This window comes from Prunus avium, chromosome 1, assembly GCF_965620075.1.
Source record: "Prunus avium chromosome 1, drPruAviu1.hap1.1, whole genome shotgun sequence".
Classification (NCBI taxonomy): Eukaryota; Viridiplantae; Streptophyta; class Magnoliopsida; order Rosales; family Rosaceae; genus Prunus; species Prunus avium.
In genome coordinates, this window is record NC_142284.1 from 9,524,175 (window position 1) to 9,662,029 (window position 137,855).

Genomic DNA, 137,855 nt, shown 5'->3' on the forward strand with positions numbered 1-137,855 from the left:
TTAAATAGAAACTGGTTTTTTTTTTTTTAGTGGGCTTGACTTAATTAGAAACTTGTCCCAAGAATCATTTGGGACTATGGAGAAGGGAAGAAAAGTGTGGTGAAAAAGAAGAGCGAACGAATCAAATTTGTAGACTTCAACCATTTTTTTTCAGCTTCCTACCTACTAAGAAATTAACAAACACCGCTTCAGAGGGACAAATTGTCACACATGTTTATGGCAAAAAAAGGATTGAAACAAGAGATGAGTTGAGCCAACAAGTTAAAGGTGAATTTTATATGATGAACAGTGCAAGAAAAGTATGTGGCTGGATGGGTCACAATCATGTTTTATACTATTTCGAAGCTGCTGGAAATGGGGAAGTGCATTTAATTGCAAATTCAAAACTGGTGTGAAATGAGTGAAAGAGAAACTAAACTGGAATTTTGCGCCCAAAATTCTGAAATAGACCTGCAATTGCTGCTGGTGGGTTCTGTGATGGGAGCAGTTTTTAAGTCCCAGAAGAAAAAAATTTGGTGATGGTGGTGGGGGGACGCGTGTCAAAGATCTAGAGCATGGAGTCCATAGTTTTCTTTTCTTGTTCTACTTTTCTCCCTCTGGTTTCCTTTAGGGGAGTAGGAGCTGTGATTCTTAGAGTCCATAAATAGGCCCCAGCTTTTGAAGAAAAATCCCTTTTCACACTATACTGCTACAGTCTGCAGGCCTTTTTATATATGATTAAATTTTGATGATGATACTCAAAACTATTTTTAAACCAAAGGAATAATTCAAGAACAAAATTATTAACCTCCTCACTTTAATAATCTTTGTGTTTGTTGGGGGAAAGGGTCCAAATAGTACTTGTTCTGCACAGTAAAAGATTGTTTTTTTACCCTGGCTCTCTCTCAAGTGGAGTGACCCAGATAGTGATTGTGATTTCCACATTGAGTATTTAGTTGTCTAGGAAAAAGTGTTGAAGACGTTATCTTATAGTTTTCTATGATGCGCCTTTCGCTTGGTTAAGGAAAGTTGACACCATGTTTTGGGGATGGCAATTTGGATTATTGGGAAGTTCATTTCTACACTCTTTATCTTTTACAAAGATGTCTTGAACACGTACATATTAATGATTTATAGCAATTAACATATTACGTGTTTTATTTGCATCAACAATTATAGTCGTAACTCGCTTGTATATAAATAACTGTTGAAAACACTCCTCTATCTTTTAATCTAACTTTATAATAAATACGTGTGTACTATACAATAAACAAAATGAACACTAGGGTTGTACAAATTTTTATATAGGGATCAGGTTGTTGAATCAGAATAACGAATTAAATTGTTTTCTTTTCTTCTCTTTTTATTTATATTGGAGAGGGCAATTTGGATTTGTGGGAAGTTCATTTCTACACTCTTTATCTTTTACAAAGATGTCTTTAATAATCAATCACGCACATATTAATGATTTATAGCAATTAACATACTACGTGTCTCATTTGCATCAACAATTATAGTCACTGGCTCGTATATAGATAACTATTGAAAGCACTCCCCTATTTTTTAACCAAACTTTATAATAAATGCGTTTGTACTATAAAATAAACAAAATGAACACTAGGGTTGTACAAATTTTTATATAGGGATCAAGTTGTTGAATCAAAATAATGAATAAAATGGTTTTCTTTTCTTCCCTTTTTATTTATATTGGAGAGGGCAATTTGGGAAGTTTCATTTCTACACTCTTTATCTTTTACAAAGGTGTCTTCAACAAATGATTTATAGCAATTAACGTATTACATGTCTCATTTGCATCAATAGTTATAGTCACTCGCTCGTACACAAATAACTGTTCCAAACACTTCTCTATCTTTTAACTACCTTGATAGTAAATATAAGATAAACAAAATGAACACTAGGGTTATACAAATTTTTATATAAGGCTCGGGGTTGTTGAATCAGAACAATGAATAAAATGGTTTTCTTTTCTTCTCTTTTTTCATATATTGGAGAGGGCATAAGGGATGCCATGATTGATTTTGTAGAAAAGAGATATGTTCCTTTCTCACTACAAAAAGCTACTTCATCGATCGATGTGTGTTTCAATTTTGAGAGTGGATATATATATATATATATATAAAAACGTATGTCCCTAGCATTGTAGGCCTCATCATATTAATTAAACCATTAGCTATTAGGCACTTACACCTTATTCATTGCTATACGTGCTCTGTAGGCCTCCACCATCTCCATTTTTTTTCTCTTTAAGTTTACTATATGTAGCAGATTCCTGCATAAAACTCCATTAATTTAATAAAAACGTTATCGATATATCACTACTAGAAAACCTCATTATTAGCCCTTTTCCTGCTAGTGTATATTTTGGCCTTAGTTCACACCCCTCCTAATTGAATCATCACCAGAAGGGGCTAGTCCCACCAAATATATATATATAAACACATGGATGGAAATGGGGTATGTGATGTTTCATGTGACCCCAATTCTCCTCTTCCTTTTCTTTATTTATTTATTTTTATGTTTTGTTGTATAGCTTTTTCATATTTCGGCTGGTTCCTTTTCTCTGCTTTGCATCCCATGGCCATGGCAATTTGATACTCATTGGTTTAAATTACCCAAGAAAAGAAAAAGAAAAAGAAAGAAAGATACACTCAATGGTATATAAAAGATAAATTCATGTATCACCAAACAAGCGATAGTATTTTATTATAACAATTAACGATGGGATATATACATGTATATGTGACAATGTGACAACCGTCCTAATAAAAAACTTGAAAAACACAGACATGGTTTTCCGACCAAAATGACGATAAAGTTTGAAGAACAGAAAAGATGTCCCCTGCTATATATAAAAGAGACAAAGCCGGAATTGGGATACAGAGTGAGGAGGAATAATAAAAACCTTAAATTTAGCAAGGTGCATGCATTGCATATATGCATTGGCCCTAGCTAGCACGTGTTGATCATGCCATGAAATATTTGCTCCTATTTTTTATATATATCAGCATTTCATATAAGACAGAGATTGTGTTCATGGATTACTTTTATAAATATGTCGATCAAAGTGCGTGTTGTGTGTATCTATGTTTCTGATGATATTATTTATATATATGATCCAATTTTCCTTTTTAAATTTTCTTTTTTTTAATCTTCAAAAATCCCCCTCCAACTATGCTCCAATTCACAAGTTTGATGGCGTCATAAGACTTTATGTAACTCAAAAAGTTAACATATGGTAAACAGATGGCCAATATTTTACAATGAAACTAAGGAATTGATAACTTAAGTATTGATTAAGATAAGTATTGATTAAGAGTATCTATTCGTATACATTCAGAGTTCTTTGTTCGATTTTCTTCTCGAGTCCTTGTATAAGAAAAAATTGATGGTGAAAATCCACCACCATAACTATTATCCTATAACACCATGCCATGGTAGATAATCAACCTCTAATGGAAGTTAAGGATATATCATATATTTGTGGTGGTGTTTGCTAATATTGAAAAAAAGAGAAAATGGCAAAAAACATGATCGGTGCATATTTACATATCATTTTGTACCCTTCTAGCTTATGATTTGGTTATGTTTTTGAGTTAAACTTGTGCTTTTAATCCTTTTTGTGTTTATCTTTCAGTTCATTGAGCTTTAGGTAATAATGAGGGCTTTGGATAGTAAATGATGCAATCCATGCATGTTAGGGCCTAATTTGGATGAATGGATGAAGAGCTTAAAGACAAACTCAATTTTGGCTACAGTCCCCTGCCAGCCCAGTTTCGTAGGTCATATTGCAAGCTTTGTTTCAGCAACCTACATAGCTCGGATGAGGCCACATTCTTCATGAACGTTGTTCCAATGGGTGTGTAATATAATATATCCAAAATTCAGCCCCATTGGATAAATATGGAGTCTGTTACCTAGCAAACACAGAGCCATGCTCAGGATGGATTTTATCAGCGCGCAAAATGAGTTAGCAATTTGTTTTGGCCTTAACTTCCTCCTCCGACCTTGGATTGGCCCAAATGATATATGGCTGGAAAGAAGACATTCTGAACTTCAAGTTTGAGTGCTTAAAGTCTTAATTTGCTTAAGGGAAGCCCAATTCGTAAGCCCTTGAAGTTGCTGGTCATGCTGACCTCAGGATGAGCTATTATTTCTGGTTGGAAGCTTGGTCATGGTGACATGAAGATGAGCTAGGGCTGCTGGTGGGATTTATTAGTGAAGTGCATCAACCATTTCAGATTTTATAATGGAAGTGTTGTATGCATTAGTGAAGTGCATCAACCATTTCAGATTTTATAAAACAAAGTGTTGTATGCATTAGCCATACTTAATTCAGATTTTCAGCTTCCTTAGGCCTATATATAGTGAGGTTTCCCAAGCTTGTAAACACACCCCAAGGGGGGGAGCTCTCAAACACTTCTCTAGAGCTCCCTTCCCTTCTCTCCCTCAAATTCTCTTAGTTTCCCTTTGTAGTTCTCAATTGTTGTAATAAGATCATTCTATTAAATTTTCTTTGTACTAAATATCAAACACTTTTCCTTTCTCTTCTTCTAATTCTCTAAAGCTTTCAAACACATGTTCTTCCAAAATCCTCAAAGTTCTCAAACATCTCTCTACTTCCCTTCTCTTCCAAAAGTCTCCATGTCTCAAACACTTCACAAACACATTTCTCTTCCTTCCCTAAGTTCTCAAATTCTCCAAGTTCACAAACATCCTCCAAGTTCTCAACCACTCTCTTCCAAATTCTCAAAGTTCCTAAACACTCTCTTCCAAAATCCACAAAGCTCTCAAAACACCTCTCTACTTTCTTCTCCAAATCCTCCAAGTTCTCAAACACTCTCTTCCAAATTCCCCATGTCTTAAACACATTCCCTTCCAAAATCCTCAAAGCTCTCAAACACATGTTCTTCCAAAATTCTCTAAAGTTCCCAAACACTTTCTTCTCCCTCCTCAAAGTTCTCAAACACTTCCTTTCTTCCTCAAAGTTCTCTTAGTTTCCTTAATGTTTTCTTAGTTGTAATTTATTTTTCTTTGTTATGTAAATTCTTTTCTTAAGTTTTCAAGTTGAATTAGTTTCCAAGTTTCAATTATGGTTTTTGTTCTTATTCATTATGCTTATAAGTTAATATGCTAGTTTGAATGATTGATCACCATTTAGGCTTGCATGTTAGCTATCTTGGTTTGAATTAAGAGTATACACCATGCTTTAATTCGAATTGAACTATGAATAGGAAGAGTATGTATGGACATTCGACAACAGGGATTAGATACATACTTGGTTGTTTAAAATGTTCTTCTATGCTTAATGGGTTCCTAATGCTTAATTTTAGGTTAGACAACAAATGATCAAATTAGGGAATTAGGAACACAAGGTTATGACCACACACCATGGCTTAATCATACTTTAGCTAGAATCAATCCATTAATCTAAATTGAACTTGGGAACTTATTTGCTTGAGTTACTTATTTCTTTCTTCCTTGTTTTATGTTCTTTGTTTTTGTTTCTATTTTGTGTAGGGAAACTAAATTGGATCATTCAATCACCAATCCCTGTGGAATCGACCTCGCACTTACATATGCTATACTACCAACGGTTCGTGCACTTGCGAGTATCACAAGTTGAGGATGCAGCTTAATCCATTTTGGTGGAGCTAAATCTACGCAACAAAACACAATAAGAAGATCAGAACTTTGGGAATACAATAGTATTTCTTTTTAATATGAAGGACGAAAATTTGAACTTACAACATCGTCTAATATTGGGAATATATAAAAGGAAAATGCTAGGGAGACCAACTTGGGAGACCAACTCTCTAATAGAGCGTGGGACCCATTGTATTGGTGGGCTCCACCTCTATTAGAGAGTTGGTACCCAAGTTGGTCTCCCAAGTTGGTCTCCCTAGCATGACCCTATATAAAATATACAACTAGATCTAGAGACCCGCTAGATTTGTTTTGATAATAGTTAGTTTTGTTTGTTGCTAGGCACTGCCCCCCCTACTCACCAAAAAAAAAGTAAGGAGATTCACTATTATATCCAATATAGGGGTTCAAATTATAAAAAAACCTATATGAAATGGACTTTAGAAACACACCCAAAGCTCATTTACAACATAACAAAGAGGCTTTTAACTTCTTATAAATTATAAAACTGCAATCGATTTCTTAAAACAAACCCAACTCTGAAACCTCATAAAAAAAATCCAAAACACTCAATAGGGCATTAAAGTAATTTCATAATCAAAATTAAATTAAATAGGGCCAACTGTCATTTTTTGGGTTTTTTTTAGGTTTGTTTATAAAAATTAAATGATATAGGGTTTTTTTTTTTGGTAAATACCACGAGGTGTCCCCACAACCAAATGGTGGGATTAATCCTCGCTCGGGATTCGGCTTGTCCCTAGCCACAAAGTGCTTCAAACTGGTTTTGATCCCCTGCGATTGAGACACTAGGTAGCTCGCTAGCTGGAGGTGAACCGCACTACACCTTATGGTTAGTGCTAAGAAAGAGTATACGAGTAAAAATCTCAAAATTGTATTCATTAACAATAATGGTGGTACCGGAATCAAGGAGTACATCTATTGCGTTTCTTTAATTATCTCAAGCACATTGTCAACTTTCGAGCAACTTTAATCACCAATTCGCAATGATATTTGATGGCCATCTACTGTGCTTTAATTTAAGTGGGATAAGAATTAAATACAAGGAATTAATTAAAGTTTTAGCCTTTTTGCTAGGTAATCGAAGCATTTATTTGGATGAAACTATTAATTATCAGCCTTTTAATTAATCTCTCTTCTATACAATGTAAATCATGTGATTAAAAGCAAATTAGTGCGTGATAACACAAGATTTTGTGGTCGATCAAAGCCGACCTATTAGACGTGTGGGGACAGATCTCAGACAATTAAATTGTGCGAAAAGAGTTTATTTTGAAGTTAATAAGTGCAAAGAAAAGAATATTATTTAGAAGAAGATTATATATATAGATAGAAGTCTACCAAGCTACCGTAAAAGATAAAATAAGAGGGCAGTGAGCAGTCAAATGCTGTACCTTCTTCTCATCACTCATCAGATCGTAGGTTGGGGTTTGTGACTATTTATTAGTAGCCTATACGATTGCTTGCTTCGACTAGCTACCAGTGAGAAAAAAATAAAAAAGAAGAAGAACGTATTCGTTTCTTTAATTGTCAATCCATGCAAAAAAAAGAAACAGAAAATAAATTGTAATTCCAACAAATAATTGAAGTAAAGGTAATCAATAGGATGTGTATTATTCTTATATTGGTTATTTATTTATGTTTTATACAACTGATATTAGGGATGTAGAAATCGAGCTTAGGACCTCGAATATAAGAGTAAATGTTACGTTTCTGAATTAGAAAAGTCTGTTATTTTATTTCTGTTTGGCAATGGGGTTAGATATATAGATCTCAGAGTCCACTATATCTGATGGCAATATCCATAGTTAATAGGACCACACAAAAGAAGCACTTCCCACGTGCCTCTCCATATAATCACTTTTAGTGATTTTAAGTGATTTTTAGAAGAAGTACCTCTTATGTACTTCCTCATAAAATCACTTAAAACCACTTAAAGTGATTATATGAAGAAGTGATTATTGGCCTATATAAAATCATTGCCAAACGAGCCCTTAGTTGTGTAAACTCTTCACTTGGCAAGTTGGCAGCTTAAAATATTTAGATTGAACATGTCAATGGATACATGTGCGAGAAGGGACCCTCCTTCTCTCCCAAAAAAAAAAAGAAAGAAAAAAAAGAATCCTCCAACCGTAAAGAAAAAGTGCTGCCAATATATAGAGGGATAAAGTTTATTTGTAATTCTTTTGATCATGTGGTCCAAAATTATGCTTTTTTTTCCTTGTGATTCTATAGAGAGAAATTCTGATTTGTGAAGTTTATTACGGCATCTAATTAGCAAGCACAAGATCAATTTAACTACTTAATTAGAGTATCCTGTTGCTCCAAAAGAATAAGAATAAGAATAGAAGAAAAAAAAACAGAGTATTTAATTAGTACAAAACATTCCATCATCATCACAAATTAGAAATTGGTAAGAAGAAAAAAAAAAGTTACAGATTGGTGCCCTCCTAAAAAAGAAAAAGGGCAAGCATGCTTCGAGAAGGAGAAAACCATTTTCTAAACCCATATATGCACGCACGAATTAACAGAGACGCACACAAACAGAGAGAGAGAGAGAGAGAGAGAGAGAGAGAGAGAGTCAAAAGGTCAAACTTCAAAGCCTCTTTCTAACTATAATAATTACTTTAACAAGCTTAACTTAAGTGTGTGTGTTAATTACTTTAATTAAACTATAGTTAATTAGAGACTACAAAACAAGTCCCCATTGCGGCTTCGCTCTCTCTCTCTCTCTCTCTCTCTCCTCTCTATATCTCTATCCTCCTATCTCATCACCTCTCTCTCTCTCTCATCTCACATGCTTAACTTTAATATTTTTTCTCAATTTTCAAACCCATCTATACATCTATAAAAGCAAACCCTCTCTCTATCTTTCCCGTACATCCATCCAACTCCCTCTGTCTCTTCCTTCTCTTCCCCTCTCTCTATAACTCTCTCATTTTCTCTCTCTAATAATCTCCGAGAGCAACCAAAACAAGCAAAGAAAGCAAGCAAACCCTTTTTGCTTCAATCAACAAGTGTGTCCATTTAGAGGAACTATATATACATATAATATATATATATATATATATATAGAGAGAGAGAGAGAGAGATAGAGATATGGACGCTGTTAAAGGAGGAGGAAGAGGCTGCAACAACTCCTTATCAGCCTCGGCCACCATTGAAAATGATATTCATGAGGAAGCTGAGGACCAGATGGACCTGAGAAGAGGGCCCTGGACTGTTGAAGAAGACCTTGCTCTCATGAATTACATTGCTAACCACGGCGAAGGTCGCTGGAACTCCCTCGCTCGCTGTGCAGGTAAATTTATTTTCCATGGCTTTTTTCACAACGTGATGATCAATTTGTTCTTATTTTGGGGCGCCTTCTTTCTGCCTTTTCTTTGCTTCATTGAGATGGGTTTTTTTTTTTTGCCTTACAATGAAAATTCCGTGTGAAAGAATGAAACATCCACCAGATAATTTGTGAGCTGTGGTTGGAAATCTCTATGCTTCTTCTTTTTTCTTTTTCTTCCTTATTGGGTCCTATGAAAAGGATTCGATAGAGTGGGAAAAGCTTCACTTTCTCGAAAAAGAAAATTAGTGCGTAAAAATAAAATAAATTTGTGAGCTGAGCATATGCTGGATTGATGATGATGTGAACTGTATCTTCCATGATCATGATGATTGTTCTTTAGCCTTATCCCAGATACTAGAAAGAAACCTATAATTTAGAGAACCCAATTGTCATAAAGTATATATGGGAATGACTGTATGAGCAAATAATAAAGAAAGTACTAGTGTTTGTTCTTAAAGAACTTTATTATTATTATTATTATTATTATTAGTTACTTCAAATTATTTTGCTACACAAATATCTAACAAAATTATTGAACTTTTGCAACCAACCCAGGTCTGAAAAGAACTGGAAAGAGCTGCAGATTACGGTGGCTCAACTATCTCCGGCCCGACGTCCGACGGGGCAACATCACCCTTGAAGAGCAGCTTCTGATTCTTGAGCTTCATTCTCGCTGGGGCAACAGGTAATTATAATTATCCAAACTAAACATCATGAATCAGAATCATAATTTTAATCTATATCTAAATATGGCTTTTCTGCCGTTTATTTATTTGTTGTTTTCTTGAATTAACCCTAAAAAGTAAAGACTAAAAAGCAGCATGTTTGTTTTTGTGGCAAACACAGATGGTCAAAAATTGCACAACACTTGCCAGGAAGGACTGACAATGAGATCAAAAACTATTGGAGGACCCGTGTCCAAAAGCACGCCAAGCAACTCAAATGTGATGTCAACAGCAAGCAGTTCAAGGACACCATGAGGTATCTCTGGATGCCTAGGCTGGTCGAAAGAATTCAAGCCGCCGCAGCCGCCTCCACCACCACCACTAATTCCTCCATCACCACCGCCACCGCCGCAGGGGCCACCTCTCACCACTTCAACAACAACAACAACAACAACAACACCTTCCAATCTTCTTCTGGACAAATGTTGTTACAACCAAGTCATCATCACCAATTTGGGGCATCGTCGCATTCACATGTCACACCAAGTTACACCCCGGACAACTCTAGTACGGCGGCCTCATCAGACTCTTTTGGGGCTCAAGTGTCCCCGGTTTCCGACCTGACGGATTATTACACTCCTACTACTACTGCTACTACTACTATCTCGGTTAACAATAACCCTACCCCGGATAATTATTTGGTCCAAGCAAATCACCAAGTTGGTAGCTATGACCAGTGTTTCAATCCAGGGTTGGGATCGGAACATTTCCAAGGCATGGAGCAACAAGACAATTATCAGTGGGGCGTGGACGGTGGGGACATATCGGACAATTTGTGGAATGTTGAAGACATGTGGTTCTTACAAGAGCAGCTCAGCAACATTTGATGATCGGACGTGTCGAGTTAATTACAAAAGGGGTTGAAAGTGATATACATTCATTGTAGAGATCAAAACCAACAAAGGAAGTAAAGAAGTCCTATTTTCGGAATTAGAAACAAAACCCATGATCAAAAATAGAATTAATATAATATTCTAGATTATTCCATGCTTATAGGATTTGTGAACAAGGACTTAGATCTAATTGTGGATTAATTAATTTTCGGTTTGTGTTTTCTTTCCTTTATTTTTGAGTGAGGAAATTTGTAATTTCAGATTTAATTTAATTTATTTAAATTTTCTTCTCTCTCTCTCTCTCTTAGTTTTTTTCTTCTTCTCCCAATCTCATAATTCTTTGAAATTGATGGTATTGAAACTATTCTTTGTCTTTTTCTTCCCTTCAACCAGAGATTGCATTATAGAAGCATGGATATTTTTGAAAATATAATATAAAAAAAGATGTGCATAATTGGTTCCACCATCTTTACTTACACGTCCTTATTAAACTGTTAATTATATATATGTAATTAATTAAGTTAGTGCAATACTTTTGAAACCCTTGTCCATGGGGCCTGAACCAGGTTCAAGTCCCCTCGAGTTTCTAGATTGCAAAAAAGGTAATTCGCAATGATTTTCTATACGTGTCCTTGTGGGATTTGTGGACTTGTAACTTAAGCTAGCCATTGAGGACAACTTTCCACAACTTTCAAAAAAAAATAATCGAGAGCTTTATCTTGTTCTAAAGCCATCAAGCCCACCCAATCCAAACGTACGTTTCCAAAGCTTCATTTCTTTTTTGTTTACCGTCGTACGGACATGACAAGATGCTTAATTAGAACCCATTTAGCAAGACAAATCACAGATGGTGGGTGACGTGTGCTCATATAATCCAAATCTTTACATGGGTAATCTTGTGTTTTAGCTTTTGTTCACTTTTTTAGGGTTCTAGAATTAGGATCTGTTTGATATGTTGGTTTTAAACTCGTTTTAAAATACAAAAGACTCACTAATGTAGTGGTTTGGAGCAAATGCTCTCACTAGAAAAGGTCGTGAGTTCGGATCCTAACAATATCTGTGTAGTGTGTGTAAGTTTAGTATGTTATCACCCCTCTCAACAGGAAAAATCTTTATGAACAAAAAACTCGTTTTGTGATAATTTATAAAACGCGTAAATAACACTAATTTTTAATTCCTTTCATTATCGATGAATAATAATTTGTATTGTTTAAAACGAAAAATAAATCGTGATTTGAGGGACAAAAATATGTAGGTCGGCACGTGCAAAGGTGAGAAAAAAGTGGAAATAAAACGTGATGGAATGGTAGACTACATAGAGAGAGAGAGAGAGAGAGAGAGAGAGAGTGAGAGGGGTATGGCGGCGGGGAATCTTTGTAGGCCGCGTGCCCTTAAGAGAAGCCACCACAGTGGTCCCAGTGAGGGAAAGATGTTGAGGAGCTTCCACGTGTAACATATGTAAAGGGCAGGTAGGGTGCTCTTATTGCTTTAGAAAGGCTTCCTGGACAGAAGCACTGACAGCCGTAAGCCTTGAACCTGCCCCTATAAAAATAAGTCCACCGTATGACATATACGTACACATTTCATGTATGTATATCGTCTACCGTATCTATTTGCTAAGGCCGCGATTGACGGATAGGATTGGATTGAACTATTTTATTTAAAATAAATGATTTTAATTATAATTTGATGTGTTGAGACTGAACTTATTATAAATCTCTAAACGGATGAAACTAATAACAAAATACTTAAACTCAACTCAAACTAATCCAAACCGAGCCATCAATAAATATACTAAATGCTGGGATTAAGATGGATTGAATGTACAACTGGACTCCACAATCAGAAATGGTGTTGAAGACTTATCTTTCCGCCACGCTGATTTCCGATTTTTCAACTTTTTAATTCAATGCACAGCTTCTATGAGTGGGTCCCGCCGTCTCCCTCCCCTTTCGAGAGTAGACCATCTCCTACATAACGACTTCTTGAGTCAAGAAGTGGGACCAATTGTGGCTTGCGTGGCATCTTGACTAACCTTATCGCGGGGGTGGGTATCAGTTGGCTATCGAATGTATATAATCCACATAACGAAATATGTAAATGTGATTTCATTATACAAAACCTTAGAAACAGATATTCATTTTGATAAGAACAAAAAGATATCCCATGTCGGCTCAATTTTTTACGGCAATCACATCTATGATCAACGAATTGTTGCCGTCCCACTAGTGTAGTGGTAAGGAGCTTTATCTTCACTCAATTAGTGCTGAGTTCGAAGTATGGATTATAAAGTGTGTGTGAGTTTGCATTCCCCTCCCCCTCCCCAACTATTAGAGCACCTCCACCCCAAAAGGTAAGGGCAAGGCAAAAGCAAGGCAGTGTTTGTCACTATTCATATGAATAGTGGCAGCCCTTGCCTTTTTTGTTCCCACCCCAAAGGTCTTGCTATTGCGTGCTAGAGTCAATTGCTGAGTCTAGGCCCCCTCCTGCCCGGGCAAAAGAGGAGCGCTGGAAGTGCCCTTACCAATGGTAGTTTGACATGGGTGTAGAAGTTTTCTTTTTGTGTTTTTATATGAACTATTTTTGCATATGTAACAATCCGTGATTTGTAGGAATTATGAGTTTTTTTTTCCAGAGGAGGAGGCAAGCAGTATCCATCATTAAGCATATAATCCCTAGGCCTAGCTTGTAGAATCTAGCTGTTAAGCTATCTGATGAAAAGTGGAGCTACGGTATGCCAATACTGTGGATGATGAGTTCTGAGTTACGATGGATGCATGACTGTTTGGTACAAGGAAACTTTTATAGGGCGGACTGATCAAAGCAACAAATGCTTTGATTTCAGCAAGTCTTTTAGATTTTGTAGCTTCAGCAACTCAGCAGTCTTCTTCATATGACTGATCAATAAAATAATCAAAGCAATCCCAAAAGCTGAGTTAGAAGTTAAATAACTTGAGCCTATAATCTGTACAGTGCCATGCATGCATTCACTAGTTTTATCAGTCAGTTAATTAGTTAGCATATAATCTTTTGCTAATAGCCCTCAATGTATGCATTAACCTCGAAATATAATTGTTTTTAAACACTAATGTTCACGATCATGATAGGAAACTATACCCAAACTATTTCTTACTAGTACAAAATCGTGCATATACGTAAGAACGATTAAAACTATCTAATTTTGTAAGGTCTAACCTAAAAGACGGGTCGTTTAAAACAAAATCACTCGTTAATAAAGACCGTCCAATAAAGCAGCCATTTTACTTCCTCAATTAGAGAACATTTAGGGCCACACATGTTTGCTTATTATGAGTTATATACTTTATAATGATAATAATAATAATCACAGATTCACAGACATAATTTCATAATTTCCGGAGTCGTGTGCTTAGAGACGAGCCCACATGTATTTCTTTTCATAGAACTAAAACACTTGGACCACCTCAGGCCCCAATTATATTGCACACATCAATCAATCGACCCCAAAAAAATTGTACATGCCACAAAACACATGCGACCTTGGAGCACTTTTTCTCTCATTTCTTTGCTAACATTAATCTTGAGCTGATTGAGATGTGTCGTCCATCCCCATTCCCATTTCCCTTTCCTTTTTAAAATGTCCTCATCGTTGATGATCGATTGCGTGAAGCTTTGTGTTGAAAGCGAGGTCCCTATATAATCTATGTCTGCCTGCTCCAACTTTAGGTTCGTCAAAGGCCCTCACAGCCACAAATTTTCTCAAGAGATGATGGGATAGATAGCTATATTGATTGTGTCATGTCTTTCCAGTTGATTTCATGTCTTGAAATGTATAGAAGATCTTTCCTACCCGTAATGTATAAACTGAGTGCTCCTGTTAGGGTTCCACTTTTAAGTTATTAACAACATTCTATTAGGGTTTAGTATACGTATTTGGAATATTATGTCATTGATTCATTGAGCTTATCCAGTTTGGTTAGGGGGCGTGATTACATTGATGATATAATTAAGGAAGCAAATTTGATTAGGAACTACAAAACTGTTGTGTGACGTTTGTCGTCCAGATTAATTGAGCTGATAAACTTCTTAATCCATTTTGTCCTTATCCTTTCAGTTTTCTAGCCTTCTAATGTGCAACTTTTTCAAAAATTAGAAATTTATCGGTAAATTTTAGAAAGTTCACCCCATTTAGTAGAAATTATTATATAGCCAACCCGCACGACAATTCTTGGTTCCGCCTTTCCTTTTTGATTGATTTCTTAGCTACAAGCATTGGGTTGGGATCCTCAATATGGCATTTCCTCAATTGATCTTAATTAACGTGCTATACATTTCAAGCATAAATTGATGATTCTGCTTACGTTAATTATTTCTTCATGGTCTCAAAGGGACAGAGTTGAATGAAAAGCATGGATATCAACAGCCACCCATACCCATATCCATGTATGGACATGCATATAAGAATGAGATAAAAAGTGTGAAAGTGAAACCATAAAACGTAAAGGTTTTTGAATACCAATCAACAGTTTACAATCGCACGTGAGCACTAAATGACAAAAAATTCATATACTTGCCGACAGTGGCGGAGCCACTTCTAGGCCTAGAGTGGGCCTGTCCCCCTTATATTTTTATCTCCTCTATTATATAACCTATTATATACAACATATATAATTTGTAATAAACAACTTATAATTGAAGTTATAGTTCCCTCTAAAACAAATTAGACATGACTAAATTATAAATATTTAGCTTTAAATATGTAATTATTGAATACTTGAGTGTTTTATATACTTGTATTTTCTAATTCGGCCCCCCTAATTTTACAATTCTAGCTCCGCCCTTGCTTGTTGACGTGCCTTATTTGCCTTCTAATATCTCTCTTTTAGTTTTATTTTTTAATTTTAAGTATCCTTGTTTTGTTCCAATATAGTGCATTGACTGGTGAAAGCATAACATAAAAAATAAAATAAAAAATAAATGAAGAGAAGAATTCGAGCTTGTGACTTCTTTCAATATCTTTTCGGTAGAAGCATGAGTACTCTTAATCTTAATTAAGATATATATATATATGCATGACGTGAACCCTAATAAGGTTAGATTAAACGATAAATATAAGGATTGGGTCAAAACCCGCGGTACGCTGTGTGGACTAAAACCAGCCACAGATGGCGCCATATATTTGCCCGTCAAGGGAATCGTTGAGGAGATGGGAATACAATTTGATTTAAATTTAAAACAGCCTACCTTAGTGCCTTGACTGGAATTTCAAGTTTAAAAAATAATTTTTATTAGTCATTCATTCATATATAATTTTACACGTAAAACGCGGGGTCAAGCAGCTGAGTTTGATTAATGATCATCCATCACCACCAATATATATAAATCATATATTTTATGTACGCAATTAGTGGAACCACTTCATATATACGCCATCAATGACGGTGTTCAACATCAAGAACATTCTTCTTTTACTAAAAAAAGTAATTAACAAACAATTCTACTTAGGGAGTGGATTTACTATTTAAATACAAGTTTATCTTAATCACCAACTCCCAGTTTGCTTAGCTTAACCCTTACGAGGGTTAAAGTTTAATATCCCTCTCTCTCTCTCTCTCTCTCTCTCTCTCTCTCTCTCTCTCTCTCTCTCTCATGTGCCTCTATAGTGGTAGCAAAGCAAGCAGGCTCCATTCTTAAATTGGACGATGCTCCATTCTTAAAATGGGCCCACAATTTGCTGTTTCATATGCTTTGTAGGAGCCCAGGTCCACCAAGCAAAATTAAAATTATGTAATTACTGTAAGCCTTTCAAAGTTTTTAATGTTAGCCAGAAACACTTTAAGAATCCAACAATAGAAGTTTGAGAAACTTATATGTGAAGAGCTGAATTAAGATTTCCAAAGAAGAACAAGAATGTTTTTAGTGCTAAGTGCATTCTAGCCACTGGGGGTTAGCCAACTAATGAGTAAGAAAAAGGTAACGGGTGAAGATACGATTAGGTTTTTTCAGGCAGGCCCAATTAGATCAATTCAATGACAACCCAACCCATCTTCGAAGGCGTTAAGCAACATAATGCCTCTTTCATCCCTTTTCCCCCTTCGTTTGGATGAGGAAAAATTACTCCGAATTTAGCTAAAAGTCGGGAATTTAAGAGGAGAAATTGACAATTCCCTTGTTTGGCAATTTAAGCGTGAAATTTATTAAATGACGAGTGGGAAAAATCGTGGAAATTTAGGTATCAAATTCCCGAGTTTAATTTCTACCAAAATAGGCATCATTTCACAATTTTCATAATGTCATTTACAAAATTCGACATACTTATCCAATCATTGAAATCTTCAATTGTCAGAAATTGAAACGATGAAAATCTAAATTCCGTCATTATAGAATTCTATGTAATTTTCAATTCCGTCATTTTAGAATTTTAGATTTCTTATGTTTACTCTAAGAGGAGACTGTTGTGAAGGACAAGATCTGGTCTTTGATATCTCAAAATGAGCCTCAACTTGTACCAATATCCATGGTAGTACTATTCAAAGGCTTGCTGGTTTTTAGAAAATATATTTTCTTGGAGTTTCTAAAGTCTTTGGTTTCTGAAATAATCTGTATTAATCCAGGTTGATGGGACTTGTGGAAAAGCTTTACTTGAGGGTGGCAGTGATCACTGCGTGAGCTTGTTCGGAAACTTGGTGAAAGAGTGCTTCCTTTGGTCAACCCAATTTTATCCCAAGGGCTGGCCTTAACTCTCATCTTGGTACTGTTACTCCAGCTTTACTTTCTCCATTTAATTAAGTCACCCAAACAATTTCACAAATGACTTAATAAATAGAAATTAATTATTTTATGGACTTCAAAAAAAAATTCAATTGAAATATAATTACTAATTAAAGTAATTCAAAAAGGCTAAGATATTACTTAATTACATATATTAAATTAAAGAAGTTGGTCAAAAAATAAAAGTGAAGAAACTAATTATATATATTTTAAATTCAAACCCAAAAAAAAAAAAAAAAACCTCTACCGACGAAAGTTCGTCATTTGAGGTTTATGTCGGCGAAATTTGCAGGATTTATTTATTTATTTTAAATCGTATAGCCGCGCGGCTATACTATTATATATTTTTAAAAAGACCTGCCAGCGCCTAGGCGCCACGTGTCAAACCGGTAAAGCCAGTCGGCTATACTATTTATAATATATATTTTTTAACATGTATATCCGACAAGCTATACTATTTCTTTAAAAAATTAAAAAAATTCTAGTATAGCCGGCGGCTATACTATTTATAAAAAAGAAAGAGTACACGTGTGAAAATAAGTATAGCCGCTCGGCTATACTATTTTTAAAGAAACATTAATGAAACTGAGTACCGCCGCCCGGCTATACTGTTTTTAACCAAATTAAGGTAAACGAGTATAGCCGCGCAGCTATACTATTTAAAAAGAAGGCAAAACTGAGGTGGGTGTGGATGTTGGGAGGAGAATGGGATATATTTGTTTTATTTTATATTAAATTGTCCTTGGATTGCCTCAAATTGAAACCACGGACACAAAAATGATAAAATTGAAACCACAAGGACATTAGTAATAAAAATGATAAACCATATGGACCAAAAATGACTTTTTGCCAAAATAGAATTTTGAGGAACTTATATTTGAAGAACTCAATTAAGATTTCCAAGAAGAAAAAAGAAAAAGTTTTAGTGCTAAGTGCATTCTAGCCATTGGGGGTTAGCCAACTGACGAGTGAGAATAAGGTAACGAACGAAGATGTTGATATGTCAAATGTTTGATTCCCTCCAATACAACCAACAACAAAAAAATATTTAGTACGAGATATGAATAGGGTTTGGGTCATATTAGAGAGACCATCTTTAGAGACCAACTTGTGTATCATCTCTCTAATAGAAGTGGAGACCACTAATATACTAAGTCCCACCTTTATTAGAGCATGTCCACCCATGAAGGCTAAGGCAAGGCAAGGGCTGCCACTATTCATGTGAATAGTGTCAGCCTTGCCTTAGTTGGTTCCACCCTTGGAAGGCTAGGGAAATGGCAAGAAAAAAAAGAAGATTATGCAACAAAATATAAACAATTTAGAAAGTGAATAAAATTGTTATGTATTTATAGGGAAAATATCTATAATTTTTTGGTATTTTTTTAAAAAAAATTTGAAATTTTTTTGGATTTTTTTGAATTTTTTTTACTCGCTGACGTCAGCGTAACATCAGCGCTGACGTCAGCGCCTTCGGGCTGCAGCCTGCAGCCCAGGCAAGATCTGCCTGTGGGCTTGCCCAGTTTGATGGGACCCACCATTTGCCGGGGCCATTTCTCTGCCGCTGGAGCTCTCTTGGGCTGCCTTGGGGGGCCTTTTGCCCAGTCTTGGCTCAAGACTGGACATGCTCTTAGAGCAAGTCCACCCATAAAGGCTAAGGCAAGGCAAGGGCTGCCACTATTCACGTGAATAGTGGCAGCCTTGCCTTAGTTGGTTCCACCCTTGGAAGGCTAAGACAATGACAAATACTATTCACATGAGATATGAATAGATAAATTTGTATAGAGTTTTTAGTGTGGGAAGTAAAGAATATGCCTAGGTATTTATTAAAAAAAATTCTGGAATTTTTGGTATTTTTTTTCCTTTTTTTTTGGTTGCTGACGTCAGCATTGCATCACCCTGCCCAGGCAAGATCTGCCCGTGGGCTTGCCCAGTTTGATGGGACCCATCATTTGCCCGGGCCATTTTTCTTCCGCTGGAGCATCTTTGGGCTGCCTTGGGGGGTCTTTTGCCCAGTCTTGTGCCAAGGCTGGAGATGCTCTTAGAGAGATGGTACAAGGCAGGCCCAATTGGATTTATTCAATGACAACCCAACCCATCTTTAATGTTAAGCCCAATTTACCTTGGCCCAAATTAAGTTAGATTTTAAACGCCAACGTGCAGGAGTTGTTGAGGAAGATATCTGGTCAATTTCTGACCAAAAAAAAGATATCTGGTCAATACCTCAAACCTCGCACGCGTTTCCGTATAGATTTTTCTCCGTCACTGTTCTAGCCTTCCGGCCAATCGTAGATCCCCACGTCGTACAAAAAAAACACAAACCCCCAAACGCGCGCTTTATTAATTTCCGCACATTTTTTTAAATTCTAAAGGCCGAAACACTGTGGGTCCACAACCTACCCCCTCTGATCCATTTCAGAAATGAACATCGGAAAGACACTTTTACCCTTACTTATACATCCCCCTTTGGGCCCTTTTTCGCAATAGACCTATCACGTGCAGGGCTATTAATGTAGTTAACAGCCACGCAACCTCCATTTTTATATTTCCAACGAACTTTCACCTTTTCCGTGCTTATAAAACAACCGCCTTCAACACGCTTTCCTCATCTGCAAATTGCTTTAGACGCTCTCTCTTTCTCTCACGCATTCATTCAAACTTTTGGCTCAGATCAACTGTAAGTAACGTTCTCTTCTGTTTCCCTTTACGTTCAAATTTGAAATCTCTATATAATTTTGTTATAATAATTCTTCTGTATAGATATATAAAGTCAATCATTACTCTGTTTTTCTAATTTTTCCGAGATTGACAGAGCCTGAATATTAGAACAAAGTGCAATTTATTTTTAAGAAAAAGGAAAAAAAAAATTAGGTGATTAATTGATCAGTGTAATATACATAGAATGAGTAGTAGCAATTGTATTGGAATCTGTACCATGAGGCCATGCTGTAGAATTCTCATGGGCTATGGCTCCAGAAGTTCTTCAGTTTTCGGTTCAGCGCAGCCGAAATTGAACGATTTAGTCACTCATAGTTTGTCGAAATTACAATCGAGACGTCAAAAACGTAGCTGTAATTCTCAGATTGTAGGGTACATACGTGTAATTGATCCGAATCGGAGGGTTTTTAGTGTTTCCGATTCGAATTGGGGTCAGACTAGGGTTTGCACGGCGACTGGTCGTGTTGGTAATAGTAGTAGTAGTAGAAGGGGTATTTTAGTCATCCCAAATGTAGCGTCAGATATTAGGAACCATTCGACCTCGGTGGAAACTCAGGTTAATGGGAAGACCTCCTTCGAAAGTATTTATATTCAGCGTGGGTTGAATGTGAAACCTTTGGTGATAGAGAGGATTGAGACAGATCATGGTGATGTTGTCAGAGAAGAAGAGTCTAGGGTAGAGGTTAATGGCTCAAATGTAAATGTAAATATAGGTAATTCCAAGGGTTTGAATGACACCAAGAATGAGAGAGAGCTGTCTGATATTGAAAAGGAGGCCTGGAGCTTGCTTCGGGATTCAGTTGTTAGTTATTGTGGGAATCCAGTGGGAACTCTTGCTGCTACTGATCCGGCTGACAAGACACCGCTCAATTACGATCAGGTCTTCATTCGAGACTTTGTCCCATCGGCACTCGCTTTCTTGCTCAATGGAGAAGCTGATATTGTCAAGAATTTTCTGCTTCACACTTTGCAGTTACAGGTAATGTCATGATTTTTAACAGTTTCACATAATGTTGTGTTGTCATTAGCTTCACTAGTTTCTGAATGTAATTGGTGGAATTTGCTTTTCTCATGTGGATCATATGGTTTACAGTTTAAAAATTATATTTCTAAGTAATATAATACTTTTTATCCACAATTGGAGCGTTAAAAGAACTTACTACTATTAACACAGTTGATGATATAGGATCTCTAATAAAACTACAAGAAATGGCGCTTTTTAAAATGTCTGAATTTAATGTTCAACAAAGCATTTAGAAGTACCAAGGTATTTTACAAAATGGGATCACCAAATGATTCTGGAGTCATTGAAGCCACTTATCTGATTATATGGGTATTTCTGTTTTCCTTGAAAATCGCCGATGACAATACTAAGTTATTTGTTGTTGGCGAACTATACGTTCACACTAGGTCATCGAAACAACTTTCTGTCATGTTAATATGATAATGCTATAAATTGTTCTTCTCCCAGAAAAAATTCTTGAAACAATGTTAATTCAACTTTGTTGCTAGAGTTATTGATTCTGAGATTTTTTTCATTGCCCCTTGCTTTCCTTGTATAGGAAGTTTTACCAGTTTGTTACTTTAATCGATACCCCTATGGTGATGTAAGAACAGAAATTGGCATGCTGTTGAAATATGTTTTGGTAAATTTGATTCCTCATTGAGCATTGGCACATTTTTTTGACATCTCTTCTAATTAACTTTGTTTTGGTCTTTTGTTAGAGCTGGGAGAAGACGGTTGACTGCCACAGCCCTGGGCAAGGGTTGATGCCGGCAAGCTTTAAAGTTAAGACTGTACCTCTTGATGGGATGAATGGAGCATTTGAGGAAGTTTTAGATCCTGATTTTGGTGAATCAGCCATTGGCCGTGTTGCACCTGTTGATTCAGGTAATCTAATTGTATTTTGCTGGTGGCTGTGTCATACGTAAAGTACTAGTTCAGTTTTATTAGAGTTTCCCTATAGCTGCTCAACTGCTGCATATCTTTTTCTTTTTTCTTTTTTCTTTTCATTTTGGGTTGGGCTAAGTGCTGCATACTTGATGTTCAATAAACAATCTTTCATGGTATAGTTTTAGGAGAGCATATGGGCATTACAATCTTAGAATTGGCATAAATAGTCTCTGATTTTTGTTTTAACTACTTTGACAGGGTTGTGGTGGATCATCTTGTTGAGAGCTTATGGAAAGATCACTGGTGATTATGCATTACAAGAAAGGGTCGATTTCCAGACAGGCATAAGGCTGGTCCTTAATCTGTGTTTAAAAAATGGATTTGACATGTTTCCTACCCTGTTAGTCACTGATGGTTCCTGTATGATTGATAGACGGATGGGTATTCATGGACACCCTCTTGAAATCCAAGTAAGTTGGAAAATTTAAAAATGTGTAGTGCCTTTGTACATGTCATATCCTAGGCTCCTAGCTGGATGCTGCCCTGTGCTTGCCTCCTTATTTGCCCCATTATCTTGCTTACTTCTTATTGCCTTTGGTTTTATTTACTTAACAAATCTGATTTTACAGGCGTTGTTCTATTCGGCTCTAAGATGCTCCCGTGAAATGCTCATTGTCAATGATGGCACCAAAGATTTGGTGGCTGCAATCAATAACCGACTTAGTGCACTCTCATTTCACATGAGAGAATATTATTGGGTGGATATGAAGAAGATCAACGAGATTTATCGTTACAAGACAGAGGAATATTCTACAGATGCTGTCAACAAGTTCAATATCTATCCAGATCAAATTCCATCTTGGTTAGTTGATTGGATTCCTGAGGAAGGTGGTTACCTAATTGGCAATCTTCAACCTGCTCATATGGATTTTAGGTTCTTCACTCTTGGAAATCTTTGGTCTATTGTATCATCTCTGGGTACCCACAAACAGAATGAGGGTATTTTAAATTTGATTGAAGCCAAATGGGATGATTTCGTGGCTCAAATGCCCCTTAAAATTTGTTACCCTGCTCTGGAGTATGAAGAATGGCGAATAATTACTGGTGGTGACCCAAAGAATACGTGAGGCTCTCTAAATTTTATTTTCTTTATTACTACCACATTGTTCTGCAAATTTCCTGACTAGACGCATAACTTTTTCTGCCGGTTGAAATTTTTACTTATGCACTGATTGTCATCACTTGTAGGCCATGGTCATATCATAATGGTGGGTCTTGGCCAACACTCCTATGGCAGGTATTGATTCATTCAATGAGTTTCTTTGGATTGTCCCCCCCTTTCTATTGGGTTCTTTTTGTGGAAGGGATCCAGACAATTGGGAGAGTTATTATTACCATATTCCGCAACCAGATTATCTGATTTCTGTAACTGTCCTCTGTTATTATTTCAGTTCACCTTGGCTTGCATCAAGATGGGGAGGACCGAGTTAGCACAAAAGGCAGTTGATTTGGCAGAGAAAAGGCTTTCTGCGGATCAGTGGCCTGAATATTACGACACTAAAAGTGGGAGATTTATAGGCAAGCAATCCAGGCTTTTCCAGACGTGGACGATTGCTGGTTACCTAACCTCAAAGATGCTGTTGGAGAACCCAGAGAAGGCATCATTGTTGTTGTGGGAGGAGGATTATGAACTTCTGGAGACTTGTGTTTGTGCTCTTACCAAAACCGGTCGAAAGAAGTGTTCGCGCTTAGCTGCAAAATTTCAGATTGCGGTTTAGCGAGAAGGATCTCTTTATGCTCATAGGGATTCTTGGCACAGTGGTGAGGGTAACTAATAAAACCATACCAGATGATTTGGTGGTGACTTGGTCTAAAACAAGAAAAGGCATTAGAATTTCTCTAACAGCCAGCTTGTGTAAAATACATGTTCTGTAGAACATCAGATTGATTTGTGGTTGAAAGGCTGAGTTTTAGGAGAGCCTTTTAGCCCATATAGCCTATCTTTTTATGGCTCAACAATTCCTTTGTATCATGTACGCTGTTTACACAATTTAACAAATTGCTTTTCTTATATCATTTTGTGGATCGAAATTAGGTTTGTCCGAGTAGATTATTTAATCATTCAGCTTCTGTGTCTGCAACTTAGTTCAAGATTATTCAACTTTAAAGTTGAATTGTATGATCATCGTATCGAAGCAAAATACAGAACAATAAAAGTAAAAAAAGATTTCCGGAAAATGAGTCGTTTTGCAGGTTTCTGTGTTTTTTCTTCTTTTATTGTTAAAGATTGCTCAGGTTCCTTAAGCTAAGTTGCAGGACGCAGTTGGGGGCCCACATTCTGTGTTTTCGGTTCAATTCTTACCCCCTACATTATTATAATGTCATGAGCTGAAAAACTTACCTATCTCTGGGTCCATTTTCTTAGAACACACATCACATGACCACTTGTATGCACCCGAAATAGGTATGTCTTTCTCGTTTAGCACGCATGAATGAATGAATGAAGATAGGAGGAGAAGGACGAGCAAAAACAAAGGGTCCATAATCTCATAAATTATTCTATCTATGCCATGAGCTGGAGGGGGTCCATTGTATCGTACGGTGAGTCCCCCGTGCATACACCAAAATTTTTTCCTCTTGAGAACTGCACCAAGAAAGATGCCTGACTTTTTTTAAAACACAACAAAATTTTAAATAAATAAATATATACACAAGACACACCCCAGAAACCTAAGATGTCCACAAAATCATTGTTTTAGTGGAGTTCTAGGTTTAAATATTACTAGGGCACTCTTCCTTTCTTCTAAATAACAATTATAGATTTATGGCATATTTACTAATCCGTAATTGGATTAGGGGGAATTGGATTGAGGAGAGTTAGATTCCGGATTCCTATTGAAGTTGTTTACCAAACCATATGGATTGAGGGGAGTTAGATTCCATATTCCTATTGAAGTTGTTTACTAAACCATAATGAATTGGGGTATGAGTGATACTAATTACTCAAATGTCCTCGTTGTTAGGTTAAAGTAGATGACAAATTTGAAATTTTGAATATTGTGTAAGGATATAATGGGTAAAAAAGATGAATTTCTAATGGGTTCATTATCCAGGAATTAGAATACCACCTCCCACCCAAGAATTGAATTCCTCCAAAATCAGGAATTCAATTCCTAATTTTGTCTGGGCCCCACTTACTTTTCAATTCCTTGATGTGAAGTAAACATATGAATCCTCCATATGCGGAATTCAATTTTAAATGAGAATTCCAATTTATGATTAGTAAAAATACCATTAGAGAAAAACTTTTCTTCTTTTCATTGATGATTTAGGTACGACATTTTCCCATTTCTAAGTACAAGGTCTATGACTTGAACTATTGAGCATGAAAGACTTTAGGAAAAACTGCAACCCGAAAAACCTAAAAAAGAAGGAAAAAAAAAAAACCAACTTGACTAGATGCTTCTTTCATATTTTTACTGCCTTTATTTTATTTTCTTTTACTTTCCATTGCTGCCCCCGTAATTTACGAAGCAAGTTCATCGTTTGTCGAAGCTTTGAAGAGGTTAAGCCGGGTGTCACCGAGGCGGAGAGAGTAAAGAGTGTTCTTGTACTCACCCCAAGTGAAGGGTTTGTAGAGACGAGGCTTCTCTGGTGTGACCATTTCTGGAAGAGCATTGATGCATGCATTTAGGGGTGGAGTTGCAAAATATGCCATGGACATTCTTGACTTGGAGTTGGAGGAGTTGTTTAAAGCTCTGTGCCTCACGCTCACAAATCTTCCATTTGTCATGGCCTTCACATTAAGGGGCATTAATTATTAGATAAAACACAACTAATTAATCAAACTAGAAGCACATTGTAGATCATATACAATTTAGAAAATTAATAAAAAGTTTGAATTATGTACGAGTAGTTGTTTTCGTTTCTTTTTTCTCCGACCAAAAGGAAGTGTCTTTTATCCCAAGACATGACTACCTTAAATGAGCACCTATCTTAGGTTGCATCTGGGTGTCCTTTGAAGAAGTTATGGCAACCATATCTTTTATGTTGTTTTAAAGTTCTTTTAGCTACTTTGGAAGAAGTTATGACTACTTTTTCTTTTCTTTCTATTTGTCTACTAGAGGAATGCCTATTCATCAATTCTTATTGTTACGAACGATCAAGGATTTTACGCTATTTTGTGTTGAGGAAAAAATTTATTGTAACGGGTTTTGTATTTATATTATATCTACATCGCATCTTTCATCATATAATCACGTGACAAGAAATGTATAAAATCCAAATTGCATAGACAAATTCCAAGCACATATATTCAAAGGAAGAAGTATCCTTAACAAGGACCCAACCAAAGGGAACATATCCTAATAAATGGCACTTGCTCGACTGACTGAATAGGTGGTTATGATATTCCTCAGAGAAGTTTAGGAAGAAAGCATTGGAGAGAGAGAATCTAGGCTGCCCAACCCAACAGCCCCTAAATGGCATATTGACCAACTAACAAAACCACTTTTCAGTTCTATCTGGCTGGCTAGTCATTCAATTACCCAATGTCTAGTCATCAATCGCCCCCGTCCCCCACCACTAACTCTGATTGGTTATGGACTGATATGGTGGGCCCCCACTTCACCATCAACACAAAAAGCTTACATGCAGTCAAAATGGCAGTGATTAACCCAAATCAATTCTCAGTCAGTTTTCAATCAATTCAATATCCAGTTTCCCAGTCATACTTTTTAGGATTGTTATGATTACCATGACATGAATAGAGAGAGATAGAGAGAGAGAGACCAACCTGCAACAGGTCACCCACATTAACCCAAAATGCAGTGGGGTCAGAAGGAGCAGGGACCCACAGCCCATCTTGTGGAGAGATTTGGAGGCCACCTACGTCGTTGGATCTGAGGAGGGTCAAGATCTGAGGGTCATTATGCTCCCCAAACCCTACCTTGCTGCTGCAGCTACTGTTGATGTTGTTGGTGCAGTCCTTGTTTAGATGATGTGGGTAGTGATTGAGCCTGAAAAAGGAGTCATTTTCAACGTCCCTGATCATCCTACTGAACACTGATGTGTCTGGGACCCACAATCCCTCACCAATCAAATCTAAAATCTCACATGCCAAATCCTTCATTGCTTCAATATACCCACTCACTGCAGAGCTGTAAAATGTACCACAAAAATACCCACTCAATTCATCAGCAGCAAGCATACTTACAACTCTGACTCTGACCCCTTTTTTTTTTCCTTCTTTTTTTCCCTCTGTTTTAAAATAATAATAATACTAAAGTCATTGCAACTGGGGCATCTTCCATCTAATTCTGGAAGCTGTTTCCTTTTTTGGCCCATTTAAAAATTCACACTTCTCTTTCAAAACCCAACAAAAATATTATAATAATGATAATAATTTAGTTTTTTTTCTTCTTATTATTTGATATGATTAGACGTTTCTTGATGTGCCAGTGCCAGTGCCACTGCCGCTGCTGCTGCCTCTGACTTGTCATTCTGATTTCCCAATTTTCAATATTATAATAGTGCAACAGTATTGTACTGGATTTCACCCTCTTCTCATTTCCTAATTCAATAATGGAGAAACACAAGCAGCTCTCCTCTCCCCCACTTGCCGTTTAGATTGCGTGTCGAAAATATGTGCTTGTGTTAAAATATCCTAAATTTGTTTGTTCTCTTCTTCAAATTCTACAATTTAATTGACAGCTTATCCCACCATCCGGGAGAGAATCATCTCCCTAAATTAGTTCCCATGTGAGTTTTGAGAGTTGCTACGATTTTAACAATTTGCGTGAAAAATGGTTATTATATTTCTTCATGTTTATTCTCGGAACCCACCAATACAATAGATCTCACTCTAATACACAAGGTAGTATGACTAGTATTTTTGTTATTTTTCATTTTAATTCTACTAACATGCACTAGAAGAAGTCATTCAAAAATAAAAACAACCGAGAACAAGCAAAGAAATTGAAATGAATTCAAAAGAAGTAGAAAAAAACCAAGGTGGAAAAAAGAGTGAATGCCTAGTAAATAATGAACAGTTTGTCTAACCCTACACCAAAATTTGTTACCCTTCCCCCGACCGTCTTTCCTTTAATATATTCTAGCTATAAAGTACCTTCATCATAAATAATGAAAAACCCAAGGAGGTAAAAAAGCATAAAACTAAAACATGCAAAAAGAACAACAACAAAAAAATGTAAAGCAATAAATAATTGTTGTACCTGAATTTGGTAGGCTCATTTGAGATTGTTTTGGATCTTTGAGCAATGGAGATTGGGTTTGTGTTGAACAAAAGGTATTCAACCTCTCCCATATCACCAGTGAAGCCTATGGTCTTGCAGCCATAACCGAAGGGAATGGCTGGCCCGGCTCTTTGCTTCTCGGCCATTGTTTTGGCAAAGAAGCTGAGGCTTTGCTCCTCCAGTTTGGCTACAATGTCTTGAGGGACGCCGTGGTTGATGACCTTGAAGAAACCGTAGTCCTCACAAGCTTTGACAATGAGATTCCTCACTTGGGACCTCTCGGCCGAAAGGTCGATGATGGGGAGCTCAATGGCCTCAATCTTTTCATTGTGAATTGGGTTTGGAGAGGCTGCCACCATGGTTGTAAATTTGCTTAATTTGGAGCTGCAAATATCTAATAATCTAAGAGATATGGGTTGTAGAAACTGAGAAGAGAAGATGAGGCTTCTAATCTAGCATAGCTGTCTTACACTTTGTGTAGCGTTTGGTTTGTGTGTGCAAAAAGAGAGAGAGAAAAAACTGAGAGGAGGGTTTTGTTGTAGGGGGAGAGTTTGGAGAGGCAGTGATATTTGATGGGGTATTTATGGGCAGAGAGAGAGAGAGAGAGAGAGAGAGAGAGAGAGAGAGAGAGAATCTATGTAAGCGGTTGGGATTAAAGAAAAGGGTTACTTGGGGATTCAGGAATCGTCGACTTGTTTTTGGGTGAAGTACAACTAGCAAATTTCTGTCACACGAGAAGGTTGACTTAATTGTGCACTCTTTCCTTGACTTGGTTTTCTGCTATTTTCCTATTGAATCATCTCACTAGCTTTATTGGGTGATGCTAGCATATGTTAGAAAAACGTGTGTATGAGTATTTGATCCCAAAAGGAAGCTACAAAGAAAAATCCCTACAAACTCCTCCCATCCATGTAATAAGCAACCCAAATTTGTTGATGCTCAAATTCATGATGTATGAGTAGAATGTGATGAGATTGAAAGAAAGTGAAATTGGATTAGAAACTTTGGTATCTTGGAAATTCTAGAAACATTCCTCAATGTATATCCTTTATCTTTCATCCCTTTCGAACAAATCCAACTGTCATTGAAGTAAAGTAATTGGCGGTGGTGGTTTCAGATTGCTTTCTATAGTCTAGTGTGGATGTGCTCAAATCTCTTATTATTTTGACATATGGAGGATAAAAAACAAAGTTAAAACATAAAAAGGAGAAGAAAAAAAAATATGATGAAATGTAAAAGGTACGCTCTCTCTCTCTCTCTCTCTCTAATGTCTTATGCTTCATTTGAAAGTAAGCCTGCCCTTTGACCCATCTCTTCCACGTGTTTGAACACTTTTCATTTTGTTAAATTTCCTTTTTATTCTTCTTTTTTATTGTAATTTGTTGACAACATTTACCACACCTTGGCATGCCTTTATAATTGCTGACCATTCGACATATTTCTAAGGAAACAAGCATGACATTCCACGTATGTGTGATCATCTAAACTTATAACCTCTTTTTTTTCCTCAAAAAGTAAAAAGAAAAAAGAACAAAACTTGTAACCTTTTGTTGGGCAACAACTCTTATCCCAAGATACCGACTTCAGCTCCCCATATTTTTCCATCCATCCATCCATCCATCCTATGTCTAATCGTGATAAAGACAATACTAGGCATTAGTATTGGTCCATTTTGGTTTGTTGTTAACACCATCTTTAATTGACCACGGCATGTAATTCTTTCTGGCTTTTCGACCTAGGTTCAAGGCATCAAGTCTTGGCCATGTCCAAATCGATGGAATATTAATGTTCATACTTAGAATTTAGGGGAAGTGAGGACGACCAATTACGTGGTCGATTAGGAATTTTAAACGGTTCAGAATTTGACATTTTTTTATTTATTATATTTCAACTAATCGGATTATTTAATCAGTTTTACGTACTATTTTACATTGGAATCAAAATTAGAATGATGTTCTTTATCATTAGTTTTTATAATAAGATTGCAACACTTGATAGTGCAAAACGCTCGGGTTAATTACAGTGGCTGCCTTCTTACATACTTGATAGACAAGTTTTAATTTGATTAAGGGAATGAATAATCTTTTGATTTTGTTAAAAGTTGATTCTAGCTTTTCTAGGGTGAGTAAGATTAACATGATGGGAAGTCGTTTTCTCCCATGTAGCTAGACCTAGACAGGTTAATTGACATGAAGCATCACAAAATCTTTATATAACTCGATATGTGGCCACCACAATATGCACATTACAAGGTTAAAAGGTTTCTTATTTAGAAAAATAAAAGTAAAATCACTATACACAATCAAAAAAGTATTCTACGTGCAAAACGTTTCTGATGAGTAATATATTTTTATTGTAATTGATTGATGAATTGCATTATAAGATTTAGATTCGATCAATTGTTATAAGTGTGGTCATGTGGTCATGATCAATCAACAGTTATCAGTGGTCTACGGATAGTTAGATGATTTGACCGGAGCTTTAATTTCTTAACAAATATGGATATGCTTTTGAAATACCAATGGTAGTTGTTGTTGACCTCTATGCAATAGAAGCAGTGTTAATTTGCATTCCCATGCAATCGTCAGACCCACACATGCACTTACTTCAATATAGTTTGAAGGCAAAGACCGAGTCGATGTCTCAATCCGACTCTTCTTCAAGTTATTATTTCTTTTCGTGTTTGATAGAGACGGTCGTTGAATATGATATATGGATATTGTTGATTTCACGCCTTGTTATTATATTTATATATTTTAAATGTTTTTTTTAATTTTTAAATTAATATAAAATAATGTAATCTGTGTACGCATGAAGTTGTGCCTCAAAAACCATCTTCATCTTTGATTTGCAGTCGTTCTCGACAAGATATTGATGTTTTGCAACTGGCAATTAATAAGACTTATCAGACAAAGATGCGACTATATTATTATTCGGTATGGAAGAGATACATTAATTGAATCATACAAGCTATCATATTCATCATTATTGGCTCTAATTGCAACATATAATTATTCCACAGAAGAAATTTTATCTACAAAATTCACAGTTTTATGGTTCTTGGTTCAGCCAACGGTCATAATTTTTACATATACTATTATATTATCATTAAAAGAAGGAGAATCATCTTGGTAAGTGGATGTAAATGGAATATCTAATATACCTCATCATTTTAAGTCATGGTAATATATATATATATATGTATATTTTTAAAAAAAACTGAGGTTGGAGTACTTTTACTGACGAGAATCATGCGTGTCGATCATAAATTAAGATGAATAAACTGTTATAGGTAAACGAATGACTCAAAGATGACACTGATTATGTGTATTGATGTGTAAACCCTAACTACTGCCTATTACATTGGTAGTTAACAATCATTTTCCACGGTCCAACAAGTGCTATAATGTCATTTCGATATCAAACCAACAGGCTTTATTTGCATACCATGTGTCTAAATAGTGCATTGATTTGCTTTCGAGTTGAAAATTAGCCAAAATGTGACCAGGTGATAGCAATATGAGCATTTTTGACATGAACAAAAGCATGCAGGAATGCTACTGGCTGCCCATTTGTGACCAAATCAAACTTGTGACATCAATTATGTGTGCCCAATAACCAAAGATTCAATGTAGACAGCTAGTAAAAAAAATGTATAATTGTAGAAAAAAAGCTAAAAAAAGGAAGGTTCCATATTTGGGTAGTGAAGAGCCAATATGCTTTCCGTGACTGAGTTTCAGTTTTGACAGTGACGGAAAGGCGTGGCAGATTAGCCTCTGCTTTTTTCTCCATCTATGGAGCTTAAAGAGGACTTTTTTCCTGTACGGCAAGCAAGCAAAAGAAGGAAATATGTATATATATATGTTTTCAGTCGAATATTATTATTATTATTATTTTGAGAAATTTATGAACTGGTCCTGCACACACCAATGAGATCAGCCTAGCTTGCTAGCTATTATGTAGATGAAGATTGTTGATTATAGCTAGCTAGCTAGGATGTGTATTAATTCAACTCTTATCAAAATGAGATTCCTTGAAAAGGATAGAAACTGATTGAATATATCCATCTCTCCATTATCAGCACGTATAAGAAACTGACTTGCTACCCTCCTCCTACTTGTTTTGGTAAATTTCTTAATTTTTAATCGGAGTTGTCTCTGTACAAGTTAAAGGATTTTCTAGTATCTTTGAGTTTGACTTGAGTTTAACCCTAAAAGAAGTAGAAGAACATGTTCACTTTCGGAGACAAAGTACGAGATGAAATTTTCTCGCATTTACTAATGCATAATGAATTTTTTTTCTTAAAAAAATATGTGTGGATTTCACCTTAAAATATATAATTAAATACCTTCAAAATCAAGAATTTAATCGACTAGGTGGAGTAGAATTCCTTCCGTCATTCTAACGGAGTAAACATGCCATAAAAGCAATGCCAAAAACAAGTAGATAATCCATTATCCTAGCTACGCTTGTGACCTTAAAACTAGTTGAAACTTGGCATGGTTTTCCCAAATTATCCCATCGTAATTATACATTGGTAATTAACACATTTGATGAACTGAATCGATGACCAGCCAAAAATATTAAAAGCCATGAACTGAACAAAAATAACAAGTTCTTTGAGTTTGTCAAACGGTCACTCATGAATAGAAAAATACTGAGAAAATTATTCACACATGATTAAGATGCATCGATCCATGTGGGTGTCTTTATCATATATATGGATTTCTTTTTTCTTTTTTCGTAAATATGAAGGATGTGGGGATTAATCCCCACTCGGAATTCGGCTTGCCCAAGCCAGAAAGTAGTTCCAATGGGTTTCGAACCTCCGTCATTGAGACACTAGGTAGCTCGCCTGCTGGAGGTGACAGTTTGCCAATCGCACCACACATTGGATATATTTTTTATCAACTTCAAACACAAAGCTTAAGATAAACATGAATTTTCCATACTATATCCAATTGATGATGATATATGCCAAATTTGTTGAAAACCATTTAGCTGGTCCTTTTCTGAAAGTAAATCACGTCCCACAACAATCATCATCTACGACAAGTTAGGTTTTGAAATGTTTCTTTAATTTTCTTTTTCTTTTTCTTTTCAGAGAAGATCCCTTTTCTATTAACTATGCTTTATTAATAAGCACAACATAAACAAAAAACAAAAGAGAGAGCCTATATAATCATAATCATAATCACAAATTGAATCAAGATGGTTTGGCGCCTGTTAAAAGCGGTTCCAGCGAGGAGCCCTTGCCAGGGCAGGATGGGGTCCAAGCGCCAAATGCGTCTTCCAACAGGCCTAAGCTGCCCGGGCAGCAGCTGAGTCCCACGAAACCAGGTTAGCCTGTAGGCAAAACGAGCTCGTGCTCTAGCCTAGGGTTGCTGACATCAGTGATGATGTCAGCAACAAAAAAAATATTTAAAAAAAAACTAAAAATTTCCAATTTTTTATAAAAATAAATACTTAGTCATACTCTTCACTTCCCACATCAAAACTCTATACAAATTCCTCTCCTCATATCTCATGTAAATAGTGGTTGCCATGACAATTGGTGGAAACACCATAAACCTTTTGTAAGGGCTGCCACTATTCACATGAATAGTGACAGTCATTGCCTTGCCCTTGCCCTTTACCATGACAAATGGGTGGAAGTGCTCTAATGCCCTGAAAATTAGTTGTTGATAGTCATTGACATCAAAAGTCAAAAATACCGTGCTTGATTGAACCCATTAGATGTAGACCAAGGGCGGAGCCACTAGAAGACCAATGTGGTCCACCGGGCCCCCTCTCATTTTTATATTAAAAAAATTATTTTATATTAATATCTTTTATGATACTTCTAATATTTCTTGGGTTTTCTCTTTAAGTTTACATTTTTTTTTTCATGTTTTAGGTGAATTTTCTAAAAATTTAGTATACATATTTTTTACACAAGTCCTTCAAATCAAAGAGTCATTTTCACCCATTTCTTTAGATTTGTGGCTATTTATTATCTTATTCTCCATATAATATATTATCAAGTTTCAATTTAATTTTTTTGGCAAATTATCAAGTTTGAATTGGGTTGACTTACTTAATTAATATTGTTAATCTTTCTCTTATTTTTTTTTATTGTTTTCTCTTTGCCTGTGGTTTGTTAGGGTTTGTAAAAGTTTGAATTATTCTCTATTGAGTTCAATGAATCTTTCAATTAATTTGTAGATTACCAAAAGAAAAAAAAAAGTGTAAAGATGTCATTATATATGTATCGTGAGTTCGAATTATTTTTATAAATATTTTGTAAGAGGTCCCCTTACACATGAAATCCTGACTCCACCGTTGATGGAGACAATGTAGTATGCTAGAAATGAAATATTCGTTTATTAGAATTTAGAGGGTTTGGCATGTTATTAAATTATCGAATTATTAATATGCACTATATATTTAAGTATATGGTTGCAGTTAATCAATGATCTAGTCCACATTAGCATTTTAAAGACTTGTGTTGCAATATATAATGTTTTGTGTCTCTTCATTTATTATTAATTGATTTTAAATAAAATACTCGATGTATGTTGAGTTTTGATAATGACGAGAGATCAAATACCGAGCCACACGTGCTCTGCATTATCTAATATAAATTGTCCAAGTATTTTTCTCAAGTCAATTGAATTTGCATGATATGTGACATTGCTCCATCAATTTCTTTCTACAAAACACACATTCAAAATGAGGAATTACATTGCTCAAAACTAAAACGAAATGTGTGGGGTATGAACGTCACCATATATGCAAAAGAAATTCATTTTTATTCCAAAATTTCCACGAATTCATTGGTATATATTTGTTTGACCAAGATTGCGCCCTTTCATTTTCCCTAATTATTGTTATTTTTCTTCAAACGCATGAAAACGATTTGTTGGGTCCCTTGTACGCCCTATTCCTTGACGTTGTGGCCTTGAATTCATAATCAATGGCGTCATTTAGGAAAGGTCCCCCCAACACAATTGACGTGGGGTTCAGGAAACTGACCATGTCAACTGCAAATTGGATCCAATCTAGATTGATAAGAATGGGTCATGAATATGAAATAATGAGGATACCCCTCCAAGTTAGGAGTATCGGTGCAACATAGCCAAAAAGTATTTCTTTAAACATACGTGATTAATTTCCCTAGTTGGGTCACTCCAGAAATCTGTAGTTCTTATTTACAACTAATGTCTAATGAAATTTATGTCCATTACAGGAACCAATCCATGATAAGTTGATGAGATAACAGTGTTGGCCCAAAATTAAGGGAGAATCACAAAAGATACTCCTCCATTGCAGCAGGGTTCTTAGTTTTCGACTTGCTCGAAAACGAGTTGTGTTTTTTAGGTTTCCTTATGAGGGAGAAAGGCCGGAGAATGAATCTTGAGAAGCGACTTAAGGGGTCCTGAAGACCTTCCATCTCATAGTGACCAAATCGCCAATCTCTTTCAACAAAGGGTCGCTGTATCGGTTCATCGAGGCCTCCTGTTATAATAATATGAAAAGTAAAACATATCCATTAATCAATAGAATATCAGAAAACAAAAATTAACAAATAAAGATGAGCACCATCACAAATGGGGAAATAAGTGAACTTCTTCATGCACAAGACAAGTTTCAAGGTTCTTGAGAGTGGTAGTATTATATTGTGCGGAAGGAGGGGTCCGTATCCAAGTGGCCCTCTCCTTTCTTGGGTAGCTTCATTCACCTACCAATCTGAGGACTGATGTAATTGCGTAGTGAACTTGCTCTAATTTCAAGCTTTAGAAGAACCTAGGGAATAACTTTTCGTGAAACCGGCTTCCAATGGTGTACCTAGAGGCTTAGATATTGCCCCCAATATTCTTTTCAGTGTGGATATTTGGATAGAAAAAAGTTTATTAATGGATTACTTGTGCAAATTCATCCATCGTCTCGATTGAAGACACAAAGAAAAGGAAAATAGTGGACAACAAAATATGAAATTGAGGAAAGAGATAGTAACTTGAAACTAAAACAATATTAAGCTTCATGGTTTACCTGCGTACATCAGACCCTGTTTATTAACTTGCCGATAAAATGGTCGTGTTTTTTGTGCTTTAGCAGCTATACGGAGCTCATTCCACGCACCTTCACGGTCATCCCGTGTAATTTTACCCGTTGTCGCCACCTGAAATGAAAACATACACTCAAACTTTTAACCAAGAGCACAATCAGGGCTGTGTTTCGGGGGAACAAGCACAATAGGGAAAGAAACTTAAGCAAGAAAGGAGAAAAACGTTAACCTTAGTAAATAGATGGTACGAAGGACGAGGAATCCGGGCAAGACTATTGGCACGATCAACTGCTACAAGTCCAAACTTGGGACCATACCCATCTGCCCACTCCCAGTTATCAGAAATAGTCCAAAACAGGTACCCAATCACAGGTACACCCTATAAGTCAAACGTAGGAACTTATAACACCCATCATCGCCAAATAAAGGTATATTTAATTCAAAAACAACTGAGAAGTGCAATGGAGAATCAAACCATGATCTTGGCTGCATAAATAGCGAGCAAATGCTCTAGCAGATATGGCCGACGGATCAAATCAGTCTCATCAGATACCCCATTTTCAGTAATCATGAAGGGTACATTTAGATGTTTATATCTTTCATGGAACTGAAGCAGCACGCGGTACAAGCCATCTGGATATACCCCACGTCCAGATTCACTATACTCATCAGTCTCTACTTGCTTCAGTCCAGCACCACACACCACTTCCTGAAGGGCAGAAGATTAATGTTACAGTTGACTCGTCTTGCTCTATATATAGGTGATAGCAGCAAAAGACTGTTAGTTTACTTGCTAAGAGAGGTGAGGAAACCTGTCCGTAGTAGTTTATGCCTATAAAATCCAGCTTGTCAGAAATACTATCCACATATGAGTACAGAGTCAAGGAGTTAGCCAGTGAAACAGCAGCAACATCAAAGAGACCATACGGTCGCATAAATGAGACATGGTGTGCCACTCCAACTATTGGTCTTGATGAGGAACTGAAGAAGAGAAAACAAAAAGTTCAGACAAGTGACTAACTTTAGGATATAATTAATGATAAAATAAAGAAGTCGCACAACCATCCCTAGCAGAAAGGACTAAGGCATTATAAAGTAGTCAATTAATTAGGCAATCAGAACGCACGATCACGCTTGTTATATTCTTTAAACAATTGTTCTTTCCCAGAGCTTATACGAGGCAGAGAAACCTTTGTTCATGGATATATTCATAGGCTTTTGTGTGTGCAATGGCCATCCAATGCATGGCCTGTTGGAAAACACCAGTTGGTAGAGCAGAAGTGGCAACCTCCAGCATGTCAGGATGACCACCAGGCCAAGCACCCGCACAATAAGTAAGCATGCAGAAGACATGAGGCTCATTAAATGTTACCCAATAGTCTATCATATCTGATACACTGTCAGCAACAAGCCTGAAAAAAGAATGAATCAAAGAATCAAAATTTAAGGAAGAAAAAATAAAAGGAAAGAAAGAAGAAATGCTACATGATAAGAAAACAGGATAAGCACTAGCATAATCTAGACAGCCTAGCAAGCAGTGAAAGAAATCAGAACCCCAGAAGATAACTGGCAACTCTACCACTGAAAGGAAGACTCACTTTGTAAAATCCATGAAATAATCAGCCGTTTTTTCCATTTTCCACCCTCCATACTCGCCAGCCCATGGTGGCAATGAGTGATGGAACAGAGTCAACATCACCTTCATTCCATATGAATGAACCCTGTTGATGATCCACTTATATCGCTCCAATGCTGCATAATTAACCTAAAGAAAGGAGATACATCTGAATTCAGTCAAACTTATAATGATAGTCCATTTAAAATGAGGCAACACAGCGTATTAACCTGAAAAGATTATCAATGCAAATATTCATTAACTTGTCAACATTATATCTTTATGAAAAGGTTAGGTAAGGATGAACCCTATATGGTAAGAAAATCCTGCACCATTCCTGATTTCTTTGCCTATCTAAATTTCCCCAAAAAGCATCATCGTGTACCAAATGCTTAGAAAGTGCATAAACAGTAAACATCAGACTTACACTTTCCTTTAGCCCATTGAGCGGCTCTTCTGGCATAATTCGCGACCAATCTATTCCCATTCGGAAGACACTGATGCCAGTATCTTTAGCCAGTTTCAGTTCTGTATCAGGATCAGACCAAAACCTTAGCCTCTCTGCTCTGAGATCAATTCAAGAATCCATTACCCACAAGACAACATCAGTAATGTGAAATCCATAAATTTCAGAGCAGAATGAGAGCCAGAAATAAGCATGACTTGTTTTGAAATATACTTAAATTTCAAGTCATCAAGTTTGAAAAGTGAGGCTTACGGGTGCGGAACGTTGTGCCATGCAGCTACGTTATGATGGCAATCTTCGTCTGGGACAGGTTTTTCTACTTCTTCTTCTCCTCCGTCTCCTTCAATATACTTCTCATACCCTCTAATCATGGCTTCCATAGCTATCTTAAGAGGCTTCCTTTTTGTATCTGTTTTCGTAGCTTTTCCTGATAAGGAAACTGGCTGAGATCCACCATCACCAGTAGCAGAACCCGTTATAGCATCTGTGGTTTGCAGTTCCCCCTGTGACTCTGATTTGTCATCAGGATCTTCTTCTGCAAACTGGAGCCAAGCATCATTTAGCCTGTCTTCAACGTGTGCTGGAGCTGTTGCCAACCCGAAGAAAAACTCATCTTCTCCTTCTGCACATAATCACATAACGGAATACTTTTATGATAAACCAATCCGAGAAAAAAAAAAGTGCTTCTGAGTTCTGAAAATCTGATCAACCAAGTCTCACTCTATTTGAACCCCACTCAAGCAGAATAGTTAAGTACAATTGGCATGACAACATATTATATATATAAAGATCTTATATAGAATGGTTCCCTCAACTTCGGGATATATTTCAAATTTCGATTTGTTTTTTAGTGACCAAACTCAAGCCTCAACCTCCATTTCACCCAAAAAAAAAAGTTATCAAACTCATAATTAGTGAATGTTTGGGTGGTTAAGTTCCACAAATATGGATGAACATAAGCACAGCAACAACTGTCTTTAATTATAATGACAAAGAAATTACAAAATAAAAAAGGAAAGTGATAAGATAAGATAAGATAAGATAAGATGTCATTAGTGAGGAGCATATTAACCATTCATTATGGCTGTCATTAACTATGAGCTACCACAACCTCATTGAACACGAAGCATAATAGCATCATTAACATATATAATACAAAGCAATGACAGTATTAGCTAGCTCGCCAAAAATTAGAAGGATAAAATTTCTGTTCGTAACTTAATACACACAATTTAAGCTTCTTCACCTAACTTAATCCACAAATAAACAAGCAAAACTTCAAGTTTGTGCAGATTATAAAGCAAAATGATTAGAACTAGGGTTACGGTGTGAGCAGCTAGGGGAAAATTACAGTACCGCCGAGATTGAAGTCGGCAAGAGTCTCGTCGGACTCATCGATCGGCGATTGGAACGGCCGCAGATTCTTCTTCCAGAAACGTGAGAAAGAGAAAGCATTGGCAGCAACTGTGACAGTAACCAGCAGTCCGGCGAGCTTCGTCGCCGAGACGAACAGAGCTACTACCGTCATTTCTATTTGAAATCAGTGCCCAAATACTCGGACTGAGCATATATTATTAATTTATTTCGTTTGAAATGATATAAAAAGACCAATCGGGTAATCGTATGGACCCGTATAAGTAGTCCACGTGGCAGACACAGTTAACTACGTCGTAACGGAATTTGAATGGCGGGTGGCAGCTCGTGAGTCGTGTATAACGTGAGTGCACGCAAGTTGGCGATTGCGACTACCAGTCGCTTGAAATGACGGATGGAGCGGGGAGGTGTTTTGATTGTTTCATTGGATGAAGCTAATGGGCCCAGTACAACCCAATTAATCTCTGAGACAAAAGCTCATAAAGGCCCAACCAGTGTAAGCATGCCTAACCACAAGTGATGGCGGAAGGGGGAATCATCGAACCTAAAACCTCGGATGTATGGGTAAATGCTCTTAATCGGTTCAGCTACAAGCCCATTGTCATATCACATTAGTTATTCATTATTCAAGTCATGATTTTTAGGTCTATTATGTGTGACTAAATTACTGCCTTTGTCGGCAAATTTTCACTTAATGTGGTGAAATTCATAAAAAAATAGCACCGAGTTTCTAATTGTCAATGAACTTGCATTAGGTTAGAGCCCACCCTACTCTAAGGATGATTTTGCCGTTGGATGGTTTCATTAGTATTCGTCTTTTCACTAATGATGTTGTTTTGCTTTATATTACAAGAGACGTGTGTATTTAGTTTGATGAATCTCCTAATTTTATTTTGGGTGTTTTTTTAAATATTGTAACCTATATCATGCTTAGCATATTGCTCTTCTTTTTTTTAAATAAAAGGATCTAAATTGTTTATTTATATTTATTATTAACGGGGCAAGAGGGATTCGAACTTGAAAATAGTGATATTTGTTGATGTAAAGCGTTTGGTTTGTACGCGTCTACAAAATTTGGAAAAGCATAAAACATAGAAGGGTCCACGTACGAATGGAGCCATCCAATCCACCCAAACAGAATTCAAGAAAGAGTTGTTTAGAAATGGAGGGGAGTGAGTGACTATGATGTATGAGTGGGCATGACTTGCACGTATGATCTTAAGACTCTGAGAAAGAGCATGTTCTTTTATTTTTAGCACACTTGTTTCTCTTGAAGTGATTAAATAAGTGTTAAAAAGTTGGATAAAAGTTGTATGAAATCAGGTAATAATAACTTATCCACAACATGTTTTGTGATAAATATGCAACTATTAAGAGTTCCTCTTCCAATTTTCTTTCTGGATCAATACTTTATGAGGAATCTGCACAAGCAAACACTGTAAAAATGAAAACGAAATGGATGTCACTATTTTGCCTGCAAATTCTAAGTGGAGAGAAGTTCAAATAATTCACACATGCACACTCTGTGTGTGTCTCTGCAGAATCTTTGCAGGGCTGGTTCTGCTTTGTTCCTTTCTATCTTCTCCTTCTACAAAGGACCAAAACCCATGCAAATGCGTCTCTCTCTCTCTCTCTCTCTCTCTCTCTCTCTCTCTCCAAAGAAACAAAGAAGAAAAAAAAAACTATACCCAAATAGTTCCCCCAAGGACATGTCTCCAAGGCTCTGCTTTATCCCCAAATCGAATATGATTGGATTCCTCATTTGGTAATGAATAACTATCAAGTAAAAGCCTACTCTGCCTTCCACCTATATAGCTATATAGTGTTAGGTGTTGTTGTGCATCTAGGTACTTGGTTCTTCATCCAACTTGTGTCTTGGTATTCCTGTGATCTGTCTACATGGTACTTATATACAGTACTGATCTTCATCATTTATAGATCGATATAGACAAAAGAAAGCTTCAATTGAGAAATTCCTTAAATATAGACCACTTCATATTGCATTTCAATAATTCCATCATCTAATTTCAAGTTTTAATGGAATCACAGATCGTTCTAACAAAAATAAAGAAAATCGTAAGTTACTAAATCATTTGATTGCTTTGACATAAACACACGCGGTTTTTTCAAAATTCCTACATATATATATAACAAAGGAAGCTTCAATGGAGAGATTTCTTAAATATAGCTCACTTCACATTGCATTTCAATAATCCTACAAATCTAATTTTCAGGCTTTAATTCATAGAAACTAGATCGTTCTAGTAATAAAGAAAGCGATTTATCATTTTAGTGTGATGACATAAACACACGGTTTTTTCAAACAACATCAAAAAAACTACCGTGTAATATATAGCTTCAAACTAGTCATGCATAGGTCACATCACCTTCCCCATCTGCGCAAGACAAACTGAGCTGTTCATGAAATATCTTGAAGGTCTATTGCATTTTGCAGCTGCTCCATTCATTCATTCATTCATTTTATATCAGTACACATTAACCTGCTCTGTGCTACAACAATATCTATTTCTTGTACCAATTAATGTGCCTAATTGTAGCAACCCTAATCATAAAATATTCAGACTCAGGATATTGCCAATGGCATCATGAGGTGGGGCAAAAGCCAAGACAGAAAATATATGGATATATGTTAACAAGAATTGAAGCAATGGTGGTGGAAGAGGTCAACCATATCCTGCAGCTGCCGCCCTTAGAGACCAGTTTAGAGGCACAAGTTGAGCTCAGAATTTTAGGGCATATGCACTCAACTTCTGATCTCAAAATTAGATACGTGGGACTTGTGAGCGAATCAAATACATAGACTCATAGTTGCCGCCAGCTTTACAAAGAAACAAGCCAGTGAGGATCTCCCAAAGCTGAGAGGACCCAAACCTCCTTGTGATTAAAAACAAAATTTAAATTAATTAATTAATAATTCAATATTAACAAAATATTAGAGAACGCAGGCCAAGGAATACTGGGGAAGGTGATCTCTTCCCTTTACTTTGACCATATATATCTTGGGAGACTGTGATTCTAATGCTACCCCTTCCCCGCACGCCCTTGAGGCTCCATTTCCAACAACCCTCAATAATTTTTTATAGAAAAAAAATTGCATTTAGTTCATAAATAAGAATTAGAGTGAGCATATTTTTGAAGTCGAATAATAAAATATAGTGAATTTTAAGGTTTCTTGCAGTTAACAAGATTCCCTGTTCCCTCCGTCTTTGTACTTGCCTTTATGCTTCAATCTAGAGATGGCACTTACCTCCAATATAAATTTTGTGTCAATACAGAATCAGAGATTCTCTTTGTTTGCGGTTAAAAACACAAATGTGTTGGCAAAGGACCTACTAGTAGTGTAGTAATTTGGAGCAATTGTTTTCTTAGAAAAGGTCCTATTTCGAATCTTAGCATTTGTGTTGTGTGTGTATGTTTAATATATTATTGTCCTTCTCGATAAGAAAGATCTTTATAAAAAAAAAAGAATACAACTGAGATTTTCTTTGTGCGTCTTTCATATAAAAGTTATATATATGTAAAATTTGAAATGTGAAATTCTTGCGTTGTGCACACAAATGTGAAATGTAATTATAATATACATGCAATACTAGGGCTTGTTTGTGACTACTTCTCTAGGAAGTACTTTTGCTCATAAGTGCTTCTAATAAAAACGCTTTTATTATAAAAATCTTGAATTTTCATAAAAAAAATTAGAGTACTTCGTGGAAAAACATTTGAGAGTGCTTCATGAAGAAGCACATGGTTGGCAGTTGTTTCTCCAGGAAGCGCTTCTAAACTTTTCTGTCAAACTCTATCAAAAGCGCTTTTAGTTATCAGAAAGCGCTTTTGGCCCTTCCAGAAGCACTTCCAAACATGCCCTAACTCTCTATGCATAGTTTTTACATTGTAAACAAGGATCATTGTCCTTGGTAAAATAACATTAATGTTTGATGATTTCATAGCTAAGCTAGCTGGCTTTCGTTAATAATAGTCAATGTTCACGGCCTTTAAGCAGGCTGTTTTTTATTCTTTAAAAATTATTAAACAAATTATTAAATTTTGAGTCTGCCGTACTTGGTGGTTAAAACAAACAAAAAGAAAGTTTATTAATTTATCGCCACAGAAATCTCAAAATTTGAGAACCACACGAACACTCGACCCCCATGGCCCAACGGTCCACAACCTGCCACGTGGACCACGAAGAGCTCAGAGATGGTCCCTGTTTGATGGTACGGACACGACTCTCCAGAGGGTGGGGGTAATAATAATATTTGGGCCAAGCACATTTTGGCTTATTGACTGACTGTTATTTACTTGCCCCTTTTCATTATTTTTCACCCCCAGCGGTCGGCCGGGCAGCCCGGGCAGCCACACGGCGGGCAGAGGTCGCTCTGGGCTGACGTCACCCGCTCCGTTTACATTCTTTCTGGGCCTTGGACCTGTCGCTGTCAGCCCACTGCCAGTCCCCCTCCTTTATAAACACTGGCCGTTTCCTCACTTTTTTTTCCACATAAATATTTTCCCTTTCTTCCCCCTCTCTTCATAATCTCTCGATGTGGGAGTTTTTCAACATCTCGATGAAAGCCAGACACAAATTTCCACAGCGAGGTATGAAAAAACCCAAACCAAAGCTCGTTTTAGAATGCGCCCTTTTTTCATTTTCAAGTTTCAACCCTACCATTTCCATGTAACAATCTAAAATGTCATCACACGCGTTGATAATTAATATATGTTCTGTGTTTTGTATATATATATATATATATATATATTTTTTCAGGAGGTCTGCTTGAAAGCAGAGGCCGAAATGGAAGCTCTGAAAGCGATCAGAGCTGGAGCTTTGTGATGTTGTTTGGTGATGGTTGATGTGAACTGGGGGCTATCCTAGCTGAGCTTTTTCATTCTTTTCTTTTTTTCTTTCGTTTCGTTTCGTTTTTCGTCGAATTCTTTTCTTTCTTTCTTGACCTTGTAAGACCTTTTCTTGACCTTGTAAGATGTCACGCCGGGTCTGTTGTGTTTGTTTGTTGTTTTGGTCCGAGCTCTGTGTGAGAATTCTCTCATGTAGAGCTTGGCCTGCGTTTCTCCTTGTTGCCGCCCAACTCATCTTCTCCTTCCTTGTCTATCCCTCCTGAGCTGTTCCACAATTATTTGATGAAGTTAATTATAGATATGAAGCCCACCATAGCAAATTCCCATCAAACTCAAGGACCTTTATGCAACACACACTATCTCAACTCAAGCTTGGTTCATGCAATTAAATTCGACTTGGGTCAGGGAAATGCTGACTGTGTGTGTGGTCCTCCATGTCATTATATAGAAAAAGAATAAAAATGCAAATTACCCTAATATATAGCTACTAGCCTCCTATCCTCTGCTGTTACTATTATTCTGTTAATTAAAAGGACCATCAATTCCAATATTGTATTATTGGATGTGCAGAAATATGCTGTTGCAGAAAGAGAGAAAGAGAAGACAGAGAGTGAGAGAGTGAGGCCTCAGTTTCGTTGTTTTATATGTTGTTGGCTGAGAAAGTAGGAGAATATATTTTCTCTCAGATCTCTGTAAGAAGAGTTTGAACTCGTGACTGCTCTGCTCCAATGTACAAAATATATCTATCCACTGTTGTATTATTATTATTATTATTATTATTGCAGAGTGGAGACCTCCTTTTCTAAATACTTTTCTGTACCACGGAAAGTTTCTGCTTCATACAAAAGCAGCTACTAAGCAATCTTCGCATTTCGGTTAGGTTAAGCGATTAGGGTTTGATTTCCTCCAATGTAATTAAAAAAGAGTTAATAAATTAGTATTCAGAAATTCAAAAATAAAAATAAAAATTTATTGACTGAAGAATATGTTAGAGCACAAATAAGTACATGTCCCACCAAGGTACAGCTAGAAGTAACTAATGCTTAAATCATGACACGTGTTAGGTAAAAAAGTTTTTACCAAGCTGATTGTGGGGTGAAAATGGTGGGTTTTTAACTTTGCATATATTATTGATCAAGATTCCCATGCTAAATTTGGAACATATGTCAGCATCGTATTGAAAATTTTGCATGCCTTGTAGACCACATAATGGCTTAGGTTGCCAGACCTATTAGTCAATCATTCATGCACAAGTGTTTGTGCTTTATTTCAATTTCATGTGTCGCGAAAATGATGTTTCTGTAGTTTGTGTCCAACTCTAGTTGTTATTTTTGCGCATATTGTGCAATCTTTAGGGTGGAATTTCTAACTTGTACTTTTCAAACAAATTAGGTTCCTCAATTTCTACATTTTGAGCGGGAATAATAGAATAAAAGGTGGGGTTGAATAATAATAGAAATGAAAACGTATGGCCTTTGAATAATAATAGAATAAAGGGGACCTTCCTTGTTGTTACTAATTGAATTGTTGTTATTTTATTTTAAATAAATAAATAAATAAATAAATTAGAGGTTTTGAGTACTAAAAGGAGGTCAGGAAAGAGGGTGGTGGTGACTTGTAGCACAAAATGATGATGTTCACAAGTGGGCATTGAAAAGCTAAATTCCTTTTAACCTTCTCCATGACAACAAAAAATTAAAGTAGCGAGGAGAAGTTGACAGGGAAAATCTCATGATTTCCCTCATATCCCACTATAGCTATTTTGTGTTGGGTATTGCCAGCATCGGCCCCATTTCTTCCACCCCTTTCTCCTGCTTTGGGTGACATGCTAACATGCATGGATGCCTCTTCTTCTCTTTGCTTAGGGTTGTTTCATTTTCCTTTTTATATTCACTTTTTCCTTTCTCGAATTATTCCTTTGAAGACTAGTGAAAAGGTGGAGGGTGATTGACGTTTTCAATAATGATTCGTACCAAATTTCAACTGTGCTTTGCAATTTCATAAAAAGGGCCTGGTCAAGTAACCTGGCTTCAATTCCGTGTGTATCAGTTTTTACCCTTCATCTTCTTTACTTTGGTCTTTGACAAATAAAAAAGGTAAAGAGCCCTGACCTGACTTTCTCGGAAAGTTTTTTTTATTTTTTTACCACACTGTTTGGTTCATGGTTTAAATGACTAGGCCTGAAAACAAAAAGGCCCAAACTCAGCTAAATCCGCAAAACTTTGGGCTTGATAGTGTACACGAGCATTGATCGCTGGACACAAATGTACGAGGAGTGTCCGAATGTCAGACACTCCGACACTTTGGACTTAGTGGAGTGCCCGTTGCAACATAGATCACATCACCTCCCTCTCCCGCCAAGTTCCCGTTACCTCCATTTTATAATATTATTCTCCCTCCCTCCCTCCTAGGGTTTCCAATTTCCCAATGTCGCAGTCCCCTTTCAACAAGGGAGACCAAGTGGAGGTCACAAGGCCAGGCCATGGCTCCACCGGGCCCTACTACCCAGCCACGGTGCTCCGTCCTGTATTTAAGGACAAGGCCCACATGTTGGTCCAGCACCAAACCCTAACCACCCCCAACGCCGACGGCTCAAAAACCCTAACCGAGATTGTCGAATTGCGCAATGCCAGGCCTACGCCCCCCAAAGAGCTCTACCAGTTCTTCAAAGTCGGTGACGACGTCGACGCCTTCAGAGATAAAGGGTGGTCTCGCGGGACTGTCAGGGATATTTTGGAGAATTCCAAGTACTTGGTTGCGTTCCAGGGTCAAGAATTTCAGTGTCAGCAGTTTAATTTGAGGCTGCATAGAGAGTGGGAAGATGACTCGTGGGTCCCTCATTTTCAACAAGAGGTTTATTTAAAAAAAAAATTTAAACTTGTTTTCTATGTTCTTGCTTGATGGGTTCTTGTTTTTTTGTTTTTTTGGGTGAAACTTTGGTGCGTTTAGTTTTATGTTTGTGCTTCTGGTGCTGGGTTTTAATTTCTTTATGAAATTTTTGAAGTTCACTCTGGAATTGATGCGTTTCAAGTCTATTTTAATTTCCTTTTTATATCCTTATGGTCTTTTCTGTTAGATAGAAATGCTATAATAAGAGTGCAATGACATTATATAATTTGTTATATGTGTATGTAGATTCTTGCTGCAAGTGGTTGTGGTTGACATTCAATTATTATGTTTTATATATATATTCAAGCAAATATGTCTCAGGCAGGCAACTAAGGAAAATGGTTTGAAATCATAACTCGATTTTAAATTGCACATGTTGTCAGCTGTTATGCTTTGCTTTGTTTCTTGACGTTTGGTGCAACTTTGTAAAGTGGCTTATGGTATTTGATTTCTGATATTGACGTTATGGTAATTCACTGGTTGCTAATGCCTGCCATGTGTATGGGGACTAGTTATGCATTTCTGTGTGATCGTTCTTCTATAAATTTCTTGGTTTCGAATGTCTACTCAGTTTGTGAAATCTTGAGCTGCAGAAAACGTCACCGGTGAAGTCCAGAAAGTTGGTATTGAAACTCAAGTGCAGCAAGAGAACATCGGGGGCAAGCTTCGAAAATGGGACTGTGGTGGAGGTTAGCAGTGATGATGAAGGTTACAAGGGTGCTTGGTACACTGCTAAAATAATTGACCATATAGGAAGCGACAAGTTTCTGGTGGAATACGAGCATCTGGTAACCGATGATGGAACAGAGCTCTTAAGAGAAGAAACATATGCAAGTTATATTAGACCTTGCCCCCCTCGGCTTCCACCAGTTGCTCAGTTCAAGGTGCTCCAGAAAGTCGATACTTTGTACAATGATGGATGGTGGGAGGGTACCATTTCCAAAGTTCTAAGCGGCTCAAAGTATGTTGTCTACTTCAGCTCCACGGGTGAGGAATTAGAGTTTAAACATTCCAATTTGAGGCCTCATCAGGACTGGATTAATGGACGATGGATCCATGGTTACATGGTATGACTTAAAGCTGTTTATTGTCCATGTCAAAATCATGAAGCAATGTTTTTGACTTTTGTTTCTTTTGTGTTTGCTTGAGATTATCATAAAATGAGAAAGCATTACTTATGGGAAGCTTTATGAAAAACAAGAAGCTATATTATTGAGGATCTCTAATTAATTGCTGCATATTTTTGTTTGGTGCAGGTCAATAAATATGGATATGATCACAAAGAGTTTGTTGACAAAAGGAAATAGATAAATAAGCAAAGGAGGCATCTCGACTATGCACTATGTTGCTTTTTCCAGTATGTTAATAATGTATAAAGTAGGTTTAGGGCCAGTAACAACTGTTGTATGAGGATATTCTGGAGAGTACGTTATGCCACACTGAATTTATCAAATTTAATGGTCCTCCATCATGATCACAAATTTCATTATTTGGTTGAAAACATGCACTAATTCTTGAAAATGCAGGAAAATTCTCGTGAGGAGGTATCTACATCAGTAAATTTCAACAGTAGATGCATAGCTGAAGGAAACTATGCCAAATTTCTGTAGGGCAACAGAGGTAGAGGTCAATAGTGATGAAGGTTGTTTTCTTTACATATTTCAGGCATCTTTGAATCAATAGTTGATTTTGTCATAAGTCTTATGTGCTTGACTGATTGTAACCCCTGGATAGTACCAAAGTTCCCCATTCAGGATAATCTCGGTTCAGCATCATATAATCATTTCTAGCAGTTTCTTTACATCATGTAGACATTGCTGTTCTGGATCTGGACTTCCCTCTCTGATATTATCTCCTGTGACGAAACCTATTCTGTGGAGAAATGACCATCTGTAACGATCGAGGATTGTGTTTGTGTAGAGAAATTGAGGGTTAATCCTTAATTAGTCCTAGTTAGTAGGTATAAATCGAGGATTTGAAGTAAATTGTTGTAACTTCTTATTCTTCTGTTCTTTCCTGGTAGTGGACGTCTTTATATGTAAGATAGTATCATTTGTTACTTAAGGTTCCTCAGGCAACCTAAAGTTGTTCTGCAATCTTGAAGTCCTTAACATCTACCGATATCCTTGTTATAATTTTTGTCCTTTGTACAAGTCTCATACGGAACATTTTACCTCCATGCTAATGGCAAGAATATGAAGGTTGCCTCCTCCTTTATTGAATAATCTATAAAAAGAATACGAACTCAACAAAAAAAATAATGGGGACATGTTGAGTGTTCGGAACATACAAAAATGTATTCGTTTCCTTTTTTTCTGTCTTCTAAACTTCCAACAAATAAAGAAGTTTTTTATTTTTTGGTTGGAGCGAAAAAGGAAGTTAGGTTTCAAATTAGGGTGACTATGTAATATCCACTTGGGTTCAGCCTGCTATGCGCGAATGTGGCCCACTGTCATTGGCCAACTTGTTAAGAGCCTACCAAGCCTAAATTAGATCGCCACCGTTTATAAAACTTCATCCTGGCGCATGTGCTTGCTTTGTCCACGGATCTACTTCTCTCTTTCTGGATTGAATTCTGCGGACAATCCTTAATTTTCTTCCAATCCCTATCTTTTATAATAATAATAATAATAATAATAATAATTTTCCCAAAATTAAGATCAAAGATGCTCCCTGCTCCTTTTTGAAGGTAAACGTGGTGCACTTTGAAACTCAGAAGTGAAAGCCCACGTCTTCTCATTGCATCAAACGCAATTTGATCAAATACCCATCTCGAAATCACCATCTGGTAAGAAAATTCCATACCCTTTTCAAGATTTAGGTAACTGGGTAATCTGAATTTTGTTCATGTTTATTGGAATTTGATCATGAATTCCCCAAGATTTGGTTTTTTTCCGGACGAAGTTGTCCTTCAAATTCTTTCAAGACTTCCCATTAAGTCACTTTTCAGGAGCAGAATTGTTTGTAAACTTTGGTATAGATTGGTTTCTGATAAGTATTTCATTCATTTGTACAATGAAGCGTCTGCTAAGAACCCCGTGCTATTGGTTGAGGTTTCTGATTCATTGGGATCAAGATCAAATCTGATTGTTGTTGACAATCAGAGGGGTGTTTCTGAATTCTCCTTAGGTTTCTTGAAGGACAGAGTTAAGGTTAGAGCCTCATGTAATGGTCTGTTGTGTTGCTCTAGCATACCTGATAAGGGTGTTTACTATGTATGCAATCCTATGACTCGTGAGTTCAAGTTGCTTCCAAAGAGTAGGGAAAGGCATGTCACTCGATTTTACCCTGATGGTGAGGCCACTCTAGTGGGATTGGCCTGCAATTTATCCACCCAGAAGTTTAATGTTGTTTTAGCCGGTTATCACCGTACTTTTGGTCATAGGCCGGATGGGACTTTTATTTGTATGGTATATGATTCTGAGTCAAACAAATGGAGGAAGTTCGTTTCGTTTCAGGATGATCAGTTCACCCATATGAACAAGAACCAAGTTGTGTATGTGAATGGTGCTCTTCATTGGTTGACAGGCAGTTGTTCTTGTATTCTTGTGCTTGATTTGGATTATGACATTTGGAGGAAGATGTCGTTGCCCGAACAAGTGAGTTGCAGATCTGGAAATAGGTTTTATTTGTTGGAGTCCGATGGTTGCTTGTCTGTGGTCCAGATTTCAGATGCTTGGATGAGAATTTGGGTGTTGAGGGAATATGAGAGAGAGGAATGGCATTTGGTGGATACAGTGAGTCTTAGATGTATCAAAGGACTTGTGCCAGGCATCTTCCCCATATGTCAAACTGGTGAATATATTTTCCTAGCAACCCATAAGCAGATTTTGGTGTTTTATCGCAAGACTCGTGTGTGGAAGGAGATGTACTCTGTGAAGAACAGCTCTACACTCCCATTGTGGTACTCGGCACATGCATTTCGGAGCACGATTTTTTCCTGTCATTAAGACGTGGACTGCATGTAATGAACTTGTGTACATAAATTTCCTATGTTAAGTAGCCGATTGTTGTTTGTCAACAGTTATCAACATTTGACGTATGAAATGTAAATTATGTTCTTATGTGTATGGCTTTGGCTTACTCTTTTACTGTACATCCTTTGTTTTCTGCAACTTTCTTTTTAGCCTATCCATCTTCATATTGTGCTGGAATGTTGGGGCTTATCATAATTATTTCTTGCCCGTATTTCTGTAACGAAAACTATTTAAGATTCGATGATTCATGAAGATATGAATGGATTTTTTCAGGATGAAGTTGTTCATCAAATTCTGGCATCATTGCCTATTTAGATATGGATATAGTTGAAAACTTTATCCTTCAGCATTCTTCTGGATATTTGAGTTGGTCTTTGTGTCGCATAGAGATTTTGACATCTTCTCTGGATATTTTAGTGCAGCAGCTGTGGGGAGCACGGGAGCACGAATTTGGTGTTTCACTTTCTCTTAACTCTCTTTTTTTGGACTAACTAGCTTAATGATAGCTCTCTTTCCTGTGTTGAAACATGCCCTATATTTGAATCCCCCTTGCTAAACAAAAATAAAAATAAGAAGAAAAACTCTCTTTTCTGGACATCTATTTAAGATGAGTATGTGCAAGCAATTATACTGAGGAAGGTTATTGCGATTTACTATTTTGTTAATCAATTGTGATCCAAAAATCAGAACAATTTTTAAGTCGAGGAAGACAAGTTTAACTTGCTATCTTTTTCGACTGACTGTGTTTTAACCCTAAGTCTTAAACAACTTTTGATTATATCATGTTTGCGCTATATAAATTTTGTTCTGATTGCGACCATAACCATCCTTATGAGAGGGGCGCCCTAGTTAAGGAAAACTGGAATGTAGCTCACCTTGACTGTATGTGAGTCCTAGTTAAAGTAGGGCGTTACATACACGGCGATGATGCAAGTCACGTCTTTTAAAGAGTTGTGCTATTTATCATTTTAAGGTAATTTATAAAAAGTAAAAGTGTAATTAGAATTAGATAATAATAAAAAGTGTAAATAGAAGAGAGGTATCCTCTCCTCTCTCCCGTTGGGGAAAAAAAGAAAAAAAGAAGAAGTAGAGTAATCAAAATGTACAAAATGAAAGTTATTGATTTATCGGCTGTCAAAGAAAACTAATGGGCTTAGAACCAAAAATACAAAAAGGGGACACGTGGGATTTCAAGCCCTGATGACAAGTATAATCTGCGGCCCGGCCAAGCCCAATCCGGATTTGGAATAAAGAATTCCAGTGAGCCAAACAGACCTTCATTCAACGTCTTGGATGAGGGACACAGAAAACTCCTTCGGCTTTAGAGCTTCATGAGTGTTTCTCTGTCTTTTTGCAGACCCAAAAACTCTGACATTTGTATTACATGCTGATGGTCAGCTCCTTCATTTACAGAAGAACCCAATTGGTCAAGCCTGCCACTTTCATATTCTTTGGGTTCACGTTATTATCTCACTAATCGCTTTGTGTGCCTCTCTCTTTCATACAAAGAAATCTCTTCTTGCTCCAGGTATGTCCGTACAAAATCTTAATGTTAAATACTTATCTACCAGTGATTATAATTTGTGGGTTCTGCTCGATTTCATTGTTTTCATCGAATTTTATTTGCTATGTTGCGTTGCTGAATAGTTGGAAATGGGTTTTATTCCTTCTTCTTTTTTTCAAATATTTGGGGCTTTAAATCTCAAATGGGGTTTTTCATTTTTCTCTTTTAATTCAATTCATGGATGATAAACATGGTGTTTATAATACAGTGTAATACATATTTCTTCGCAAGAATTTTTTTTTTGGGTTCTTTTTGTTTCTTGCGAAATGAACAATGTAAGTCTCAGAAACTAATTTTGTGGGTTTATTTTGCATGAGCTTTTGGATATTTGTTGGCTTGAAATTCTTGAGTTTTTCTTATTTCTTCAGCAGTTATGCAGGTTACCCCAATACTGATATGGTTTCCATAACCAATATATGGTGACCCTTTTTGCATGAGGGTTGCTTACTGTGTTATTACTACTTCTACTCTTTAGTAGAACTCCAACTCTAATTGAAGGCCCTATTATCAGCAAATGTGGGAAGCTTTGATCTTAACTGATATATGACTGTCATTACCGTTTTTCAGTTTGATAATTAATTTATAAAAACAAATCCAAGTTTTATTTATTTAAATGATGTTTTGTAGTTCTATACAAAAACTTGATTTTATGTATATATGCATCCTTGTAATTTTATTTATTTTTTAATTGCAGATTGTATTTCTCACATGGAATCTAGCATCCATGACATCACTGCTGTGAATCAACTATAGATCGTTTAGCTTGACTTCTTTTTAAAACAGTACGTCAAGGCCTTATACCTTATGGCTCGGAAGGGTAATCAACAGAAGAATGGGGTAGATCGCCAGACATCGAAGCACAAAAAGAAGGGTGCAGATTCAGGGTGTACACTGGCAGAAACGAAAGGGCAAGGGAAAGCAAGTGAGGTGAAAGTATTCCCTGGAGAAGAACTACCAAATGGTGACCAGCCAAGCAGTCCTCTTTCAGCCAGTGGGAGTAAAACCAATCATCCTGGAGATGAGAATAAAAGCAAACCAAAATCTGGAAAGCTTTTGAGGAAAGATAAACAAGGTATGGATGCAATGCGGGGTCCAGAGGAGGCAATGTCTTTAGGGAGTGATTCAGGTGATTGCAATGGAAACAATGAAGCTCCAAGCATTAGAGAAGAAAATGGGTCATTACCTCGGAGTGACATACGCCGTAAACATACAAAAAGAAAATTTGGGTCCTCCCTGAAACGGTGGCATATGAAAACTTTGCTGAGTCGGGTAGAGTTTTCAGATAGCCTATTGGTTAGAAACTTGAAGGCATCAACATTGTCCTTCTTGAAGGTGGCTAGTGAATGGCTGCAGAGGCACGAGCCTATGTTTCTTACCGTCAAAAGTAACATACTGAACGCTCGCGATTATGTCAATACAAAGTTTGAGCTGGCATATCCCATTGTTCTGAAGTGGCTTATGCAGTTTGGGAGTATATTGTTTCTTTTATCAATGGCTTGGTTGGATTGTACCGTAAGGGGCATCGATAGCTTACTCCGGATGGGGACAACATCCTTCTTTTCCGTTATATGGTGCAGCATTCTCTCAGTAGTTGCTATGGTTGGGATGTTTAAGTTTCTGATTGTGTTGGTAAGCCCTAGTACTGCTAAGTTGCTGCTGACCACTGACTTCATTATAACCAGAAACGTTTTATACTTGTTTTTTTTCTTTTCATTATTGTAATTGGGATTATTCCTACCTATTTCTTTCAACAAAATGCACCCGTGTCTGGCCCCTTGTCCTTTTACACCTTTTTGGTTCTTTCTGTTTGCTTATGACTTGTTGAGCATCCAGACTTTCTGAATGTTCCTTTTGGAATAATTATTTTCTGCAAAGGGTGCATTGATGATTGAGGTTAAGATGCTCTGTTAAGTTTTGTGTTAATATGCTCTCATAACTATTGTAAATACCTAGGTCTTTGCTGCTCTGATTGGACTTTTCATTGGCTTCATGCTTTCGATTTTGGTGGTTGCTATTTCTGGAGCTATTTTCTTGTGGTTCTATGGAAGCTTTTGGACAACGGCACTTGTAATCTTCTTGGCAGGTGATTCTTTTACCCTCTTACATCTGCAGATCATCTATTTCAATTATGCATACTTCCTCATCATAGCTTGCTGAGCTTTATCATTCTCCAACATTCAGGATTGGCATTCACACTGAGCCATGAGCGTGTTGCCCTGTTTGTCGCCACTGTGTATTCCATTTATTGTGCTTGGACATATGTTGGATGGCTGGGTTTGCTTATGGGGTTGAATTTATCTTTTATCTCAAGTGATTGTCTGATATATTTCTTAAAGAACAACGTAAATCAGCAGAGAAGACCCACTGGATTCCCTGATCAAGCATCTGGAATGCAAGGTCAACCAGGCTTTTTTAACGGTGAGCAGGAGCATGCTTCATCCACTGAAAATGGGCCATGGTTTTCTGCTGATCGTAGCCCTGGAGTACCTTCAACCAGTGGGGCTGATTCTGAGATAACCTCTGAAGATGAAGTAGTTCGGCTGCTAAACTGTACTGATCACTATTCAGTGTTGGGATTGTCCCGGTTTGAGAATATAGATGTTTCGTTACTGAAGCGGGAGTACAGGAAAAAGGTACGTGCCATTTTTTGTTTGCTATAATTGGCATGAAAAGGGATATTTTCTAACTTATTTGTTATTTCTTGTTATGTTATTCTCTTCGAAGTTTCAAGATCTGTATGGCCAAGTCTGAGATCTAATTTTATTTTCGTTATATTAAATGATGACCTTTACTTTCCTGAGATTGGTTTATTTATATAGAACTACTGTTTCTTGATAACATGCTGTATAATATTTTAAAATACTTTCTTTGAATAAGGTTGTTATATTTCTTATTAGGCAATGTTGGTCCATCCTGATAAAAATATGGGAAATGAAAAGGCTGCTGAAGCTTTCAAGAAACTTCAGAATGCATATGAGGTGATCTTTTGATACCCGTCGCGATTTTTTAATGATCTATTTGATTTTTCATTCTGATTGTACCATTGGCCTTTTTTGTTTATATCTTTTCTAGATTTTACTTGATTCATTGAAGCGAAAAGCATATGATGACGAATTAAGGAGAGAGGAACTGCTGAACATTTTCCGTAGATTTCAAAGTGCTTCACAAAAGGTAATATACATCCTCTTTGTATGCGTTTTTGTAATTGGTTTGAGAAAATGAAATCTGCTGACCAATCTCTTCAATAACCATGAGGATTAAGCTTGAAAGTGACACGTGTCAGTTGGTTCCCCCAAATCCAAGGGGGTCCTTCCATTCAACTTTGTCATTAACTTGGAATTGTTTGTAGAAAGTCGTGTAATTTTGGTCCCATCCCATAGATGTGGCTTCTGCCAGGAATTATTTGCTCGTTTTAACTCAATAAAATTCTAAGGGCTGTAAATCATTACTTGTTCTAAGTTTGTTTACATATCCACCTTACCTAAGCTTTTACTGCAATGTGTTTCCTAGAATGGAGGGCACAGTGTCTTTCCTTCTGGATTTGCAAACCCGGAAGGTGATGGTGAGGACCCATTTGGAGATTCTAGGCGGATTGCCTGCAATAAGTGTGGCAACTTTCATGTCTGGGTACTCACCAGGAAGTCAAAATCTCAAGCGCGATGGTGTCAGGTTGTCATTTACCTTTACAGTGTTTTGTGATGTTCTATGAGTTTGCATTCATCAAATCCTCCTTAAGCATGATGCTCCTTTTTCATAAAGATGAGAGATTTTGCGCCTGGTTCTGATGTTTTCTTTGTGGAATTTCTCTTTTGAAAGGATTGCAAGGATTTGCATCAAGCAAAAGATGGTGATGGGTGGGTTGAACAATCTTCCCAACCCTTCTTCTTTGGATTTTTGCAGAAGGTATGTGTATTTATATATGTTGGAGAAAGCTTGTTATATATGTGCATTTGGATTGTCTGCTCTTACTAAGTTGTCATCTTCATGTGCTATTATGATTCATTGTTTGCTAGTGGAAAAAAAACCCTTGAAGAAAATGATAAAGAATTGTTACGATTATTGACCATTAGTATCTGAAATGCATCTAATACAAGATTATCCTTTTTGAATAATGTTGCACGTGCAGGTAGATGTTCCATCCGCATTTGTTTGTGCAGATAGCAAGATATATAATGCTACCGAGTGGTATATATGCCAGGTAATTCAATTTCAACTTTTTTCTTCTTTAGTTTTTCATTGATGTCTTTTCTCCTTTTTCAAGAACACTCATGCCACACCCACACAAAGTTCTTGTCATGTTGAAAGCAAATGTACATGAAGCTAATTTTTGTTGCAGGGAATGAGATGTCCAGCCAACACTCACAAGCCAAGTTTTCATGTGAACACTAGTGTGACCTCCAAGCACAATACTGGAAAGGGAGCAAGTTCAGGACAAAGAGGAGGCCGGATGCCGGCATCTATGGAAGAGAACATGACAGAGGAAGAATTCTTTGAGTGGTTACAGAATGCAGTGCAAACAGGCATGTTTGAAAATTTTAGTGCCGGCACCTCCACTGAGAGCCCATCTGCCAAATCTGGAAATGGTACCACCAAGAGCAGTAGTGGCAGCAACAGTGGCAGTGCTAACAAGAGAAAGAAAAAGGGAAAGAAGCAATGGTGAGTATCCAAGTTGTTCCCATTGTCTAATCTTTGTAAGCATTAGTGAATCTGATAAAAACGTATGTTTCAATGTTGGCCTATTGTCTTTTTTCAGAAAAAGGAAGGCCCGAGGAAAGTTTGACTTCATTAATCATAAGTATAGAATCCCCCATTAGCCTGCATACTACAGAGTTTGTATATCGTTTCATCTTTCTTAATCGTCTTAGAATTAACTGCGGACCGCTATACCCGTTCGAAATAGATTGCCAGAAGTTTAGGCAGTTACATTTTCGCAGCAGAGCAAGGCAATAATGTTCTTGCACTGCCTATATTTTGCATTTGGTATGTGTAGGGATCTGAATTGGTTGGAAGGGTTGGACGCATGGAATGATGATCAAGAAAGAATGACGTTAGACAATGCATTGTTATGTTCATGGAAATGGATGATATGTGAAGCCAACTTATTTTTATGAAACTTGATCAGGTGCATGTAATCTGATGGTTAGCCTTTATCTCATCAGATAAAACCCTTATGAATATAACCCACTTCAAAATCCATTAAAACAAGATGATTATATCTTTGAACTTGTAGTGTTGGAATGTTTTTCCAATCTCCAATGGCTCAATTTGAGTTTGATTCTCTACAGGGCACCTAATTAAAGCGAGGAAAGTGACAATGGGAGTTGTGTCAGTTCTTAGTCAATTTTAATTTGGGTTGACACACAGCTTATATAAAGATTCCAGAAAATTAATTTTATAAATCTAATTTTATTACCAATACCAAGCTATGAAATAGTCAAAAGTAGAAAATAAGGTTGCCATGTTAAGATCGGATAATTCATGTTCAACACAAAACTCGATAAGGTTTAATTATGTAGATTAGTTGGATTATGTCATTTTGGTATTCACGTTAAGTGACACTCAACCTTTTTTCCTTTTTTGAGGAATAAGTAAAAATCAATCTTAACCTATTTACGAGTTTTGTCTTTGATTTGTTTCATGTCTAAAATTATCATCCTTGTACATATTTGTCAAGAAGGAGAAAGACCCTCTGCATGTCTAATGCAAGGGCAAGGGGCAATGAACTAGGTGCTGTTTTAGCCTCTCAAAATGGTACGATTCACAAAATCTAGCCTCTCAATTTTTTTTGTGGTTCTACCGGTGAGGGGTTAGGGACTAAAACTCAAAACTTATTCTTTTAGTTTATTATTATTTTATTAGTGATAAAAACACTTATTTTTTCATTTTCATTTAATTTTTTCATCTTCATTGTGAAATGATAAGAAAAGATATCTAAGTGTTGGATTTTGAAGTATAAAGATGAGTTTATGTGAGAAGAAGATGAATATGAAAGCCTATTTATTGAGGTTTGAATGTAGAAAAGTAAAAGGGATAAACAAATAAAAATGTTTGGAGTACATATATACATAGGGGGACTGATTTTCCCATATAAAGGTTAAAAAAAGGCTGGACTAGCCATTGGATTGAAAATAATAATAATAATAACTAAAAAGCCCAGCAACTAGCCGTTCCATTCCATTATCATTGAGGGTGCTACGTGGCAACTTCTCATAGGTCATTGTATTTGGAAAAGTCAGCTTTTGCTGTGCCCTTTTTATTATCAAAAACTAATCTTGGGGCCCACTCTTGCCTGGCCCAGCACTTTGGTAAAACCAGCCCATCATCCTGTCTTAAGCCAAATTGTACCAGGCCAAACACATACATTAGAGCATTTCCATTCATTTGTCATGGCAAAAAGGGCTATTACTATTTACATGAATAGTTTTGCCTTTGCAATTTTTTTGTTGGTTTTCCATCCATTGACATGACAACTACTATTCACATGAGATATGAAGAGAGGAATTTGTATAGATTTTGGTGTGGGAAATAAAGACATGGCTAGGTATTTGTTTAAAAAAATTCTAAAATTTTTTGTTTTTTTTTTCTTTCCATTTTTTAGTTATTTAAATTGGTTGCTGATGTCACAATGATGTCAGCATTAGGTCAGCTTGCCTAAGCAGCAGCCCACGCAAGTCTTGTCTTTAAGCTTGCCCAGACTAATGGAGCCCACTCCTAGCCTGGGCTGGCCTTCACCGTCGAACTTCATTTTTGGGGGCTAGGGGGGCCTTTTGCCTATGCTGGCCTATAGAGGTGGAAGTGCTCTTAGAAAGTGCCTTTTTTCAATTGAGGCCATATCAACCCCATTAGACATGCTCTTATATATGTAAAGAACTTGTAGCTTAAGTAGGTAAGAGCAATTATCTCTATGCCCGAAGCCTTATGTTCAAATTCACCACTCCCGACATCATTTGTGTCAAAGAAATCCAATATCATTATACATAAAGGACAAAAAAGAGGGGAGAAAGAGTTTTGCCCATACCCGATTATAAAAGGAAAAAAGAAAACAATTATGATTTAAAACAAATAGAAGAAAAGCCAATAACTTAGGCCGTTGGATCCCTACTATGAAGGAGTTGATGTATCGAACGGTGGACCAGGATTAACCATAATATATAACTCCATCGAAATTACTAAACCACCCTTTTTCCTTCCACTTTACCGCAAATCGCATATCCTAGCAGCAGTGTAGTCTGCTTCAAAGCTGGTTCAATGGGGGCACTCTTACACTCCTTCACTGTAGCTTTTATCACTCCAAAAGCCTTAAAACTGGTCAATGGAAATGGGTCCTCCAGAAACCAAATTTCAAGCTTGGAATTCGCAAATGGGTACTCCTCGTTTTCTTCTCGTGGGCCACTTACCTCTCAGAAGCTCTCTGTTGGACGTAGAAAATCGGTGATTGTTGGTGCAAAGAAGAACAATAACAAGGAGAAGAAGAAGAACGACAATCATAGCTTCGTATCAAAACCGGATGAGGCCACTGGCCCTTTCCCTGAAGCTGTGCTGCTTAAAGAGGTTGCCTTTTGAATTTTGACACAACTCCATGGTTTTACTTTTTTTTTCCCTTCTTTATTTGGTATTATGAATTTTTTAATTTCCTTTCCTCTGTGCGAATTTCGGTTTCTGAAATATAAAGACTTTTTAGTGCGACCCTTTAATTTTCAGCCACCGCTGTAGAATGTTCATATTGGTTATCTGAGATTCAAGCTATGTAAATTGTGGCTTAAGTACATTCATATTGTGGGTATCTGAGTTGTCCTTTCCTTTGTTCTGTTTCTTTGGACTATAATATTTCACCATTAAAGTATGAACCTTGTGTACAAAGGGATCTTCTTTTTCTTGAACAACTAAATGAAGTTGGATAAGATAAGGTTTTGGGTTGCTTAAGTTTAGGTGCATGTATTATTACAGTGATGAGATGACTCTAAGTGTAATTGATTTTGAAATGAATTTTTGTTATGAATTGCAGAAGAAAGTTCAGGAAGATGGTAAACTTCTCCCTGAGTTTGCTGACGCAGAAGAAGGTGAGTTATTCTGATTCAAACTTGTTATAGGTGATTGCTATCTTTTTAAAAGGACGCAATATAAGTTTTCCTTTGTTCTAAAGAAAGATTTTGGCCCTATGGGGATTGCTGTTATTGATTTTGTTTTCATCACTATGCAGAGAAGGTATATGAATTTTTGAAGCTTCAGCTACAAAGCGATTTGAATGAGGAACGAAGTAAGTGTACTTCCTGCTCATTCTTCTTGCTAGTAGGATTGTCATGTGGTTCCTTAGGGGGCAGGATAATGCACTTTTATGTTCTAGGCTGCATCTACTTCTTTGCTAGTAGGATTTTTAAGATGCAATTTGGCTTTACTATATTGAAATGGCGGAATAAATTGCCTTTAATAATTCATAGAGCAAATGGACAATGTTATGAGTTTTTAACTGCGTGATTTACGACATGTTGCCTTCTAGACTGACATGTTTTATGACTCACTGTTTTCCTTGTCGCAGTGCGCCACTATGAGGTGGTTTATCTGATTAATGAGAAGCATGTGGAAGAGGTTGGGATTGTCAAGGAGAAAATTGAAGGTTGACTTCTAATCTCTTAGTACTGTGGACATTATTACCGAACCAAATATGATAGAATTCACCGTGGATTTTGATGTGTTTAAATTTATTTTTCCTTTTGGCATGCTTCTTTGTTCTTCTATACTATCTTGTCTTATAGAACAATAGGACAATAGTTTAAACAAAGTGTTTTTATTAGAATGGAGGAGAATAGTACATGGCTTTGTGTAGGCTAGTTGGCCTCCGAGTGGTGTAGTTATTGGTTACCTATCTTCTAGATTTATGACTCTAGGCTATTGGCCCTTCATTCATGTAGCTATTGGCTGGTCAACTCTTTGTTTTATAGAACAAGGCTCTTGGCCTCTATGTGACCATTGGTCACTCTTAACACTTGGCTCCCTTGATTGGGAGTTCTCTTGGCTTGACCGCACACCCCCTTAGATTGGGTAGCTCTCTTTGTAGCTCCCTTTTAACTTAGTTTTGGATAGCTCTTAGCTCCACCGCCATAGGCATTTTTCTCTAGCTGCTTGTTGTGACCTCATCTAGAAAATTCTTACATATTCATTTAGTTTGCTGACATTCCCATTAAGCTTATAGAATTTCTTCAAGCTTCTAGATTTTCCACATTTCTTTACCACAAATGTGCATTATTTTCAACAAGAATGAAGGGTAAAATTCTCTGATGTCTGAATATCTCTCAAGGTTGCCACGTTTAGCTTGGATTTCTTAAATGGGAAATGTGTTTCTGATTGCCCAACAGTTTGTAATATGTTTCTTTTCAAATGTTATTTCATAGAGAGAGCAGGCAATGTGTCTCTTTGGGCGAGAAGGTCAGCACTGGCCCTTCAAATAATCTTTAGCAGTTTTACTTTAGGTGTCATATCATATTTGAAGAATTTTGGGCAGTGGTAAAAACAATTTGTGAACTTGGATGGATAGCTTATTTATTTATTTAATTTTAACGTTATAATTTCTTTGTTCAATTAACTTAGAACGCAGCTTGTAATTGCTCAGAATGAAAACTCATCTACTTGTTTGTAATTTCTTTAGCTCCTCACAGAGTTTCCTCAACCCACAAATAACTTGACATTGCTTAGAATGAAAGTTCATCTAGGAACTTGCGAACAGTCTGATGCATGCATACACACTTATCAGAATTCTTGTAGGATGAGTTTCCCTTTTTGAGTTGCAGTTGAAATGCCAAAGCTTTTTATTGATGTTTATCTGTGAATTACTTGTTGCAGGTTTTCTAAGGGAGAAGAAAGCCAGGATATGGAGAGTGAGTGATTGGGGAATACGAAGACTAGCATACCAAATAAAGAAAGCCAAGAATGCTTACTACATTTTGATGAACTTTGAGATGGAAGCCAAATGGATAAATGACTTTAAGACCATGTTGGACAAGGATGAAAGAGTCATTCGGCATCTTGTGATGAAGAGGGATGAGGCAATCACAGAGGACTGCCCTCCTCCTCCTGAGTTTCACACTGTTGGTGCAGGTACGGATTCTGATGAGGAAGAGGAGGAGGATATGGAATACGATGACGAAGAGTACGAAGATGAAGATGGGATTATTATTGTTGACGCTGACAATGCTGATATAGAAGATAGGAAACGAGGAATGGTAGAACAAGTAGCGTAGGAAAAACAGGAATGAGAAAACTGAGGGCTGAAACAAGTGAGAAATCAGAAAGTTTTGCGTATTGGTTTTTGTATAAATTTGTGTAACGTTTAGAACAACAGATCATATTTAAGTATATAATGGCATATATACTTTGTTTGATTTTATGTCTAAGTTGATTTAATATATTCCAGTGTTTCGACAGAAACGGTTGATTTGGTCCGCAATAAACCTGTTTAAGCCTTGATGGCTTTTAAGCGACAGGAATTGCTTAACGCTAAGATAAGTGGTTTAAGAAATCTTTAAATCCGATTAATTAAATTGATATTCATAAATCTTTAAATCCGATTAATTAAATTGAGGAATGTAATTTATGGATAGAAGTGATTTTTCGATAAGAGGAATGCTAGCAACCTTCTCTCTAACCTTCTCTTTTGGACTTTCTTCCTTTTACTAATGACATGTGTCATTTTTACACATAAAACAATGTCATTAATGAATGAGACCAACTAGCTTTTATTTTTCAAGTTTATTCTTTTATTTTTCTTTATGAGGCATAAAATATTAATAAAATATTTGAAATTCAATTTAAAAAATAAGAAATAGGATTGTAGTATTCAAAAACCAAAAATAAAAAACCCTAAACCCATCCCGACTTCTTCTAGCCTCCACCAAATAACCCCAACCTAACCACAATTTCAGAACTACCATTAAAGGCCCCTTCTTACTTTCTCATAAGAAGAACCATAGTGTGAGCGGCAATACTTCGATTTTCTCCAAGGTTCTCCAGCTTCTCATGAGTTTTAGTTTTGAGATTCACAACAGAGGGGGTAAAGAGAGGAGTTGGGTAGAGTTTGGGGGATGTTGGTGATGAGAGAGAGTTAATGGGGGTGTGAAGAAGGCGATGAAGAAGAGCAGCCATAGCCGGTGTGTGCTTCCTCCATTTGTGTTGGGTTTGTGGATTGATGAGGGGTGGGGAGATGGAGGAGGATGAGCTTTGTGTTTGTGTTGGTGGGTGGCGGCTGGAAGGAGTCGGGATGGGGATAAGGGTTTTTTAATTTTAGTTTTTGAATACTGTAATCCTATTTCTTATTTTTTAAATTGATTTTTCAAATATTTTATTATAATTTATGCCACATAAGAAAATAAAATAATAAAGTTGGAAAATAAAAACTAGTTGGTCTCATTCATTAATGACATTCTTTTTAATTGTAAGGAAAGTGACATGTGTCATTACCTAAAGGAAGAATGTCCAGAAGAGAAGGTTAGAGAGAATGTTGCTAGCATTCCCCTTTGAATAATCCCTTGAGTTTCTTCTGGATTAAAGTATTATGGATGACAGTTGTTCTGGTTGATACTATTCCTGCGATATTTGGGATCATGGCTTCAAATGACTTTATGATATTTTGGGTGAGGTTCATTTTGAGAGATTCCAAAGCCCTACTTCAAGAGAAATACTTTTATTAAATGGGAATAAAACTATTTTGCTATTTTCGACCAATAATATTATGACACATGTGCTAACACTTCTACGTGACATAGTATTATTGGATAGGGAGAGCCAAACAGTGTTATCCTAATTGAAACTACATTTTTCTCCTACTTCACATCCGGTCGTACTCATAACCGCATCAAGTCTCCAAAGTGAACAACCTCTAATTGATGGAACAATATAAGTAAGGGAAGTCGGCAAAATAGATTTGTAACCTCGAAAAAAAGATTAGCTTTGAAAGTAGAACACGAGGTCCCAATCTCAAAATCGTTGACTATCTGAGGATTGCTCAAACTCGGATAGTTGCGTGATTGATTCATTACCATTGGATCACCACATAATCCTACACATTACATGGCTTCAAGTCAACTACTCCAGAAGTCTTACGTATGATATATTTAACGTTTAAGACATTTTGGATTGCAAGACAATTAAAAGGCCACGTGGCATGAGTAAAGCTTAGCTTTTCCTTTGTTATCTAATATTTTGTAGTGGGTGAGAGTAACGTGTGGGACTGTATTTTGTAAAAGTTGAGAAATTGAGACAAAATAATGTCTCTTGGACTCCTCTGTTAAATAGAAGAACACCGATAGTTCAAGGTGACGACTCTGTTTTTGGGCTAGTAAGCAATAAAATATTTATTAAAAAAAAACTCTATCAGTTGACATGTCATGTTCTAAACCGTTAGATTATTTCAATAATTTAGGCTAAGTAAAATACCAATAAATACACGAATTCTAAATATAAAGTTTCGAGATCCGTAATTTACAAAGCCAAAATCAGATGGGGTGTTCTTTGCTCATACTTTAGTTTAGTTGGGCAGAGCTAGGGTTCCCGCACTTGAAAAAAAAATACTTTGGGGCATACCTCTCAAATCATTGGTCCGGTACTAAATGTAGCTTTTCCACTGCTTAGTTAGGTAGAGCACCTTGTTTACAAACACGCCAGTGTTTTTCAGAGGAGTCCATCATGTAATAAAAAAATATAGGATCTTATTGATAAATTGATGTCGAAAACTATGACCATAAAACCATTGTCTCATTTTCAATACACGATAAGGAAAATGAGATAAAGTCACTCTCATATGGGATTTTTTTTCTTTTTGATAAGTATGGTAATAATGGCTTTGTGGAATATTTTATTATTATTATTATAGCAATTGTGGAAATAAATTTATTTGAGAAGAAAAGGAAGCTTCTATTTCGTACAAATCGAAAATAATTATATTTTATTAATATTCCATTTCGGAAAACAATTTAAACTTTTCCAAATGCAAACGCAACTCTCTCTTTTCAAGCATGAATTATGCCCGATCATCGGCCACCTACACCCACCATGCATGCAAAGACAAACGTACTTTAAGATCCTAAATCCTCCTCTTTGATTTGAATAAGTAACTGAATACTATGATAAATTAATATTAAAATGATGAAAAATAAGAAAAGAAATAGTAGCAGTGGAGATCAAGACCCAGGTGGCCATTCCAAGTTTGACCGAGTATCCTCCTTCTGCCATCTGGCATTAAAAACCCACAATTTTTTTGGTTCTTATCCTTTTCTTTTTATGCGCATGAAACTCATGAGTTTATGAGTCAAACGCCATCTCTATAAATGAGCAATGCCCTCAGTGAAGAAGACATACACCACCCCAGTAGTTATAGCAGGAACAAACAAACATGGCACAATTAGCTTATGTCACCATCGCCATTGTTGCCTTCTTCCTCATCCTCCTTCCACAATCTTATTTTTCTGAATCTATTTCAAGCCATCACCCTGGCTCCTCCTCACCTACGCAATCAGATGTTGATCTTTTAGAATTTCCTCTGAATTTAGAGTATTTGGAAGCTGAGTTCTTTCTATATGGCTCTTTGGGCTATGGCTTGGATAAAGTTAATCCAGGCTTAACCCAGGGAGGTCCATCTCCCATTGGTGCTAAAAAAGCTCATTTGGACCACTTCACTAGGGATGTTATCACCCAATTTGCATGGCAAGAAGTTGGACATTTGAGGTTCAATCTTCTTTCTTTCTTTCTTTTGTTTTAATGGTTTTTTATATATTATTTTTCTCATACCAAACTTTGTAGTAATTATGTTATTTTATGCAGAGCTATTAAAAGTACAGTAAAGGGATTCCCAAGGCCATTGTTGAATTTGAGTGCAGAATCATTTGCCGAGGTGTTTGATTCTGCATTTGGTCATCCCTTGGTTCCCCCTTTTGACCCTTATGCCAATTCAATCAACTATCTCCTTGCATCCTATGTGATTCCTTATGTTGGTCTCACTGGGTATGTTGGAGCCGCCCCAAAGCTCCAAGGTCCTGTTTTCAAATCGGTAAGCTTCAAACACAATAACAAGAAACTGAAAATATAACCCGATTATTTGTTCACGTTCATCAAATGATCTGGCAGTGTTTAGTTTATTCGAATCGAATCAAATCTGGGTTCGCTATGAACTTCATTTATTATTAGTAGTATTGACAAATTCAAATTGCTTGGTGATTTGATATATATATATATAACAGCTAGCTCTAACATTACTCGTTTTTAATTTATGTGGGTGGGTTATGTTCAGCTTGTTGCAGGGCTTTTGGGAGTGGAATCAGGTCAAGATGCAGTGATTCGAGCATTGCTATATGAACGTGCCCCGGAGAAGGTGCAACCATATGGTATAACAGTGGCTGAGTTCACTAATCGCATTTCAAATCTAAGGAATAAGCTAGGACATGGAGGTTGGAAAGATGAAGGCCTTGTGGTTCCCAAATACAGAGGCGCTGAGGGAAAAATCAGTGGCAATGTTCTCGCTGGGGACGAGTTTTCACTCGCATACGGCAGGACACCACAGGAGATACTAAGAATTATATATGCGAGTGGTAATGAACATGTCCCTGGAGGTTTCTATCCTAAAGGAGCTGATGGCCATATTGCTAAATCTTATTTACATAAAGCATAGAACCTGAACAAATTAATGGTACTAGTTAGGTTGCCATGGCATTCAGGTTGCCTTGTTTAGACAGTGTATTGTCAGTAGTTGTACACAGAATAAAAGTTCTTAATAATGATAACTTGTAACCAGACAATAAAGAAGATACAGTTCATGTTGCATCCCAAACTCTTCATTTATACACCCCCATGAACATGATACATAGTTAAGTCTGCACACCACACGGATCATTCTCGACCCAAAAAAGAGAAACAAAGGACGTAGGTTACATGAAAAAAGTAATCGCGTATACAGTGAACTGTTGCAGCACATATATTCAGCATTTCTGGTGTCATTGGTTCTTGAACTTCAGCTCTTAGCCGTCATCCATACGAATTTAGGCAGAGCAGAACCAATAGCTGCTGCTGCAAGAACCATTTGTACATCAAGTTTGGGTTGTATATGTATGTAGAATAAAAATGTGGGGTACCGATGTAAATATAAAAATATTCGGGGCGAAATATGAATGAATAAAAAGTCGGACACACACACTCCGACTCGGACTCAGTTTTCTTCTAAGGACCCAAAAACCCAATTAGACAAAAACAAAGCTCATTCAGCAGCAGAGTGTGTGGAAGAGCAGGCCTCCGATCGCTCCTCAGTGTACGTACATCCATCACTGGCAATCTTAATTTCCTCAATTCTATTTTCCGTTCTGGTTGTTTATGTTTTTGACGAATTTGATGTTATATTGTCTTCAGTTCCCAAATAACAGATCTTACCGTTTGTTATCTGTTCTATATTAACTGAATCTGGAACATGCGGAACCATATTCTGTGTTTTAATTTTTCTTTATTGGGACGTAGGTTTTAATTTTTTTTTTCCAAGAATTCATTGTAAACATTGGATTTTTGTGTGATTCTATCTCTGTTTCTGTATGATTTTCTTGGTGTTAGATGTAGTTCCTAGAAAAAAAAAAAAAAAAAAAAAGATAACCCAGTTCAACTGTTGCTGATGTGCTGAGTGAGAGATATCATGTCTAATATGGACTTAAGCCGCCAGGATAGCCAATATTCATGACTTTTAAATAGGATTTTAAAAGAATATTTTGGGATAAAAGTCTTGTAGTATTTAATTAAGACTTTTAAATAATCTAAACAAGTCTTGTGGTATTCAATCAAGACTATTAGGATTTTTTAAATAGGGTGTCCAAATCTAGTGGTATTCAATCAAGACTTTAAACAAGTAACAAAAAGTCTTTTGGTATTCAAAAACTTACTAATTTCGAAGGATTTTTTTTTTTTTTAAATATCGAATTTGTGTGACTTTTTAGTGGGAGGTATAAATACCAAACCCTGTCAAAAATCTCACCATAACTCATCAGACTTTTCACGTGAGATTTTATTTTTGCCTACTAGAGAAGATGAACAGCTCTTCGTGAACAAGGTATTGCTTCCTTCTCGTGCTATGTCTTCTTGCGTTTATTGTCTGTATATTTGTTATATGCCATGTTTGTATATGGTTTGTCTCTATGGCCCTTCGTGGGTTTGCTGCTACCTTTTCCATGCTTCGTGGGTCTGTGTCTATTGCCCTTCGCAACAATTGCTGCGACCTTTATTATTGCATAAGTGAACAGAACAGCTCTGGTCAACCCAGTCAGAATACAATTGTTTATATGTGGTGTCTTTGTTTATATGGCGTCTTTGCTGCTACAATTGTTTTTGTCTTTTGTTCATAGTCACTGGTAAATTTTTGTACTCGTTTTCTATATCTTTATCGAGGACCAAGAGATTGACTTCCATTAACCATGCTGACATCTTGCAGCGATGGTTGCTTAGGTTTTGAAAAATCAATTGGGAATGAATAGATAATGGAACCATAAAACTTGATACATGTAAACACACACTCGCCGTTTTCCAGTACTCCCTTTCTTTCTTGGTATCCAACTAATATATAGTAGTTTGTATTTTTTCAATGACTTTAATAATAAAATACACTTAAAAATTGTATTGGGTTTTACTTTTCTTTATTAAAAACTAGCCTCTCCGCATGCGCTTTCGCGCCTGCAAGAGGCTTTTGTTTTTTTGTTTTTTTTTTTAGAGAACCTCGACGGAACGAGGGAGACTTTATTAATAAAACGAAAAATTACAACGGGGGGACAAGACGCCTGACCCCGACTCAACACATCACATAATAGGGCGTCCTGAATAAGATCAGGGGGCACCTCAAACCAAAAATAGTTATCCACATTATGCAGACCAAAACGAGCAAGTCGGTGTGCAACACCATTTGCTTCCTTGTAAGTAAATTGAAAAAGAGAGCCAGGAAATTGTTTCTGAAGATGCCTTACATCTTCAACAATGGTACCAATGTTTGAATAATCCTGTCCTGCTCGGTTTACAGCTGCAACCACCACAGCAGAGTCCCCTTCAAAGATGGGAGATGCAGTCCCAAGTGAGAGAGCAAGCACCACCCCTTCACGAGCTGCAAGAATTTCTGCATGTTCAGCCGACAGCACTTCCCCAACTGATTTCGCCATTGCAGCCACAAACCTCCCTCCGCGTCTCTGGCAACAGCCCCAACAGCCCCTCTACCCGAAGTAGGATCAAATGCTCCATCAAAGTTAATTTTGAGGCGGCCTGACGGTGGTGCTGCCCATCTAACGGCATCCCGCACCCGATTAATTACTTTGGACGAAGTACCATTTACCGTAATAAATTCATGCACATACTGTTGAGCAAAAGCCACAACATCATGTGGAGATCGTTGTACTCCTTGCCACAACAGTGTATTTCGATTTCCCCATATAGCCCATAGCAAAGTGATAATATGATCCCTTTGCGCCTTATTTGTACTCCCCAGCATCTCTCTCAGCCAATCATTCATTGTATTACAACGTACCTGATGAGCAGGCCTTGTCAACAAAGAAATATCCCAAGTAGCCGCCGCAAAAGGACACATAACAAGAACATGTAGAGCACTTTCAGTTGTATCTCCACAAAACATGCACAGCTCTTGCATATCTACCCCCTTCTTAATCAAGTTTGACTTAGTAGGTAGGATATCATGGGCTACACGCCATGTAAAAATTTTAAGCTTTGTAGGTACAGTGGCATTCCAAATAAGTCTCCATAGCATACTAGGATTTGCACTAGAGGACGAAGACCCATCCTCATCACCAGAAGTAAGTTGCAAGGCCACTCTATATGCACTCTTTACCGTGAATACACCATGTTTATCATAATGCCATACAATCCGGTCTGGCGGCGCCCGAATACTCAAGGGGATTCGTGCAATATCAGCCACATCCACAGGTAAAAAAAGATTATTGAGTTTCTGGAGATCCCATTGTGGAGAGCCCTCATTACATATCAGCTCACTCACCTTGGTATCCTCCATACCATGTAGGCGTGAGGTGATCACAGCAAAAGTGGCAGGCCTGGGCACCCATCTATCCCCCCAAATTCGTGCTGATTTTCCATCACCTATTTGAAATTTGGAGCCCATCTCCAACACTTTTCGAGCCGTCCATATACTCTTCCAAACAAAAGATGGCCTTGGTCCCAATGTGGCTTCCCAGTAGCTGGTGTGTGGAAAATATTTTGCTTTGAGAATTTTGCTCGCCAATGACTGAGGATTTTGAACCAGACGCCACCCTTGCTTGGCTAGCATCGCCATATTAAAAGCTTGCAAACATCTAAAGCCCATACCACCTTCAGTCTTCGTTTTACATAGTCTATCCCAGCGCATCCAATGAATTTTCCTATTCTCCCCTTGTTGACCCCACCAAAAACGAGCCATCATTTGTTCTATCTCATGACATAACCCCTGAGGCAAAAGGAAACAGCTCATAACATATAAAGGAATAGATTGGGCAACTACCTTCAACAATATCTCTTTGCCTGCAATGCTCAAACTCTGTTCACGCCACCCTTGTAGTTTTTTCCAGATCCTTTCCTTTAAATATCGAAAACAAATTGATTTATTTCTGCCTAACAACATTGGGAGGCCAAGGTACGTTGCATGATAGTCAACCCGAGACACCCCCAATACACTAGCCAAACGACTTTGGGTATCCAATTGGAATACGGAATATCATAATAATGGTAGAAATTGAATCATCCATAACTGTAGTCAAAACAAAAATTTATTTCGATCGAACCGCCTAGTTTCATTTGTTTGCTACGGTACATGTCTTGTTTCAAGATTATTTTAAATAAAAAAATTAAATTTATTTTAGAATTAAAAAATATAATGGGTAGTTGTGTTCCATAAAAATAGGATCCATTATCTTATTTTTCTTTTAATTTTAATTTTTTTAAAATATGAAAATGTGTGAATTTACCATATTATCCTCATTTAATTAATAATTTCAATTTTTAATGTTTGCATTAAATATGGGCATTTTCTGGTATTTTGAATGTTTCACCATTCTCTGCCTTTTACTTTATATATATAGATTATCATTTCTTTGTTATTGAATAATTTGGTTGAACTATTGAACTATTGCCATTGCTCATCATCTAATAAGTTGGTTGGTTAGCATCTGGGGCGGTTTCTCCGTGGACAATGCCACCTTAAATCGTTTTTTTAGTCTTCATCATTTACTCCCCTTTATTTTAGTAGGCGCCAGTCTTCTTCATCTGGCCGCATTGCATCAATATGGATCAAATAATCCATTGGGTGTACATTCAGAGATGGATAAAATTTCTTTTTACCCTTATTTTTATGTAAAGGATCTAATGTAGGATTTTTTATGCTCCTAATGTTTTGGGGCATCCCGACAATTATATACCTGCTAAGTAAAAAATCCATCTAGTCCCTTCAAATCTTATAAAGAGTCATTAAAGAGTCTTTTATGTGTTTGCAAAACTTAAAGCAAACCCATTTGACCCTTGTTCTCTCTAGTTTTTCTCCTCCGGTGGTGGAGTTCCAGATTTACCATGCCTGTGAATTTAGGAAGTACCTAGGAGTTCCGCCCATTGTGTTCTGAAATTTTTGTGTATATTTGCTTCCTCGGTAGTTTCACCTGTTGCAGTTGAAATGCCAAAGCTTTTTATTGATGTTTATCTGTGAATTACTTGTTGCAGGTTTTCTAAGGGAGAAGAAATCCGGGATATGGAGAGTGAGTGATTGGAGAATGCGAAGACTAACATACCAAATAAAGAAAGCCAAGAATGCTTACTACATTTTGATGAACTTTGAGATAGAAGCCAAATGGATAAATGACTTTAAGACCATGTTGGACAAGGATGAAAGAGTCATTCGGCATCTTGTGATGAAGAGGGATGAGGCAATCACAGAGGACTGCCCTCCTCCTCCTGAGTTTCACACTGTCGGCGCAGGTACGGATTCTGATGAGGAAGAGGAGGAGGATATGGAATACGACTTCGAAGAGTACGAAGATGAAGATGGGATTATTATTGTTGACCAATGTGTTGATTGTTGGCTCAAGGAAGTCAAAAAGGTGAAATTCACTTTCTGCTAGTTATTGTTGTAGTTGGCTGTTTGCCTTGGTATTTGGTTGATTGGTTACTTTCGGCTGTTTGTCTTGGTTGATTGGCAGACAAATTGCATGGGCACATTAAGTGTTGGACGTTGGCTAATTAATTGGTTTGACTTCAGTAGTTGGCCTCATAACTGAAGTAGTTGGCCTTCACCCGTTGGCTTCTCTATAAATAGAGAAGCATGGCAGCAGCAAGTGAGTAGAGCAGAGACAGAAGTTGGCAGAGAGAAGTGAGAGAGGAAAAATAAGAGTTGGGCAGCAAAACAATTGTTGCTGTCGTTTGTTATTTTTCCCTTTTTCAATTGTACTCAATTTGTATTCCCTTTATATTCTTGAGTGTGTGAGCTTGGGTATATTTGGGGCTTGGGTTTCTGAGTGTTAAACACTATTGTATTCTCTCATTTGATTATAGTGGAATACTCCGTCGTCTCCAAACTGGATGTAGGCATTGCCGAACCAGTATAAATCTTGGTGTTCTTGTTGGTGTTATTTTGTGTTCATTATTTTATCTCTTGCCAGTTGTTGTTTATTTTTCACTCACAGTTGGTTGACGCTTCCGCACAACAAGTGGTATCAGAGCTCCAGTTTTTCGACTGTGAACAGTGCCGTATTTGTGAATAGTGCCGAGTGGATTTGATGGCTGGAGATAAAGATGAACTTGTGAAGGAGAAGGAGTCGACATCGTCTTCGTCGGCACCTATATCCAATAGACATCCTATCGCTACTACAAGGTTAGAAGTTGATAAATTCAATGGTTCTAATAATTTTGGTATGTGGCAATGTGAAGTTATGGATGTGTTGTATCAACAAGAGTTGGATATGGTTCTAGAGGATAAACCAGAAGATATTGATGACAAGCAGTGGACGCGAATTAATCTTCATGCTTGTGCTGCTATTCGATCGTTCCTTGATAAGGAGTTGAAATACCCGTATATGAAGGAAACTTCTGCTAAGGAGTTTTGGACGAAATTGGAGGAGAAGTATATGACCAAGAGCGCAGGAAATCGGCTCTTCTTGAAGAAGCGACTCTTCCGATTTCAGTATCGTCCAGGTATTTCTATGCATGAACACCTCAATGATTATAATAAAATACTTGCTGATTTAGCAAACCTTGACGTGAAAATTCCTGACGAGGATAAGGCACTATGTTTGTTAAATTCATTGCCTGATGATTATGATCATTTGACAACTACTTTGTTGTATGGAAAATCCGAGGTGAAACTTGAGGAGGTGTCTGCGGCGTTGGTGAATCATGAGTGTCGTAAGAAGGAATTGAAGACTCAAAATTCACAAACCGAGGCACTTGTTGCAAGGGGTCGAACAGAGGAAAGAAAATCTGGGAAGCGGGGAAAATCTCGTTCAAAGTCACGAGGGAAGTTTCCTGCTAAAGATGAATGTGCCTTTTGTCGCCAAAAGGGTCATTGGAAGAAAGACTGCCCCAAATTGAAGAACAAAGAGAAAGAGAAAGCGAGTTCTGAAGCAAATGTTGCAAAATCTGGAGATGATGATTTCGAGTTTGCTTTGGCTAGTTCATCTGCTGATGGTCACTCCGAGGAGTGGATTTTGGATTCAGGTTGCACCTATCATATGTGTCCCATTCGGGAATGGTTTTCTAGTTTCGAGGAGCTGGATGGTGGAGTTGTTTTGATGGGCAATAATAATGCCTGCAAAACACAAGGGATAGGCAAAATCTGTTTGAAGATGCATGATGGAACAGTCAGAGAATTGAGTGATGTTCGGTATGTACCGGATATGAAGAAGAATCTCATCTCATTGGGCGCTTTGGAATCCAAGGGTCTCAAGATCACCATGGAGGGTGGAGTTCTTAAAGCTGTGTACGGGGCACTGGTGGTGATGAAAGGTACAAGAAGAAATAACTTGTATTTCTTACAGGGGAATACAATTATTGGTGGAGCAGCTGTCACCGAAGCTGCTGACGCAGATAGCACAGACACCACGAGGCTATGGCATATGCGTCTTGGGCATGCTGGGGAAAAAGCGTTGCAAGGATTGGTGAAGCAAGGCTTATTGAAAGGTGCGAAGGCATGCAAATTGGAATTTTGTGAACACTGTGTGCTGGGTAAGCAAACTAGAGTGAAATTTGGCACCGCTATTCACCACACTAAAGGCATTCTAGATTATGTTCACACTGATGTTTGGGGACCTTCCAAGAATGCATCTTGGGGAGGTAGCCATTATTTTGTCTCCTTTGTTGATGACTTCTCTAGAAGAATATGGGTGTACACCATGAAGCGTAAAGATGAAGTCTTGAAGATATTCCTGAAGTGGAAAAAGATGATTGAAACGCAAAGCGGTCGAAAGATCAAGACTCTCAGATCAGACAATGGGGGTGAATATAAGTCCGATCCTTTCTTGAAAGTTTGTCAAGATGAGGGTATTGTGAGGCACTTCACGGTTAGGGAGACACCGCAACAAAATGGGGTGGCGGAGCGCATGAACCGTACTTTGCTTGAGAAAGTCCGGTGTATGTTGTCTAATGCTGGTTTAGGCAAGGCGTTTTGGGCTGAGGCGATTACTTATGCAAGCCATCTCATTAATCGGTTGCCTGCTGCTGCGAACGAGGGCAAAACTCCCATGGAGGTATGGTCTGGTAAACCTTGTACTGATTACAAGTATTTGCACATATTTGGTTGTTCTGCTTACTATCATGTCAGAGAAAGCAAGTTGGATCCAAGAGCAAAGAAAGCTCTATTTATGGGCTTTAGCACTGGCGTGAAGGGATACCGACTCTGGTGTCCAGATGAGAAGAAATTTGTTGTAAGCAGAGATGTGACTTTTGATGAGGCTGCTATGGTTAATCAGAACAAGCATGAAGGTGAAACAGAAGAAACCAAGACCATGAGTAGTTCGAAGCAGGTGGAGTTATTGAAGACTCCAGTTGTTCCAGTAAGGTTTGATGTTACAGACACTAGTCCTATAGTTAATTCTGATGATGAGGACAAGGATGATGAAGAGGAGGCACCTACCCAAGAGCCTCCACAGCAACAAGATTACATTGCAAACAGAAGATCGAGAAGGGAAATTCGGAAGCCTGCTCGGTTTACTGATATTGTGGCATACGCACTTCCCGTTATTGAAGATGATATTCCATCCGCCTACAAAGAAGCTGTCATGAGTTCAGAAAGCGTGGAGTGGAAGAAATCTATGGATGAGGAGATGAAATCTCTTCATAAAAATGAGACTTGGAAGCTGGTTCAGTTACCAAAAGGGAAGAAAGTAATTGGTTGTAAATGGGTGTATGCCAAGAAGATGGAATCTTTGGGAAAAGACAATGTAAGATTCAAAGCCAGATTGGTAGCTAAAGGCTACGCTCAGAAGGAAGGCATTGACTACAATGAGGTATTTTCTCCTGTAGTAAAACATTCTTCTATTCGTATTCTGTTGGCTTTGGTTGCACAGTTTGACCTTGAGTTGGCTCAACTTGATGTCAAGACTGCATTCTTACATGGTGATTTGGAGGAAGAGATTTATATGTCTCAGCCAGAAGGTTTTAAGGTTGCTAGAAAGGAAAATTGGGTTTGCAAATTGCAGAAATCATTGTATGGCTTGAAGCAGTCTCCAAGACAATGGTACAAGCGATTTGATAGGTTTATGATTGGGCAAAAGTACACAAGAAGTCACTATGACCATTGTGTATACTTTCGCAAGCTACAAGATGGAACCTTCATTTATCTGCTTTTATATGTTGATGATATGCTGATAGCATGTAAGAGCAAAGTGGAGATTGAAAGGTTGAAGACTCAACTAAGTAATGAATTTGAGATGAAGGACTTGGGAGAAGCTCGGAAGATACTAGGTATGGAAATTGAAAGAGATAGAGCGAAGGGCAAGATTAGTCTGTGTCAGAAGCAGTATTTGAAGAAGGTACTACAGCGGTTCGGGATGAATGAAAATTCAAAACCGGTTAGTACACCTCTTGCCCCTCATTTCAAACTTAGTGCTTCTATGTCTCCTAGCACTGACGAGGAGAGTCATTACATGGCTCAAATTCCATATGCAAGTGCTGTTGGTAGTTTGATGTATGCTATGGTGTGTACAAGGCCTGATATTTCACAAGCTGTTAGTATTGTCAGTAGATATATGCATAATCCAGGAAAAGGGCATTGGCAAGCTGTGAAATGGATTCTACGGTATATTCTGGGTACTGTGGATGTTGGTTTATTGTTTCAGCAGGATAAAGTTACTGGTCAATGTGTTGTTGGATATGTGGATTCTGATTACGCAGGTGATTTGGACAAGCGTAGGTCCACTACAGGTTTTGTATTCACTATTGCTGGAGGTCCAGTAAGTTGGAGGTCGATTCTGCAATCTACAGTTGCTTTGTCGACTACTGAGGCTGAATACATGGCGGTAACAGAAGCTATTAAGGAAGCCATCTGGCTTCAAGGGTTGCTTGATGACTTGGGGGTCCAACAAGACCATGTGGATGTTTATTGTGACAGTCAGAGTGCTATTTATTTAGCAAAGAATCAAGTTCATCATGCACGTACGAAACACATTGACGTGAGGTTCCATTTTGTTCGTGAGATTATTGATGAGGGAGATATTCTTCTTCAAAAGATTGGGACCGCTGACAATCCTGCGGATATGTTGACAAAGCCAGTTTCGTTGCTCAAGTTTAAGCACTGCTTAGACTTGATTGGCATTTGTTAAATTTGTTGATTGCCCCATGGGGGATTGGGAGACGACTATTGGGAGTTCTACTTCGAGGGTTTGAGCCAAGGTGGAGATTGTTGATTGTTGGCTCAAGGAAGTCAAAAAGGTGAAATTCACTTTCTGCTAGTTATTGTTGTAGTTGGCTGTTTGCCTTGGTATTTGGTTGATTGGTTACTTTCGGCTGTTTGTCTTGGTTGATTGGCAGACAAATTGCATGGGCACATTAAGTGTTGGACGTTGGCTAATTAATTGGTTTGACTTCAGTAGTTGGCCTCATAACTGAAGTAGTTGGCCTTCACCCGTTGGCTTCTCTATAAATAGAGAAGCATGGCAGCAGCAAGTGAGTAGAGCAGAGACAGAAGTTGGCAGAGAGAAGTGAGAGAGGAAAAATAAGAGTTGGGCAGCAAAACAATTGTTGCTGTCGTTTGTTATTTTTCCCTTTTTCAATTGTACTCAATTTGTATTCCCTTTATATTCTTGAGTGTGTGAGCTTGGGTATATTTGGGGCTTGGGTTTCTGAGTGTTAAACACTATTGTATTCTCTCATTTGATTATAGTGGAATACTCCGTCGTCTCCAAACTGGATGTAGGCATTGCCGAACCAGTATAAATCTTGGTGTTCTTGTTGGTGTTATTTTGTGTTCATTATTTTATCTCTTGCCAGTTGTTGTTTATTTTTCACTCACAGTTGGTTGACGCTTCCGCACAACACAATGCTGATATAGAAGATAGGAAACAAGGGAACAAGTAGCGTAGGAAAAACAGGAATGAGAAAACCGTGGGCTGAAACAAGTGAGAAATCAGAAAGTTTTGCGTATTGGTTTTTGTATAAATTTGTGTAACGTTTAGAACAACAGATCATATTTAAGTACATAATGGCATATATGCTTTGTTTGATTTTATGTCTAAGTTGATTTAATATATTCCAGTGTTTCGACAGAAACGGTTGATTTGGTCCGCAATAAACCTGTTTAAGCCTTGATGGCTTTTAAGTGACAGGAATTGCTCAACGCTAAGATAAGTGGTTTTAAGGAATCTTTAAATCCGATTAATTAAATTAATATTCATAAATCTTTAAATCTGATTAAATTGAGTAATGTAATTTACGGATCCTGAGCCGAGCCTCTACAGTTAGGGCTCGTTTGGGATTCTAGCATATTCAGAATCACTTATGGATTCTACGTGTTTCTCCATAGAAATGATTTTTGGAGTCCACATAGAAATGATTTTTGGGTAAGCCCTTGAGTTTCTTCTAGATTGACGATATTAAAGTATTATGGATGAGAGTTGTTCTGGTTGATACTATTCTTGTGATATTTGGGACCATGGCTTGAATTGACATAAGGATATTTTGGGTGAGGTTCATTTTGAGAGATTCCAGAGCCCTACTTCATGAGAAATACTTCTATGAAACAGGGATAGAACTATTTTGCTATTTTCGGCCAATAACATTATGACACATGTGCTAACACTTCCACATGGCATAGTATTATTGGCCAAGGATAGCAAAACAGTGGTTTCCCAGTTGAAATTTGTCAAACAAAGTAGGGTAAATATTTAGTTATGCTCAGATACGCTCATATTTACCCTACTTTGTTTGACATGGTATCAGAGCCAGGTTTTCTTGTGACCTGTGTTTGCGTTCTCCTTGCAATTGAAGTGCTCTCCTCCCCTCCTCTTCAAGGGGGGGAGGGGGAGTGAATAGGATATGTTTATTGACGTATCCCCATTACCTTGATGTATTCCCATGAAGATATAGCCTATTTCTTGACTCCGACAACCTCTTCAGGGGGAGAGGAGGAGTGAAGAGAAGTTGTCTATGTGAATTAGCTAAAGTTGATATGGAAGAATTGTTGTTGCTGCTGTTGCCGTTGCCGTTACCGTTACCTCTACTACTGTCGTTGATGTTACCGTTGCCGCTATTGTTGCCGTTGATGTTGCCGTTGTTATGGTCATTGTCGATGATGTTACTGTGTTTTGATCTGTCTCTACCCTAACCTTAGAGACTACCTATTTCCGTTGCACTATACATCTAGCTTATAATCCTAAGTAAGGACTCGCCAACACTCCCCCTCAAGTTGGGCAAAGATATTTCGCACGCCCAACTTGACAAGCGAGTCACAGAACACCATACTTGAGAAGCACCAATTGTAGAGAAGGTATTTTCGTAAACCATGAGTGAAACAAGTGACAAACTAAAGCAAAGTTCGCAGCAGAAACACAAGAGCAAACCCTAAAAAATAGGGCACATAGCAGGACACAGAAACCCTGTGAGCACGGCAGCAGATAAGGCAGAACACAGAAGCCCTGTGAGCAAGACAATAGATAAGGCAGAACACAGAAGCCCTGTGAGCACGGCAGAAGATAAGGCAGATAGCAGAACACAGAAACCCTGTGAGCACGGCAACAGATAAGGCAGAACACAGAAGCCCTGTGAGCACGCAGAAGATAAGGCAGAAACCAAAACCTAAAAAATAGGGTAAGGCAAGGCAAACACACCAGCAAAGGCATGAGCAAAAATACTGGCACCATAACAGGCAGGAGCAACAAGGCATAGACATAACAGGCATCATCAACAGCGATACAAGGCATTGGCAGCAGCAATGGCAAAGACAACTTCTCTTCACTCCCCCTCTCCCCCTGAAGAGAAGGGGTCGATGGAGCCATATGATCAATGGTACTTGAGAAACATTTTACTAACACTGAGATGTAGTAAAATTAGCCATGGCAGATAGGTGGTTAAATTGCAGCGGAATAGATGAGCAGCGGTGACAATAGCAAGGCAGGCAGCGATGACGGTAGCAAGGTAGACGGCTGTTGATGTTGCCGTTGTTATGGTCATTGTCGATGATGTTACTGTGTTTTGATCTGTCTCTACCCTAACCTTAGAGACTACCTATTTCCGTTGCACTATACATCTAGCTTATAATCCTAAGTAAGGACTCGCCAAAAAAATTAAGTTTTTCTCCTACTTCACATCCGATCGTACTCATAATCGCATCAGGTCTCCAAGGTGAACAACCTTCAGTTGATGAAACAATGTAGGTAAGAGAAGTTGGCAAAATTGATCTGTAACCTCGAAAAAAGGATTAGCTCTGAAAGCAGAACACGGAGTCCGAATCTCAAACCAGTCGATTGTCAGTGGATTGCTCAAACTCCTCTCGCGGCAAGAACATATAGTTGTGTGGTCAATTCATTACCATTTCATCACCACATAATCCTACATTACATGGCTTCAAGTCAATTACTTCTTAAGTCTTACGTACGACATATTTAATGTTTAGGGTTAATTACAGTTTATTACCATGTGGTTACATTCTTAAGACATGATAGTCCCTATCTTTTTAATTTTTACAATCACATAGCCCGATCTTTTAAATTTGTTATAATGTGTTTCCGCCGTTAGGGTTTTCGTCAGATCTCTCCGTTAGGAGTCCGGTTTACCTGTTACCAAAGTTCATGTGCCCCCTATTTCCCTGCTAGTTTCGTGACATGTGGCAAGCCACTTAACACCACTTAACTCTGTTAACTCTTTTTGTTTCTTTTTACCTTTTTTTTTTTTTTTTGCTTTTTCTCCTTGTTCTGCCCCTTTCTCTCTGGTTTCCCTCTCCCCCTCTCTCCTTCGTCTCCCCTCATCTCTTTCCTTTTTGGTTTCTCTTTTCCAAACCATGGAAGACCATCTTTCGAGCACCGAGTTGGTAGAGCCTCTTAACACAAACAATTAGGATAATAAACAGAAGTTTTCTGGTTCTCCAAAATGTGGAATGTTGTAAACATAAACCAGAAACTCAGAAAGAAGAGAAATATTACTAATCGTAAATTTCCCCTCTAATGTGGTGATTAATAGTTCCACAAATTCATCGTAAGTGTACTGCTGACCATCAGCTAAAAAGGGTTGCAAGTAATTGTTGACATAATCATTGCTGCCTGAAAAATGAATAGAAAACATGAGAGAAATTGAGGAAATGTTACAATATCCCCTGAAGAAAATGAGTTGTTTTCATGCAAAAGATATTTCATTTGGGTCATTTGTGCATTAATAGAGTACCAATTCCAATCAAGTAGACGGCTTCACTGCAAACCTTGGTTGCAGCCTCTCCCCCAATCTTAGCCTTGATGGCTTCCTTTGTCTTGTTGAAATTTTGTATTTGATTATCAAAGGACAATCTCTGAATCTGTGGCAGAGCCAAAAAAAAAACTCAATATTTTGCAAAACTCCAGGGTCATAATCTGATAAACAAAAGAAAATTAATATTTTGAAAGAAATGTCCTTACAAAATAGAGTCCAGTGTCATTGAGAATTCCTGCGCCACCAGATGCATAATTTACCCTGTAAAAGAGAACAAAAAGGAAGGAGAGGAGGGGAGACGAAGGTGAGAGGGGGAGAGGGAAACCAGAGAGAAAGGGGCAGAATAGAGAGAAAAAGCAACAAAAAAAAAAACAGTAAAAAGAAGCAAAAAGAGTTAACAGAGTTAAGTGGTGTTAAGTGGCTTGCCATATGTCATGAAACTAGTAGGGAAACAGGGGGCACAGGAACTTTGGTAACAGGTAAACCGGATTCCTCCGTTAGTTGCTTACGTGGCACTATGGGTCCCATATTTTCTATTTTTTAAATTTTAAATTGATTAAAATATAAAAAATTATTATTAAAAAAAATATATCTCTCTCTCTGCAAATTCAAAAACCAACAAATTGGGAATAAAAAAATCGAACATTGTTTGCATATGTGGGTGGGTGGGTTGCATGTGGTGGTTTGAGGGTGAAAAACATAAGGTTCTGTTGTGGTGGAATCTGGTGGGTGGGTGGGTTGTGTGGCTATATTTTTAGGTGTCTTGAGAATTTTTTTTTCTGGCTGTGCGGTGGTTGCTAGGTAGGGAGGAGGGTGGTGGGTTGTCAACAACAAACGGAAATTGGGGGGGAGGGGGTCTAGGTCATTGTTGGATTCCTTGGGGTGGGGGGGTTTTCTTTCTCTTTTCTGTGGATGATTTTTTTTGTTTTCTCTTTTCTGTAGTTGTGAGCTTGGGTGGTGGGGCGCTGGGTTCTGGGTTCATGGGGACGGGTGGTGGTGATGGGGAATGGGGGGGAGAAGAAATCGATGGGGGAGAGGGAAAGCGTAAGGAAAGAGAGAGTTTTACTTTTGTTTTTTTTCTAAATATTTTATTTATATTTTAATTAATAGATATTTATAAAAATACCTAATCCTAGACATGTATTTATAAAAATACCCAAGCACTATTTAAACATAGAAACATACCCAAAATCAACCCCACAATCAACAATTGTATATTTTTTGGGTGTGTTTATAAATGGTTTTTGAGTGTGTGTAATGATGGGTTTTGGGTATATTTATAAAGTGTTTTGGGTGTTGGGTATTTTTATAATTTCAGCCCCCATTTTGGGTATTTTAGTGAAACTCCCATTAATTAATTTAAAATTGAAAAAGAGAAAATGTGAGACCCCTAGTGCCACATCGCAACTAACAGAGAAATTTGACGAAAATCATAAATGTGGAACCACATTGTAATAAATTTAAAAAATCGGGGTAAGTGATTGTAAAAATTGAAAAATAATAAATTTAAAAGATAGGTGTATGCGATTGTAAAATTTGAAAAAATAGGGACTAACATATCTTAAAGATGTAACCATAGGATACTAAATTATAATTAATCCTAATGTTTAAGACATTTTAGATTGCAAGACATTTAAAAGGCCAAGTGGCATGAGTAAAGCTTAGCTTTTCATTTGTTGTCTAATAATTTGTAGTGGGCAAGAGTAACGTGTGGGACTGTATTTTGTAAAAGTTGAGAAATTGAGACAGAATAATAAGCCTCTCCTCATGTTGAATAGAAGAACACCGACAGTTCAAATCGAAATAAATATCTTTGAGATTAAAAAGGAAGCTTCTATTTCGTATTGAAAATAAAATATGACCCACAATCATAGCAAACTTTTCCAAATGCAAACGCATGCAAGTATGAATTATGCCCCGATCGTCGGCCACCTACACCCACATGCATGCAAGGACAAACGTACCTTAAGGATCCTAAATCCTCCTCTTTAATTTGTATAAGTAACTGGATAATATGATAAATTAAAATTAAAATGATAAAAAAATAGCAGCAATTGAGATCAAGACCCAGGCGGCCATTCCAAGTTTGACCGAGTATCCTCCGTCCTTCCGCCACCTTCAGAAGAGATATTTAGTTATATATCAATTCTTAGCATTAATAATATAAATAAACTTTATACAATTTAATTTCTATAAACAAACTCAAAAAATGACAGATGCCCTTTAGCCCTTCAACTAAGCCAATTATAGCCCAATTTTGGCCTAGGTGGAATTTTTTTGTGGACCCCATACATGTGCTTTTTAAGAAGAGAAATTGTCAAGTGTGGGCAAGTGCACGAAACATCTCGTTCCAATGCATATCCAACGGCCAATATTAAAGGCAAGCTAGCCATTAGGATAATTTTTTTTTTAAATAACCTTTTTAAATGTTATCAACGTATACGTGTCATATATGGAATATTGTCTCTAAATAGTAGTTTAATTAAATTAAACAATACATAATTGTGAAATGTATGAGTGTTGTACCATAGTTTTTTTTCAAAATAATAAAATATAAACAATCTTAAAATATAGCCATGCATGACTAGAGATGAAAAAATTTAGCACTACACTATTCTTTAAAAAATTAATATTTTGGAGGGCTAGCCTGGACTACATTTAGCCTTATGACTGTAAATGGCCTTATGGGCATGAAACTCATGAGTTTACGAGGCAAAAGCCATCTCTATAAATAAGCAATGCCCTCAGTGAAGAAGACATACACCACCCCGGTAGTCACAGCAGAAACAAACAAACATGGCACAATTGGCTTATGTCACCACCGCCATTGTTGCCTTCTTCCTCATCCTCCTTCCACAATCTTATTTTTCTGAATATATTTCAAGCCATCACCCTGGCTCCTACTCACCTACACAATCAGATGTTGATCTTTTAGAATTTCCTCTGAATTTAGAGTATTTGGAAGCTGAGTTCTTTCTATATGGCTCTTTGGGCTATGGCTTGGATAAAGTTAATCCAGGCTTAACCCAGGGAGGTCCATCTCCCATTGGTGCTAAAAAAGCTCATTTGGACCACTTCACTAGGGATGTTATCACCCAATTTGCATGGCAAGAAGTTGGACATTTGAGGTTCAATCTTCTTTCTTTCTTTTGTTTTAATGGTTTTTTATATATTATTTTTCTCATACCAAACTTTGTAGTAATTATGTTATTTTATGCAGAGCTATTAAAAGTACAGTAAAGGGATTCCCAAGGCCATTGTTGAATTTGAGTGCAGAATCATTTGCCGAGGTGTTTGATTCTGCATTTGGTCATCCCTTGGTTCCCCCTTTTGACCCTTATGCCAATTCAATCAACTATCTCCTTGCATCCTATGTGATTCCTTATGTTGGTCTCACTGGGTATGTTGGAGCCGCCCCAAAGCTCCAAGGTCCTGTTTTCAAATCGGTAAGCTTCAAACACAATAACAAGAAACTGAAAATATACCCCGATTATTTGTTCACGTTCATCAAATGATCTGGCAGTGTTTAGTTTATTCGAATCGAATCAAATCTGGGTTCGCTATGAACTTCATTTATTATTAGTAGTATTGACAAATTCAAATTGCTTGGTGATTTGATATATATATATATAACAGCTAGCTCTAACATTACTCGTTTTTAATTTATGTGGGTGGGTTATGTTCAGCTTGTTGCAGGGCTTTTGGGAGTGGAATCAGGTCAAGATGCAGTGATTCGAGCATTGCTATATGAACGTGCCCCGGAGAAGGTGCAACCATATGGTATAACAGTGGCTGAGTTCACTAATCGCATTTCAAATCTAAGGAATAAGCTAGGACATGGAGGTTGGAAAGATGAAGGCCTTGTGGTTCCCAAATACAGAGGTGCTGAGGGAAAAATCAGTGGCAATGTTCTCGCTGGGGACGAGTTTTCACTCGCATACGGCAGGACACCACAGGAGATACTAAGAATTATATATGCGAGTGGTAATGAACATGTCCCTGGAGGTTTCTATCCTAAAGGAGCTGATGGCCATATTGCTAAATCTTATTTACATAAAGCATAGAACCTGAACAAATTAATGGTACTAGTTAGGTTGCCATGGCATTCAGGTTGCCTTGTTTAGACAGTGTATTGTCAGTAGTTGTACACAGAATAAAAGTTCTTAATAATGATAACTTGTAACCAGACAATAAAGAAGATACAGTTCATGTTGCATCCCAAACTCTTCATTTATACACCCCCATGAACATGATACATAGTTAAGTCTGCACACCACACGGATCATTCTCGACCCAAAAGAGAGAAACAAGGGACGTAGGTTACATGAAATAAGTAATCGCGTATCAAGACAAGAAGACATAAGAGGAGGGTTTTGATATACAGTGAACTGTTGCAGCACATAACCGTCATCCATACGAATTTAGGCAGAGCAGAAACAATAGCTGCTGCTGCAAGAACCATTTGTATATCAAGTTTCCACGTTGGTCATGAAGGGGCAAAATTGCAGTTACAAAGTCATCGTAAGGTTAGCAGGAAGTAAGCAAGGAATTAGCATATGAATTACTCGATATTCACAAGTAACAGGACATATAAGTGTAAGCAGCCAGGAGATCGCAGCATATGGAATGTGTTAAGTTTAGCATCTGTCACATTTATCAATGTTAGGCTAAGAATATATAAAACAGATGATTCTTCATATTAACATCAAGCTCATGTTTCTTGTCCATTTCGAAGTATATTGTCCAGTATGTAGATGGGCTCCAACTGACCTAAACTGCTAAAGAAACACCGCACTAACACATTCCATGTGCCAATGTTGGGGCAGATCCCTTCCCTTATCATCTTATGAAGATAAACCATGGCTTCATCTAAACCTATCAAATTACAAATCCCAGACAGAAGACTGGTATAAGTTATTACATCTGGCTGCCACTCCTTTGCCGCACCAATACTGTTGAAAATCTGAGTAGCAGTGCTTATCCTACCTTGCTTACAATAGGCATGTATAATTATGTTATATGTGATGGCATCAGGCTTTGTTCCCTCTACCAGCATTTTGCCGAAAAGCTGCATACCGTCCTTGGTCATTCCAGCTTGACAAAAACCATTCAAAATGGTATTGTAAGTTACCAAATTCAGTTCCATCCCTCTTTCCTGTATCTCCCTAACATGTCCAAATGCTTCTTCGAATCTGTTCACCTTGATGAGACCATCCAATAGCTCATTATATGTTGTAATGTTAGGAAAACACCCATGCTTCTCCATCTTCTCAAGCATCTTGACAGCCCAATCTACCTTTCCATCGCCACATAACCCTTTGATAAATGTGTTAAATGTAACTGTATTTGGAGGACAACCTTCAGCTGTCATATTTTCCACAAGACATTGAGCTTGATGAAACATATAATTCCTACAAAGAGCATCCACCATGCAGGTATATGCTATAACATTAGGACGGCAACCATGGTTCATCATATTGTTCCAAGTCTCAGATGCACCAACAAGGTTACCAGCTTTCGCAAAGCCATCAATAAGAGTGCTATATGTGGTCACATTTGGAGGGCAGCCATTTCTCTCCATCTCATGTAAAACAGATACAGCATCACCCATTTTCCCATTAGAGCAGAGACCATGTATCAGACTAGTAAATGCAATAATATTGGGCACAAATCCCTCATGAATTATGCGTTTCCACAAGCCAAGAGCTTCATGGACTCTCCCTTCTAGAAAATAACCCTTTATCAAGGAAGTAAAGGTGTGAATATTAGGACTACATCCTCTCACAAACATTTGAGCCAAAACTGCAAGAGCAGACTCAACGTTCCTCATATCAGAAAGAGAATTAATAATCGTGGAGTATGTGATAACATTAGGGTCTATTCCTTTATCCACCATTTCAACCAACAATTCCAAAGCCTCCTCAATTTTGCTCTCTTTGCATACCCCATTTATCACAGCGTTATAAACAGGCACAATGGGATCAAACCTAACAGCAAGCTCCCTGGCTTCTTTTACCTTTCCAACTCTACACAAAGCAGACACTACGGTCGTATAGCTCACCGTGTCTGGAGAACATCCCTTCTTCGACATTTCAACAAGCAACTTGTGAGCACCATCCACTCTATCATTTTTACACAATGCCTTCAAAAGAATGTTATATGTATACACACTTGGCTCCATCCCATCTTTCTTCATATTACTATATATCGGATTAATCATCTGAAACCTATTCTCACTAAGCAATGCATCCAAGAGGTGATTGTAAATCTTGACCGTTGGTTTGCACCCAAATTCTCTTATCCTATAGAACATTTTCAAGGCCTGCTCAGCCAACCCAGCTCGCCTATAAGAGTTTATCACACTTATGAACAACTCCTCAGCGCAGCCAATTCCCTCCAATTTCATTTGGTTCAATAGGTACTGCACACCATCCATTTCACATTGGCTCCCAAGCTTCACAATCATGGCCTCGTACGTTAATGGGGTGTGCTTGAAAGCTCTTGAATTGGAAATGGACCTGAAGTATTCTAATGCCGACGCTATGTGGTGCTCGTGTCTTAACCTCTGCAACACATCATACTCTTTAAGAAAGGCTTGGCTGGGTTCCATTTGGGGTTTAGGGTTTGAATTGAGAATTGGGTTTGTGTTGAGCACAAATGGTCTTGATGGTTTGTGAACTTTTAGCAGCAGGGAGCATCCTTCTTTCAAATACATGATAAGGACAAGCTCAAATTCAGCTAATCAAATAAAAAAAACCCCCAAACCCCAGCTAACACAAAGTTTATGAATTCGAAAATGGTGACCAAAGGAAGAACAAAAAAAAAAGATCAAATTTTGAGTGTGCAAATAATGAAAGTTCGAAATTTTGAAGGTTTCTTAGAGCATCCACAGTGGGGGTATAAATTTGGGGGTGTAAAGCCACTTTTACATTCCCTTTACACTTCCGGGGTGTAAATATGTTTTTTCTCCAGTGGGGGTGTAAATTCAGGGGAGTAGCCGTGGGTCCCAGCCTTTTATGTTGACTTTTCTTCATTTTTCTTCTCTTTTTTTGGGTAGGTCCCGCCTGCAAGGGATGTAAAAATGGATGTAAATATACATGCTGCTAAACGAACCCTAAAATTAACCGAGTACACCCTACTACCAAACTATTTATTGAATTAATAATTTACCCTAATATAAAATGACCGAAAAGGATATATTAAATTGTGAAACAAATATACTTTTAATAAGTGCACCCTACTCACCATATTCAACCTTTATCAAAGGAAAGCGAAAAACTCCACTTCTTGTTGCCCATCATGGTTTGATTTCGACATATGCTTTGGAGACTTTGGTGAAGTTACAAATGTTCAGATACCTTGTCAATGGACCACATGAAAACGGTGTGAAGGTGGCGTCCCCACCAATGTTCTCGGAAGATGACAATTCCCCAAATGAAATTGTTGTTTTAGAATACCGTCTTATGGGGATGCAAAAGATCTTGCTATACCTCCAGATTTCAAAGTCTTGCAATTTCACATGATGCTCAAAATCTTCCCCTTCCAATGGCGAAGTGAGTATAGAACCTTTAGGTAAAGCCCATCATGCACCTCATATGTATTTCTCTCACTCATCAACTGGAAATGGGGACATTAGAAATGGAAATCAAGATCAGCAACTGCCAGAAAGCTTTGGTTCGACTGATAATTGGGTTGGTAACCAGGATGTGAATCAGTTGGGTTGTAATCAGGAGGTTTTGTCTTCTGTTGGATATAAGCACCATCTTTCACGGTTGATTTCCATTGTGGGTTCCTTTGAAGACTTCCATCCTCGTTATTCTGGTTATCCAATGTCATGTAGTATTGCTGGAAGTCCGAAACCTTCCAGCTCTTGGACAGATCTCGGTGGGGATCATGATAGTCACTTATATATAGTCTAAATTATAGCCATTGGTGCTACGACTATGAGCTAAATGCATCAATTCCTCCCATGGCGGCACCTCCAGTGCATTCACAGTTTCAGAGCAAGAAGCCATGGGATGTAATTCGACAAATTTGGTGGTGTGGTGTATTATGGTGTACAGGGTGTATAGGGGTATTTTGGTAGTTAAATAGGGTGTACTTAGTTAATTCTAAATTTTAATTTAAATATTAGGGTATACTTAGATCATAGGGTGTACTCAGTTAATTTTAGGGTTCGTTTAGCAACACTCTTTATTTTACATCCCCATGGTGGTGATGTATATTTACATCTATTTACATCTCACCATTGGAGACGATTCCTGTGACTCGGGGTGTATATTTAACATACACCCCCATATACACCTCCAACTGTGGATGCTCTTAGAGTTGGGTTTGCAGTAAATGGTTCAAATGCTAGCTCAACGTCGGATTTTCATGTTCAGGAGAGGAGTACCATCGTCTTCTCAGAAGTTTGGGTTGTATGTATGTAGAATGAAAATGTGGGGGTACTGATGTAAATATAAAAATATTTGGGGCGAAATATGAATTAATAAAAAGTCTGACACACACACTCCAACTCGGACTCAGTTTTCTTCTAAGGACCCAAAAACCCAATTAGACAAAGACAAAGCTCATTCAGCAGCAGAGTGGAAGAGCAGGCCTCCGATCGCTCCTCAGTGTACGTACATCCATCTCTGGCAATCTTAATTTCCTGAATTCTGTTTTCCATTTTGGTTGTTTATGTTTTTGACAAATTTGAGGTTATGTTGTCTTCAGTTCCCAAATAACAGATCTTACCGTTTGTTATCTATTCTATATGAACTGAATCTGGAACATGCGGAACCATATTCTGTGTTTTAATTTTTCTTTATTGGGACGTGGGTTTTAATTTTTTTTTCCCAAGAATTCATTGTAAACATTGGATGATTTTTGTGTGATTCTATCTCTGTTTCTGTATAATTTTCTTGGTGTTAGATCTAGTTCCTAGAAGAAGAAAAAAGATAACCCAGTTCAACTGGTGCTGATGTGCTAAATGAGAGATATCAAAGGTCTAATATGGACTTAAGGCGCCAGGATCGCCAATATTCATGACTGGTTTTAGCTCGTTAAGTGAGGTTTATATGTTGAAATCTTGATAATTTAATTCATCTTAAACCGATTAAAGAGTCTTCTATGTGTTTGCAAAACTTAAAGCAAACTATTTGACCCTTGTTCTCTCTAGTTTTTCTCCTCCGGCGGTGGAGTTTCAGATTTACCATGCCTGTGAATTTAGGAAGTACCTAGGAGTTCCACCCATTGTGTTCTGACATTTTTGTGTATATTTGCTTCCTCGGTAGTTTCACTTTTTCCAATTCCTATTTTTTTTGTTCACTCTTACGCTATGATTTACATTTTCGCGGACTAGGTGCTCTATGAACTTGTATTAGTTATTCACTGATGGTTTGTACCAAACTAAGAGATGGTTTTTATTTTGTCTTTTTTCTTCAGAAATTATTTGTCAGCGCACAGAAAGCAGAAGGTATGGGTGGACATAATGACTCAAGTGCATCTGAGAAGAAACTGAGTGAGGCTGCAAATGTTGTGCCAACCCTCAATGCTGAGAATTTGCAAAGTAACTTGAAAGTTATATATTACAGGTTTGCTTTGATAACTTTGTAGGCCATGAATCTATTCTCTGTCCCCATATGTTCTTTACATTGACTTGTCAAGCCTCAAAAGGTTGGTTTCTATGTCGATCTTAGGAGGAGGGAAGGCAATAAAACAAGGATTTTTTTTTAGATTTTAGCTCTTATAGTTTGTTCAGTTTTCTCCAGTAATTGATGATGAAATGTCTTGTTAAATGTTGGGAGGGATCGTGGTTCCAGATATTGCTCATGTTGATTACTATATGATATCAGGCTAGTGAAACAAAATAAACCTTTTTGATTCATCATAATAACATGCGGGAAGATCTCACTCCAAAGAATTTGATAACTTCAAACTTTGTCATGCTAGCTAATCCATTCTTACAACTTTCCGTGTCAATACTAAAAAATTCTGTATTTCCCCTTGTGCAGCCGAACGTTTATGTCTATCATCGGTGGGGTCATTGCTGGAATTTTGGGATTCACAGGCCTTACTGGTTTTATCTTTTATTTTCTTGTTATGGCTGTCACTTCAGTTGGACTCATTGCCAAGGCAGGGTTTACAGTTCATTCATATTTTGATAGCTGGAACCAGATTATACTTGATGGCTTTCTCGGTGGGCTTTTGGTACACTCTCTTTTATGTAACAGTTCTCGTTGATAGGCTACACTTTAAAATAGTTGTCATTGCTGCTATATCTAATATAGTTATTAAACTAATGTAAAATTTGTGATGACACATCTAACATTATCAATACCTTCATCTTCTTGATTTCCTTCTTCTCTTTTACCTTTGACTAACAACTGTTTTCTTTTCATTTTGCAGTCATTTGTGCTGTTCTGGACGTATCCTTTAAACAAATGAGATCATACTTAATAATGACAATATGTGTGTATGTGTGTGACCGATTTATGGTACTCAATTGATGTTGTTGGATAAGGAAAGCTCTTTTGCCAGCAACATCATAATATACAACCTAGGTGGAAATCAGTTGTTTTTGGAGCAGCCAGATCATGCCATACAGTTCTCAAATTTTGGGATAAATATGTGAAAAGTAGTACTTTTTTGCCATGACAACTCTTATGGCATGACCATGGTGCCTCCAAGAGCATTGGTATTTCGCAAAATCATGTTAGGCTGAATTTCTGTGAAAATCTGAAAACATGCATTTTAGCTAATTCCTATGTCTCTGATGTTTCCTTGTTTTCCTTGACATAAAAAGATTTGCTTATGACATTGTGCATATATTCTGAGGAGTTATCTGCAACATCTCGAACCGAAGGAACCCTGCGTTGCTGCTAACTATTTACTATATCAAGAATGAAGTGAATCCGCTGCTGCTTTGGAGATGGCCAAGTTATTTGTATTAAACGAATGTAATTGTGGGCATTGTCCACCTCTATTTTTCCCCGTGAAAACACTTTAGCTAAAAGGCTAGCATGCTTAGGCATATTGACTTACCTGCAGAACTTTTTGTTTTAGGTCATTTGTTTTATGAAAGCTGCTTTGTTCGTTGGACTGTAATCACAATAGTTTTCTTCCAACCAATTCAAATGTTAGATAAAGGTAAAGAAATGAAATTTTATATATTGAGACAGTTGAGTTCCTTCCTATGTAGATGCCGTAGAATTGATATTTCATGGGTCAGAGAGCCCATCCAAACAGAAGTAACTAATTACTCCTCTTTTTTGGGTAAAATTCTTTAGGACTAATTATTTTGAAAACGGAAAGACCAGAAGGGAAGTATGAGATGTTTGACAAACTCTTGGATCATTTTACTATAATGGTAGCAAAAGTCGAGTATAAGTATGGCAAAGGTATCCCCCTGGTTGGAGGTCAAACTAATTACCCACCCTTCCCTATACAATTTATGTCCCAAAATCTAATGCTAATACAATGCTCATTGCTGAGAACCAAAAAAAACTAATACAATGATCTGCATTTCCATTAATAACCCCGCCGATCAGCAGCAGCAGATGAATCCGTATCTCCAATGGGTTACGGAGGCAAAGAACTCTTGCAGTGGTACGGTATTCTCCCATGTTCACGAATGACTTTTACAAGCAAGTGGCCTTGTGTACTATATCTTTTTTTCATATTTGAATTATCACACCTGTGGAGTTTTTTCAAGTATCAACCAAATTCCAGAGTGAGATGAGAAGCCATATTAAAACTTTCAACTTTAAATTTCCAATGTAGTGTTCAAGTTAAATTTTTGAAGGAACAAAATTTCAACTTTACGTAGGGCCGTCATTCCTTGGCACTCGAACTTCCTGATGAAAACCAGTGTACATATCCCACCATCCCACTTTCTATTTAAAGAAATGCGATATCGAACATTAGGATGGAGGTTGGTACATGCATTTCCATGAGTGGGTTTTCAGCTTTTAAGGCCAAGGAATGATTTGCACTCATACTCATTTTGGACAGCGTGAAATGGACTGAGACTTGATTAACCAATTCAGAGGAGTAAACCTTACCAGCATTTGGGGGATTTTTAGGAAGACAAAAGAGATGAAGTATAATCCACACGATATTGCTGTGGCTGTAATTATGTTGTTGGCAAGGCGCTTGTTATCTTTACTGGGTACAAATGCTATTTTCAACGTATTTGTCAGGTCAAAAAGCCTGTAAGAGATCTGCAAGCAAGCAAGCAAAAATTAAAGCATGAAAAAGAAAGGCCAGATATTTTCAGATTACAGCATATAACATCCTTTACTTACTGCAACGTAAATGGCAGAAGTGAGCATGAAGTTCAATAGCGGGTATTCTGGGATCATAGAGAGCAACAACTTAGGCTGAGCATCAGGGACACCTGATCTGCAAGTTTTCATGCAAGACAGAATAAGAAACGTAGGTAATGTAGGCATAAACATGTATACCATGCGACCTTCCATTAAAACCAAAAATTAAAAGAGAAACTGAAGTTTGACCAATTCTCAGTGACTCATCAAGAAAATTTCATTTCTCATTTAAGATATTGATCCCTTTTTTACTATAGACTAACAGAAGGAACTACTGCTCCACCTTCTTTGTGTTTCTTTGGTGTGGGGGGAATTGATCAAAATAGAAGTTGAGAGGGGATATTTAAAATTACCTAAGATTCTCAGGGAATTTATGACAATTTTTCCTTTTTGCTAACATTAGTAAACACTTGTGGACTATCTTTAGCAAATAACAGGAGCACAAAGTAAGCTTCAGCATACCTTAACCAGACGTGGAATTGCAAGATGTAGGTCTCCAGTGTTATCTTTCCAAGCCATCTGGTAAACCAAAGACAATGTTAGGGATAAAAAAAAACCAGAAGTTTTAAAGATCACAAGCCTCTTTATAATGGTGTAATTTTTTACTGAAAACAAAAAAGATACAGCTACCATAATCTTTAAGAATTACACCTAATGGTGTCTCAGCAAATGCTATGACTCTAATGTATGAGAATAAACAGATTAAAATCAGAGAGATCGCAAGATGAAACACTCACGCAAAAAGGGTCAAAGAGTAGCTGCGGAATTGCTGCGTGACATTGCGCAAACTTATGTAGACCCTGATCAGCAAGAACAAGATGCTATATTAGCAAATAAAAAAAAATTAGGGGCAGTCAAAAATGTTAAAATACTCAGGGCAAGATACCATACGTTATAGGAATCCATGAGGTATACGGATGATATTTATTGTAAGTAAGCTTGTCCATCTTGTATATATACTCAAACCACAGATATCCCACCTAGAAATTCAGAGATTGCATCAGAGATGAATGTTTAAGAAGCAGAATTTTCGTGATTATGAGAAATTATAATACCGTTACGGTTATCAGTGTAACAGCTGTTTTGATTGACATTTTACGCTTCCATTCTGCTTCCTCCAGTTTCTCCATCCACCTTTCAACCTATAAAGACTCACGCCAATTGATTAGCTACTGAATCATAGGAATGACAAACCAAACAGATCCATATCGAACACACCAGTCAAATACAAAAGTTTACACGAAAGATAAAATTAGATCAGAAAATAGGGAAAATTGAACAGGATTTTTATCGAGTCTTACAGTTGGATGATAGTAAGCATATATCATTCCAATTATCCATATGTATCGATCAAGGCCCGAGCGGAAATGCCATTCATGCAAGAGGGGTAAACCTGGTTTCGCAGGATCTGTGTAGCCTGCAATTTTATTAGGAATTCGGGTCAGTGATGTGCAATGTCTTTACATGGAAATTAATGCTCGACCAGTTACTTACCAAGAAGGAATGTGAGTGGGCTCCAAAGCAATTCAAACACTCCAGGTATTTCCCATACCAAGATAACAACCAAGAAACAACCAATGATTTTTACACCTATCACTGACCCAATCTCATTATGCTTGCTCATAATACCGAGTGCCCCATAAACCATAAGCGTGAACAGAGTGTGCATGGGGCAGATGTAGTATAGCACGTAACTGTTGTTAAGGACAACACAGCAAAACAATACCAAGAAATTAAGCCGCCACATCATCTGCTCAACAACAAGGAATGAAATGTGTTAGATATACGCTAAATGTGACAAACTCACCCACACAATCTTATAGATCTAGGGAACTGCATACCTGTGCAAACCTTGCTAGGCTGAAATCTTTGCGAACATAATAATAAGAAAAGTTTCCAAATCCAGTCATCCAGACATATGCAGCAATAAATACTCGGATTGCATTATAAATTTCTGTTGCAGCAAAATAGTGGTACAACAAAAATAACACCTGTAACATAGAGGAACAAAGAGTAAGATCTCAATGATGACAAGACTAACATGGATACATAATTATAGAAATCCTCCACGCACTCTAATACTGATGAACTTTTTGTGCTGGAAATGACAAAGTTAGACATGGAAAACCAGATGCCTTGTAGTATTATAGATGACAGAAGCATATGATTTGATGAACATACACCAAGAACTAATGGTTTTTATGTTGAACATGGGTGCCAAAATCAAATGACCAACATATAAGCATAATCAACAAGCATACGTCATAAATGAAATCAAATTGAACAACCTGCATCCAGCCTTTCCACTCCTCAGTTTGATGCCTATTTAGATAAAGAATGGATTTCCCAGTTAATGGAGACTTCTCATTATGTATCGTGAAAGAAGCCATTGCCGAAACTATGATGAGAAGGAAGTAAAGAAATATGAAAAGATCCCGGTTGTAACTCTGCACAAACAGATGACATTCAAATATATAAGGCACGTCACAAAGAGATATTTTAAAAACAAATGGCAAAATGGAGAACATAGATGAATTTCACTAGTGCTTTTTTTTCTTTCTACAATTTAAATTAGTGTTTGTAATCAAATATTTGTTTAGAGACATTGCTTTATTGAAAACCAAGCAATGCCGAGAAGGAAGACTGAAATGCTTAACATACAAACGACTATGTTATCAATGTCACCTTAGTTGATGTGTTGAAGAAATCTGTACGATCACATAAGTAGAAGTATGCTAAAAGGACACTAAATTCAGATCTGTAGACAAGAGAGAAAAAAAGGCAAAGGTCAACATTCCAATACAGCAGTAAAGAATACTCCTTGATTTGATCCATGAATAAATTGACTTACATTGCTCTAAGCGTCAACCGGTTTTCAAGCAAGAAGGTCTCATCCATCAAAATGAACCTAAACCGATATAATAATCATAAGCACATGGTATGAGCATTTTAAATTGAAAACTTAGAGTGCAATGACCGTAATTTAGAAACCTGAATATAGGCGACCAGGCAGATGAAGTTCGAGCTTTTGGTGAGGCGGATTGGAGACCTCCGCCCTCTAATAAAACAGCTCTGTCATCCTCTTTAACCGCCTCTTTTTCCACTTCAACCAAATTCACTTCAGAGTACCTACTAGTGTCAAAAACCAATCTTACTCAGCACAAACACAAAACGCTTATTCGATCAGTTACATACATATATACTTACACATACACATACAATGTAGTTCTAAATATATATATATATATATATATATATATATATATATATATATATATATATATATATTTATTTATTTATATTTGTATTTGTTTTGAATGGTTATATGCATAATAATACAATAAGCAATTGAGCTATAGCGCAAAAAGTTTTGAACTCACAATTTTGAAGAGAGTGAATTCTTCTTGTACTCCAAGAACTCAGAATAAATCCAAGCTGCGATGAGAGGTATAACTCCAAGCAAAAACGAAACCTGCAATGCATGGAAGTAAAATCCTTAGTTATCCTTGAACAAAAATCACCGACAAAACTACATCAATTCAAAAGCGCACACTCAAATCCGAGCAAGATCTGAAAGAAAACACTGGAAGCTGAGAAATTGAGTACCTGGCCAACAGTGACGGGGCTAAAGATCATCATCTTGGCAAGCCTCGGATCAAACACAGAGATCAACGAGCAAGCATTTCACGGATCCGATTCGCTCGCTCAGAGCCGAAATGGAAACGAATCTAAGGATGAAATGCAATGTATTGTAATATACGCCGCGATACAGAGTATTAAATTGAGAGAGAGAGAGAGAGAGAGAGAGAGCGCGTCGGAGGGAAGGAGAAGGTGAAAAACGAGTGAGGAACAGACTCAGAGGGAGAGAGACGGTGAGTTAATGGGTGACAACCATATATGGTTATAATTGCCTTCTTTTTTTTTTCTTTTTCTTTTTTTTTCTTTGAATGAAAGATGTTGTTGTTTGTTTTACTTCGTTTATTTTCTTGGGATAGCGCCATTTCTTCTAATCTAACTATTATTTAAATTAAATCGTTTCCTTAATTTCTCTTTTTATGGTATGGGGATAGATAGAGTTAGGGCCCTTCGTTTGTGAGGCGTAGGATTCTGATCGGACGGTGTGGATGTGGATCCACGGTTCTTACTTGTGAGTATTGAGTGGGTTCTGACACCCACACATTAACATGTCCATGTTTTCCAAAAAAAATTCCAATTTTTTTTAATGCATACAATCGATATTAGGCGATGAGGTTTTCTCACACAGTCAAAGTATATGAGGATTTGAATACGAAAACATTTGCAAGTAAAAGTTATTTCCACTCGCTAGACCGTTGGCTATTTTCTTATCTTCTTGTTAAGGTAAAGTGGGGTAAATTTCAATGCCTAATTATAAATGGAGGGAGATAGAACACCAAATTTGTCACATCTAACTTCCAACTTTGGGGATATTGTTTTTTAAAGATTGAGATTGACACTTCAAACAAGTGAATGGAGTAGGTATCGAACCATATTACCTAAGTGAATGGGGTTGGTATCGAACTATATTGCCTATAAAAAATGTTTTCAATTTTGAACACATGCCAAGTATTAAAAAAAAGTGATAAATATATACCTTGAGTTAAAGTGACAAGCAAAAATATTTTCATTTCTATTATAATGTTTTGGAATTATTACCATAAATAATAACCACCTATACCAAATGCTATTACAAAGGCGAAGTCTTTGTTTTATCAAAATTTTATTTGTTAAACTACTACTCCAATTATAAAACGCATGTTTGATTGCATAATAAGAAACCCATCAATCAGTAATTATTTCAAAAACAGGTCAATACAACAAGTACAAATGGATTTAACTTAAAGTAAAACTTTACATAAATCAAAATTCATTTCGAACACATTAAAATACATAGAATTCACTTTTAACACACACTTACTCATCAACATTTTCCATTGGAGACAGTGTAAGCACTATGTATTTGGAGAAAAACTTCCATGTCACAGAAATAACACTATTTTGTTATTCCCGACTAATAATGTTATGACAAGTGTGATAATAACACTTCTATGTGGCATGATATTGTTGAATAAAGATAGCAAAACAGTGTTATTCCATTTTAACTAAATTTTTCTCATGCGTTTGCCATCTTTGGATATTTTTATATATAATTTGCCTTCTTTTTAGATCCTTTTTTCCGTGGAAAAGGATGGCCCGATAAAATTGTTGTCGGCAGACTTTGAATTGAGGAGCTTGCGTCAAATTTTCGTATCCGACCAAATGATATACTTTAAGACCAGGCCCAACGCGTCCATAGCTCTAAATGTAGTCCATTTTTGTTCCTGTTATTCATTATCAGTGTCGTCCCATCACTCCCCGACTACCCATCTGCTTTGGACGAGACCTAAATAAAAATGGGTCATATCATCACTAATTATTCATTGACACAAATTAAAGTCTGAACCAAACTTGAATAAAACGAAAAAGAAAACTTGAGTGAATTAAACTTTAACATGAGTAGGGGGGAGGGAAATTTCTCTCGCACATACACACCAAGATGCTATAAAAATTCAAACTTGAGACTACTTATCTACAAGTCAATACCCTTTTCCACGTGCCAGTTATTTTCTCAAGAAATAAAAAATAGCTGACTGATAGCAACATACAGTTAACACTCATAATCGTCGGCCCATCATTCATTTATTAACCTATTGCTTTTGGTTTTTTCTAAAGGCTTTCGTCTCTTTCACTCAATTGCACCATCCCAATTCGTTGGGTTTTATATAATTTTCAATTATTATTTCCCAGTAACTTTTTTGAAGTTTCCGACCCAAAAAAAATAATTTTTTTAGTGCAATCGATTGAAGGAGGTGAATTTACACAAATATTCATTGAGTGCATGAGAATTTCGAACCTCTACCAAAAGCTACCAACTACTAAACCCAGCAAATAAATACGATAAAATAAAACGGAAAATATTAATAGATGATGGGAAGATGCGGATTGATGCTTCTTCCATAATAGATCAAGAGATAAGATTTTACCAAACCTTCCAAGTTTCAATTCAATCAACCAAAAATTAAGAGCAAAAGGAAGGAGGTCCTACCTAAGGAAATCTGCAAATGAACAACCTAGCAAATGAGAGAGCGAGGGAGAGAGAGTATTTAAAGCTACAAGCCTTAACCGAGTTCCTTAAACTTACATAACTTCTAAAACCACCTCTTTCAAATGCCCTACTACTACCGCTACCACCACCACCACCACACAATTCACTGACTGACATAACTAAGCATTAACAAAATATTGTAAACCCTAAGAAATATACTGCACCATGACAATGATACTACAGCAACCAAAAAAAAAAAGGGTAGCACAGAATTCAGGACGCATCGTATCCTTCTTTCTTTCTACAAACAGGACATGAGTTTAAGAGAGTGAGTGAGGAGAGAGATTGACCTATTTGTTAATGGTCAGTCCTCAAACCAAGGACAAGGGGCCCTGCCCTATCGCTTGGAGGGTCTCTCATCATCCTCTCCACCATCATCACCATCTGAATCATCCTTGTCTGATGATCTCTTTCTCTTTGGAGGAGCCTCCACCTTCCCACCCGCATCGTCGTCCTCATCTTCTTCTTCGTCCACATCTTCATCTTCTCCATTCTCTTCTGGCTCAAAATCGCTCGCATCTTCTTCATCCTCTGCACGCCCTACTGGCCGGACGAGGTACTCCGTTCCTATATCATCCTATATAGTTTCAAAAGATGTCAGCGACGGTCTAACTGACAGCAGGTACCATTAAAAGCACAGAAACAGATGCATATCATGAAATGAAAAATAGTACTGGCAAACAAGTGAACAAATGAACCACGTGGGAGGTGAAAGACAAATTTGCACTCAAACAAAGGAGAATTGAAACTTATATTCTTCAAATTAACCAAGCTGTCAATTCCATCAGACTGTCAGTTTCAAACTCAGATTGGGGATTAAGTTCTTTGAAAACTTAGACCTTTACCGCAAAACTTATCAGAAAGCAGAGTTTACAAAAAGATATAATTTAGGAAATCAGAGGTAAAATACTGAAATATATCAGTATTTTAGTCAACAAAGGGTACGGGCTGCAAGGAGCTTCCCAATTTAAACAAGCCAAAAAGTAAAAGCAACAAAAGCCGCAATAAACGAACTGCCTAATTTACAGAAGAAACAGAGAAAAGCAAATTCATAAAGATAATTTCAAAAGTTGTAAGAGACATGAAAAGAAAAAATGAAAGGTTAACGCAAAAAACAAAAAGTCCAAAACCTTAGCCATAACCATCAGTCACAGGCCAAAGTATTAAACGCAAGGAGGAGAATCTGGATGCAGGATTTCTCTATCATAGCAACAGAGAGAGATTCTTACAGGAGATAATTCAAAAATTAAATGCATAAATAATAAACTAGATGGAAATGCTTCCAGATCTGTGATAATACTACCATTCAATTTATTCCCGAAAATAAAAAAGAAAAGAAAACCAGAAATTAAATTAAATGTCTAGTCTTTTTAAGGCAAAGCATATAACTATGGACTGCAAATGAACCGCAAATATAATACATAGTTCCCTGTTGCCAAAGTCATGAAGCGATTGACTACAAACAGGGCCAATATTGTTTGCTAGAAATTCAGAAAAACAGATCTGATGAGAAAAATCTTTGGAATCTACAAAAAGACTACCAAAAAATAGGGGAAAACAAAGGAAATTTCAACTTTAACATTGAGAAAGAAAAAAACAGAATAACAATTCCTCAAATTAAATTTCAAGAGCAGGCTACTGGCGAAATCAGATCAAATAACATTTATTCACATAAGCAGAACAAAATACATACAAAAAATACCAGATCTGATGATTTTAAACAAAAAACCAGAAGAAAAAAAAAAAAAAATTTAAAATTTGAAAAAACGAAAATAAGAAAGAGTTAGAGCTTATTACCTCCTCTTCAGCCTCGCCCTCGTCGTCGTCGTCGTCATCGTCTCCCTCGCCGTCATCATCATCGTCACCTCCTTCACCTTCTTCATCGTCTTCATCCTCATCGTCTTCGTCATCGACCGACTGAACTGGAGGACCTCCAGAGGACTGTACGACCTCCTGCACATCGTCGTCATCGTCCTCATCTTCATCGTCGTCGTCCTCGTCGTCTTCGTCCACATCGTCGTCGTCGTCGTCCTCGTCATCATCATCACCATCCTCTTCTTCGTCGCCTAGGCTGTCATCTGACTCAGACTCAGACTCCGACTCATACTGCTCCAATTGTTCAGCAGTCAAAGGCTTAACTTCGTTTTCCTCCACAACTTCCTCCATAACCTTCATCTCTAAACAAACCTCACACAACTTCCTAGAGAAAATCTCTTGGTTTTTGTCTGGAAAACGAATTGGGATTTGGATGAGAGAGAGAGGGACGAGAGAGGAGCTTCTTGGTTCGCTCTACCAGTAGCTCTGCAACCAGTGATCTCAGCCGCTGAAACGCGGGTGCACGCGGATAGGTGACGTGGCCATAAATCGGACGGTCCTCGTGAGCCAATTTGTACTTTTGTGTTTATAAGGTTTCCTGCGGCGCTTCATATTCGTTTGTAGTCAGCTGATTATCACGTGCAAGGAGGGCGTGCTCGGGGTCACTAGGGTTAGGGTTTCTTTTCGTGTTGTCCAGATTTTGGGCCCATATGTTTTGGGCTAGGCTCACTTCTGAGGCAAGCTTTTTAACCGTTCCGGATCGAGGTTACCAATCAAAAGTGTAAAAACCAAATATCTGGCCCACCGTTGTCTGAGGGGGCTTATGAAGCTATGCTGTGGGCCCCCATATTTTTATTTTTTTCTGTTTTGCTAAGGTGGAGCTCATAAAAAAACAACTCAATATTAATCAAAACTTTCTTTCACAATGTTAAAACTTTTTTGGTATTCTCGTGTATTTCTTTTGCAATCACAGTTAAAAACTAATGTTAATCTAAGTTAGGGCTTGTTTGGTTTAAGGTTTAGATATAAGCTTGGGAATGAGTATGAAATTACATTTTCATGTTTGGTAAATGCACTATTGGAGTATTGAGAATGTAATACCTGATTATTGGTTCTGAACTTCCCATGTTGAGGGAATTTCATACCCTTGGCTCCTCTTGGGAATCTTTTCCCTCTATTTGGGAAAGCATTTAGTGCAGTTATTTTGGACTAATTTACCCATATTCAAAATTTCAAATACCACTTTTTATTAATAACTTTTAATAAATAAAATTGATATTATTTGAAACCTCAACAACTTTTTATTCCCAATACTGCACAAACCAAATATGGGAATGGAAGAAAGTGACATTTTCTTATTCTCATTTTCCAGGATTCTCAAACACAGGAATGAACATGAACATCTTCCATTCCCATCTCATGGGATTATACATGGAGTTTCATTCTCAAGAAGTTCAACCTATTTGAATCTCTTCGCATTATATACAAAAAAAATATCATTAATTGAAGTCTCTCCTCTCTTTATATGTGGGATATGCTAGTTTGCTATGACAAAATACCCGTCTTTTTACACCTTATTTTGAGTCCCGTCTTTATAGATCATTTAATTTTATACTGTATCGCGTGTATACCATATTTAGGGAAAAGTGTATCTCTTCCCTTAAATAAGAAAAAAGTTGTAAACTTTGTGATATGGAGCTACCTTTTGGTCTATTTGGCAAACTTTTGTGATACCGCGTAACCTTTTTGTTTACGCCTTACGGACACAGAGGCCCTACGAGGCACATGCTGGTGTCTTTATCTAGCTTGCAAAATCAAGTACCTAAATCGCAGGCAAAGTCTGGCAGTTCTATGGAACATGGCCAAAATCAATCTTCCCTAATTTTACAATAACCATAATATACCAAAATTTTCAAACCCGAAACACGCAAATTCTAAAACTCAACAAAATTTTAATTTTCTTTTAGAAGAAAATTATTTGTTACAACTAAAATGGGAAGGGTCTTCGGTTACCGGCCTTCGGATTTTGTCTTTGGTGATTTTAGGTGCATATGTATGACTCTGTATAGTGTTGTGATTTGATTTTGGAAGGTAAGGTGCTGTGTTGGGTTTTAATTTTTTCTTAAAAAACAAGAAGCCCCACACTTTCCTTGAGCTGGAGAAATCATTCAAACCCATTAGGCGGAATTTTCAAATTTCATTGTCGGAAAAGGAAAATTTTCAAATTTCATTAGTGTTGAGATTGGGAATGACAGGGCATGGTTCAAATGGTTGTTGGGTCGAACGTAAGGTAGGTAAAACAATAGAATAAACCAACACGATATTAAAAACTCATTACAAAATACCTATTTTTATATATTAAATAAATAATAAAAAAAGAACATTGGACATACACTCACCTAAGAGTCAGCTGGGATGGCTTATATCATCATCTCATGAGTCACGAATCCAAGAAACGACAATACCTGATAGCGTTTCATGTTCACCTTCCCTTCAAACATAAAACTACTGTTCTGTTTGGATTGCATGCCTATCTATATCTTCGTTTAACCTAATTGCTCTCCTCTCTAGTCTCTACCGCAATCCAGCCTCAAATAACTTCGACCCAAATAACTGATTATTTAAAAGTGATTATTCACAACAAGAATTCGACTTTTAAAAGTGATTATCATATGCGGTTACAACTTTTTATATTTATAGAGCAGACTTTGTTGGGAGAGGTCCCTGCTTTGCGCCAGACAGTACCTTGAGGGTTAGTCTCCGCAATCGCACGGGGATACCTTGGTTTTCACCAAAAAAAAAAAAAAAAAAAAAGTACCATATTTAGAGCATAGAGTAGAATCTGTGTCACTGTATGTTTTAAATTGACATAAGAGGAATCGTCCCCACATGAAATACTCCATGCCTCACGTCATCCATTCAAAGTACTCGATCACCACCCAATTGGCAGGGTCAAATTAATCATAGCTGGAACACGTGGATTTGGTACATAAATGCCTAATTAAGCATAATAAATCCCACTCACTAATCCTCTTCCAAGTCTACCTTTTATGTTTATGCTAGAAACCTCTGCTCTGCTCTGCTTCAAGGAAGGAACACAACACACAGATCATCCTGTGCCCTGCAGCAACGTGGTACAGTATTCCTCTGCTTTCAGCTGGCTGGACTTTGACCTCTCCATGCCTTCAGCAGGAATATTCCGGTGGCCGGAAACATTCGACTTCTCCTACTTCACTTCCGGGTGGAGCTTGAACTTGAATTTGCAGAGCTTCAGATGGCTGCGTTTCTCAATACTTGATGATGTGCTGTGGACCTTGATAACTGTGGTAGAGTCCTTCGTCTTGGCTGCTATGCTTTGCTTCTTCTTTGTCTTCTGCGGTTGTACCCTCTGATCCATATCATTTTCTTCTCTTTTTTTATTTTTTTATTTATAGAAATTGGATATATACAAATATGTAGATTGTGAATATGTTAGCATAATTTGTTGGCGAAATTAATTTGATCATACAATTTGATGATGATGGGTTGAGTTGATTTTCGACTTCATTTTGTTTTAATGCATTTGTTTATGAATTGATGTCACATTTTTTCGTTTTGGGATGGTTTATAAGTTTATTCATCAAACTAAGACAAGCATCAAGGTTTAAATCCTATTTTGACATGCTTAATTAGGTACTTTAGAAATTATTAATATTTTTCGTTAGGTAGCTAAGTCCGATGACGAGTTTTCTTTAAAGTTGTAATGCAAACCACCAAAGCTGCAATCGCCACTAGAAAAGAAGAATACTTTTCCCCAATTAATGGCCTTTCTGTCGGCGTGTGAACGCTAGGAGAATTGCAACGTCGTTTTTTGTTTTTTGAGCTAGGCCATACCCTCGAATGCAACAAAAATTTAGATGATCAGTCAATTATATAACAAACACAGTCTTCTATATGATCATTTTTATTTTCAAGTTTCTTTTTTGCGAGACACTTGATGACTTGTTGCGAGAGACAGTATCAAAGTTGATTTTTACATCTTGGATAATGATAAAGACTGACCTTATTTTGGAAATTCGAAAGAAAACTTGAAAGTGGATCCATTTGGATCACCTTGATGATCCACTTGACCATTGTATGATTTGGTCGTGAGCCTTTGGACAATTTCTTTTGTTAATTTCCCATGTCCTTATAATCACTTAGTTTTTTCTACTATTAACTAAGTGCCAATTTTCGGGTCTATGTTGGTTATTTACAATAGGTGTTAGTAATGAAGATGAGATTCATGCACTATCAAAGTGAAGACAAAATTATGTTTTTGATACAAGCGATACTGAATTGGGAATTGAGCATAAAAGACCTCGAACACAAGGTTAAATGTTTTTAATAAACCCCTTACGAAAGAAAACTGTGTTAAAACATACACAAAGGTGAAACACTTTTGTTCACATTTAAGCTAGATTTGTGTTGAAAAGAAGGGTAAGAATTAGAATAGAAGAATATTGCTTAAGCTAATATAGAACATACAATCAATTTTTACAAAACATTAAGCTACCAGATCATATATGCCTCGAGTCAAGACACCGATATGCTCATGACAATTTGTTCTCTCACTTTCTGTGTCAATCAATGAGCTACTTAAGCAGAGCCCCCCAGGAGGACAACAGGCCTCGCTAACCTCTTGCACCGAGAGCTACAACGGTGTAATGTTATAGAAGAGGATGTTTCACAAGCCTCCGAAGCTTTAACGAATGGTAATGTTATAAATTGGTTCAGTTTCTAAAATGTTTTATAATTATTGGATGATTTATACCTATGATGATAAAATGTTTTGTTGAGGAGAGGCTTTAGATGTACTTGCATTGAAGCACAAAGACAGCAAAGATTTCTTCAAGACAGGGTATTGACAATCCCATTGTCCCACATCCACTCCCATTGTCCCACATCGACCAGTTGACGAAAAAAGGAGAACGGAGCTATGTATAAAATAATCAGCCCAAAAGAGGAATAAGCATACCTTTCTCGGCCTTTTGGCTAAGATCAAGTGTAGTATCTGTTCTTATCAGTTTAATATCTGATACGTGGGCCAATGGCCCACACGATATTAAATTAATTTCTTAAGGGGGAGGGCTCACCACAGTAGCTTGCTACTGGAGCTCTCAAGCGTCGCCCAAGCGTTGCACTATTGCATGGGCCTGGCGCACCCCACCAAAACAAGTTCAAGCTTTTTACGGCCTTGCCCAAAATGTTGTTCATAATTTATGTCGTTGCCTAGCCTAAGCCCCTTATTTTTACCAGAGCTGCTGTCGCAACAAGAAAAGAAGATTGCTTTTCCCCAATTAATGGCCTTTCTGTCGGCGTGTTAACGCTTAATATATGCGTGCCGTGTTTATAGTCTACTACAAAAAGAAATTTAACCATATGTTCTATATATGGTAGATTTCGTCTAAGCAGCAGATTTGCAGTATTCAAGTTTCTTCATCTTTTCTTTTGCTTTAAAAGATGGAAGAATTTAATCTCTCTAGCACTCATATTTCTCATTCAAGTTTCCCTACTTCCAGCAAGCCAATGCCAGGGTTTACTTGCCAATGGATGTCAGTCTCATTGACAAAACCTGCAAACTGTTAGCTTGTAATAGATTAATTAGTTGGTTACCTTTCTATCTTGTCTACACAAAGTCCTAGTCCTTATTCTAGGGAACCTTGTTTTAGGGAAACTTGTTTTAGGGAGCTTTACTTTACTTTCTTGTCTTAGGGAAACTTTGTTTCCTTGTCTTAGGGATGCCTTGTCTTGGCTTGTAATTATAAATGTATTGTAAGTAATACAAAGACAAAATGTTAAAATCAGAAAATATGTTCCAGCTCCAATTCTCTCTACATTCTCCACTTCCTTCAATTAATCTTCTCTATATTTGACATGGTATCAGAGCAGCGATCTTGCTGACTCTAGTCTCGAATTGTTGCTACTATCATGGGAGAAAACGATTTCTTTCCCACTGAAAGTAGCACTACCGATCCGGCTACTCCTTCTCAACCTACCTTCACAGAATTTGCTGCTCAAATGGCTGAGTTGATGAAGACACAAGCATCTACATCAACTACGACCCCGACTCCGACAATTACCTATGAAACCTCTTCTGCACAAATTGGCATTAAATTGGATGGCTCCAACTATGCCTTATGGTCTCAAGTTATTGAGATGTATGTTGCTGGCAAAGACAAGCTGGGATATCTCACTGGTGAACTCCCAACACCTTCTCAGACAGACTCGACATTCAACCGATGGCGAACAGAAAATGCAATTGTGAAAGGGTGGCTAATCAACTCCATGGAGCCAAGGTTAATTGGCAACTTCATTAGATTCCCGACGGCCAAAGGAGTTTGGGATGCAATAGCCACAACTTACTTTGATGGCACTGACACCTCCCAGGTGTATGATCTTAAAAGGCGAATCTCCCGTATGCGACAAGGGGGAGGTTCGATTGAAGCTTACTACAATGATCTCCAAGGCTTATGGCGAGAAATCGATTTTCGTCGTCCAAATGAGATGAAGTGTGAGCTGGATATTAAGAAATACTATGATATCATCCAAGAAGATCGAGTTTATATTTTCTTGGATGGTTTGGATGATCGGCTTGACAAAGCCCGAAGTGATGTGCTCCAAATGAGTCCGTTTCCTACAGTAGAGCAAGCCTAGGCTCATGTTCGACGAGAGGATATCCGACAAGCTGTGATGTTAGGAGCTCCAACACCAACCGGAGCAGGATTGGCAACAAAAGGAACATACCGACCCTCTCGCTCGACTCCAACTCTCAATTCCCCAGTTACTGCTTCTCTCCAGCCACAAATTACTACCAACAAGACTACTCCACCTTCTCGACCCAAGGCTCCCACAGATGGGAATGGTTGCACTCACTGCGGGAATCCAAAGCACACTCGAGAAACCTGTTTTAAATTACATGGCTATCCGGATTGGTGGGAGGCTCTCAAGGCTCGTAAACTTGCTGCTGGAGGAACGGGTCGTGCTGCTGGAGGAACGGGTCGTGCTGCCCTTGTCACCATGGATCCTCCAATAACATTAATTCCTCATGAAGAATCTACCTCAGTACCGGAAAAGAACTCTTCATCTTTCAGTGACTCAGGTAACTGTGGATATGTATTTCATACATCATATACAAGTGACTCCACATGTTGGATTATTGATTCAGGAGCCACAGATCATATGACGTTTGATTCAACCGATTTTCTAAGTACAACTACACCACAACGAACAAGTATTGCCAATGCGAATGGTGTTACTTCTCCTGTGGTCGGTGCTGGAACCATTGGCCTCTCTCCATCTCTTACTCTTCAAAATACTTTGCTTGTCCCATCGTTGTCTAATAAATTGATGTCTGTTGGCCAAGCTACTGAGCAACTAAATTGTTGTGTACTTATGTATCCCGATTTCTGTTTATTTCAGGATATTCTCACCAAGGAGATCATTGGTCGTGGTACTAAGAGAGGGGGGTTGTACTATGTGGATGATTTCAGTATGGGAAAGGCACATAGTGTGAAGCACTCATCGACTTGGAAGGATCGACAACTTTGGCTATGGCACCGACGTTTGGGGCATCCGTCCTTTGGCTATATGAGACATCTATTTCCAGATTTGTTTTCGAGTTCCTGTACCACTGATTTCCAATGTGATACTTGTATCTTAGCTAAGAGCCACAAAGTCTCTTATCCATTAAGTACAAATAAAAGTGTTACTCCATTTGCTTTGATACATTCTGATGTTTGGGGCCCTTCACCTATCTCTACAACTTCTGGCTTCCGGTGGTTTATCACCTTTGTAGATGATTGTACCCGCATGACTTGGCTCTTCATGATGAAAAATAAAACCGATGTATTCCATATATTTCAGTCATTTCACAAGCAAATTGAAACTCAATTCTCTACCAAGATTCAAGTCCTTCGTTCTGACAATGGGGGTGAATATATCAACCATGATTTTTCAGACTTACTTCCAAATGCATGGCATCATCCATGAGACTACGTGTCCTCAAACTCCTCAACAGAATGGTGTTGCGGAACGAAAAAACCGACACCTCCTTGAAACAGCACGAGCCCTTTTAATTGGAGCTCATGTTCCTCGCCACCATTGGGATAATGCTATAGTTACCGCAGTCTACCTCATCAACCGAATGCCTTCCAAAGTTTTAGACTTCCGGACTCCATTACAAGCACTTGCCCAACATGGGCCCTTGCCCTCCGTTCAGATGCTTCCGTCCCGAGTCTTTGGTTGTGTGGCATTCGTCCATCTCCATAAGAATCAACGTGGCAAACTTGATCCATGTGCTCTCAGATGTGTTTTCGTAGGCTATGCCGCTCATCAGAAAGGATACCGGTGTTATCACCCCTCCAGCCGTCGTACGTATGTCACTTTGGATGTCACCTTTATGGAGTCCGAGATGTTCTTCCATGATCCGATGAACAAGGTGGCTCTGGATATTCAAGGACCTGAAGATTGGAGCAAAACAAACCAAGGCAATGAAGTTGAGTTTCGAAACTGGAGCCAAGCGACCGGTCGCCATGAGCCAAGCGACCGGTCGCCAGAAAATTCTGAAGCAGGATTTCGAACCTGTCCAAAAGCGACCGGTCGCCAGGAGCCCAGCGACCGGTCGCCATCAAGTACTGAAGCTGATTTTCGACTCTGTCCAAAAGCGACCGGTCGCCAGGAGCCCAGCGACCGGTCGTCAGCAAGTCCTGAAGCTGATTTTCGACTCTGTCCAAAAGCGACCGGTCGCCAGGAGCCCAGCGACCGGTCGTCAGCAAGTCCTGAAGCTGTTTTTCGACTCTGTCCAAAAGCGACCGGTCTCCAGGAGCCTAGCGACCGGTCGTCAGAAAATTCTGAAGCTGGAGTTAGAACCTGCCCAAAAGCGACCGGTCGCCAGGAACCCAGCGACCGGTCGTCATCCCGCCAAGAACACGATATTTCTTCCTATTTTATCGATGAGACTGATGAAGACCCCCCTCACATCTCAGTACCCTATGATCAATCTCCTGAGAATACTCCTGAGGTAAATGATTCTATTCCATCTACTGCTTTAGCTGATGAAACTGTTAAGTATCAATTACCTGTTAGACAGAACCGTGGAAAACCACCAATTCGGTACTCACCGGATGGTGGCAAGGCATCAAAATATCCAATTGCCAACTATGTGTCTACTGGAAAATTATCTGAATCTCTCCAGGGTTTTGTACATCAGTTATCCGCAATTCATATTCCAACTAAAGTAAGTGAAGCACTGAAGGATCCAAAATGGGTTCAAGCAATGAAGGAGGAGATGCAAGCTCTGGAGAAAAATCACACATGGACACTGGAGACCTTACCTCAAGGAAAGAGGACTGTGGGATGCAGATGGGTTTACACCTTGAAATATAATGCTGATGGGTCCATCGAACGTTACAAAGCAAGGCTTGTGGCAAAGGGATACACCCAAACATATGGTATTGACTACGAAGAAACATTTGCTCCAGTCGCAAAACTTAACACTGTTCGAGTGCTATTGTCCATTGCAGCAAATCTTGATTGGCCTCTCCACCAATTTGATGTCAAAAATGCCTTCTTGCATGGAGAACTCTCAGAAGAAGTATACATGGATATCCCACCAGGATATGTTACATCCACTCATGCTAATGTGATGTGTAGATTACGAAAGGCATTATATGGATTGAAGCAGTCTCCTCGGGCATGGTTTGGGCGTTTTACCTTGGCGATGAAGACTTATGGTTTTACGCAGAGTAACTCTGACCATACTCTGTTCTTAAAACACCAAGGAGGGAAGGTAACGGCTTTAATCATTTATGTTGATGATATGATTATTACTGGGAATGATACGCAGGAAATCTCTCAACTACAAAAATGTTTGGCCAAGGAATTTGAAATGAAAAATCTTGGTGGACTCAAGTACTTCTTGGGCATTGAAGTTGCTCGATCACAGCAAGGCATATTTCTTTCCCAGAGAAAGTACGTTCTACATTTATTGGCAGAAACTGGGATGCTAGATTGCAAACCTGTCGACACTCCAATCGTTCAGAATCACCACCTTGGGGAATATCCCAATCAGATACCCACTAACAAAGAAAGATATCAAAGGTTAGTGGGGCGATTGATCTACTTGTCCCATACCCGACCCGACATCGCATATGCTGTAAGTGTTGCTAGTCAGTTTATGCATTGTCCAAGTGAAGATCATATGGATGCAGTTCTTCGAATCCTTAAATATCTGAAGGCAGCACCAGGTAAAGGACTTATGTTCTCTAGAAATGGTCATCTGAATATCAGTGGCTATACCGATGCGGATTGGGCGGGAAATGTCACTGATCGACGATCAACATCAGGTTACTTCACATTTGTGGGAGGTAACTTGGTTACTTGGAGAAGCAAGAAACAGAAAGTCGTTGCCTTGTCTAGTGCAGAGGCTGAATTTCGAGGAATGACCAAAGGAATTTGTGAACTCCTTTGGTTAAAGCAATTGCTTACAGAGATTGGATTTGCACCTACATTAGGAATGCATCTACTGTGTGATAACAAGGCTGCCATATCCATTGCCCATAATCCAGTTCAGCATGATCGCACAAAACATGTTGAAGTGGATCGACACTTCATTAAAGAGAAACTTGAAAACAAAGAAATTCAGCTTCCGTTTGTCAAGTCCGAAGACCAGCTGGCTGATATATTGACAAAAGCAGTTTCTAGCAGAGTATTTCACAACTCACTGGTCAAGTTGGGCATTGGCGACATCTACGCACCAACTTGAGGGGGAGTGTTAGCTTGTAATAGATTAATTAGTTGGTTACCTTTCTATCTTGTCTACACAAAGTCCTAGTCCTTATTCTAGGGAACCTTGTTTTAGGGAACCTTGTTTTAGGGAGCTTTACTTTACTTTCTTGTCTTAGGGAAACTTTGTTTCCTTGTCTTAGGGATGCCTTGTCTTGGCTTGTAATTATAAATGTATTGTAAGTAATACAAAGACAAAATGTTAAAATCAGAAAATATGTTCCAGCTCCAATTCTCTCTACATTCTCCACTTCCTTCAATTAATCTTCTCTATATTTGACACAAACAAACACCCAATTATGATGTTTGTGTCTCTACTATTAACTCAGACCCTCGAAGCACCGGTGCAGATTTCAAAGGCTTAGGCCTCATGATGGTTGATGCAGTTAAGGATCAGGCAACCGGTGCTCTGAACAAAGCCGACGAGCTGCTTAAGCAGAGCCCAGGAGATCAAGCCTTACTCTCTTGCGTCAAAATATACAATGAGGTTTTACAAAATGATGTCCCACCACAAGGCAGTCAAAGCTTTCACTGAAGGTGATTCTAAGTCGGCAGAGCAAGGCATGAATGATATTGCCACGGAAGCAGATACATGTGAAAGTGGTTTTTCAAGCAGCTCTCCTTTGGTAGATAACAACGAAGCTCTCCTTGATGTTGCCGCTGTGGCTGCAGCAATTGCCAGGACATTGCCTTGATTTGTTTCGTGTTGTTGTTGGTTTGTTTAACTATGTTAGTTTCCTTGGTAAATCAATAAATCATTTCAATGACCAAAAAAAAAAAAAATCAATAAATCATTTCAGTATCTAAAATCCTTAAGCTCCATTTGGATGGTGGGATTCGAAAGGATTTGAGTTTGACAATAAGGCTAAATTTGCTAAATGGTAAATGGTTGAATACCCCCCTGAACTATCACGCTAGTTGAAATGTCCATCCTGGAAATTTTTTTCAACCAATTTAGCCTTTGTATTAAATTTAAACGCCAATTTCACCCCTGCCGTTAGGTTTTCCCCAATTCCATCCAAATGCCTGTCAAATATAAGGGTAAATTTGACATTTTACAAGGTAATGCATTAAGAAAATAAGGAAAATGTAATATAATATATTTAAAAGGTATAGCCGCCCGGCTATACTGGCAATTTCATTGTACAGAGGAAAGACCCAGTACTTCTCTTTATCTCCGTCTTCCAATCCCACTTCAAAAAGACGTCGTCTTTCATTTTCCATGAAAAATGATCAAGAAAACGAACCTAGTTCTTCATCTTCTTCGGCTGTTGTAATTTATGAGAAGCCAAGTGATGACAGTGATACCCAGAAGAGTAAAGTGCCAGCGGAAGAAGTTGAAACGGCTAAGGAGAGTGGCTCTGAGTCTGAGGAGAAGGAGAAACAAGAAGAAATGGATTGGAAGACAGATGAGGAGTTCAAGAAGTTCATGGGAAATCCCTCTATCCACATTTACAGATCCGCTACTGACTTTCAAAACATAAAAAATCCAATCAAACCCAACCTGCTTCAAACCTATGATAAATCACCTAAGTTCACTAATTTCCAACACATTAAACATTCAGCAAGCATATCTAGCATATTCACAATTCACAATTCAGCGAACATGAAACATAAAATTAATTATAGTGTGAGACCTTCATAGAGTCCAGACGTCCTCTAACCTTAACCCTAACCCTTCTTTTGTTCCAGAACAGCTCAATGAAGCACCAAAGGTGAACACTTTGACACACCCCAAGATTAAATTCGAAGCACCAGAGAATTCTCCCAACTTCGCGCGGAAGGAGAACTTGGACTTTCTCTCAGAAGAGCTGAGAAGCTTTTGTGATGGAGCACACGGAGTGTGACTCTTAAAAGAAAAAGACAGAAGTTGGAAAAAGGCGTAAATGAGTGAATTGTATATTCTTGTCTGCTATAGTCTGGGACCTCAGGTCCTTTAATACAGAATGATATCAAATAAGACAAGAATAGGGAGAATGCCACGTTGCTAGCTATCTAACGGATATACCCAGTATTCTGAGGTATTCCTTCTTAGGTGGAGAATTCTAGAGAGTTCTATTGCAAATGGTGAAGTTGGCTGGGCTATGGCCTTATGGGTTTCTCTGGTGGGTTGGGCTGTAGCTAGGGTAGAGACTGGTCTCATCATTTTGGAAGGCGGAAATTTGTAGGGCCTTGCACGAAAGGGTTTCTGAAATTGATCCGCAGGGCAATATAGGGAAGATTCGCCAAGGCGAAATCGTGGAGACTTTGAAGCTCGATTCCACCCTTCAGACAAAGCAAGATTTGGAATAAATTTTGCAAAGTATTTGGCAAAGGCCATGGTCAAGTTTCGAAGAAGCCGACAAAACCTCCATCCATTCCCGCATATGGGACCTTCTCGAGTTTGGTCTGGGTGAGGATTGGAACTGGGACTGGAGTTGAGAGAGTTTTTGGTTTTTAGGTCAACAGTTGAGGAGGAAGGGGCTGGGGAAGACGATGATTGCCTTCCCCTTTTTTTTTTTATTCTTCTTCTTTTTTTTTTGTTGTTGTTGTTGTTGTTGTTGTTGTTGCAGTTTTGTAGTTTTAACAATTTAATTACTTTAAACTTTAAAAAATTAAATTTAATTCAACAGTGAATCACGTGCCTAACATGTGATATTTAGACAGAAAATTGGATGAAATTACATGAAAACTAACGGTACGGTCTAAATTGACCATTTAAAATAATCTGAGGGCTAAATTGGCTGAATTTTTTTTTCAGGTTGGACATTTCGACAAGCCAAATAGTCCAGGGGGGTTTTCGACCATTTACCCTTTGCTAAAAAAACAAGAACCGCATTAGATTAAATGTATTTGGAATGAGTAGACGGAAATGGATTTGAAACAACTATATCCAAGGAATCATATGACAATAAGGCTAAATTTGCTAAAAAAACAAGAACCGCATTCTGTCCCATCGCTTCTCCTCCCCATCGCGTGTGCCTCGAATGAAAGACCAAACTTGTCCAAGTCAACAACTAATCGAAAAGGCTGTTCGGTACCCATTCTATATGGCGTCTACTACCGAACGGCAATCCTCGAAGCGGCGACTCTTGAGTTCCTAAATATGTGCTCCCGAACCAAGAAGCATCGAAAGACAAATACTAGGCACCACCCCTTGCTAAACTAACGAACGGTAGAGCAATATTTTGGTTGCCGAGGAAGGAATCAAGTCCTCATCCGAGAATTCTCAAATGAGAACTTGGGGGACTTCTATTTCTACCAAAATGAACAGCCAATAAGAACAAGACGCATTGACAAAATCGAGCCTGGTTACGGTAGCCTTTGGCACCTAGCCTATCGATTCCTCGATTAGGGCAACTTCCTTCACCTAGACACGTGGCACGCTCACAATCGACGTCTACAATCCCACATCGAAATTCTAAACAATATGCATGCTACCCAAGGCCTATAAAAGAGGGCAACTATCCCCAAATAGAGGTAATCAGAACTAATGGCACACAATCCTATTGATATGTCAGTTTAATTTACTAAATCCGAACTTACTTAAGCATCGGAGAGCCTTCGGTACCACATCGGTGCCCTAGGTCTTACCGAGCGTTTTCTCATCTTGTAGATCACACGCTCTATCGAGGCCCAAAGCATTCCGAATGCCCAATATCACTAAGTTGAGCCCAAAAGTGTCGGATCACTTTTTCGCATCAACAAAGGCTAAATTTGCTAAAAAAATAAGAACCGCATTAGATTAAATGTATTTGGAATGAGTAGATGGAAATGGATTTGAAACAACTATGTCCAAGGAATCATATGAAATCCATTTGTTTTCTTCCTTTTTCGCTTGTCCAAATCTTGACATACATGTATCACATCCGCATATTTCGAATTCCTCCCTCCAAATGGAGCCTTACTTTATTTCATCGTTATCATTTACATAATGATGTTAATACACTCAAATTACTATAGACTAATTTGATAATCAATTGCATTCCTTGAGTGATACTGATATGAACTGAGTTTACTGTGATTTCTTGTCCAAGCCACCCTTTTTAGTGCTGATGTAATATCTTGTTAGTGCTGATGTAATATCTTATGTGTCTTCTTCATGCCTCACATCTTGACAGGAACGGCCTACCCCATCCAGTGTTTACTTTTGTTTCCAAGCTTTGTTTCTAGTTTCTGGTTTTTTCTGTTTGTTGTTTTGCCCTATTCCCTGTTTCTTTCCATTGAGGCCACAAAGCTTAAGAGGTAAAAAAAATGATACTGATTGTTTGAAGCGTATGTTTCTTTCAATTTTCCCATTGTTTTTACTTGAGCACTTTGGCTTGAAAAAGGTTGGTGTGAGAGGAGAGCAGAATGATGATCAACTTTATTTAAGACATGTGAACCAAACACAAAATGTAGACGCAATTGAAACTCGCAGCACATGGTTACAAAAACCGCCTGCAAGACAAGAGTGAACATAATAATATGTGGTAATCTGCCAATCCATCAAATTGAAACATGAGTATAAATTAATTGGCAACAGAACCAGAAAAACGAGCCCAACAAAGAGATCCATTTTCCTTTGCTGATATAAGAACCAAGAAGCAAAACCCCCCAATGAACAAGCTGGACAGCTCCTTAGCCCCATTCTTCTCTTCCCCTCCAATCTTTCACTCTCAGAAAATGAGTTCCTCAATTTCATTCCTTCTCCTTCTTCATTTTGTACTTCTACTCATGGTGCTACCAATTACCCAATCTTTTGTTTTTCCCTTAGATGAGGGCGGTGATCTCATAAAAAAGACATGCAAGAAAACACCCCATTATGATCTCTGTGTGTCAACTCTACAATCAAACCCTCAAAGCTCAAACACAGATGTTCCAGGACTAGCCCAGATAATATCTGATGTTCTTCTAGCAAAGGCAACTGATACACTGGATTACATCCATGGCCTGCTCAAGCAGTCTCCAGAGGCAGAGTTACAGAAAGCCTTGGCAAACTGTGCTGAATTGTACATCCCAGTGGTGAAGTTTAGTCTGCCACAAGCAATTGATGCACTGACCAATGGCCATTTTGGGTTTGCCAACTATGGCATTTCTGATGCTGCCAAGGAGGGTGATGCATGTGAGAAAGGGTTTTCAGGATCTACCAAATCACCTCTGACTGATAGGAACACACTGGTAGACAACCTCTCTGGTGTGGCTGTGGCCATTATCAATTTGTTAAAGGGCGGCTGAGTTATTCTCTCTCCCTCTTATTGTAATATCATGTACTATTATTGCCGTTCTTCTGTAACTTTTGTTTGTGAAGCTTTCAGCTTTTTGTTTAGATATTTGTACTTGCAGCAACAGTTTCAGCCAATGAAATTAGAATTTCTATTCGCTTTCATGTTCTTTTGTGGAGTATGAAACGGGAAAAACACTGTTTTACTGTTGAGAGATCTGAAAATTCTGAACTTTCTGGTGCAAATACTAGTTCCAAGAATTCATTAAAGCGTTTAGATGACCAGATTATAGGGTAATTTACTGTTTACCTTGATCCAGATTTTGCCTTAACCAAGCATTTAAGATTGCTTAATGTATGCATGTGAAGGCAAATGGTATCTTGTGACTAATTGGGGCCCTTCATATTTAAATTATAATATTTTTTTAAAGGAGGGAAGGCTCTAGAAACACAGGTGTAGACAGAGAGGGTCTTTTCTCAGTTCCCATGCAGCAATTATACAGAGGAGAGCCGCTGACTACAAGAGGAAGCCAATACCATGTGAAATCACATGCCAAGGCCAATGCCTCACGGCATGTCAAAGGAAAAACCTGGTTCACAGGACTTCGATAAAAAGAAAAAGGAAGAGGGAACCAAGGCGCACACAACATTCGGGATTGCCTTAAATGGTCCCACACAACCAGAAAAGAGAAATCAAAGGATCCCTATTGCCAAGTTTGGAAAAGTCTTTTCCCTTTTCTTTCAAAACCAGTTGTGGCCAAAACCAATACACATTACATAACAAGAGTTCTAGACTTTCTAGCAAAACAACAGGAGATCAAATTTATCAACCCCCCACGCTCATTGGGAAAACATACCTACATTCATGGCATTTCCAGCCATAAAGGAAATCTTTGCATCTTGCGAAAGAAACCGTTGCATCATCCAAACTATATTTAGAAAACCCATCATAATAAACCCTGAATTTCATAAAAGGAAAATGGCATTTAGATCACATGCCTGCATAAACATTACTAAGTGCCAATGGGATTCACTTATCACTTCCAATTTCAGCCAAAAGGAAAAAAAAAATGCAGTATTTGAAAAGACGAATTGGTGATTTTCTAGAATTTACAAGGGAAAAGAATTTCGATTCTAAATCTTGGAAAACTAAACTAGTAGGATAATTACCATAATTTTATTTGGACAGGTTGCAAAGAAGGCAACTTATCAGTATGCACTTGACATCACCTGCAGAACACTACTAAAAATTGTATCGTACGTAACCTCCCTCTCTCTGTCTCTCTCTGTCTCTCTGTCTCTCTCTCTGTCTCTCTCTGTCTCTCTCTCTCTCTCTCTGTACATACAGGGGATAAATCAGCTTCAGTAGACCATTCAAACAAAAAAGTGGAAGTATCAATGGCTTGCATGAGGATTCAAAAGATATGGAAATTTGTTCTTCCAGATAGACTAGGCAACAACATTGCAATATCATCCTGCCCATCTTTTCAGCTTCTCCCGCGGATCTGAACCAGCAACCTGCTCTACGATACTGCAAGGTGCAATAAAAGTGAAATATTTTATTTCAGACTCTGAAACTAATATTATTCCTTACGTTAAAGAAAAAAAATTCAAGATATGAAGATTCCCAACAACAAAAAAACAGCAATTTTACCAGGATACACATTTAAAGCTAAAATGAACTAACGTACTTGGGGGACTCGGAACCAGGCCCATTTGGGGCAGTTGATGACAGATTTGGGTAGTACTGAACGGAGATGAAACTGCCCTCCATTCCTCCTCCAGACACAGGAGATCCCTCGAAGCTTACAGGTGAGCTTCTTCTAGAAGAAATTCCTGCACAGAAATGCCAATAGAATGTTACTGTCAAGTTACGAGTATAAGCAAAAAGAATATAAATGTCTAGTAATGAGTAGGGAAAAATGATCATAAACCCTTAACAGGGAAGGAAAAAAGCACCACAAAATTGTTCCAGAAAAAAAAAAGTACCACTTCCATCAAAGTGTTTTCTAAAGCCTGACCTATTTTCAATCAGATATAGCCTAGTCTCCCTATGTTGGTTGCTGACCCTATCTATAGAGGAAAGAGATGACAAAGAAACTAGTATTACACTTTTGAAGACAAAAGGCATATTTAATAAAATAAAAAGAAATAAAAACCAAGTAATAGGGACAAGGAAAGGGCTTTAGGCATCTCTGTAAACAATGTATGTAAAAATTAACCCATTTATTTTTCAGGGATTAGCCAAAAGAAATGATAGAGTAAGCACTGATGAGATCCAAAAGTTTAACTATCAATTACATAAAGCAAAAATGATATGCACATCACAAGTTCACCAAAACAGTTTGGAATCATAACCGGCCATGTATTTCATTGGGTTCCTAACTAGGAAAAAGTGTTCTGTCTTAAACTAAGCTATTTATTATCACCAGAAACAAGTTAAGAACTATCAAATACCACAGATCTGGTAACTGAAACTCAAGTTCAATCAAAGAAATATCACCTTGAAAGATTAGCACAAGACAGAAGAGAATGGTGAACACCATGGCAAATATGCTGCTATTGGAAGATGATGCCTTAGCAGCTTTCATCTTCTTCAAGGCTTTCATCCGATCAATCCTTGCACGTTTCCACATGGCAATCTCAGAGAGTTCCTTGATTAACTTCTGGTCCGCTGCATCCAATGATGGGCCTCTTGGAGGTCTGGGAGGTTTAGGAGGTTTTTTATTGCTTGTCTTCTTACGCTTATCCTTCACCCGTGTCTTCTCTGTGTGATCTGTACCTTCATTTCCTTGCAACATCTTGTTTGTTGCCACTTTCAAATTCTCGGGGGAGAGTCCATTGGAATTGGACCCATTGCCACACAAACTGACCCTCTCTTCAACCTTAACTGATCCATCCAAAAGTCCACCACAAACCTTAGAAATTAATGTCTTTGCCTGCTTCTTAGCACTCGAAACAGGGCTGTCGCTTGAATCTTCTTCACTAACTACCACCCCACTTTCAAGATCAACTTCAGAGTCTTTTTCCCTCGGACTCTTATGATCCATTACAACCAATTAACCCAACGTAATTGTTAACCTGTTCCCCACACTCCAAATTATCAAAGCCACGATATTTTCACCCCTCAAAAGGAAACAGCCAAATTTGAAACTTTGGAGTCAACCCATTATAAGGAATTACCTCTTTGCAACATATATATTAGTTTTACAGGTGAAACTTGATATCTAGCTTCATCAAGCAAACAACACTTTCCAATTTAACTTGCAAACAAATGGAAGACAGCTTAATTGAATGCAATTTAACTTGTTCGACACGGCTCATGCGCTTTCCCAAAGAACAATCAACCTTTAAAGTTTAAACAACAACCTCCCTTCTTTTTTCCCCCTTTCCTGTCAATCAACAAAACCCTTCAACCATTACCAATAATACAAGCCAAAAACAATAAAAAAAAACAAAAACTCGAATGTAATGTGCACAAAAACGTGCTGAGAATCAATAAATTTATAATAAAACTTGAATGTGAATAACAGCTTTCAATTGCTTAAATGTACCAACATAGAGCTTCCAAATCAATGCAAAATCGAAACAAACCTGATCAAACAAAACTAAAGACTGAAACTTTAAAGCAAAACCAATCAAAACTACATCAGGCAACGATTTAAATGGACCGTATGAACATCCAATCAGCCCCTTCACATCATCAGGAAAATAATATTGTAGTTTCCCAAAAAACCCAAAACTCAAACATTGAGAAATGATTTGAATAATGAAATAAAAATGAATAAAATACAAAAGAAAAGGGAAAGTAGAAACCTTCAAAAGAACGCGAAGAAACCCCAGATCCGATGCAGAGAAAGAGCTTCCAGGGAAGCTAGCGTCAAATATGGAGGTTCAAGTGCTAATTAAAGAGAGTCAGAGTGAAGGGGAGAGAGAGAGAGAGAGAGAGAGAGAGAAGGGAATGGACAAGAGGGGTTTTAGGGGAATCACCGAGAAAGTGCTGGGCTTTATATAAATATTTCGATTTTCAGATTTTCATTATTGTGGCGCTATATCTTCGTCGGATAAACACCACCGCAAATTATGGGAATCTGATGTTTTCTTCTCTCCTCAAAACCTTCACCGACACTTGCATGGCATTTTGAGTCTTTGACTTTGTTTATTCAAATCTTTTTTATAAAAAAAATCCCTTTTGGCTACTTTTGATTACAATTGGCTAATTAGGGTTGGCCCTTGTGATTAGTAACCAATACTTCTAATCCAATTTTCAAAGAAAAATTTTCATTAGTCTCTTCAAATTCTTTTATAATGACAATGGGTATATGCCATACAATCTTGTGGGATATTCTTTGTTAGTTTTTTCAATTAAATTCAGGCTTTTGTTTTGAACATGAATTCACATTATTATTTGTTTTAACTAACAATTTTTATTTATTTATGAAGTTTTAACTAACATTTCAATAACATAATCAACCGGAATGTCTAGTAATAGAAATTAATCAATCTTATAATGCTAAGTTTAGCAATAACTCAGTTATTTATCTTTATCCTCAATAAATCCGGGAGCATTTATCTCTGTCCTCAAATTTATGCTGTAATTGCAAAGATCACAATCATTCATTCATAACACATATTGGTATGAGGAAGTTTGTAAGGGATTTGTTTACAATCTAGTTGAAGGATTAGGATTTTCTTCATAAAACAGATATCACAAATCTTAACCAAGAATAGTTTGGTCTTCTTTTCTTATAAGTAACAAAGTAACAAACTATATGGTCACGTGGTATAATTAATTCACACGTAATAATATAAGATGGATATTATAAACACACAAAAAAAAAAAGAAACTAAACGCGTTCTTAAAAAATTCTTTTAATTTTTTTTAGCAAAACAAAATATGAAGATAATTGACAAAACCCAAAAAGATACTGCCAACAGGTAAATCGAACATGAACCATATAAATGTCGTACAGACAAAATTGGTCCAAAAATTTAAAATTCATGAGGACATTTGTAAAGACAAAAGAAAAGATAGTCATAGTCTTAGCCTCTTAGCTGGATTGTGACCTCCAATTACTGCTCCTCCATATAATTGAAATAAATCTGTGTGTGATCAAAATCCATGAACAAAAGATAAAAATGGATGGGTTATGGGGTAGGCCAACCCCCTCTTCACTAATTCCACACTCTACACTCCACGTGAAATAAAAATGCAGAGATCTTAAAGGTGATATTGGAATTTAATTAAAGGGCTTTTGATGCTGCGTAGGTGGGGGACTTATTTGGAGCCCACCGACCTACATGTATATATGATCAAATACAGAGCTTGTTTTCTTCTTTTCGGCTAATTGAGTTGATAATTGAGTTTATGTCCCATCTTTTGATATGGGGGGCACATTCAGAGATATTGTGCTCCTGTGGTGCATGCCTTGTTTAGGTGGGTAATTTCCTAAAATAACTAAATAATTGAAGTGTTTGAGATATTGTTTTAGAGTGTTAATGTAAGAAACGTCGATGCATTTGTACGAGAAGTTGATGCTCGTGAGCAAGTAGGATGAAACTTTATTTGATTTAAGTGTTGGTTGAGTGTTTTGTTGTAGCAGTTGATTTGTAGCCTAGCAGCTGATAAGTTGTTTACAACGAAAGCACAGGAACTTCAAAATTGAGCAGGTTCAAATTCAGATTTAAGAAAAAACTTAAAAAGAAAAGTGGTTATCGATTCTTCCCCTTAAGCCAGCAAAGGCATCATAATAGTTTTTTTATTTTTTATTTTAAATTTTTGCTCCTCGGCCGCATATATCGATTTGGGACCACTTAAGATTCTGTTAAAACTGAGCTATCAAATGTGCTGCATATGAGCCTGGGTCCCTGGATAGGACACCCAACTATGTATGCATGTTAGGTTGTCAAGGAAGTTGGTCCATTCTGTTAAAATACATACATAACAATATACAAACCTAAATCTGTTTTACACTTCCTCCTTCTCATACGATACCCATTCTAGACTTACTCTGCCATCAATTAGGGGAGATCTACTAGGGGAGTAGTTGATTAAATTATGATTAATTAATTATGTTTATTTATTTATTAAGTATAAGCGATAGTCTAAATTATAGAGAGGGGGATTTCTCACACACACATAAACTATGATGACATGAGAATTCGAACCTAAGATCTCTGAAATGTAAGTCACTATGGCCTATGAATATAACGTGGGGCTTGAGACAACTAGGAAGGCTACCCTCTTGAACACAATGGTCCTACAGTCCATTGAAAGGCAAGCTCGTAGGAACGCACCAGGTTTAAAACATTGGAGAGAACTCTGAATGGAACGCACCAGGTTTTATTAAATTGAAGTAGAGATTCATATGGTTCATCGACATACATTTAGTTAAGACAGTCAGAGTACTATATAGTTTGAAGCCGAAGTCACAGAGCACTGCACAAGTTAACATATACTAAAGCTTGAAAATAGCAGCGCCACTCGACGGCTTGGAAGCGAAAACATATAGGCCGAGGTCGTTATTGTTTATGACACCTCTGTCGATCCGCGACTGGTAGAACCGTTCCTGATACAGATTGAACAATAAAATGATATTTAGGTTCAACAACTCCAATAAATCAACAATGGAGAAAAAGTCCAATTAAGGATGATGTTAGAGGATATAACCTTTAAGTTAAGGATAAACTCTGGGACAATACTATCCTTTACCAAAGCAACAGCACAGCCTCCCCATCCCGCTCCTGTAAGCCTTGCCCCAAGAGCCCCATTCTCCCGACAAATATTTACGAGTTCTTCCAACTCCGGACAGCTAGGTGAGTGAAAAAAGAAAAGACATTGTAAGTGGGTAAGGACCATCTCAAATTACAGATAGATGTACGAGGGATTAAAAACTATTGCAATTGTGTCAGTATGCATGTAGATTCCAGAAATTTGTACCTGCACTCATATAACACACTGCAGCTATAGTGGCTCCCATTCATAAGATCACCAAGGTTCTTTAGCTTATCCTCATCACTGCAAAAATACTTCGAGTGTTAGAATAAAACCTTTGGGATTGTTCCTACCTCTAACAAGCCTGCAGACATATTAAAGACTGTCTATAATGCATGTGTATATATTAAAACACCAGTGCATGTCCATCACAGAGCATGCAGTGCAGTGACCTGTGATTACTATTGGCTACAGAATGAACATGAGAGTATAAATTCCTCATTCAAACCATACAGATCTAAGCTCACTTGAGTATCTCTAAGCTCAAATTTGGAATTCATCAATTTTCAGCATTTTCTAAATGGAACTGTTTCTTATTTATCTTAAAAAGAATGTACTTTTACTGCATCACGGGGAAAGGGGAAAATATCCCATATGAATTAATATAACACACCACTGGCTCTTGTAGCAAAAGTGGGGTATCTCTCTCTGTCTAATAAAGGGGTAGAATAAAAAACGGGAAGGCTATTCCCTTCTTGTAGCATACACAAATTGCCACTTCCTCAACTAATATGCGCACCTTAAATTTGATGATACAGTGTCCTTGAAAGCATGTACCCGCTTGGCTTCAGAGTAGACATGGGAGGCTCTCTGGTAAACAGGAGTTGTCAAAATTAAAGAAAATTTCCAATTTGAAAGAAAAGAATCAACAGATTTAGTGATAACTTGATATCGGAGACAACAAAAGAAGTACCTGATATAACTTGAAGTGATTAGCAGCATTCAATACATTCAAAGAAGATGGAGAAGTTGCGAAGATAGATGGTAGACTTTCCCCAAGGATTTTCTCTATTTCGGTAGTTGTATAAGGTTCTTCTTTCAAATACTCCTGCAGCAAAGACAAAGCGTTATGTAACTGATAAAGATACTGGAGTGATTAATATGAACCTAAAACGACAAAATACATAAATTACATGTATCAACCACTGGTTGATAAAATGAAAATTTTGGCACACAATGAAGGAAACTACCTTTACAGCAAGGGCAGGATCTGAAGACCCTCGAGTACTAGCGAATGATATGCACAACCCTTCAACATCAGAAAGAGTTTTGGCTTTTGAAATTGCCTCTTGCGGTTTCATTCCCAAATTTATACCCAGCAAAATCTAAAAAAATTCCAAGACCACATTGTGAGTATATAATATTTCTGAAAATAAAAGACACCAACCCTTGTATTAGGATCTCAGAAAATGGAACTAAGATTAATGTTTGGACCAATGCCTAAAAATATATTAAATCACATGTAAGATATATCTTACTACAGAGATTATCAAACTTACAGAAGCTAGACGACATTCAACAACTCTGTTATTGTAATTTATTGCCGCAGTTACTGCTTTCTGAGATTCTGCTAAGGAATGGGCTACAACAAAAGTTCCACCGTCTGGAAGTTGCACATCAGTAGCACGTATAGGGTTGAAATCAATTAGCTCTGCAAATCCAGTCTTGGCCATCACTGAGATTGCCTGATCCATTCCACCAGATTGTGTACCAATGTGTCGCTCACAGTCGCATGTAAGTTGGGCAACTTCTTTCTGCTCACAAGAAAGAATGTTAGAATTTGAAAGAGGTGATTCTAAAATCAGAAGGTCCCTTGAAGATTACCAAGAAACTTATTCATACATCTATAGACTATTGGTACACATGCGGTATACCTTGGGAAAATTCACATCAAAAGCAGCCATTATAGCAATAGTAGAAGCACAAACTAATGCTGCAGAGCTTGATAGTCCAGACCCTATACGAAGCAAACAAACCAGTATGTAACATCTCAGATTTTACTCCACTACATGAGAAAAACTTAACCTTAAAATTGGCAATACATAGATTTTCTATATGTATTAATTAATTTATGGGAACTATACCTGCAGGAACTGTTCCATCAACAAGAACATCAAGTCCAACTGGTGCGCCAATATTTTCTCCTTTGGATTTGGCGTACTCATAAAAACCTTTGTACCTGAAGAACATTAGCCATCAGTACCTCATAATTGATAGTTTTAACTTTTAAATATTCAAAAGTGTTCCTCATCATTAAGGCGAATTAAGATAAATATAAAGTACCAACAACCCTTTATATTTTCTATCAGGCAAACTGCTTGATTAATTAACAAGCATTAACCGAGATGAAAGCAACATTAAAGCATGGGTTTTTCTATGTCTCACCCACAAATGAAGTAATGGCCCCATTTGTGATTCTTCAAGTCAATTTCCTGCACCCAAAAAACAAAAAAAGTTTAAAAAGTTCGAACTTTGACCGAAATTGAAAATCGACTGGGGAACCTCTGTAATTAAGCAAATGCGCAATTCAAACAATTATGGGTCGAAAAGATACAAAATTTCAGAAAAAAGCAATGCAAAAAAAAAGGCAAATATTAAGGACCTGGTTAGGGTCAGCGGGATAAGTACATATTTGGTACTTATCGTTGACATTGGCAATTCTGAGAACCTTCTCGGCCTCTCCCTCGTCGTGCCTCCGAATTGCGACAATGGTGTCCTGTCGTATCGCCATCGGCAACACCGAATAGCCCTCATAGTCTATGTGCTCTCCGATCAAGTTCACTCTCCCTGCCACCGTCCGATCACACAAAATCAAAAACACATACACAGAATTGAAAACCAGAGACAGAGACAGAGACAGAGAGATACAGACCTGGAGAGCGAGCGAACAGTTGAGGGGCGTGACCGAAGACCTGTTGAAACTTGGACTTCAAAGTGTGGAAACGAAGCTGCGCCTCTTCGAGTTGGGAAGAGTCGCCATAGACAGGATCCAGGCTGTCGTGAATTGGGATCGGGAGCTCTTCGTGCTTGAAGATTTGAGCCATTCGATTGATTGATTTGCTTCCTCTGCAACACTAACTCTTCTTGTGGTGGAATAATAATACAAAGGAAATATAATAATGTACGGCACTGTTTTGGATGATGACGAGGGTGATTGAATTGCACTTTGTATATATGGCAAGCGAGAGAAAATTGTAGTAGTTTAATTGGAGGTTGTTTGTTGTTGGGCTTTTCTTCTAGAGAGAGACACAGAGAGAGAGAGAGAGAGGAGTTTGGGCCAAAAAACTGAAACGGTCGATGGGAGGAGTGTCGCGCAGGACAGAAACCGCTAATTGATGATAAAGTAAAAGATCATAGGATTAAGATTCCGATAAGTTAAAAAAGGAGGACAAAAGAGAGTCCCAGTTTTCCTTTTCATCCACTTTTTTTAATCTTTAACTGATTACAGCTAAATCTAAATCTAGTTACGTGGGAAAATTCATAATTCGAATTCAAAAATAGAAGTTTTGTTCTTAATTGGTTAGCGATGACTTCACTATCCGACGTGGTTATGGATAGCTTCGGTGAAATGAATGATGACATTGACACGGATTACTATGGTAATTGCCACGTCAGGTTGGTAAAAATGTTACGGTTTGTATCATATGTGAATTTTATTTTCAATTACAATAGGCGGGTGAACTGATATTGGAAAGAAAAAAAAAAGTTTATATGGTAATTGGTGTGCTCTTTTAGAATATTTGGCTCATGATAAATCGGGGAGTGCTTTTTACCCCCTTATCTAATCTTGCCATCTATTAAAAACACTAACTACGGATTAAGTTTTAGCATTTGATTCCAAAATACTAATCCTGAATAATTTCACTACGATATAAATATGAAATTTGATTATAGGTTAAATGTTGTCTTATCTTGTATGGGGAGAGTTGGTGATATTGACACGGGTGTCATAATGTTATTGTTCGATGATAGTAAAATAGTGTTATCCTCGTTTCATGGAAGTCTTTCTCTGTTGCAAAGAACATAAGGGAACTTTTTAGCAGGGAGAGCCAGAAACTTTGATGATATATTCTTTGCACATTTATATACCAGACGACCGCACTTTATCAGACAATTTATATGTAGAAAAACTCATATAATCCTCGTGGCATATGCCCTTTATCAATAAAATTATATAGCTTATGATAAATAAAAAAGTTGCCTTGCCTCTAACGGAACAAATTGCTTTTATAACCCATTTCTTACATTAGCTACATTGATCAAATGATCCAGTGGCCTCCACGCTATGGAGAACAAATTCCAAAACTATTCTTGAACTGAAGATCATATTTTAAATGTTGTCTTGTCTCTATCGGAACAAATTGCTTTAGTAACCCATTCCTTACCTTGGCTGCATAAATCCAAAACATTGGCCACCAAGCTATGGAGAATAAATTCCAAACATTTTTTGTCCTTCTTTCAATAGGAGTTTTCATTTTCTACATTCAATATAATGGAAAGATTCAAACACAAAACTTCAAGCATGAATAAATAATTATAGTTAATTGAGCTTCAAGTTCTTTGATAATTACGAGCTGACACAGCTAAAGTACACATGTGTGTATGAATTGTCAAATTTTTTGAACTTTTTAAATTTATTTTTACAATTAATAATGTGGGTTAGGAGTTTCGAATTTGGAACTTTTTTTTTTTGTCTTAAATCATTAGGTGGTCCTGGATGGGCCCCAACTATGGGTGGCACCTTTAAGTCTTAACCACAACCCAGACTAATCCCCACTCACACCGGGTCGGCCCATAAAGGGTAAAGTGTAATTTGGAACCTTTTTCAACATTATGAAAATATCACTAAATCAAAAGCTAGCTAGACAAACTTATACTTTTCAACAATTGATCACATGTGTAATAGTTTAATTTCTTTTCTTTTGGTCTTGAAAAAAGGGTTGTTACGAGATAGCCCCTTGGAACTCTTATATCCTAGAAATAAACTCATCTATTTTAAAACTATTATCAAAAAAACCCAAATTTGAATATAGGTTAATAGTTGTCCTAAAATTACAAAATATTTACACACTTGCCATCTATCTTACTTGTCAAATTCCTCGTGTTTAGCCTTTATATTTAATTGAAATGTTTTGATAAAAATAAATCAATGAATACATAAATAATCATGTAATACCAACCGTACACTAATATACTACCTAAATATAATAATATTAAACAAATTCTAATATATACCTACAAAAATTATTCTTTTTTGTAAAAGAATATTGATTAGGTAATTGTATATTAGAATATATATATATACTATTCATATTAAATCAGTCATGTATACTATTCATATTAAACGAGGAATCCTCATTCCTGTATAATTAATACTGATATATGCTTTCACTTTTTGGTTTTTTATCTTCGCATCAAATTACAAATCCCTTCAATCTTCAGACTCCTCACTTTGATTGAACACCTACACCTACTTGTTCACATCCTATGCATCTATATATACGTGTGTGTGTGTGTAGGGATTAAGGGTTGCATATTGAAGAATTAATCAAAGAGACAAAGCAATTAGAGCCATTCTAGAATCAACTTGTACCATACGATAATGGATCATGAATCTTCTGGTAGCAGGATTTTAAGCCTACTTCAGAGATTAGAAATTGGCGTTCTGGTATTAATCCCAGGATGTCTTATACCGGCGGCTTCTTATGATATTTCGTCGTTGAAGGTGGATACATCATGGGTGGTGATTTGCGCATGTCTAACTTTTTGCCTTGACCTGTTGCAAAAGACTGTTCAATTGATACATCTTGGAGTCTGTAAGTATAATTTTTTTGATCAAATTTTGAACTTGTGTTTGTATAAATGATTATTATTATCTTTTTTTCTAACCATTAATTCATCTTGCAGTGTCTATGTGGCTCCTTTGTCGTTTGACTAGACTGAGACTCAAGCATGACTCGGAGCAAAGTTTTGGGGCTAAATTGCGCTCATGCTTCATTGAATTTGAGGCGGAGCTTGAAAAAGGGAATGACAGAAACCCAATCATAGTAGCAGCTCAATCTACCATGTACTCTCCTACTCCTACAGCCCAGGGTGAATCATATTGATTCGGAGTTGTTAATGTTTTTGTTTTTGTTTTTCCCTAGTTATAAACACTTGAAAACAATTACTACATGATGATTTACCAAAGATTTTTTTGAGTTAAACCTAATTTTTCTTTTCTTTAATTAATTGCCTTTTATAAGTTCTACTTTAATTACTATTCTTTTCACTTAAAAATGGGCAATTGCTTATATTTCATTTATTATGTTTTATGAATTTTGAGTATGTTAATTAATGTTTTTCTTTCTGATCTCTACTTCCGAACCGTTTATATGTATATTAATTAGGTAATAACTACATATGGAAATTTGAAGTTTTATGACATGTAGAAATTTAGGATGAGCTTTAGTTTGACAAGAGACATCATCACATAAATCATCTTCATCCCATGGATCCAAAACACAGCGGAAGTGAAGTACCCAATTTCTCAGCTTCCAAATTTCATCAATAAAATGTGCCGAAGGGAACAAAAACTTACGGAAATTATAGTACTTCGATATCGCTAATCTTAAATTACAGCGTGTTAAACTTATGTGACAACTCTCAAAAATCACACTCGGGTGGAACATGAGCAGAGCAAACAAAATTTGCAAAAGCCCTCAGTGCTTTTTGCTCATCAAATTCAAACCCCTCAAACCTTGCATCAGAATCAAATGACATGCCATTCACATCGTCGTTGTCGCTACCCCAGCCGCCATTTTCATGATCACACATTCCTTTCATTTTAGAACCAACAGCTTCATCAGCTTCACGAATCCCTGACATATCTAATGAACACAAACTTTTTAGCACCATAGCACAAAATAGAATCAATAAAATCATGGATACCCATTAACAATATAAGCAAAAATCCCGCAATAAACTCTTTTTTTTTTAAAAAATACACCCTCAAAATTATTATAACCAACAAATGAATAAAAACAAAGCATTGTAAAGACAAAAAGAAAACCCAGAAAGCGAAATACAGTACAAGAAAGCAAAAAGCGCGTGATCATTGTTTAGAATGTATAAGAAAGACACAAACTTGAGATTCAGACAAATCTCGTTTGGGATGGTCGCCCAGAGGAAAGAGCTCAGAGAGAGTGAGAGCACAAAGAGGTCGTTTGGCACGGCGGACTGTCATGGACTAGATTAAATTCTGGGACTATCTCGAATTAACTCGGATTGGCCTAAGCTGGATTAAGTACTGACCTACGTTTGGTGCTGCTTTAGACTAAGAAGCTGGATTGTAAAAATAGTGAAGACCTATGTTTGGTGCTGTGTCAGACTAAAAAATAATAATTTTTAAATAATTAAATGTAAGTTTTTTTTTGTTATTATAATTACCAAATTGACATGTATATTTCTTTTCCTCCAAATCAAAAGCTTTTTGTTTATTGTTAAAGTTATAAATTCCACCGAGTTTATGTATAATTGAGTTTTTATTTGTATGCAAACACAAATAATTTGATTAATTGAGTCTTTACTAGGTGATATTATGTTATTATACCAAAATATGTTGGCTGAGGATAAAATAGATAACTTAGGAAATGGTGACAAAAATATAGGCAAACATTCTTTATATCTTGCATTTAACCTCGTAAACTAGAATTAGGATTTAAACAAGAGTTGCATCCGAAACTCTATGATTAAGACATTTCTGAAACTACATATTAGAGCATAGCATTACCAAATCACCAAATCAATCCTCAGCAAAACTTGGTGATAAAAAACAAACAGGGACCTTCCCTTTCTCAGTAAAAGGGCAAAAGTTTCCACATTCTTTTAGAGATAAATATAAAATGGGAAATCATGTCTCTCTGAACATGGAAAAATAAAACTAAAAACACCAAATGAACATAGTAGAAAGATGACGCATCTTCCCCACTAATGATCAACAAGAAACCAATAAACTAAAAACACCAAATGAACATAGTAGAAGGATGATGCATCTTCCCCACTAATAGATATGTAAGTCTACGACTGTCCAAGAAATCAATAATGATCAACAATTGAATTTTTCTCATACAAGCAATCTCACAACTAAACTAGTACCACAATTTCAAGCGAATTTTGTCATTGGTTCAGGGTATAGGTAGCATAATCACGTTTTCCAAATTTCACCTTTGCCTACAAGTATACTTACATATTACACCGGACAGTTGAAATTGCTAAAACAAGAATAGTAAGCTACAGGTTTTCTGTTTCCTTGGCCACCTTCAAATGAAGCTCTAAATTCCCAGAACATGAACCTCATTCTTCTCACAAGGCATCACGAGAGGCAATTCGGCAAGTAATGGCATCGGCAAGAGAAGATATCCCTAGTTCCACGCTAGTTATCTTATAGTGCTGAAAATTACGAGCGCTGATGATCACTAACTAGAAACAAAATCACAACAAAACTAATTGCCGTTAGAAAAGTGATCAAGAGTGTACCTTTTGTATTTGGGCTTGTTCTGCTCTACCTCCCAACTCCTCCAAGTCAATCTCTTTTCCATTGATTAGTTTCTCTACTGCTTTTTGTTCAATCTAGTATTCAACAAAAATTATTAAAGTCAGAATGGCTAACATTTTCTGATATCCTGAAGCAATGCAAGGTTTGATCTACTACACCTTTCAGAGTGATCTTACCTCATCAGAAGAAGCATTAAAACGAGCGGCAAGAACATAAGTCGAGCTTTCAGATATGCCACATCTTTTCAACGATTCTGCGATCTAGTCACGTTCAAAGCTAAGGGTTACAAATTTGCAGCACGAGAAAAATAAGCAACAGACCACAGAACATATTAGTTAATAGGTAGAAAATTACATGCTTGGATCCTGAGTAATTGTAAACAAGCTCAGAATGAAGAGTATGCGTTGTCAGCGACTCTAGGGACTTGGCTACAAGTGTCTTATGTGCAGCTGCAAGCAAAGGAAAAACATCTGGTATCTGCTTCCAATTTGGGTGAAGGTAACATTAGAGAAACTCAACAAGAAGGATCTCAGCAAAGAGAATACAACATTGAAGGAAAAAATTAAAAAAGGGATGGTTAAAGTATGGAATAAAACCAGTGAAGCATTCAGGAGCGCGACATCGGGATCTAGTGTCCCAGATTGCATTTATTTTTTAAACATACTTAGGATAGATGAAGTCAGATGAATTTTTGTTCCTAACATAATTGCTGAGCAGCAAACTCCATCATGTCCATTGTCTCTCCACAGAACAGTTCAAAACTACAATGAAATCAAAGTTCAAAACACCGAGGATATTGTAATTCCACTTTTACTATATTATGAACCAGTAAAGTTACCAGAATTTCAACCAAAGTGCAATATACAAATGCAGCAATAGGGTAAAATTTAGCATCATATATTCACGCATCTCAAGACAGCAAGACAGGACAGCTAGTTTTTACTATCCAAGGGAAACAAATTTACAATACAACAACAGAAAAAAAAGAATGTTCCATCTCTGTAATGGAGTTCAGAAGTAACTGCTTTAATGTCTATGTCAATTGCTTACCTAAACTGAGATTCCCAAGCCTTCCAAAAGTGAGGTAGCCATAAGCTAGGGAAGAGCAGCAAAAAGCAAAAACTGTACCTGTTCTCGACATCAAGCACACGCACGAAAAAAGGGGAAAAAAAATCTCATGAGAATTAAATCATCTTGCAGGATACATATTGAAGATAATTAAGAACAAAGAAGAAATAGTATTGATAATTACCTGTTAAAATTGTATCAGTGCCTGCCTAGTGCCTACTATACCCAGCTTCGAGTACACATCAAGGCATTCATCAAGTCTGGCTTCAAGCAAACTATATGTTCATCAGCTGGCTTTGGTACAGTATAGTATACACCATTTCCAGTTGACAGAGACATTGGCATGGCCAAAAAATCCCGTGCCATCCGGGAAAGGGTAGGGTACTCGGTGCCTGCGGTTCTCCACCAAGACAATGCAATAAAATCTGGACTCCAAGGTAACACAGGTTCTTCCAAATAGTGATCCAAGTCTGATTTTTTCGCAGGGTGGTCATTTGAACGGATGAACTGCTGGTAGTCCTTCACCACTCTAAAACCGCGTTTCCAACGTCAGGGACGCCATCTGTAGGAAAACGGATCACATAGTCATCAAACAGTTCCTGCATCGCCCATAAAGAACGAAAGAGAAGTAACAAAATAGGCAAAAATGATCACATTGGACCCGAGAATGAGAGAATAAGGCAGACCCAGAATGAAGAAACATAAAAAGCATAACACATAATGACAGCACATCAGAAGAAGCAAAATGCTTTTAATGTTGCCCTACAATCATGGATACCCATGAACAATATAACCAAGAATCGTACAGTGAATTCTTAAAAACACAAACTTTATTCACCCACTGAGAAGAAAACTCAAAGATTATAAGCAAGAATCTTACAGTGAATTCTTAAAAACACAGACTCTATTAATCCACTGAGAAGAAAACTCAAGGATTATAACCAAAAATCTTACAGGAATTCTTAAAAACACAAACTTTATTCACCCACTGTACAGAGAACTCAAAGATAATATACAAAATGAAAGAGAAATAATAAAAAAAAAGGCAAAAAGGATCCGAGGTTGAGAGAATAAGGCAGACCCAGAACAAAGAAACATAGAAAGCATAACAAATAATGACAGTAGAAGAAGCAAAATGCTTGTAATCGCCATTTCAAGAGTTGATTTTGATAAGAGAACCATAAAGATATGATCTTGAGTTGAAGGCCTAACCTCGTTAGCGTCGAGTAGCCCAGAGGAAGAAGGAACTGAGGACAAGGGAGTTTTGGCGTTCTGTGGGAAATGCAATAGACTGGGAGAGAAACAGAGAGTATGAGTTATGAGTTGCTTAGCGCGAAAGCATGAATAAAATGCATCAGAACCGTTAGTTATAACACATGAGTGCATCATCTCTCACGCACACACACAGAGCCTATATTAGTCAAATATGAATAGACATCAAGATAACAAGTTGTCACTATCCAAGGGAAAATTATCCATAAACAGTTCTAATTACCAAAAATATTAAATATACAATTTCCTTAATGTTTTTCAAGAGTAACAAACTTTGGTGCCAATCCCAATTGCTTAAGAAATGGGCCTACGCCCATTAAGAAATCTTTGGGCCAGAAATTTAGATTTCTCTCGCACTGGTATTTAAAACCAGAAAATCTACGGACTTGGCGTCCATGGCGTCAATGACAAGTACTGGTACCAGCCTCAGTTCTTCCCTCCCAGTCCGATAATCCAACTTCCACCCCACCAATTCCCACCTCAGGGAACCCAATTCACAGACACCTCACCAATCTATCGTCAGAACCCAATTCACAGACACTTAATGACAGCACATCACAGAGAATAAGGCAGACCCAGAACGAAGAAACATAAAAAGCATAACACATAATGACAGCACATCAGAAGAAGCAAAATGCTTGTAATGTTGCCCTACAATCATGGATACCCATGAACAATATAACCAAGAATCGTACAGTGAATTCTTAAAAACACAAACTTTATTCACCCACTGAGAAGAAAACTCAAAGATTATAAGCAAGAATCTTACAGTGAATTCTTAAAAACACAGACTCTATTAACCCACTGAGAAGAAAACTCAAGGATTATAACCAAAAATCTTACAGGAATTCTTAAAAACACAAACTTTATTCACCCACTGTACAGAGAACTCAAAGATAATATACAGAATGAAAGAGAAATAATTTTAAAAAACGCAAAAATGATCCGAGGGTGAGAGAATAAGGCAGACCCATGAACAATATAACCAAGAATCGTACAGTGAATTCTTAAAAACACAAACTTTATTCACCCACTGAGAAGAAAACTCAAAGATTATAAGCAAGAATCTTACAGTGAATTCTTAAAAACACAGACTTTATTAACCCACTGAGAAGAAAACTCAAGGATTATAACCAAAAATCTTACAGGAATTCTTAAAAACACAAACTTTATTCACCCACTGTACAGAGAACTCAAAGATAATATACAGAATGAAAGAGAAATAATAAAAAAAAGGCAAAAAGGATCCGAGGGTGAGAGAATAAGGCAGACCCAGAACAAAGAAACATAGAAAGCATAACAAATAATGACAGTAGAAGAAGCAAAATGCTTGTAATCGCCATTTCAAGAGTTGATTTTGATAAGAGAACCATAAAGATACAATCTTGAGTTGAAGGCCTAACCTCGTTAGCGTCGAGTAGCCCAGAGGAAGAAGGAACTGAGGACAAGGGAGTTTTGGCGTTCTGTGGGAAATGCAATAGACTGGGAGAGAAACAGAGAGTATGAGTTATGAATTGCTTAGCGCGAAAGCATGAATAAAATGCATCAGAACCGTTAGTAATAACACACGAGTGCATCATCTCTCACGCACACACACAGAGCCAATATTAGTCAAATATGAATAGACATCAAGATAACAAGTTGTCACACTATGCAAGGGAAAATTATCCATAAACAGTTCTAATTACCAAAAAAAATAAATATACAATTTCCTTAATGTTTTTCAAGAGCAACAAACTCTGGTGCCAATCCCAATTGCTTAAGAAATGGGTTGGGCCAGAAATTTAGATTTCTCTTCAGGATCTAGTGAGAACAACTACATAAGAATTTTATATGAGAACACCGTTGGATCTAATCCAATGATTCCGCAAAAAGCAATTGTAAGTGAAACAGTTGTACTAGAATCAAACCCTCAATTTGTTCTCTTTCCTCTCTCCTCCAAAACTTTTTCGCGAAATTTTACATTTCCATGTGGGGCGCCATTTTTTCTTGCATCAAAGTCGAAGATAATGTTACAAGGAATTTTTAGAAACTTTCGGTGTATTTTTCTGATTTTTGTAATGAATTTTCTTCAATTTTTTAAGA

General features: G+C 37.5%; 19 protein-coding genes, 2 long non-coding RNA genes, 1 other non-coding gene and 1 pseudogene across 29 annotated transcripts; 14 read left to right on the forward strand and 9 right to left on the reverse strand.

Moving 5' to 3' along the window:
* The first annotated feature begins 8,525 nt into the window (after positions 1–8,525).
* On the forward strand, positions 8,526–10,846 carry MYB108 (myb domain protein 108). The gene is made up of 3 exons (XM_021952225.2): positions 8,526–8,962; positions 9,554–9,683; positions 9,845–10,846. The coding sequence occupies exons 1-3, from the start codon at positions 8,761–8,763 to the stop codon at positions 10,548–10,550; spliced, it is 1,038 nt and encodes a 345-aa protein (XP_021807917.2). The 5' UTR covers positions 8,526–8,760; the 3' UTR covers positions 10,551–10,846.
* A 9,038-nt stretch (positions 10,847–19,884) lies between these two features.
* Positions 19,885–23,986, forward strand: A/N-INVC (Plant neutral invertase family protein). The gene is made up of 6 exons (XM_021952797.2): positions 19,885–21,000; positions 21,747–21,912; positions 22,174–22,385; positions 22,545–23,038; positions 23,164–23,212; positions 23,367–23,986. Exons 1-6 carry the CDS (start codon positions 20,206–20,208, stop codon positions 23,691–23,693), a joined length of 2,043 nt encoding a protein of 680 aa, XP_021808489.2. The 5' UTR covers positions 19,885–20,205; the 3' UTR covers positions 23,694–23,986.
* Positions 23,987–25,209: 1,223 nt separating this feature from the next.
* LOC110751742 (gibberellin 2-beta-dioxygenase 2-like) lies at positions 25,210–28,765 on the reverse strand. The gene is made up of 3 exons (XM_021952247.2): positions 28,149–28,765; positions 26,711–27,074; positions 25,210–25,711 (listed from the first exon to the last, which is right to left on the reverse strand). Exons 1-3 carry the CDS (start codon positions 28,526–28,528, stop codon positions 25,442–25,444), a joined length of 1,014 nt encoding a protein of 337 aa, XP_021807939.1. The 5' UTR covers positions 28,529–28,765; the 3' UTR covers positions 25,210–25,441.
* Positions 28,766–35,237: 6,472 nt separating this feature from the next.
* Positions 35,238–39,874, reverse strand: SFR2 (Glycosyl hydrolase superfamily protein). The gene is made up of 10 exons (XM_021952830.2): positions 39,654–39,874; positions 38,550–38,919; positions 38,259–38,397; positions 37,815–37,981; positions 37,407–37,628; positions 37,029–37,197; positions 36,692–36,925; positions 36,446–36,595; positions 36,201–36,330; positions 35,238–35,666 (listed from the first exon to the last, which is right to left on the reverse strand). Exons 1-10 carry the CDS (start codon positions 39,823–39,825, stop codon positions 35,455–35,457), a joined length of 1,965 nt encoding a protein of 654 aa, XP_021808522.1. The 5' UTR covers positions 39,826–39,874; the 3' UTR covers positions 35,238–35,454.
* Positions 39,875–43,749: 3,875 nt separating this feature from the next.
* Positions 43,750–45,319, forward strand: LOC110752467 (uncharacterized). The gene is made up of 2 exons (XR_002525996.2): positions 43,750–44,282; positions 44,452–45,319. It is a non-coding gene; the product is annotated as an uncharacterized LOC110752467 (long non-coding RNA).
* A 1,526-nt stretch (positions 45,320–46,845) lies between these two features.
* On the forward strand, positions 46,846–48,895 carry LOC110748434 (agenet domain-containing protein). The gene is made up of 3 exons (XM_021948413.2): positions 46,846–47,393; positions 48,023–48,496; positions 48,686–48,895. Exons 1-3 carry the CDS (start codon positions 46,968–46,970, stop codon positions 48,734–48,736), a joined length of 951 nt encoding a protein of 316 aa, XP_021804105.2. The 5' UTR covers positions 46,846–46,967; the 3' UTR covers positions 48,737–48,895.
* Positions 48,896–49,936: 1,041 nt separating this feature from the next.
* LOC110751629 (F-box family protein) lies at positions 49,937–51,525 on the forward strand. The gene has a single exon (XM_021952131.2). The coding sequence runs from the start codon at positions 50,297–50,299 to the stop codon at positions 51,377–51,379; it is 1,083 nt and encodes a 360-aa protein (XP_021807823.1). The 5' UTR covers positions 49,937–50,296; the 3' UTR covers positions 51,380–51,525.
* Positions 51,526–52,670: 1,145 nt separating this feature from the next.
* Positions 52,671–58,193, forward strand: LOC110752207 (Chaperone DnaJ-domain superfamily protein). 2 transcript variants are annotated; one of them, XM_021952817.2, is made up of 11 exons: positions 52,672–52,934; positions 53,665–54,599; positions 54,924–55,053; positions 55,152–55,603; positions 55,868–55,948; positions 56,043–56,141; positions 56,481–56,639; positions 56,787–56,873; positions 57,097–57,168; positions 57,307–57,626; positions 57,724–58,193. In XM_021952817.2, coding segments are annotated over exons 2-11 (2,226 nt in total). In that variant the 5' UTR covers positions 52,672–52,934; positions 53,665–53,774; the 3' UTR covers positions 57,725–58,193. The 2 variants fall into 2 exon arrangements, with proteins under 2 accessions (XP_021808500.2, XP_021808509.2); XM_021952808.2 differs by having other exon boundaries at positions 52,671–52,934; positions 57,307–58,193.
* A 1,980-nt stretch (positions 58,194–60,173) lies between these two features.
* On the forward strand, positions 60,174–63,351 carry LOC110752107 (Translation elongation factor EF1B/ribosomal protein S6 family protein). The gene is made up of 5 exons (XM_021952711.2): positions 60,174–60,521; positions 60,976–61,030; positions 61,171–61,227; positions 61,507–61,584; positions 62,808–63,351. Exons 1-5 carry the CDS (start codon positions 60,219–60,221, stop codon positions 63,203–63,205), a joined length of 891 nt encoding a protein of 296 aa, XP_021808403.2. The 5' UTR covers positions 60,174–60,218; the 3' UTR covers positions 63,206–63,351.
* A 2,945-nt stretch (positions 63,352–66,296) lies between these two features.
* On the forward strand, positions 66,297–67,775 carry LOC110752088 (desiccation-related protein PCC13-62). The gene is made up of 3 exons (XM_021952687.2): positions 66,297–66,683; positions 66,780–67,005; positions 67,246–67,775. Exons 1-3 carry the CDS (start codon positions 66,352–66,354, stop codon positions 67,621–67,623), a joined length of 936 nt encoding a protein of 311 aa, XP_021808379.2. The 5' UTR covers positions 66,297–66,351; the 3' UTR covers positions 67,624–67,775.
* A 13,822-nt stretch (positions 67,776–81,597) lies between these two features.
* Positions 81,598–82,867, reverse strand: LOC148297242 (uncharacterized). The gene is made up of 3 exons (XR_015832990.1): positions 82,052–82,867; positions 81,825–81,951; positions 81,598–81,703 (listed from the first exon to the last, which is right to left on the reverse strand). It is a non-coding gene; the product is annotated as an uncharacterized LOC148297242 (long non-coding RNA).
* Positions 82,868–84,594: 1,727 nt separating this feature from the next.
* Positions 84,595–86,061, forward strand: LOC110752098 (desiccation-related protein PCC13-62). The gene is made up of 3 exons (XM_021952699.2): positions 84,595–84,973; positions 85,066–85,291; positions 85,532–86,061. Exons 1-3 carry the CDS (start codon positions 84,642–84,644, stop codon positions 85,907–85,909), a joined length of 936 nt encoding a protein of 311 aa, XP_021808391.2. The 5' UTR covers positions 84,595–84,641; the 3' UTR covers positions 85,910–86,061.
* Positions 86,062–86,436: 375 nt separating this feature from the next.
* LOC110752064 (Pentatricopeptide repeat (PPR) superfamily protein) lies at positions 86,437–88,722 on the reverse strand. The gene has a single exon (XM_021952656.2). It carries the CDS (start codon positions 88,558–88,560, stop codon positions 86,557–86,559), a length of 2,004 nt encoding a protein of 667 aa, XP_021808348.2. The 5' UTR covers positions 88,561–88,722; the 3' UTR covers positions 86,437–86,556.
* Positions 88,723–90,311: 1,589 nt separating this feature from the next.
* On the forward strand, positions 90,312–93,009 carry LOC110752116 (Rab5-interacting family protein). 2 transcript variants are annotated; one of them, XM_088246490.1, is made up of 5 exons: positions 90,312–90,465; positions 91,275–91,423; positions 91,844–92,028; positions 92,238–92,257; positions 92,635–93,009. In XM_088246490.1, the coding sequence occupies exons 2-5, from the start codon at positions 91,308–91,310 to the stop codon at positions 92,644–92,646; spliced, it is 333 nt and encodes a 110-aa protein (XP_088102616.1). In that variant the 5' UTR covers positions 90,312–90,465; positions 91,275–91,307; the 3' UTR covers positions 92,647–93,009. The 2 variants fall into 2 exon arrangements, with proteins under 2 accessions (XP_088102616.1, XP_021808414.1); XM_021952722.2 differs by having other exon boundaries at positions 90,313–90,465; positions 91,844–92,039.
* A 154-nt stretch (positions 93,010–93,163) lies between these two features.
* On the reverse strand, positions 93,164–98,069 carry RWA2 (O-acetyltransferase family protein). 2 transcript variants are annotated; one of them, XM_021952675.2, is made up of 16 exons: positions 97,763–98,069; positions 97,537–97,628; positions 97,148–97,285; positions 97,008–97,064; positions 96,842–96,914; positions 96,445–96,603; positions 95,998–96,147; positions 95,651–95,906; positions 95,458–95,573; positions 95,212–95,298; positions 95,048–95,136; positions 94,894–94,956; positions 94,619–94,675; positions 94,136–94,232; positions 93,893–94,051; positions 93,164–93,525 (listed from the first exon to the last, which is right to left on the reverse strand). In XM_021952675.2, exons 1-16 carry the CDS (start codon positions 97,793–97,795, stop codon positions 93,520–93,522), a joined length of 1,632 nt encoding a protein of 543 aa, XP_021808367.1. In that variant the 5' UTR covers positions 97,796–98,069; the 3' UTR covers positions 93,164–93,519. The 2 variants fall into 2 exon arrangements, with proteins under 2 accessions (XP_021808367.1, XP_021808359.1); XM_021952667.2 differs by having other exon boundaries at positions 97,148–97,288.
* A 2,122-nt stretch (positions 98,070–100,191) lies between these two features.
* Positions 100,192–102,701, reverse strand: LOC110752127 (uncharacterized). Its single transcript, XM_021952732.2, has 2 exons — positions 102,117–102,701; positions 100,192–100,896 (listed from the first exon to the last, which is right to left on the reverse strand). The coding sequence occupies exons 1-2, from the start codon at positions 102,492–102,494 to the stop codon at positions 100,657–100,659; spliced, it is 618 nt and encodes a 205-aa protein (XP_021808424.2). The 5' UTR covers positions 102,495–102,701; the 3' UTR covers positions 100,192–100,656.
* Positions 102,702–105,119: 2,418 nt separating this feature from the next.
* On the forward strand, positions 105,120–107,330 carry LOC148297243 (uncharacterized). The gene has a single exon (XM_088247248.1). The coding sequence runs from the start codon at positions 105,185–105,187 to the stop codon at positions 105,524–105,526; it is 342 nt and encodes a 113-aa protein (XP_088103374.1). The 5' UTR covers positions 105,120–105,184; the 3' UTR covers positions 105,527–107,330.
* Positions 107,127–107,322, forward strand: LOC148297244 (U2 spliceosomal RNA). Its single transcript, XR_015833356.1, has one exon. It is a non-coding gene; the product is annotated as a U2 spliceosomal RNA (small nuclear RNA).
* Positions 107,331–113,136: 5,806 nt separating the features above from the next.
* LOC148297245 (cell wall / vacuolar inhibitor of fructosidase 1-like) lies at positions 113,137–113,963 on the forward strand (annotated as a pseudogene).
* A 3,442-nt stretch (positions 113,964–117,405) lies between these two features.
* Positions 117,406–118,284, forward strand: LOC110751798 (Plant invertase/pectin methylesterase inhibitor superfamily protein). Its single transcript, XM_021952320.2, has one exon. It carries the CDS (start codon positions 117,516–117,518, stop codon positions 118,131–118,133), a length of 618 nt encoding a protein of 205 aa, XP_021808012.1. The 5' UTR covers positions 117,406–117,515; the 3' UTR covers positions 118,134–118,284.
* Positions 118,285–119,260: 976 nt separating this feature from the next.
* LOC110752040 (uncharacterized) lies at positions 119,261–122,232 on the reverse strand. Its single transcript, XM_021952627.2, has 4 exons — positions 121,936–122,232; positions 120,623–121,511; positions 119,811–119,955; positions 119,261–119,650 (listed from the first exon to the last, which is right to left on the reverse strand). Exons 2-4 carry the CDS (start codon positions 121,167–121,169, stop codon positions 119,590–119,592), a joined length of 753 nt encoding a protein of 250 aa, XP_021808319.1. The 5' UTR covers positions 121,170–121,511; positions 121,936–122,232; the 3' UTR covers positions 119,261–119,589.
* Positions 122,233–124,442: 2,210 nt separating this feature from the next.
* Positions 124,443–128,217, reverse strand: GALK (Mevalonate/galactokinase family protein). Its single transcript, XM_021952945.2, has 12 exons — positions 127,767–128,217; positions 127,497–127,681; positions 127,280–127,326; positions 126,979–127,073; positions 126,769–126,851; positions 126,394–126,648; positions 126,085–126,219; positions 125,808–125,942; positions 125,634–125,704; positions 125,060–125,137; positions 124,790–124,931; positions 124,443–124,688 (listed from the first exon to the last, which is right to left on the reverse strand). The coding sequence occupies exons 1-12, from the start codon at positions 127,936–127,938 to the stop codon at positions 124,578–124,580; spliced, it is 1,509 nt and encodes a 502-aa protein (XP_021808637.1). The 5' UTR covers positions 127,939–128,217; the 3' UTR covers positions 124,443–124,577.
* A 4,719-nt stretch (positions 128,218–132,936) lies between these two features.
* On the reverse strand, positions 132,937–137,256 carry LOC110752336 (uncharacterized). 5 transcript variants are annotated; one of them, XM_088254557.1, is made up of 9 exons: positions 137,174–137,256; positions 135,711–135,789; positions 134,683–135,060; positions 134,481–134,558; positions 134,027–134,191; positions 133,785–133,907; positions 133,607–133,690; positions 133,412–133,504; positions 132,937–133,324 (listed from the first exon to the last, which is right to left on the reverse strand). In XM_088254557.1, exons 5-9 carry the CDS (start codon positions 134,075–134,077, stop codon positions 133,238–133,240), a joined length of 438 nt encoding a protein of 145 aa, XP_088110683.1. In that variant the 5' UTR covers positions 134,078–134,191; positions 134,481–134,558; positions 134,683–135,060; positions 135,711–135,789; positions 137,174–137,256; the 3' UTR covers positions 132,937–133,237. The 5 variants fall into 5 exon arrangements, with proteins under 5 accessions (XP_088110683.1, XP_088110686.1, XP_021808659.2 ...); XM_088254560.1 differs by having other exon boundaries at positions 134,683–135,097; XM_021952967.2 differs by lacking the exon at positions 137,174–137,256 and having other exon boundaries at positions 135,711–135,960.
* Between the last annotated feature and the right edge of the window lie 599 nt (positions 137,257–137,855).

Coding starts and splice junctions, on each gene's coding strand:
- LOC110752040 (XM_021952627.2), bottom strand. CDS start 121,169: ATGGATCATAAGAGTCCGAGGGAAAAAGACTCTGAAGTTGATCTTGAA. Junction 119,956..120,622: donor TCTTGTGCTAATCTTTCAAG/GTGATATTTCTT, acceptor ATTTCTGTGCAG/GAATTTCTTCTAGAAGAAGC. Junction 119,651..119,810: donor CCTGGTTCCGAGTCCCCCAA/GTACGTTAGTTC, acceptor TGCACCTTGCAG/TATCGTAGAGCAGGTTGCTG.
- LOC110752116 (XM_021952722.2), top strand. CDS start 91,308: ATGGGTGGACATAATGACTCAAGTGCATCTGAGAAGAAACTGAGTGAG. Junction 91,424..91,843: donor TTGAAAGTTATATATTACAG/GTTTGCTTTGAT, acceptor CCCCTTGTGCAG/CCGAACGTTTATGTCTATCA. Junction 92,040..92,237: donor GCTTTCTCGGTGGGCTTTTG/GTACACTCTCTT, acceptor TTCATTTTGCAG/TCATTTGTGCTGTTCTGGAC.
- LOC110752088 (XM_021952687.2), top strand. CDS start 66,352: ATGGCACAATTAGCTTATGTCACCATCGCCATTGTTGCCTTCTTCCTC. Junction 66,684..66,779: donor CAAGAAGTTGGACATTTGAG/GTTCAATCTTCT, acceptor TATTTTATGCAG/AGCTATTAAAAGTACAGTAA. Junction 67,006..67,245: donor AAGGTCCTGTTTTCAAATCG/GTAAGCTTCAAA, acceptor GGTTATGTTCAG/CTTGTTGCAGGGCTTTTGGG.
- MYB108 (XM_021952225.2), top strand. CDS start 8,761: ATGGACGCTGTTAAAGGAGGAGGAAGAGGCTGCAACAACTCCTTATCA. Junction 8,963..9,553: donor CTCCCTCGCTCGCTGTGCAG/GTAAATTTATTT, acceptor CAACCAACCCAG/GTCTGAAAAGAACTGGAAAG. Junction 9,684..9,844: donor CATTCTCGCTGGGGCAACAG/GTAATTATAATT, acceptor TGGCAAACACAG/ATGGTCAAAAATTGCACAAC.
- LOC110752336 (XM_088254557.1), bottom strand. CDS start 134,077: ATGCAATCTGGGACACTAGATCCCGATGTCGCGCTCCTGAATGCTTCA. Junction 133,505..133,606: donor TTAATGCTTCTTCTGATGAG/GTAAGATCACTC, acceptor GTTGAATACTAG/ATTGAACAAAAAGCAGTAGA. Junction 133,325..133,411: donor AACAAGCCCAAATACAAAAG/GTACACTCTTGA, acceptor CGTAATTTTCAG/CACTATAAGATAACTAGCGT.
- RWA2 (XM_021952667.2), bottom strand. CDS start 97,795: ATGATGATCTTTAGCCCCGTCACTGTTGGCCAG. Junction 95,299..95,457: donor ATGCTTACTATCATCCAACT/GTAAGACTCGAT, acceptor GAGTCTTTATAG/GTTGAAAGGTGGATGGAGAA. Junction 94,233..94,618: donor CAATTCCACGTCTGGTTAAG/GTATGCTGAAGC, acceptor GAAAACTTGCAG/ATCAGGTGTCCCTGATGCTC.
- LOC110752107 (XM_021952711.2), top strand. CDS start 60,219: ATGGGGGCACTCTTACACTCCTTCACTGTAGCTTTTATCACTCCAAAA. Junction 60,522..60,975: donor AAGCTGTGCTGCTTAAAGAG/GTTGCCTTTTGA, acceptor TATGAATTGCAG/AAGAAAGTTCAGGAAGATGG. Junction 61,228..61,506: donor CGATTTGAATGAGGAACGAA/GTAAGTGTACTT, acceptor TCCTTGTCGCAG/TGCGCCACTATGAGGTGGTT.
- LOC110748434 (XM_021948413.2), top strand. CDS start 46,968: ATGTCGCAGTCCCCTTTCAACAAGGGAGACCAAGTGGAGGTCACAAGG. Junction 47,394..48,022: donor TCCCTCATTTTCAACAAGAG/GTTTATTTAAAA, acceptor CTTGAGCTGCAG/AAAACGTCACCGGTGAAGTC. Junction 48,497..48,685: donor GATGGATCCATGGTTACATG/GTATGACTTAAA, acceptor TGTTTGGTGCAG/GTCAATAAATATGGATATGA.
- LOC110751629 (XM_021952131.2), top strand. CDS start 50,297: ATGAATTCCCCAAGATTTGGTTTTTTTCCGGACGAAGTTGTCCTTCAA.
- LOC110751742 (XM_021952247.2), bottom strand. CDS start 28,528: ATGGTGGCAGCCTCTCCAAACCCAATTCACAATGAAAAGATTGAGGCC. Junction 27,075..28,148: donor AATGAGCCTACCAAATTCAG/GTACAACAATTA, acceptor TACATTTTACAG/CTCTGCAGTGAGTGGGTATA. Junction 25,712..26,710: donor ATGTGGGTGACCTGTTGCAG/GTTGGTCTCTCT, acceptor CTTAATGTGAAG/GCCATGACAAATGGAAGATT.
- LOC110751798 (XM_021952320.2), top strand. CDS start 117,516: ATGAACAAGCTGGACAGCTCCTTAGCCCCATTCTTCTCTTCCCCTCCA.
- LOC148297243 (XM_088247248.1), top strand. CDS start 105,185: ATGTTTATGCTAGAAACCTCTGCTCTGCTCTGCTTCAAGGAAGGAACA.
- GALK (XM_021952945.2), bottom strand. CDS start 127,938: ATGGCTCAAATCTTCAAGCACGAAGAGCTCCCGATCCCAATTCACGAC. Junction 126,649..126,768: donor TTGATGTGAATTTTCCCAAG/GTATACCGCATG, acceptor TCTTGTGAGCAG/AAAGAAGTTGCCCAACTTAC. Junction 125,943..126,084: donor ATCCTGCCCTTGCTGTAAAG/GTAGTTTCCTTC, acceptor TCTTTGCTGCAG/GAGTATTTGAAAGAAGAACC.
- LOC110752098 (XM_021952699.2), top strand. CDS start 84,642: ATGGCACAATTGGCTTATGTCACCACCGCCATTGTTGCCTTCTTCCTC. Junction 84,974..85,065: donor CAAGAAGTTGGACATTTGAG/GTTCAATCTTCT, acceptor TATTTTATGCAG/AGCTATTAAAAGTACAGTAA. Junction 85,292..85,531: donor AAGGTCCTGTTTTCAAATCG/GTAAGCTTCAAA, acceptor GGTTATGTTCAG/CTTGTTGCAGGGCTTTTGGG.
- LOC110752064 (XM_021952656.2), bottom strand. CDS start 88,560: ATGTATTTGAAAGAAGGATGCTCCCTGCTGCTAAAAGTTCACAAACCA.
- SFR2 (XM_021952830.2), bottom strand. CDS start 39,825: ATGACGGTAGTAGCTCTGTTCGTCTCGGCGACGAAGCTCGCCGGACTG. Junction 38,398..38,549: donor TGGCACAACGTTCCGCACCC/GTAAGCCTCACT, acceptor AATTGATCTCAG/AGCAGAGAGGCTAAGGTTTT. Junction 37,982..38,258: donor TCAATGGGCTAAAGGAAAGT/GTAAGTCTGATG, acceptor TCCTTTCTTTAG/GTTAATTATGCAGCATTGGA.
- A/N-INVC (XM_021952797.2), top strand. CDS start 20,206: ATGAGTAGTAGCAATTGTATTGGAATCTGTACCATGAGGCCATGCTGT. Junction 23,039..23,163: donor GGTGGTGACCCAAAGAATAC/GTGAGGCTCTCT, acceptor CATCACTTGTAG/GCCATGGTCATATCATAATG. Junction 23,213..23,366: donor GGCCAACACTCCTATGGCAG/GTATTGATTCAT, acceptor TTATTATTTCAG/TTCACCTTGGCTTGCATCAA.
- LOC110752127 (XM_021952732.2), bottom strand. CDS start 102,494: ATGAAGGTTATGGAGGAAGTTGTGGAGGAAAACGAAGTTAAGCCTTTG. Junction 100,897..102,116: donor AGGGCGAGGCTGAAGAGGAG/GTAATAAGCTCT, acceptor GAAACTATATAG/GATGATATAGGAACGGAGTA.
- LOC110752207 (XM_021952808.2), top strand. CDS start 53,775: ATGGCTCGGAAGGGTAATCAACAGAAGAATGGGGTAGATCGCCAGACA. Junction 56,640..56,786: donor CTCAAGCGCGATGGTGTCAG/GTTGTCATTTAC, acceptor CTCTTTTGAAAG/GATTGCAAGGATTTGCATCA. Junction 56,874..57,096: donor TCTTTGGATTTTTGCAGAAG/GTATGTGTATTT, acceptor TTGCACGTGCAG/GTAGATGTTCCATCCGCATT.